Below are 144,179 nucleotides of genomic sequence, written 5' to 3' on the forward strand. Positions count from 1 at the left end.
TGCAGGACCCCGGGTGAGGAGCCCAGTGTGGGACTGAGACCCCTCATTCCTTGGAGAGAATATCTGCAACTGTGATTATCCTCCAGCGTGTGGATTGCCTAGTTAGTTGCCCTGTAAACAGTTGTAATTTTGATGTGCCGGTGGGAGGAGGTGAGCTCAGGGTCCTCCTACTCTGCCATCTTGGCCACTCCCCCTGGATTCTTATACATCCCCAGGGAGCATCAGAAACTGAAATAATTAATAAGTGTCAACTCTGCCAGCTCGGATGAAGAGCAGATTTCAGTGGAAGAGTTGCTTTAGAGAAAAAAGTCTTAAATGCCACAGTTTTCAGACATCTCACTTCACAGCCTGTGATATGTACTGGCTATGTAGGTATTGGAGACCTAGAGGTGAGCATGCTGGGCTTAAAATCAATTTTCACATTGTACAGAGATAGGTTGTAGCAATTTTTTTTCTCAAATATTTACTAGCCTTGTTCATGGACAATATTCTGGTATGAATGTGTACTTACGTGATTAACCTAATGTAGACACCCAGGGAGTGATAGCAAATGATGTGTGATCCATCCAGTATGGACAACTCCCCTGAATAATACCCAAAGGGTTTCCTTTGGAGCTTTATAAGAAGAAATAAGGTTTTGCTGTAAATAACTGTGCCCACACAGCCAGAGGCACCATATGCCTCTGGTGATGCCTTCGAAAGTCCTCTGTTCTATACTAGTGTGTCTATCAATCACCCTCCTCCTTGGGCAAGCATTAAGGCATCTTCTGTGCTCAGCTGTCTGAATGCCTCTTCCACATTATTCCAATGTCATTCCCTCTGGAAGTTTTTTCCTGTCTTCTCAATCCTTCTACTCCAGCCTCTGGCCTAGATGGAGCCCTTTGGATGAAAAGACACTTCCTGCTTTCCTAGGTATATTAGGATTCTTCTGGCCACAAGTAACATGAATTTAATTTGATTAAGCAAAAAAGGGGTTTGGGGGCTTCAAGGAATCCAATGAGAGAGTAAACTAGAAGAAGGAAGGACAGAGATACCATCTAAAGGATGTCTAAAGACTCAGACATCCTCGTGACATCTCTCCATTCTGCTTCTCTCTGTATGTGTCAACCTTTGCTCTTTCCCTCCAACCAGTTTTCTGCATGTGATGCAATTTATGGCAGCCAACAGCACCCAGACTTTTCACCATGTAGTTTCACCTACCAGAGATGCAGTTTTATTAATTTTCTGGCCTTAACACGAAAGAACTTGCTGGCCCAACTTGGGTCATGTGTCTGCCACTGGTTCAATAAACTGTGCACAAAAGGATCCAGCCAGCTAATAAGATGACTCCTCCTGTGGGGGGCTGGGGGCTGAGAGGAGCAGTAATCAGAAGAAGTAGGTGCCAGGAGTACTGGGCACATAAAACAATAATTGTCCCCTACATAAGGGCTATGTAATAACAACATTTTGGATACATGTTAAGTAAATAGTAATTCATGCAGTACCCACAGCTGAAATACCCACAAACACACACAGAAAAATGAAGGCAGCAAATTTCATCAAGTAACTAAGTCTTTTGGTCACTTCCTTAAGACACCAACATCACTCAGGAATCTTCTCAGAAGACACAGGCCTCAGTGTCCATTTCTGCCGTGTTAAGGAAGCTGTAACTGTTACAGCAGGCAGGTAGCTAGATATGAGCAAAGAAAGGGGGGCACAGGCCAGGGGGCAGGAAATCATGCATCTTGTAAACAGCGGAGGTCCACGGTCAGACAAAGAAAAGTAGGAACCTCCAGACTGACAGGAAACCTCACATTTTGGGTGATGTGTGTCCTGTAGGCACACAAAGAAATGTGGGGAAAGGTGGGAATTACAATGAAATTAGCCTGGCAGAGAGGAAGTATCTATCGTGCACCAATGCCATGACGCTTCCAATAAAAGCTAAATAAGGACAAAAATCCCTTCTCCCCTTGGGAAGGTAGAGCTGGGGTGAACATCAGGGAATACAACCCCCAAAACCCTCCTCCCCAATGAATATTCTGCCCCTTCATTTGTATGCCCCTCATAACCAGCTTGCCAAAGAAACCCAAGCAGCTACTCACCTGTCTGCCCGCTCTCCCTCTGAGAGTGTATTCTTGCTTAAATACATCCTCACTTTACTCTCTTGACCTCCTTGTCTCGTCTCTGAATTCTTTCTGCAATGAGGCAAGAACCTCCAATTCACTGGGAGCATAACGGCTAACGCCAGGGGTCCCTTCAGCTCTAGTCTTCTATGTCCTTCAGGAAGTCTCCCCTGTGGAGAATTAGGCCAGACCCAGGTTACAATTTTAATTCCAAAATGGACACCCTCCTGCATCCTGCATGTGGGAACTTTAATAGAGGTGTGGGGCATTTCCAAGGTCTTCCTCCATCAGGGATTCACCTAACGGGGGGAACAAACCTCTTCTAATTAAATGTCTCTTCAGGAAACTCATTTACATGTGATCTGACTTTGTTAATAAAAACAGATTAAATTCTGTCTCTTCTGGGGCTGCAGTGCTTCACTGCGATCAGAGCACCAGAGGAAGCGAAAGGAAATGAAATGTGATTCCAGCTCTCTACTGATGTGATGTCAATTCCAAGAACAGAGAAGGGAGGGCTCTCAAGACAAAGAGGGCAAAGGGGGTGGGCAGAAGTTCAAAGGTCGGGGATGGCACGTTCAAGTCCAGCTTTCTCAATGTCACAAAGTGGACAGCAGCTGACCATCACTCACCAGCTAATTCCTTGGTAATCATCCTATTCTCATTTATACCAGTTTCCTTGATGTGGGGATTACAGTAGGTAACTCTGGTTTTGTTCCAGAATTTCCTTTTCAAAATGATTTAAAAAATCACCAGAATAACCAGAGCCATTTGAGCTGAACCCCAAATTCAAAAGTTCAAGTTCAAATTTGGGCAGTGGGTGGTCCTCTAGGGGTTTGAATGGTCTAGCCTTCACAACACCAAAGAACATTTGGCCAGATCCAGTGTGGCGTGTGCTCTATAGACACAAGTCTCCTTTTCTCCTCTCAACAACCCAAGGTGTTAACAAGGTACGTTATTATTACAATGATCATCAGAGCAGTACATTGCCCCCAGAGTCAGACCTCCTGGTTTCACATCCTAGCTCCCCTGCTTTCCAGCTCTGTGACATTAGGCAAGTTAATGAGCATCTTTGTGCTTTGGTTTTCCCATTGATAAAATGAGGATGGACAGAACAGCACTTACCTCAAGTGTTGTTGGGAGAATTATTAAGTGAATAAATGTAAAGAGCTTGTAGCATGGTCTGACACTCAGTAAAGTGCCCCATAAATGTGAACCATTGTTAGTAGCTCCACATTATATATCAGGCACAAGAAAGGCTAAGAAATTTGCCCAAGGTCACTCAGTTAGTAAATAGCCAACGAGATTCAAATTAACCCACATCACACAGCCCCTGTGTACACTTGCCGCCTTTAACAAAAACTGACACTGCACAAAAGCTACATTTGTTGTTACTGTTGCTGTCGATCATTAAGTACAAACTTAGAAATGGATTTGGTTTCACGGGTGTTCCAATATTTTATTTGCATGCCAATTTTTTTGTTCATTAATGATTATCATGGCTGGAGATGTTTTCCAAGTGACCTGGGACTGATGTTCAAGTCTGAACTACGGAGAAATGTTTCTGTAGGAAAGTAGATATTGGGCACAGATATCTGCTATCTTTATAGATTACTAAAGAGCAACTTTTCCAATGTTCAGTTTATGTATGAGAGGATAAATTCAGAAGGGCTTTGAGAATCCATTAAAAGGAAAAAACAAAAACAAAACAGATGCTCAACTCAGAGATAAACAGGTAAAATAAATGTTCTGTCGAGCAAGTGATTGATGTCAGCACAAAGTGTGAGGCAGCAAAACAAAGCGAGGTTACTGCTTCCTCCAGCTCAGCTCCAAAGGAAAATAAAGGGAAATTGATACAGCCAAAGGAGGAAAGCTGTAAGACAGGGTAGAGCTGGGTCAGTCCTGGTTTTGCTGAATCTTAAATGAAGCAAATAAACAACTATCACCAAATTATATTTCCCTCCCAGGGAATTTTTCCCTTATGTCTCTATTTCCTGGGAAGTAAAACAAGAAATAAGAATCTGAAATGCCCTCTAGGGGATATCTCTGTTTCATTTTAAAAAAAAAATCCACAGAAGGCATCTGCTTAAAATTGCTCTAACACAATACTTCTGGACTAAAATCTGGGTTGCAAGTTTGTATGGCTTTAGCTCACCTTCCAAAGCTGTCTGCATCTATGTGACTAACTGGTCATTGATCTCTCCTTTGCATCACACTTGTCTCATGTCTCATTAAGCAGCTCCTGCCACCGCGACTCAGAGTGCAAATCAGCACAGCAGGGCAGGGCTCCATGATAAATGCCACCCGCGTCTAGATTACACTTTTTCTGAACTTAGTGGGCCTTAAATCAGAATTCAGGGCTCACCTTTCCCCAAAAGCATTTCCTTATTAGCCCCATCTCATCCCCAATCCATATCATACATTAAGATGCGTACTTTCTTCCTCATCCTTCCATCCCATACACATCGAGGCTGACAGTAAAACTGGGGTGAACTGTTCCACAAGCGGGCAGATATGGTCACGTCTCTTGTTTTTACAATTAATAATTTAATCCTTCACCTGTATTATTAGTAGGAAATGTGGTGTGTGCGTCTTCCTCCTTTAAGATGTTCTCCCTTGGAATTTACATAGTCCAAAAGTAATCTTTCCAGTCTGTATCTAAAGGGAGATAGTTGGACCTGAGTCACCACTGGTATAGCTTCTTCTTGCCACAGGGTGTCACTGTTGGAAACCAGACCCAGGCAGTGCCGTGCTTGCCCATTGGTGCTAAGATTCTTTGCTGTGGTAGACGTTCCCTCACAGGCTGCTATGGTTCTTTGAGGGAAGAGAAATCCCTCCTTCGCTGCTAAACCTGCTCAAGGTTCCCATGCTTCGACTCCAAGGGTGCAGCTCTTACTGTTCAGTTCTGTCAATACCCACACAGAGAATCAACCAGCCCAAAGTGAGGTCAGGATTACCTTACCTGGGGAAAGTCATGAATACGGGAGGGATAAAGCATTAGGGTCAAATGATACAGTCTACCACAGCATGAGAAAAAACTATCACACTTTGTCATGTGTGACCATGTAGAAAAGGGAGCTCTAGATAGCCACATGGGAATCCTTGTGTTTAATCAATCCAGCCCTGTGTATTAATATGAATTTGCATGAGACTTTAAATATTACAAATAAAACATTCGTAACATTTTCCATTTTTCAATTTTTATATTCTACTTATTTCTAAAAATGATTTGAAACCATCCACGGGGGGCGAGGGGAATCCCAAACACAATAAAAATTAAAACAAGAACCAAGTAACAGTGCCAAGTAAGGGAATAATTGCTTGAAAAATCCTAGGCTAAGGAAGGTCCTACAACTGAGCTCCCAATTAGCTTCGAGCTGCCTGGCAGCCAAGGCAAAGAGAGAAATCCAATGGCTTATGTATTTACCATTGTCTCATAAAAGGACAAATGCCATTTCATCATGATAGACAAATATCTTCCTACCTCTAAGAGTTGAGAATATGAATGTGGTAATGATAATTTGGTCCATAAAAATAAAAAACTGAAACATTTTAAAGGTAGATAGACCATGAGGATTTAGACAGTGTGACCATATAATTTGTTACCTAAATCAGCACACTTTTAAAAATGAAATGAGTGCTATTAATAATGTTGTTGGGGCAATTATGTTCATTAGGTCTGTTCTATGCAAACTGGGATATATGTTTTTCTTAGCTCTAGGACTTGCGATAGTGCATTAATTTGGAGTTAATGCAGTTGGGTTCAGCACAATATGCTATGTCTTTAAAGAGACATTCTCAAAAATTAGGCCTAAACCCCAAAGCATATTCTATACTCCCCATAAAAATCTGCTAGGCAGTTAACTCAGAAGATAGGGAAGTTTTATTTGCTCTTAAATATTCATCTTAAGAATATGGATAACACAACATTGTAAATCAACTATACTCTAATGAAAATTAATTTTTAAAAAAGAATATGGACATTTATCCAACACCATGACTAATTCAGATGACTTTGATAATTATCCAAAACCCTATAAATATCCCTCTCTATTTTGATTTAAAGTAGAAAATGACCAGGCCTTCTCAATGGCCATTTCTTCTTAACAAAATGTGGACGAACTTTTCAAAGTCCAACATTAGGACAATTGTCTTCAGTTTCTCAATATAAATGACCTGCTAATAAAAACATTTCTGAAAGTTACATTACTGCTCACTCTGGAAAAGTAGAGACTGCCTTAATATTTAAGAATTACATTAAACATCCAGGCTGATTCTTCTGCCCCATGACAGCATACAAACCTCCTTAGATAAATTAAATTGTATCTAATTACATTATATAAATTAAATACTGCAATAATAATGGATAACATTTATTGGGCACTTAGTATGTTCCAGGCACAGTGCCAAATACTTTACTTACATTTTCTCATTTAATTTCACTACAATCCTAGGAGGTATTATTATCTCCATTTTACAGATGAGGACACTGGGGATCAAAGAAGTTAAGTGAGTTGCCTACTGTTATGTGGATGATAAATGGCAAGGTTAGCAGTCAAACTCAAGTCTGTCTGCATCCAGAGCTTAAACCCTGCAACACAACATTAGTTCCCAATCATCTTTCATCCCTTCTAATCCAGTGGGAAGTGGCTTAGGAAACGTGTTTAAGGACAAAGGCTCATAAAGGGAGAAATAAAACATCCCACTAGACCATTTTCCTCTGTCTTCCACAGAAAAAGTCTTCCAAAGGCCAACCCAAGAGGAGATCCCAGTATCACCTCCACTACACGGGAGCTCTTGGTGACCCTGTTCCAAGAAACAGGGACACTTTCCAAGGTCAAGCCGAAGACATTGTGCTTAGAAATATTTACTGTTTATGAGTTGGACCAAAGAAACACTTTGAAAAGGTAATGTGGTTAGAGAATTAAATTATAGAATACTGAAAAGGTCAAATTCTTGGGGAGAGGTTTGCTAAGATAATTGGATAATGACATTTTACCTAAAACAAAAGAAGTCTGAAGATGAAAAGGTATATGTGGTAAGTTGAATGGCTAACTGCCGAAAATGATCATCCTCTCCTCTGTTGGTTATTAAAGATTGCAGTTTGCTTTTCATTTCTGGAGCACAGGATTTCAAGGTTTTAAAATCTACAGTCTCAAAAGACAACCAACCCATGTATCCTGAAAAGATGACCCCAGAGGAGGGAGGGGCTGGAATTGATTTGTTGAGAGCTCTTTGAGATCAAGTCTGGCTTGTTCATTGCTATAAGTAGTTAATCCAAACTGGCAACAAGGTTATAGATTCTGTCATACTGTTGACACAGATGCTACCAGAGCTTCTCCAGGTCCAAACTTTAAGATCGTTGTTGAGAAGAGATGAAGGAACCTGCGTGTGTATGCTCTCTCGTTCTTCGGATGGTGCCATTCAAAAGCTTATCTCTCACCAGAATGCTGCTTGCTGGGAGCTCACGGTCACTTTAATCCTCAGAATAAGAGTGAATATTACTCTTATCCAATTTAAAGGGTTCATAATATATAGGTAGGAGGAAAATGGAATCCCCAAGACACTAAGACACATGATGTTATTTTCCCACTTGAAAAAAAATGTTGATTCATTGTTGATTGTTGTTCCATAATAAGCAGACCAGTTACGTGCTTAAAAAAAAAAAAAAACAGTGAATAATGGTGGCAAGGAAGTTGCCAGCCTATTCAGTTTTGATCTGGTGGAGGATGGAGTGTGCAAAGGGAGGGCTGCTGTGCCCATGTACATAATTAATTTAAAACTCATAGATCTCTACTCTCCATCTTTTCATCCTTTCTCCAGGGGAAGCAAGCAAAGGGAAAGGAATAAGTATTATTTAGCTGGTCTTCCGGAGAACACATGACAAAAACCCAACTTAAACTAGATTAGGAGAGAGGGGAAGAGGATTAATTTGCTCATGTGATCCAAACGGCAAGAACAGGCATAAAGCAGTCTTAAAGGCTCTGATCCTTTCAGAGCCCTTCAGCTCTTGTTTCTGCTTCTCTCCAGAAGTCAGTTTCATTCTCAACTACTTCACGCTAATTCCTTCCCAAGGCTGGAACAATGGCTGCCAGTGAGTCTTGGCCCCAAGTTTTTCCAGCTTTAATAATGTGGTAGATGATTTACAAATATTACTGCAGTGATTCCTTCCATTCCTATACACAAAACCCCTTGCAATATGATTTTGTCGTTCCCTCCATTAAGAGGTGAAGTATATTTCCTTTTGTCTTAAATCTAAGCTAGCCCTGTGATTTACTCTGTCCAAAATACAGTAGAAGTAATGTTGTTTGATGTCCAACTTTTGGCATCAAGTGACCATGAGCTTCCATTTTTGTCCTCATAGAGTGCTCCCACTGCCATGAAAGGAAACCCAGGATTGGCCCAGAAACTGGCCAACACCAAGCCCTTAAATATATGGTGAAGACATCATGGAGCCTTTAGCCCCACTCAAGCCATCAGCTGACTTTAGCAACATGACAGAATGTATTTGAGACCAGCACAAGAACCACCCGGGTAACCCACTGAATCGTGAAAATAATGCCATTGTTATATCAAATCACTAAGTTTGGGGGTGGTTTGCTATGCAGCCATAGGTAATTGATAGAGGAGAAATGCCTATCTTTAGACCAATCCCTGTGCCCAGAGAAAAGGATTTATCTTCCAAGATGTCAGGTCCTTTTGGACCACATGTCAGAGTGAGAGATAAGGAAAAGCAATTCCCCCAAAAGAAGGATCATGCTTTTCCCAAGGCAGAGAGGTTGGTCTGGGAAGACAGATAAATGCCTACTACCATGCTATAGCACTTTACAGTTAGTAAATATCTTGGTTGAATTTCACAATTATCCAATGATGTGACAAGATCAAGTATTCTAATTTTACTAATGAGGAAACCAAGGCTCAGAGAGGTTCCAAGTCTTTCTCAAGGTCAGAGAGCTATTATATAGCAAAGCCAGAACTCAAATCTAACACTTCTGATCTATGTCTAGTACTCTTCCCTTAAAAGCAGTCCTGGGATAAGGAGGCAGTTATCCAGTCCAATAACAGCTATTCTATCCAAAGTGGAAGACAGGTGGCCAGTCGAGCCTCTTAGCCAATGTCCAAGGCACATGACCAGCATCACACTCTCCTCCATCCCAGGGCCTCCATGTTAATGCATGGAATCCATTGGCCCAATGAATTAATAGATCCATCTCCAGTGGCCAACCTGAGGAATAAGCAAACAGGAGGAAGGTAGAATAATAAATCACAGAAATAGGGAGCCCCATTAGATTAAGGTACAAGACTGCTGCTGCATTTCAAAGGAAAATTATTTCAATTCAGACTGAAAATGGAAGCCCCTTCAGTGGGAGCCGCAGAGGAAGAATCCATTCCGTGGTATCACCTAGTGCTGCGCCCGCCCTCCAAGATGACCAGAAGCAGAGCGAACATCCACATGTCCAACATCTTCACTGCAACAAGCCCCTTCTATTTTTTTTCTCCATGAACACTAGGCTTTGAGGGTTTAGACTTCCAAATATACTATTATTAATTAACAATTTATTTCCTGGGTTTTTCTACATCAAAGACATGTCTGACTGCAAATTAAACAACCTAATCAGCATGAGCTGTTACCACACTGAGCTGCTGTAATTTCAGCCAAAAGCAAAGAAAAATTTTAGTTTGCATACTTATCCACAGTTAGATTTCATGGGCTATTTCAGTTAAACTTCTTTTAAATATTGAGGAGAGTTGAAGAACTCTCATCAATACCTTCTGTGATTTATGAGGGTCCATGCTACTAAAAAGAAATAAGAAAAAGAAAAGCATAGCAAAAAGAAAAATAGTCAACATTTTTTGATTGTCAATGAGTCATAAGTATTCAAAGAATTATATACATACATATATATGTCTATGTGTAGAGAGATTGAAAGTTTTACTTAACATTTCCCTCACTGCTCCAAAACTGTGGAAGAGAAGATTGTAGACTTATTCTTTATTAAAATGGCCACTCTGCCCACTTCTCAAGAGAATTTGAGATAGTTTTAAATAAAATAGTTCTATATAATAAATGGAAAACTAAAATTAAGATCATTAAATATATATTTTAAAACTGGAAGAGAGGAGGGGAGAAAAAAATTAATCAAAAACCATGGCTAATTTAATTACATTGATCAAACAATAAATTAATCTCTGAGCTTCTTTGCAGCCAAGGCAAAAGTTAAGAATAGGAAGTATATTTCAGTATATTTCTAGGGAACAGAACATATCACCATATTAGGGAAAAAAAACTATCAAAAAGAGAGCCTTTGGGGGAATCCTCCTACACTGTTGGTGGGAACGTAAATTGGTGTAGCCACTATGGAAAACAATATGGAGGTTCCTTAAAAAACTAAAAATAGAGTTACCATATGATCCAGCAATTCCCACTCCTGGGCATATATCCAGAGAAAACTCTAATTCAAAAAGATACATGAACCCCAGTATTCATAGCAGCACTATTTAAAGTAGCCAAGACGTGGAAGCAATCTAAATGTCCATCGACAGATAACATGGATAAAGATGTGGTACATATATACAGTGGAATATCACTCAGTCATAAAAAAAGAATGAAATAATGTCATTTGCAGCAACATGGATGGACCTAGAGATTATCATACTAAGTGAAGTAAATCAGATAGAGAAAGACAAATATCATATGATATCACTTATATGTGGAATCTAAAAAAAAATACAATACAAATGAACCCATCTACAAAACAGAAACAAACTCACAGAATAGAAAACAAACCTATGGTTACCAAAGGGGAAAAGGGTTGGGGGAGAGGGATAAATTAGGAGCTTGAGATTAACAGATACATACCACTTTATATAAAATAGATAAACAACAAGGTCCTACTGCATAGCACAGGGAACTAACCGCAGTCATTTTCCACAGACCCAGAGGTCAGCACAGAGACCTTCGCTCTAGACGCCTGCAAGGGAGGAACAGAGACTGGAGAGCTGGGGGCTGCTCTCACATTTCTCTCAGATCACCCAGAACATTACAAACGGAGTGAAAATAACTGAACAATATGGAGTCCATTTTCCTTAGCATCTCTATGTGAAACTGACTTTCGACAAACTACCGAAATTTGAGATCTAGTTTCTCAGTGCACCATTGGATATGGAAGCTTCAAAACATCAACAAAAGCATGCCACATGATATCCAAGAATTGAGGAAAGATAGCATTAATTTTTTTAGAAGAAAACAAAACTTATTTTACTTCAGTGTTTCCAAAATCAGATGCACCCTTTTTATTGCATTTAACTTGATGGTATGCTTTGTAACTGAGAGCACCTTGGAAGTGAAAAAAGACTGGATATCATTTCTCTTTAAATGCCAACATGAAGTCACCAAGTCTCTTTTCTTAAGAGAAAATATCCTTTGTTCTGAATCTTTCATCTTTCTAAACTTTTTGAAATTAAAGTGCCCTTCATTTTAAGAAATGCTAGTGATGGTACACAGTTGCTTTGTAGAAATATGTATATGTGTATATATTCTTTCTAACAAAATTTAAACTTGTCAACTCAATCAGCCCCAAACATTCTTTTGACTGGCCTGTGAAATCAAAACATCTGGGAACCACTGAACTAGATGATCTCCCCTATCTATTCCAGACCTACTAGTATATTACATTCTTTCTGTGATCAGATGATTTATTTGATGTGTCCTCTCAATTTTTCACTTCATCTGCTTCACTAAAGCATTTCCCTTTATTAACCAAAGTGGTTAATCTCAGAGGGTTCACCGTGATTTATAGTTTACTTACTAGATACAGTGACTCAATAAAGCTTCTCCAGAACCTCAGCACCCCCAGGACCACAGACGGTGTGACACGCCTCTTTCTGTTCCACTCACTCCCCATCTTGGCTACGTGGGAACATCCTAAGAGTCTTCACAACTTAATATCTCTTTCCAGCTCAGCCTGAGGCTTTGAGACGCCATAAATATATTGGTTCCAGTCTCAGTGAAGCTATTTACAAAACCTGTCATCTAAGACAAAGCTCTCAGCCTTTGCCTCTCTGTAGAACTGAGAGTAACATTAGACTCTACCTCATAAGAAAAGAAGAAGGATTAACTAAGCAATTGTGACCAAAATGCTTAGAAGAGTGCTTGGCACATAGTAAATTCTCAAATGTTCTACAGAAACTTCTGAGACTATTCCTGGTAAACTTCAAATGCTCATGACTAATGAAGCCATTGACTATGTACTTCAAAGGAACCATAAATGCTCGTCGTTTGCCATTATCTCCTAGGAAGGCTGACTGACACCATTGGTCACAGCTCTGCATCTGCTCAACAAGCACAAAAACTTGATCTGGTGGCATCTGGTGAATGTTCAACTTAAATGACCCCTTTGGAGGAAGGAGGAGAGAGATGATAGTTCTTAGCAGCCCATTCTTTCTTCAGCCCTAAATGGCATGCATTCATTTCTTCTTCCCATTCTATCACTCAATCAATCCACAAACAGGGAGTGACTGCTTACCAAACTCCAGGCACTGTACTAGATCTTGCGGACATAAAGAATTAGACACAGCCACTATTCTAAAGAAAGAAGCATCGTCAAAGCCAACTCCTGTGGGAGGACTTGGATGCCATAGGTTCATTCAAGTCCTGGTGGACAGATACCCAGAAGGAAAGGAAAATTTCAGTAGAAACTTTCACAGTCTCTCCTTTAAGGAAACATGGACATGGTGTCCTTTGCCAATTTTCCCTCCGTGCATCTCAGAAAGTGATACACTGCTGGAAGGAAGCCCTTCTCTCCTGGGGGAGCATTAATAACAGGGTAGCACAGGACTGCCTCTTCTTGACAGTATCCATTACAGCTACGACTCTGTCAATGTGCAAACTTTTAAGGTTTTATTTATTCTTCTTCCAGTCACATTGAGCGGACCAGATCACTTGCTATCCTGCTTCTTCCATCAGGCTCTTGTTTTTTTGCAGATACAAGGCAAAGTGTATAAATCGTTATGTAATGGCAGGTTCGTGCAGCTTGCAAAACTTGCAGAGGGAACAAAGGAACAAGGCTGCAGAGTGGCCATTTAAAGCAGAAATTATGGCAACAAGAGAACCATTGACTAAGACAGCAAGAACACAGCAGCCTGGTGGAATGGCCATGAAAGGATAATCGTTTCTCAGTTCTCAAGCCAGATCTGGGCAACACGAGCTGATCCCTTCTCTGCCGACTCTCCCAGAGCAGCATGTATTTCCAGCAGCCTGTAACAGAACTGCCATGGTTGATAGCCAAAAATAATATGGGAGCACCCACTAGCCTGCCATTTCAGCTTTGTGACAGCTCTGTGATCCTTACAAACCTCATTTTGGAGTTACGAGGTTTGCCTTTGCTGTTTCTTCTGCTATATACACAACCAGTGAGCAGAACATAAAGCGGATACCAGCCCCACGGACTTCTCAGACTCCTTCTAAGTTTCTGAACACATAGAAATTGCCACTTGTCGTGGTCTTTCAGAGGAAAGAGAAGGCTAAGCCATATGTATTTGGTTTTTGGTTTGCAGCTCTCAGAGTGCTGAAAATGAAGAAATATTGTACCATAGTTACAAAATTATAACATATTTTAAATGCTTATGTTTCACAAGTTGTCAACAGATCAAGGGATGTAATTTTAATATTATGTGATGAATGTTTTCTTATAGTCTTACCAGAGTAGCTCAAGGATTACGTGTAGAAACATGTGGCAATGACATCAGAGTCTAACCCTGAGGCCCTGGATGAATGTAAGACCCTCCTGGCTTCCTCTGCAGAGCTGTTAGCCGTGACTGGAAGGTGCCCTCCAGAGTCTGCGCTATTAACTCACTTGAGATGTGTGTCTACCTCCTCACTCAGACGTCTTCACTTCTTTTTGTGCCTGGAGCCGAGCCCAGAGGAGGTACTCAATGAGACCATGGGGTGGGTGTCTCTGTGTCTTTGGAGGCAAACCACACTCCAGGGCTAAAGGGGAAAGACAGGAATGGTTGTTACAGCTGCACTCAAATGACACCAAATCTCTCTTGATTGGACTCATTGTTCCTCACAGTTTTATTTCTCAGATTTCCAAGAGGAGCCAGAGGAAGGCAGACTGCAGAGCTGTTTTCTACAAGAAATCCATTTAGATTGGGGCCTGACTCCCCCATGCAGAAGGTGGTGGGCAGAGAGAGGTTATGGGGCCAGAGTGAGAAGGAAGGAGCTGCAGCCAAGAGGTCGCAGGCGTGGGTACCCAGCACCGTGTGCTGCTCCTCAGAGCAACTGAGCCTGCGAAGACGACACCTTCACTGGAGAGGTGTAATTTGTTTGTGGCTGAATTTTTTATTGGCAACAGTGCACCAGGTGGAGTCTGCGTCCTGGGGCACAGACACTCCACAGCAGAGAGAAGCCTGCACAAGCAGGGTGTGGGGCTCTCCAATATCCAGGGGAAAGTTTTCAGCCACCTTGGGATTCAAAGAAAGTTTATCCAGATCTCTGAGAGGCAGAAGGCAGTAGCCAACATCTAGATTACCTGAATCGCACATTTCCTGGAGAAAACCTTCCTCTTTCCCTTTTCTTTTTCCAACATTTGTCCCCTTTCTTTTCATCTCCTCCACTTTCTCTCCTTGGCTCCCTCCCCCTACCAACTACCCTCCAATCCAGTGAACCTGGGACTGGCAAGGAGTGAGTGGGTTGGTCATCTCAGTAAGGGAAACCTGACAATCTCCATTTTCCTGGAGGTTGGCACAGTCCTGACTCAGTGGTGTGACAACCAAAGAACCAACAAGGCCAGCATAGCACGGAGGGAAGGTGGAAGAACCATGGGCTATCATCACCCCTAGGGGCCCTTTCCTATATCTACCCACTGGCTTAAGGAAGCAAAATCTCCCAAAATGAATATCCCAACCCCACACCTCTACTCACCTTGCCTTGCTATGGGGGTCATCTCATCCCACAGAGACAACCATGGTCCCCAGGCATCCCACTTGCCTCAGCTCTGCAACAGCAGCAAGGGAATCTCACACCAGCCTCTGCTCTAGCTGGACTGAAGGCTATGCAGCCAAATCTTACAGGTAAATACTAATAGCTATTACTCTTGCATATATTCATCCATTTAGCAAATGTAGATTGAGCTTCTGCTCTATGCTAAGTACTAAGAGGGCATGCAGTAAAAGTTTGTTGAATTAATAAACGACTGAATAAGATACCATCCTCTCCTGATGAGTTAAGGAATGTACAAGTGTTTTATAAATCTTATTCCATTTATTCTTCTTTGATTTCAATTGATCTTTACAAGAAACTTGTAAAAGGGGTATTATTACAAGCAAGAGAGCAAACCAAGCTTAGAGGACTTAAATTTTTTCATCATGCAACTAACAGTTTAACCAGGGTTCAGACCACTTCTTTTTTTCTTAAGGCAGAGACTGGAGCACTGCTTGGCACAGAATAAAATCTTCTCAGTTAATATTGACCAAGTCATTTAAGTAGAACCAACATCACCACGTGCCTTTGTCAAATCAAGTGTCTGCTCAAAGACAAACTATCTCATCAGATAAGTCAAGGACCAATCCCTGCTCTGAAAACCAAAAAGAGTGTATTTTTTTCCCACAGGATTTCTAGACCTTACAGCAATAGGAAAAAGCCCAGCCTACCCAGATCTCCTGCAGGGATGACTGCTTGTTATCAAGCCTAATATGCTGAGATGCTCCCATTTCATGCACCAAAGAATTCAAAAGAGGACAGTTTTATATCTGAGAACCTTAGACTTTCAACGGTGGTACTAAAAGTCATTACTCTTAAGAAAGATATTGAAGTCAAAGTAAAAAATAAAATAAAATAAAAATTAAAGATATACAACATGAAGGGTCATAAGAGCAAATGTCCCAGATTCCTGATAAGGAAGGTCTTGGTTACTGCCCCCATGAACTTCCTTTCTGTTAAGGATCAAAGCTTTTTTCTGCACCGCTTAACGCCCCAGCAAAATCTTAACGCCATGCTTCCTACCGTAAGCTACCTTTTTCACCCTTGCAGCGAGGGATTTTCTTCTAAGGCCACCATTCACCCAAAGACACATACTGCCCCCCAGCACCTCACTGAATCTGGAGTGGAAGGCAGCCTTGGGCATTTCCTTGTCTTTGCCCATAATTGGGAGACTCTATTCTCCTTTGATACTTGGCGAGTCCCTCTAGATGCCCAAGTCTCTTCATCCATCCATGAGCCAAGCAAAAGGTTCGCCCTAGTTTCCTCCAAGGAATCCCTTTGGTCCAGACCTCTTCTCTCCAAGTACAACCCTTAGGCTCTTATACCACCTGACATGTTTGGAAATTAAGAGCAAGAAATTAAATGATACAGCATTGTGCCAGTTATCTGCTGCTGCATAGTAAATGGCATCAAGGTTTAATGACATACAATAATAATCGTATGATGCTCACAGATTCTATGAGTTAGGAATTTGAAAAGAGCACAGAAGGAAAAGTTATTTTCGCTCCATGGTGTTTGAGCCTTCAGCTTTGCTGGCTCCAATGGCCAGAGGAGTCTAGAACAGCTGGGGCTAGAACAGTTGAGACAGAAATCCTCCTCTATGATTGCTTTTTCATTCACATGTCTGTAACCTGAGTTGAGATGGTGAAAGGACCAGATAAGCTGGAACTGTTGACTAGAGTGCCTATATGTGGCCTTGCCAGCCTACATGTGGCCTTGCCAGATATCTCAGGGTAGTTGGAAGTTTTACATGGAAGCTGAGGGTTCCAAGAGCAAATGTTCCCAGCAGTACAAGGAGGAAACTGCATGGATGATTATGACCTGGACTCAGAAGCTATCTCTTCTGCTGTATTCTATTTGTCAAAGCTGTCATAAGCCTACTCAGATTCAGAGACATAGACATAGACACTACCTCTCAATGAGAGGAGTGAGAAAGAATTTTCAGCCGTGTTTTCAAATCACTGCAGTTCTAACTCTAACCACAAATTATTTACATTCTTCCCGCATGCAAAATACACTCAGCCCCCTCGTAAGACCTCCTCAGAGTTTCATCCCATTATTGCATCATGCTCAAGCTCAAGGTACTGAATATTATCTTCTAAATCAGGGTCACATGCAAATGAGGCTCTTCAAGTTCAGTGCCTTGGCTATAGCGTCTCTTGACCTGAAAACCTGTTAACAAAAGAGACTAGTTATATGCTCCACGCTGCCCCACCAACACACACATAATGGTGAAACAGGCATGAGGTAATGAATATAGACACTCTTGTTCAAATAGGGGGAAAACTAGAGACACACAGCCATCACTGATCAGTCCATGGCAATTCTGCAATCCAGCCAGGCACACGTCGCCAGCTCCTTTTCCAGGGCTCAGTCCTGCTCTTTGGGTGTGATTTCCCCGAGCTTTTGACTCTGCCCTCTGAGTCATCCGTCTTGTCCATCAAAGCTGCCTTTGTCTATAGCTGAGTAGTTTCTCCATCTGCCTCCTGCCTATAGAGTTGAGGAGGGAAGGGGCAAAGGTCTCTTTTCATTTTGTACCTTTTCATTACCTTTCAATCCAATCTGGTATGATTCCGTTAAAAACTTTATGGGTCTCCTATGATCAATTTAAAATCTACTCCATTAGACAGAAGCTACATTCACACGTATCTTCAAGATAAACATTTCTCTTTCCTGGGCTCCCTATCAGGTCACTGTGGGACAAAGCCATTAATATTCTTAGGGTCTGTGAGACACATCCTTAAAGTCCTTAGCAGATTTTTGTCTATTTGAAAGTGTCTATGAGGCATCATGTTAAACCACTCTGAAGTCTTACCCCAAAAGGGAGGGTTTTACAGTCACATTCTTGACTTCATCTTTACCCTGAGACCACATTTTCCTGACAGTGGCCTGGATTTAAATTTTCCCCTGGGGGGTCTTTGTTTGAGAACATTTCTCTGGGTGGAAAAACTGTCCAGAGTCTTTTATGTTTGCTACAAATTCCATTCAAAAACTGAACAGTTTATTCTTTAAGTCATCTTTCTCCACCCACATTTGATTTGATCAGAAGCATTACAAAGAAGCCAAGTGGCCCTTCCAACATTTTGCCTAGAATTCTCCTTAGTCATATCGAGTCCATTAAGTACATTATCGATTCCCGCATTATCACAGGTCACAGTGTTGACCAACTTTCTGCCACTACAAAGCAAGGCCCTTTGTGCTTCAGATTTCAGTAACATTGTGCATATTTTCCTTCCAGTCCTCACATCAGCCTCCACAAGTCTGTCAGGCTTCCGCTAACAAGTTCCTCAAGGCCCTTCCAGAGTCCACCCACTCTGGACTGGTCATCCAGTACCAATGCTCCTCTTTTAGGTTTTGTTTTAGGTTTTGGTTACAGTGGCACCCCACTTCTAGGTACCACAGTATGTTCTAACTATCTATTGTCATATAACAAACCACCCAAAACTTAGTGCTATAAAACAACCCTGATCTTTTATGTTCAAGGATGCTATGGGTCAGGAATTAGGAAATGGCACAGCAGTGTTGGCCCTTCTCTGGTCCCCAGTGTCTGAGTCCTTAGCTGAGATGATTCATAGGACTATGGGGGCCTCAACAGCTGGAGGTTAGGAGGATTCAATTCCAAGAGAGTTTCTTCACTCTGATGACTGGAGCTTGGGCTCTAATGGTGGAAGGCAGGTTTGGCTGAGGCTGACTACAAGAAAAGCTATTTCTAGCCTCTCTAGCATGACAGTCTGAGGGTTGGATTTTTTCCAGGGCAGCCCAGGACTCCAGGAACAAGCATTCCCAGAAGCCTAAAGCCTTTCATGACCTAGTCTGGGAAGTCACATAGCTGTACTTACAGTGGACTGAATTGTCAAAGCAGGTGCAGGAGTGCCCAGATTTAAGAATAAGGGACACAGATCCCATCTCTCAATGAGAGAAGTTCTAAGAATTTGCGACCATGTTTTGAAAATTCCAACAGCATTTATTGCCAAATATGTAGTCAGCAATAAAAATGAAGAAGTTGGAATGAAGAGGCTAGTTGACTAGTTTATGATAATTGAAAGGTCCATCATCATCCATCTGAAGAGATATGGGACCAAATCCAAGGAATCTGAAGGGCTGAAATAAATCTTCATCCCACAGAGGCAGAAATCAAATAGAACCCTTAAGAGGAAAAAAAATCATAAAGGGAAGATGGATTTTCAAAAAAAAATCAAGACTACCTCTTGCCAAAAGATGTGTAAAAGAGAGAGGGCAGGGAGGGTTATGGAGAAATGTAGGGCAGGAGGGAGGAAAGTCATGCGAGTATTCATATGCCATGAGTCTTCATCTTTAAAGAGAAAAAAATCACACAAAAATCTGTTTGTTTTTTTTGTTTTGTGTTTTATTTTGTTTCTGTATGCTTTTTGTTTTGTTTTGTGATTCTGTGTAAGGAAGATGTCCTCCTATAATACCAGAAGAACGAGTAAAAAAATATTTGTTAAGACTTAAGTGATTGAGACCTTAGAAGAACCTTCTTATCAGGAAGGGTGATGGAGAGCAGTTGGGTCAGGCAGTGTGGTGCTGTACTAAAGGTAGTGGGCTGGGAGTTGGGGAACCTGGGTGCTAATAGGGGCTGCATCCTGATATAGATGAAAACAACAGATGTGATTAGCCTAAGGTGATCCCAGGAATCAGAGTTTCTCAATCTAAGGGCCCATGTAACACCAATATTCCATGAGTATATAGAGATAATCCACTACTAAAATCAGGCAATCTTCCAGGTCACATATGATTAAGTTAAAGTATGATATTTTCTCAATTTAAAAGCTTTATCCCATCATTTTTTTAAGACATGGGTATATTTTTTACTACTTTTTTTTACTCAAAGATATCTGATTTATTAAACTCAATATATCACAAAGTAGTATATTTCATGATGTTCTAAAATGTACCATGAATTTCAGATACTTCACTGCTGAATCAAGCTTAAGAATGATCTTAGCACTGATATGGTATATTTGAAAGTAAGATGTATTCTCATTCTTTTATTATTCCAGAACTGTGACCTGGCACAAACTGGTACTAGCAAGAGAATAGATGGAAATAATAGATGGAAACGATATTCTTGGTGAAGGCAGAAGACTGGCTTGACCTCTCAGGGAGAATTTTAGATATCTGTTTTGGATAAAGTTATCTATTTAGTACTTCTGTCAGCCTCCATCATCCCATATCTCATAATGAAGATAGATAGATAGATAGATAGATAGATAGATAGATAGATAGATAGATAGATATAGATATAAATATCTCCATTTGGACGACTGTAATAAATATACCATAGACAACATTTGCAAACATTTGTCTCTCACAGTTCTGGAGACTGAGAAGTCTAAAACAGCAGTCCCCAACCTTTTTGGCACCAGGGACCAGTTTCCTGGAAGACACTTTTTCCATGGATGGGGGTTGGCGGGGGATGGCTCAGGCAGTAACGCGAGCGATGGGGAGCGATGGGGAGCGATGGGGAGCGATGGGGAGAGGCAGATGCAGTCTCGCTCGCCCGCCCGCCACTCACCTCCTGCTGTGCAGCCCGGTTCCTAACAGGCAACAGACAGGTACCAGCCCACGGCCCGGGCGCTGGGGACCCCTGGTCTAAAATCAAAGCTCTGGCAGATTAGATCTGATGAGGGCCCTCTTCCTGGCTCATAAATGGCTGTGTTCTTGGTATGTCCTTATATGGCAGAAGGGGGCAAGAAAGCTTTCTGGAGTCTCTATCATAAGGACACTAATCCCATTCATGAGGGCTTAACTCTCATGGCCTAATCACCTCCTAAAGACCCCCATCTCCTAATACCGTCTCCTAATATCATCGCATTAGAAGTTAGGATTTCAACATATGAATTTTGGGGGGACACAAACTTTCAGTCCAAAACATATGTGTAATTGCTAATATTACACTTTGTACCAAAAATCCTTGTAAGTTTCCTACCTGCAGATAGACAGAATATTGGGAAACAATTCTCCATGAGTCTGTGGGTTTATCACATTTCTGAACGTCTTGGGAAGACAGGCATTGACTACCCTTGTCCTAGACTATCTTTTCAAGGATATTTGTATAGTGAACAGCCTTGGAAAATAGAGATAGTTTCTGTCCCTCCATAGCAGAGGGTAGGTTTGCTTACTGTCCAGAATAATAAACATTCGGGTTGCCTAACTTTGGGGTTCTGTAGCTATAACACGCTCCACTGTGTGTGCAGCTGTCATCAGGCTCCCTTCATGTGACACTGTGGGAATCGGGGCTCAGGAAACTGGTGAAAACGCTGATATTTGGGTTACTGTTATTACTATGAGTAATAAACCATCCTTTGTTTCTGACCCAGGAGTCTCATCTCTTCAGCCAGCCTCCATGAATCTATGGCAGGCTAACTTCTTATCTTGCCAATAGAGTGAAATTTCAGACCTTTCACATTTCTTGACACAGACTGCCAACCTATCAGAGTTTTCTGCCAAGGAAAAGTGCTTTGCTGAACATTTCAGAGCTAAAATGCCCACTTTCTTTTAGTTCTCTATGTTTCTCTATAGGGCCTTAACTATGCAAACGTACTGAGCAATTCTTCCTCCTTAAGAACAATAAGAGGTGTATGCAAAATGATGTTCACTGCAGCATTGTTTATCACTGTAAAATTTAGAAACAGCTGAACTCCCTAATAATAGGATATTGATAAATTTGTGGTACAGCCCTATAATAAAGGTTGTGAATCAAACAAGAACTGTATCCACAGATGTGTGTCTGTTTATATGGTACAACATTCACAACGTGTCATGTGGAGGAAAAGCATTATGAAATAGAAGTGCTCCCATTGTAGTACCAAGAGACATGTCTTTACCCAGAAAAAAACTCCAGAATGATATACACTAAGATATTAATGGCAGATATGCTAGACAGGGAAATTTCAGAGATTTTATCCTCCCTTTGGCTTACCCATGCTTTGTCATTTTTCTGCAATGAACATGTATTTCTCATTGCTCACAGATGGAGAAAAATAACATGATCAATACCTCTCTTCCTTCAAGCCCTTTTTAAAAAGTTTTTCAAGCTCCAGAGAAAATGGTAGTACGACAAACATGAGCAGTGGTAGTAGGGAGACCACCGTGGGTGAATGTTAAGAGCCCAGACTCTCTGCTGAAGTTTTGGGGGAGAGTGATATCTGCAGTCTGGTCAGAAGCACAGACTCCACAGTCAGCTGGTTCTTTTCTATTTTGACTGCTTATCCTCTAAGCAACCCTGCTGCTTTTGTGATAAGACCCATGTTCTATCTTGCCCTGGCTTTATTGGAATAACCCTTCAAGATTGCCAGAATTTTAATGTGCTCAAAAAGCAGATCCAGAGATATACCAAGTAATAGCCCTGCTCCCCACCCTCCTTATCTTCAGCAGAAATAGCTGTACTATCATGACTCCAAAGCCAGCTCTCTGCCCGCTGGCTTCATTTACACATAAAGATTATTGTCAATATGTTCCTTTCTGACCCAAAATATGAAATTCAATTCTACTCTGGTCAAGAGTCTCCAAATTGCCTTGTACTGTTATGATTAGTTCCCCATGGATGCAAAGATCTAGCCCTCCCAGGACAGCAGTATGTAGGGTGTTTGGAGGTATGGTTCCTGACACTGAAGTATAAGATACACTAAATTTTTAGTACTAATACTTAGGTTTGAATTCTGTTATTTATTGCCTCTTTGTCCTTGGGTAAATCAGTAAACCACTTGACTTCCTCCTCTGTAAAATGGGCATTACAGCTCTGTCTACTTCACAAGTAAATGGGTTACTATAAACTCAGTGACCCAAAGACCAGAAAAATCCTAAATGTATCCTTAAGGACATTGCAGACCTTTTATTATACGACCTAAGTATCTTCACTTCTGAAGGACCCATCCCGGCTTCACATCAAATCTATTAATTAAATCATAGCAACTTCCTGTAATAAACATAAGTATACACGTGACTATAAATAAGTACTTGCCACAAAAATATCTTGAAGGTGATTTTTACAATTTTGCCTTTGACATTTGGTTACAAGTCATTTACCATTGACTAAGGCGGCTTAATGATTATCATGCCTATTCAGGAATTCTTGTGAAGTGAAAAAAAAAAATCTCGCCTACAAATTGTTCTCAAATGTCATGAAATTTTTATGAATACTAAATTTAATAATGAATAGAGTTGGCATGTTATATTTGGTAAACAATTTTGATTTTGTAGTCGTCTCTTCCTATTTTGGAGCCAACACTGTTTTGGCTCCAAACTATGGTTTCAAACATTTCTGTCAGGCCCAGAAATGCTTTTAGGCCCCAGACAGTGTGTCTAGAATGCCCAATTGATAAACAACTAGGTGCCCCAAGGATGCCCCCCTCCCAGAGTTATGGCAGAGTAATGTTCCATCAGGGATGCTGGTTAAAATGTAGATTCTTTGGATGGACCTAGGGATTATCATACTAAGCGAAGTAAGTCAGAGAGAGAAAGACAAATACCATAAAATACCACTTATATGTGGAATCTAAAATATGACACAAATGAACATATCTACAAAACAGAAATAGGCTCACAGACATAGAGAACAGACTTGTGGTTGCCAAGGGGAGGAGGGGGTGGGGAAGGGAAGGATTGGGAAGTTGGGATCAGCACATGCAAACTATTATATACAGGATGGATAAACAACAAGATCCTACTGTATAGCACAGGGAACTATATTCAATATCCTATGATAAACCATAATGGAAAAAAATATAAAAAAGCATATATATATGTAAAACTGAGTCACTTTGCTGCACAGCAGAAATTGACACAACATTGTGAATCAACAATTCTTCAATAAATTCTTTTTTAAAAATGTGGATTCTTGGGCCTCACTTGACTCTAGTGAACTAGAACTTTTGGACCATACATTTTTAATAATCTCTTCAGGGGATCATTTGCATACCAACATTTGGGAACCAATGACCTGGGCCCATGTACAGGGAAGGCCAGAATGGCCAACTTTGCCCCACAGCGACCTCTCTGCAGGTACTCAGCCAGCAGCGCAGAGCGACCTGCAAGTTAAGGGAAAACAGGCAGCAGCATACGTGCCTCGATGGAAACTGAATTCCATTTTTATAGAACTAGCATAAGCGCTCTGTATGCGGCATTCAGCCCCCAAATGTTGAGTCAAGTTCCTTTTTTCAACTGGGAATGAATAATTTATAATCCCATTGTGTTAAATCCAAAATAATAAGCCTGTCTCTTGAAGCAGTGCCGAAGTCCACGCTTTGAGGACATACTCATAAATCCTTAAGCACTTCCCTAACGACTAGTTGAAAAAAAAATTATGAAATGGCTTTTGAGAAACACTGAGCTGGGATTCTGCAAAAGTGTGATCTGGCGTGCACCTGCAACAGAATTGCCCAGTACTTGTTAAAATACAGATTCCAGGGTCCCACTTAGGACTTTTCAAATCAAAATGTTAGCAACTGGGGCCCAGAAACCTGCATGTTTAAGAAGGGCCGCGGGTGACTCTTCTGCTTCCAGATTGACTGACAGCTTCGCCTATGGGGCCCAGCTTTGTGCGGAACCCCAGGAACTGATTTCTACCCTGAGTTAGCTCTGTCCTTTGGGTGGAGCTGTGGCCTCTGCCAAGAGGTCAAGCCTATTCCCAGGGTCACAAGCGTAACTCCTCCCTTCCCAGAAAATTCTAAAGGTGTAAAAACTGTCTACTGATCTCCCAGATACCAGAAAAATGCCCAAGTATCCTCTAGAGAATCCTCCCCTGATCCCAGGAGCCACTTCCCTGGTGTTTCCAAAGACAGAGGCCACCTCCTGGACTGCCTGCTGCCTGGAAGAGGGGAGGCCCAGAACGGGCGAGGGGAAGCATTATGTCTCAGCTCTCTCACTTCTGACCCATTCGCTTCAATTGGACAGCCTAGATTTTGGTCTCCAATTGAGTCAACTTCACCTCATTTGTCTGGGCGACCTCACAACAAGTGAAGCAATTTTTACCTCCATCAGTCAAGACAGTGACTCCTGAGGTGTGACTGGCCACAAAACCACCCCGAGGACTTATGCCCTCTCAGGAGGGAGCTTAATGGACCCAGAGAAGTGATTTAGTTTTAAAGAGTAGTTGCCACACTTACAGGTCTGGTACCATGGGAGCAAAAAGCAATTGGTTCTTGCAGGAAGAGTGTTTTTACCACACGTTCTAGAAGACACTCCTTGGACCACTTAGAATTACCTTCACTCTTAAGGGAAACACCATTTGGCACAGAGATGTAGGTGGGGATAGACAAGGTCTAGAGGGAGGAGATAGAAAAGCCAGCCTGACACACTGTGTTATCAGCAACGAGAATGAAGTCTCTTCTGTGAGACTGGGGCTGAGTCCTGATTCAAAGAGAGAGAAGGCAATTCTTTTAAAAAGTTCCTCCTAAAGAGGAAAGAAATCAAAGGGCTCTTTAAAATGGAGCTGCTTCTCCACAGCCCATTTGCAAATACAGAAAACTGACCACTCCACCCTGAGACGAGGAAAGCGACCAGTGGGACTGGGCCAAGCAGTTTTTTGCTAGAGACATGGATACAGAGGAATATTCCTCTATTATCAAAAAAAAAGTGCCAGCACAGTGGTAAAGAGCAAGGAGCCCCTGGCTCAGCGTTGAGGAGGGATGGGGGCCTGGCGCAAGCAGGAGAGCTCAGGTCCTGCCTGACAAGGGGGACGGCTCCTCCAGGGTGCTGGTGGCCCACTGGCATATGGGAACGTGGACCGGGCTTTGCCAGATCTTCCATTCTCAGATGATGCTGTAAATAAAATATTGGGTTGGCCAATACGTTCATTTGGGTTTTTCCGCAACATCTTATGAATAATTCTGAACGAACTTATTGGCCAACCCTCTAAATGTAGAGGCTGCAACTTCTGCCCTAAAGACTAGGGTGAAATAGGAGACTCCAAGTTCTCTGCAGACCTCAGGGACTGAAGGAACAAAAGAGCTGACACCACTGGACTGAGGACTGACCCGTCTGAGGTACCAAGGCCAGTGTTGTGTTTGAACCACCTGATGACATGGAGGATTAGTGCTCAAGCAGTTAATATAAGCAAAGTGCCCAGCCTCCTGCAGTGAATGCCCTAAGCGGGACTTCCTGAGCCCTTTCACCTCCATCCAGGTGAGCTGGAATTACCCAGAAAAATGCCCGAAGTGTCTGTCTTCCCTTTTCCTTGTCTTAGTGAAATCTTAATCACCCAAAGACCCAGCTCAAATGTCACCTCCCCTGGGACGCCCTGCCTGATGCTTTCAGTGGAATCTAATCCCTTCTACCCTCACTCCTCTGTGTCCCACAACAGTCCAGATAGATTCAGCAGCTACAGAGCAAGGTGACACATGCTACAACATATTGGGAACCCCATGAGGGCTGGGGTCAGAGGTCTGATGGAGATCGCCATCATGCAGCAATTATCATGGGCCTGGTATTTCACAGCCATCGCCTTATTTTTTATCTCATGTGCTCTGAGGTAGGTAGGCATTACTCTCTACATTTTACAGAGAAGAAAGTGAGGCTCAGGGAGCTTAGGTAACCTGTCCAAGGTCATGTAGCTGGAATGGGAGAGCTGAACTTGACGCCAGTCCTGGATCACCCAGAGCCTGTGTTTTTCACACCCCAGGGCCCAACCTAGCACATAAGCATTTGTAATTCAAGAAACAACAACAAAAAGAGTCTGTAAGATTCTTTAAGAGTCTAAAAAAAGTAGAATTGTCTAGAAAATGAAATGTGAAGTTCTGTAGAGGTTGGAGTATGTATGTGTGCCCTATGATGGAACCCTAAATAAACAAACATACTGGCATGATGCAAGTACCATGATATTTTGTTAATGAGCAAAAGGAAAGTATAGAACAGTGGGTACAGAGTGCTACCTTTTGTGTAAGAATCTGTAGGTTTAAGCTCAGGTTCCCCCAAAAGCAGACCCCAAGACAAGAATTTGGAAGCCAGTAGTTTATCGGAAGGAAATTCCAGGAAGCCCCATACAAGGAGTGGGGAAGTGAGTCAGGGAAGGGAATAAAACTAATAAAGGGTATTATTCATGAACAGGTTTCCACTGGGCAACTGAGGCAGGATCCCTCTAGGGACCTCTGGGAGGCTGTGTGAACATGTGGCAGAGCCCAGGAGAAAGCTTTGAGCTTCTTTTCAAAGAGTGGGAAAGGGGAAGGAAGAGAAGGGGAAAGGAGAAGGCAAGAAGGAGGAAAAGGAGGCAAAGCAGGAAAAGGGAGGTGATGGCCAGAGGAGGAGGAGGAAGTAGGGACCATCCTGGCTACCTAGCCACACAGATCCTAGTAACCATTCCAAATCAAACGCTAATTTTAGAAAATCTATGACTTGGACTGGCTGAGGCTATACTTACTTCTGAAGGAGAAGCTCCCTGCAGCTGACACAAATGCTTGTCTATCTCATTGAAGGAAAGTTCGTGTCTGTTCTTAATGCATGGTAGCTGCTCTGTCTTTCTTGCCATTGTCAGCTCTGAAATTTCTGACCCCAAGACTCCAGTGGCCATCATGGAGGAAGGTTCAAGTTCCCACAGCCAGTGAGTGCCAAAATCAAGGTCAAAAGGCACGAGACACCACTGACAGCAGCTAAGCTTCATCCTAGCAGCTTACATACTAATATCCTTCCGGGCCTCTTTTCTTAGCTATTCAGAAGAGCCCGCTTAAAAAGCAACACCACCAAGTCAGGATAATGCCAAAGATAACTTTGCCTAAATGGTGCTTGTGCTTGTTTATTTCAGGGTCTGTACCAGTGCAGTATCATAAGCCATTGCTCATCTTTCCCTCTGCTTGGGCTTATCCTTTCTCTCTTACGTGGCCAGATAGTCAAACAAACTGGTTATTTCCTTCCTTCTTTTGCAACCTCTCAGTTCATGAAAATGTGAACTCCCCATGTCTGCTTGGTTACTTTGCTCCATCCTCTGGGGGATCCCAGGCAATACGGTTATGATGTCACGAGCAAGAATAATACTAGGGAGTAAAAACTAGCTCGAGGCTAAAGGGATGGTGGGGGGGCTTTAGCACTCCCATAGAATGTCTCCATGAGGATGCACTCAGCATCCTTCCTGCTTTCAACCAGCCTGCTCCCTCTCCTACTGAATCTCGCACACCTACCCCAGGCACCATCCCGTCTCCATTCACATACTGAACAAATGGAGATTTTTGAAATGTGTGGACTGCTGGATTCCTAGAGCTAGAAGTTCCCTCCTGGGCCTGTCCATCATCTCTTCCATCTTACAGATCAAAAGATGCACACTCAGGGGGCTACCCAACCTGGCATGGATATAACCCAGAGCCTGATACACAGCATTAGGCGAGATAAGGTATGATGCCAAGAGAGTGTGCCACCTCTGGAAATTCACAGAATTCCCAAACCTCAACCTTTAGGAAAAATTCTAGACCTAAAACTCTTTTCCAAAAAAATCCATTTAGATTAAAAATTAACTATTTTGGACGACTGTAGTTGTAATCGTTTGTCTTTCATGCCTTGCAAAGCTCTGAGACTTCTACCCCCAAGACTCTAGAGGCTGGATACGAGGAAGGGATTATTCTAGCTCCCACAGCAAGATGGGGACAAAATCAAGACCAAAAGGCGCCTGGGTAAAGAGGACGCTAAATTGGCTTTTAAGCTTTACCTTGCTTCCCCAGCAATCCGGCTCCCTACAGGGCCAGCCTGGTCAGGAGAGGGAGAAGTTTCATGACAGTTTTACTATTTTATTTTATTTTATTTTAGGCCGCACTATGCGGTTTTCGGGATCTTAGTTCCCTGACCAGGGATTGAACCCGTGCCCCCTGCAGTGGAAGTGCGGAGTCCTCATCACTGGACCACCAGGGAATTCCCATGACAGTTTTACTTTAAACAGTTAACTGCATACACTACTGTGCTCCATCAGTGATGCAAGACTCCAGAGAGTGGAGCTACATCTTATTTGTCGCTGTGTCCCCAGGGCCCCACTCTGTGTCTGGCGTACAGTAGACGCTCAGTAAGTAGGGTGGATTGAGTGGAATCCACCTGAATCAAGGAGGGAAACTAGTTGAGGTCCTGCTAGGTACCAGATACCAAGCAATGTGATTTATGAGTTATTTCATCCAGCCCTTGTATCACCTCTAAGATAAGCATCCTTCCCCTTTTGCAGATGAGAAAACAGACATTCAATAGAATTGATAAGTGGCAGAGGCAAGACTCAAACCCAGATCTGAGTGACAGCAAAGAGAATTCTTCTTCCAAATATTCACTGCCATTTTAAAACGTTCTGGTAATTTGGAGCATTACATCCTACGAGGTGCTCTGAGTTGCAGCAGCATTCGGGGCACTATGTAATTTGGAATATTGAATAATTAGAAGTTGTGGTGGTTCATCAAAATGTGAGGGTATGTGGACCACAGAAATGATGGTGAGAGTGTGTTGCTGGCTCTCGTTTAGGTGATGGATAGGCAGTTCGTGCAGGACCCAGAATGGGAGAGAGCCTGCATGTACACTTACACTTTGAATAAGGGTCCAAGCACTATGCCCCTCCACATGAATGATGGCTCAGGAGAGAAACACAACAACGCAATTTGCCTCTGTAACTAATTCCTCTTGTCTGTAGCACTGAAGGAGCAATACTTTAGCAGCCAGTGAGTTGGAAAATTGGAAATAAGGGCAACTCTCTGAGCAGGCTAAGGAAGGCTGGTTTTTAACAACCTTAGTGCTATTTTTTATAATCAGTGTCTATGTGCAAAGAATAAAATAAATAAATACAGAAAGGGAAATAAGCAAGACTTCTTCAGCCACCAACACAGGCAAATCTTTCTTTTTAATGCTATCTTGAAACTCTATTAAATAATAGTGAAACTCAAATTCTTGGCTTTGCCAGGAATCTTGGAGGTAGGTTATTGAACTAACACTTCTGCAGACTGAGCAAAATTTTGCCAGAATCAATATTCTTTCCAATATAGACAGAGAGGCGACCAGGCCAGGACTGTTCTGTAAGGATTTTTGTCTTCTGCTAAGCAAGATCCAAGCTCCTCTTTGTTTTTGTAGTCACTTGCTGACTGGAAATGCTGGCAGACCTGTGAGCCCAGAGACCCAAAAGACTATGTATAAACACACACACACACACACACACACACACACACAACCCTGCCAGACTCAGCCCCCTTCTCCACGTTATCCCATACTTTTGCAATATCAACCAGCTCACACCCCAAATCAAGCCGACATCCAACCCACAGTTTAGAAAGCATATCCCCAAGCCCCACAATAAGCATCTGCATTTATACCCAAGGCAATCTCTCATTCTTTGTCTCATCAACTCATTTCTGATTTCTGTGGCCACAGATTTTAAGTGAAAGAGCTATGGGACAAATTACAGACTGGAGTCCTTGATGAAGGAAAACCAGTCCTGGGGCAGGGGTCTTTTACCCATCAGAGATTTTACCAATAATACAACAATTCAGGCATAAAATTTGGTACTGCATATAATATAGAGAGACAGATGGAGAATATTCTATTCACCAAAATCTTTCAGGGGCAAACACTGCATTTATGCTGAAGAAACACCTTGTGAACCTGCTTGAGGGTCAAGGGTAAGGCTCCCAGAGCAAGTTCAAGACACAAAGGTGACCAAGAAATTACTCTGCATAAAAAAAGCAAGAAACCTGAACTTCCTGAGGAGGAAATCCTGAAGAGGGAGAGAGGAGGAGAGAAGTTGATGCACCTTGACACAAAAGAAGGAGGGAAAAAAGGAAAACCCCCAGGTGACAGGGTGACCATAGAGTGGCTTTGAGGCAGAAAATGTCTAATGGGGAATTTTCAACACTGACTTGCCAATTATTCTTAATGAAACATCAGTATTATAACATAGCTTCCTGCTCAGAGACTTTCAGTGGCTTCCTATTGCATCCAGGATACAAGTCAAAGCCTCATCCTGCTATCCAAGGCTCTCCCCCTCCAGGCTGGCTCCAACTGTACCCCAGCTCCCGAGGCAGTACCCATCCATGAGGACACTATGGGCTGATGGATCAAGACACAGGGATGCAGACCTGGTCCAGATGCCCCTACCTGGAGCAACCACTGGATATCTTATTCTGCTCCAGGGTCAAGTGCAAGGGTCATGGCAACTGACCTTGGAAGGCCCTTTCTTCTCCACACTACAGGAGGGTACCCAACTCTCCCAGACCCTCCACTCCCACCAGCCTCTACTCTTCTCTCTCTCCTTCCTTATCACTAAATCACACTATTGCTCACTCAGATGACCTTTTCCTGCTTGCCCTGCCCCTCTTTGAGAGCTACCCATCCTTCGCGTCCCACCAGGAGTCGCACCAACTCAAAAACCCCCAAATGCCACAGCACACAGGCATCACGCCTTTCTGAGAGCTGCTGTGGCCGCCACCACCTGGAATGTTGTTTTTTGTTCTGCCACTGCTTTGCGTCATCACTCAACCCTTCCCCGTGGCAATGTCCTGCTCATCTGGATCCTAAACTCTCTGGAGGCAAAAACAATTTAATTTTATTGTTACCAACAAACGTCAGTATCACCAACAAACTTTTGTACAGTTCTAAGTGCCAGATAAGTAGTATGTAAACCAATGAACATTTGTTCATTGAATGATGTCAGTTAACTGGCCTCTCTCTGCCAGGCTCAGGGTTTTTGGCTGAGATCCAAGGTCTCCCTTTAACTTAGAACTTTCCCTTTAACCTAAACTCTGTTGCTTTTTCACGGAGCCTGTTGATCCCAGATCTGGGACAGTGAGGGAACCTGTATCAGCCCCAGGCAGGTATTCATATGTGTGCAAGCAAAGCAAAGGAGTGGATGTTCATTTGCAAACTACTGAATAAATAGCTCATTAAGGGTAAATGGATTCCTACAATAGCTAGCATCTGATGCCTCACCTACATTGAGGGTCAGAAGAAACAGTGAGAGGGTGTCTTCCTCCCCCCTCTTCATTTGGGGAAGCCATGTTCTGCCCCTAGAATGTGAGCTCTTTGGGAACAGAACCCCAGTCGGTCTGCCTCATTCACCACCGTGTCCCCCCAGCACAGATTAGCCCTTGATGTGTGGGGGGAAGGCCTGAAATAATGAACAAATACGAGCACATTGAGAACCCTGGAGTATGTCCACAGCCTTCTTGCTGACAGCTGCTGCCGCATGGTAGCTCTCACGGGGCTTCTCCTGAGTAGTAGTTGGGGGACGGGAGACGGGCTGCTCTTAGGCAGAGCCACACCACACTGTTCTTATCTCTTTAGATCAGGAGCTCCTTGAGGGCTGGGACTGCTTCTTCCTCATCGTTGAGACCTCAGTGTCAGCACTGGCCCAGAGAAGGTGTCCAGTGGAAGATGTTAATTGGATGAATGAGGGCTCTAGGACCTGACACACGGGGCCATTCTTTCAATGGTGTTAAACCATGTGGGAAAACATCCCATCCATCTGTCAGGTCTCACTGCTCTGGTGGAGGAGGCATTCTATAACCAGGCCCAGGGACATAATTATCTTTGTCTCTAGAAGATATTCAGTTCATCACTCTTGGCCATCACAGGAACTGGACTGAGTTGGGCTGAGATGCAACAAGACAGATTAAATTCCACAAAGCTGCCTTATTTTTTTAAGGTTCTCCCTTGCTCTTTCTCTCTCTCCCCCCTCTGTGTCATAGTACTATAATACTTAAGCTCGCCACATTGGGGTAAACAGTGACTGCTTTCATGTATACCTCTTTGGCATTTCTGCTGGGAAGCACTCTCAAAAGAGATGTCTCTCCCTCCTCTTCTTCCTTAATCCACTACCTGTTGGCGTGCAAAACCTAAACAAGCCTGCTTTATTTATTCATTTACTTATTCACTTACTATTTAGGATTGGAGGCTCAGATATCATTAATAAACAGAAACGGCAAGTTTGATTTGTATGTCTGTCTGTCCTAAGAGTAGCAACAAGTGTTTGCAAAAAGGCCAATGCTTTGTTCAGTACAGATGTGGATTTGTCCCTATTGTATGCTTTTACAGAATAAGTGGAGAGTTTTAAAGTCAAAAGAAAAAGTTCATTGGGTTACCTCCTCAATGAATCTCAGCCACCCAGGATGGGAGCAGTGTGCGGATGGATTCCATAGGACATAGTCCAGATGGTTCCTGAACTCCTAGAACATGTCAGGTGAGCCCCTCGATGTACTAGGTGGTGTGTTGGAACACATGCGCACACACACACACACACACATGCACGCACACTATTTCATTTCAGCCCACAACAGATCAGGGTGTGATCTGTAACTCCTTGTGTACAGGTGTGAAAGCTGAGGCCAGGGGCTCACAAATCCTAAGAGGCTAATATTTAAACGCTAATGAACTGGCTCACATCCCAGTCTCTTTCCTCCTCACCTTGGAGACGTGAGACGAAGAGGAGGTCATTTCTGAGTATGTGGAAGCCAAGACAGGACAAGGCCAAAGTAAAGAACACAACAAGTCCATCACTTTAGGAAATGTCATTTCTGGTACAGCTAGTTCACATGGCGGAAGATGGAATTTTTTCAACGTGAGAAATCTTTAGGAACACTCGGACTGTGACCTGTGAACCACTTGGGGAGCTAGTTAAAATGACATTGAGAATCTGCCTGCCAACGCAGGGGACACGGGTTCGAGCCCTGGTCTGGGAAGATCCCACATGCCGCGGAGCAACTAGGCCCGTGAGCCACAACTACTGAGCCTGCGCGTCTGGAGCCTGTGCTCCGCAACAAGAGAGGCCGCGATAGTGAGAGGCCCGCGCACCGCGATGAAGAGTGGCCCCCGCTTGCCGCAACTAGAGAAAGCCCTCGCACAGAAACGAAGACCCAACACAGCCATAAATAAATAAATAAATAAATAATTTTTAAAAATAAATAAATAAAATAAAATGACATTTAACCAGCTGTAATCTGATTCCCCTCTGCCATGGAGCCTGATGGAGTCACAGGTTCCGGGGATTTGGACAACTTTGGGCCGTGATCTGCCCTGGCGGCAGGAGGGTGAAGGGCAGGAGGAGACCACACCTGGGGGAGGTGAGTGAAGGCTGGCTGTCAGGAAGCCCTGCCCAGACGGGAAGGAGGCAGTGTGGAGGTGGCCCAGGCCCCATTTAACAAGCTCTACCTGGGGCTCTGGGCTGTGGAGGAGGGCAGGGAGGAGCACATGGGGCCAGGGAGGGGCTGTAGGCAGGGAGGAGGGAGGGAGACCAGAGGGAGGAGGGGGCAGGAAATGCGAGGGGTGGGAGGTGGAGGGAAGGAGGGAGGGAGCCGATGGGGCCTGAGTTTGGATGGAGGGAGGGAAAGAGGAGCCAGCTGGATGCTGTTTGGAGGCTGAGTGGACGTCCCCATAACAGAACAGCTGGCCCCAAGTCCACCTGCAGCCATAGGCCCCGTGGTCACATTTAGGATGTCCTTATGTCCCCGTCCCCGAGTTCCCCAACCCCCAGGGACGAGGGTTCCGAACGGAGGGGGAGAGAGGCCACCTGAAGAATTCACCCCAATCAGCCCTCTGAACCACCCTGCTCTGCTCTGTTGACCTCCAGCCAGTATGGGGGGACGTGGGTGGACAAGGCACTTCACTGAGGGGACCTCTGACCAAGAGGAGCAGATAGGGATGGGGGAGGGTAAGGGACTGACCCTCCTGGGCTGTAGTCACCTCAGGGCCAGCGTCGGGGTAGGTGGGTCTGCAGGTGTGGACGTACCTTGGGGATCCACTTCCACCCACTGAGGCCACACACGCTGGTTGAGGCTGGGACCAGGCCATTCAGGGTGGGAGGGCCGGACACTTCAGTGGGGGACTTGATCGTCTGCTGACCAACGTGCCCAGAGATCACAGGCGTGGGCGCTGCGGGCACGATGCAATGGAGCCCGGGGGTGAGAGTCTTGCCTGCTCCAGCCCTGGGGTCCAGTGGCTCCGATGAGGGACAGCGGCCAGAGCCCAGCCAGGCAGTCAGGTCATCCTCACATCCAGTCCTCTGACCACGGGGCTCCATGGTCACATTCAGGATGTCCTCATGCCTCCGTCCCCTGACCACTGGACCCTGGGGTCACACCCAGGATGTCCTCACATCCCCATCCTCTGACCACTGGCCCCCGAGGTCACACTCAGGACATCCTCACATCCAGTCCACTGACTACTGGACCCCAAGGTCACACTCAGAATGTCTTCATATCCCATCATCTGACCACTGGAGGCCATGGTCACAGTCGAGATGACCTCACATCCCCTGTAAGGGTCTGGTCCCCGCAGGCTATGGACCCCCAGTCCGGCAGTGCTGTCCCCACAGAGAGGGTCCCTCTGGAGCTCGGGGCTTGCTGCCCTGCTGGGGTTTGGGCCGGGCAGCTCCGGGAGGTGGCTCCTCCCACACCCTCACAGGAGTGGGTGTTTCACGTCCAATCAGGGCTCAGAGTGTTTGAGGGTGAGCCCGAGGCTCCCGCGGGAAGAGACGCGAGAGGAGCTCGGAGCTCACGCCGGAAACTGCTGGACTCAGAGGTCGCGGTGAGGACCCCTTGCCTGTCTGAATTCAGAGTCTCCGGGTGGGGCGGGGGTCGAGGGTTGTTCACGCTCCCCCAGGCCCCAGCTCCTCCTTCCTTGCCAGGCCCCAGCGGCTGGAGGGGCAGCAGGAGGGGCTGGAGGGCCGGGGCCGCGGGGGAAGCGTCCACTCGCAGACTCCTGTGTCCGCCCCACAGAGGGTGGGAGCCCCGCTGGGTCGGAGCCCTGAGCCCGCAGGAGCCCCTGGACTGCAGCTTCCGGAGCTGTAACAAGCCCACCGTCTCCCGTGCCGCTGGCCGAGTAGGCAGCTCAGGTTGGGGTTGGGGAAGAACTTGTTGACTGAGGTCTCCTGTCCTGTCCTTATGCTGTGGCGACAGAGCCATCAGGGCGAGTCGGTATGCGTGAGCGTTTGGGGGGCCCAGTGAGCATTTGGGGGGCCGGTGAGAATTCAGGAGACCCAGTGAGCATTCGGGGAGACTGTTGAGCATTTGGGAGCCTGCAGAGCACTTGGGGGGCATGGAGAATGTTTGGGGAGCCCGCTGAGTGTATGAGGAGCCCACCAAGCATTTGGGGAGCTCAGCTAGCATTTGGGGGGCCTGGAGAGTGTTTGGGGAGCCCAGCGAGCCCTCGGGGGGGCCTAGTGAGTGTTCAGGGGCCTGGTGAGCATTTAGAGAGCCCAGCAAGCATTTGGAGAGCCCTCTGAGCGTTCAGGGCCGGGGAAGGAGGAGAACAGGAATGTCAGGGGGGTTTGCCGGCTGTGTGCACGTCCATCCGTTCATTCACCTGAGAACTGTTTCCTGAGTGTCTACTGTGTGTGTCGCCACCTGCAGTTGTGCATGGGGACGGAAGAAGCCTGCCTGCGTAGTCACAGGTAGGTGGCTCAGGTGTCTCACCTGGCCAGGGTGGGTCAGTGGGACTGGAGCCTTAACTCATCCTAAACTTGTGTGTTTTGTGAAAGTCTCTCCTAGTGCTCACCTGAGCCCCATGTTGGCTGAGAAGGCAAAGGGTGGAGTGGATCCAGCTGGGGAAGTGCTCAGTGGGGAAGGCTTCAGGGTGCACAGGTGCACGCGGCTTACTCCCAAGGGTGCTGTCCCAGGGCTCGAGGTTGGAGCTGCACCTGGGGAGTGGGGATCGCCCTGGGCGGTTCTGGGTTTGCCCTAGTGCTGAGCACACCTGAATCTGGACTTGGAAACCAGAGAGCGGGGTCTTCTGTCAAGGGAGAGTACGAGTGACCCACACCTGTGCACCTGGGCGGAGGCGAGTGCCTGGCAAGTACAGGATTGGTGTCCACGGTGGTGGGACGATTTTCCTCTCACCATGGATGAACCCACCACCTTCTCAGATAAGGGCAAATGGGAGGATGAGGGACTTGTTTCAAAGTGATCCAGATTCTGATGAAACAGGCCTGGGGACATGGGGACAGGAGTGGACAGGACACTCTTAGCATCATGTGACTGGTGTTTGGGGCACAGGTCTCCTCTGTGATGGGGATGCAGACGCACACCCACAGGTGTCCCCACAGTGATGTCACAGACACACCAACAGGTGCCCTGCGTGATGGGGGACACACATCCACAGGTGCGTCTGTACCACTCACACCTGGGCCCTGCATTAAGTGTTTTGCTCTATGTCACCTTTGCAGTGACCTTTATTTCAAAAGAATTATTGCAAGGAGGAAGGGAGACTATTACAAGGGGATGAGAGTATACTACTAGGGGGAGGGACTACTACAATAGAGGGGGGACTATTACAGGAGAGGAAGACTTACTCTAGAGGATGGACTGTTTCTATAGAGAGGGGACTATGGCAACAGAGGAGTATTATTACTCTGTGGGGGGACTGTTACTGTAGCGGTGAGATATAACAATTGAGGAGGACTATTACTATAAAGGGGGTACTGTTACTTTGGAGGGAGGGTATAAAAACAGAGGAGGACTTTTGCTATAGAGAGGGGACTATGGCAATAGGAATAACTCCTGACAAAGTCTGCAAGCATCTGGAGAGTTGGGGCAAAGGAGGTTTCTCCATGGAGACAAGTAAACACAAGTATAAAGAGGCCCAGGCATGGGGTTGGCGTGAAAGGTGGCCCGATGGCACATGGATCAGAGGCCCCGACTCAGGAGGTGCCCTGAGTGGGGCTTCCACCCAGGGGGCGGGCAGTGGCCACGGTTCGGGCTGGGGAGGAGGGGAACGCGTGGGTAACCAGCCCTTCTTCTGACTGATCCCCGGGAAGGAGCAGGTCAGCTCCTGGCTGATAAGCCCAGGGAGGGACTGGGTCTCTGTGGCCTGGTCAGGAAACAGGGGCTCCTGAGTCTCAGCTGAGTCTTTGTGGGGAAGGGTCTTCGCAGGAAGTCGTTGCCCAGACACAGAGGGTGAGGGGGTTTGGACCCTCAGTCACCTTTAACGTTGTCGAGAGGGCCTTTGTCGCTCTCACCGGTGGGGAAGCCAAGGCACAGAGGCTCAAGAGCAAGTTCAGGGTCCAGGCAGGGAGACAGGTGAAGACCCGGGGTGTGCAGAGGAGGGAGGCTTCTGAACCACCAAGGCCTCAGCATGTTTGGGAGACACAGCTCTGCTCACCAATCACAGTTTCTGTCTCCTTGGAAATGGGTGATTGTGGTTAAAGCAGGGCTCCCTTCAGTGTTGGGGTAAGGGGTGCTCAGTACCCAGTAAGCAAGGTTCCAGTGCCTTAACCCCATCCCACCCCCAAGGACCCTCGGCCTGTGAGGAGAAGGAGGGAACACCCAGACCCTGGGCTGTGAGAGGAGGGAGGGGCACTCGGACCCTGAGCTGTGACGGGAGGGAGGGGACACTCCACAAACACAGGAGAGAAAACACCATTTATTCTGGAACCAGCGTGAAAGCACAGTGGGGCGCGCATCACAGGCGGCATTACGGGTGGCCCACTGAGAGGCTACAGCGATGGAAGAGTCTCACCCTTTGTGGGCTGAGCGGAGACCACCCACTCCGCCCATGTTCCTGGATAAAAAGTCACTGATTTTTTCATGAAGGAGATGGTTCTGTGCTTGGAGCCAGGCCTCTACTCCCAGGAGCCAGGAGATGGGCATTTCCTTCTCCATCACATTTCAGAGATATGCCCAGACCTGCAGGAAACATTCTGAGCTGTGATAGTGTCAGAGGCGTGTTCAGCCTTTAAGAGATGTTCATACACTTCAAAGAGACAGAGAAGGACTCCCCACATTTTCTAAAGCAAATGTCTTAAGAAAGGGGAAGGGGGGGGGGGGAGTCTTCCCTTATTCTCAAGGGGGAATTAAGACACGAGGTTTGAATTTAGATTTGCTCTTACACTGCTCAGTGCTGAGTCCCAGGTGGGCTGTGTAGGAACCGAGTTCCCCAGCCTGCTTTGTGAATTTGTCTGCACTGTGGATGGGTGTTTTCTGTTCTGTCTCAATGTAGATGAGGCCTCAGGAATTATTTTACTTTGTCAAGGATTAAAATTGCAAAGCAATATGCTAGTAATGGAGCAATGACCACCACCACTCCCACTTCTGGAACAGCTACGGCTGATATTAGTCACAGGCAGATTGACTAGGTGTGCGCCCCTGAGGATTCCGAACAGATCGGTGGGCCTAGGGGAGGTACGAGGTGGGTACAGGGAAGGGGGATCTCTCCATTTTCAGGTTCATGTTTTAGCTCCGTTTTCTTGGAGGAATGCTGAATCTTGTAGGTAGAAGTGTCTGTGTGCCTATAAGGTACGGGGGTGACCTTAAAGGTGGGGCTCCTGTGACTGTATCTGGGGGTGACGTTTGTTCATTCACTCAACAAATTCGTGGTTGGGGTCAAGGAGTATGTGTCAAGGGCCTGCAATGTAAGTGTCAGGCGAGCTCCCTATTGGGAGTGACTCTGGAATTTCTCTGGCAAAGGGGCTGGGGTCCCTGTGGACCCCCTGCTGGGTCACTGCCCTTTCCTGCCTTCATTTGTTCATTCCTTCATTCACTCAGGCCTGAGTGAGGCTGAGGTCTCTTAAGGTGATCCTCCCTCCCGCAGTGATGGTGCCCAGATGCGGACGTGCTAGAGCACAGCATCCTTGTCTGGTTCTCTTGTGAGAACCACGCCTGGCTTCACCACAGCCGTAACTGTGGACCTGCCAGTTGGACACGCCGTGTTCCTCCTCCTCCGTCTCGTAGGAGCTCTGCCCGCTGCCCTCAGTGGCATCCGAGTGTGCAAAATGGCTGTTTATCCAATTCGGCAAGTCGTGGAATTGAGGTGAAAGTCTAGAATATCCATACCCCTGGACACTTATGTCTTGGGTGCAAGTCCAGCTGATGTTTCAGGGTCCACGTTCCATCAGGGGTGGTGACAGGGTCAAGGGCAGGGGCATGCTGGCCAATGGTCAGGACCTGGCTCTCCAGGGAAAAGAACCAGCATGTGTGCACAGTTTAAAAGCTGATGTGAAGGACAGTGGTACACAGATAATAATATGCTGATATCATGTAATAACAGATAGCACATAATCCTCTATTGTCGGCAGGCTCCCCCAAAAGGTGCATATATGGGCATATATGTTTATTAGCTAAACTGATATACAGGCTGTGTAGTACACAATTCACAAAATATACTAGTAGACAGGACTCTGGTGTAGATTCCAGAGAACCTGGGGCCTCACGGATGCTTTTGTGGATGTTTGCTCAGCTCCCGTTTCCCAGCCACGCGTGGTGAGAGAATTGAGAACTTAAATACCATCTTGGGCTGGACAAAGGAAAGGGGTTTGGGGATAATAAGTTATGGAAAGGCAGCCAGGAAGCCCGGTGAACAAGGGTGTTTAGTGGCGTTTGTGATGCAGATTCAAGTCGGTGCTATGTCCATTGATGAGAATTGTTAAGATGCCTCCTCTTCCAGCTATGGGAGAAGGAGAGGTCCCTACAAGTGGGCATTTCCTTTATAAAGGTGAATTTCCTCTACAGAGAAAAGCTTGTGCCCTGTTCTTTTTTTTTTTTTTTTTTTTTAACATCTTTATTGGATGTACCCTGTTAAAGTTTTTCCTGCATCTGCTGGTTTTCAGTGGCCTTCCGCTCAGAATAATCCTTATGCCAAATGGGCACATTTTGGGTTGATGAGTTCTGGTTTCCTTCATTTGAAACTCACTGGTTTTCCCTTAAAAAGCAAAATGGGAATCCCTGTGAGATCCCAGGAGTCACCTGAGCCCCTCGGTTTGGAATCGTTGAGACCTGGCCCAACTGGAATAGGATCTAGGAGGGTCAGTACTCCATTTGTCTGCGAAGGGGGTGTGACAGGGTGGGTGGTTGGGAGGGGTGCAGACCCACCCCTGTTCTCCTAATAAGGACAGCAGAGATGTGTGTCCCTATGTCAGAGCTGACCACACTCCCACATGGGGGCCCTGTGGTGCAGTCGTCCCACACTGCAGAGTCCTGAGGGTGGGGTTTGGGGGTCTGAGCCCTGGCCTGAGACCTGTGTGGGGGAATGTGTGGGCCATCGTAGCTGGATGGCACCAGGATGCAATCACTCCCATGTGTGCTGCGTGGCGGAGTCTAGCTCCAGCCACCTGGACACCTGCTGTCTGAGTGTCACATGCCCCCAGTGGTCTGTGGTTCCATGCTCACTCCTAGGGGGTGGGCATTTATGAGACAGGGCGTGAGCTGAGAGAGCCACAGGACAGGCTGTGAGGGAAGATGGAGGTGGGGTGCTAGTTGAATATCTCTCATAGATGGGGAGAGGTATGGTCTCTGCTGCTGCTGAGGCAGAGCAAGAACCAAGGAGGGTTGGCTGTTGGTGTGCTCAATGCCGTGTAGGGGTGGAAAAACTTTTCCTCTACCCGCTTATGTTCTGTACCAGGGATCAGCAAATTAAACTGACAAACGACAGATTAACAGGAACAAAAGGTTTATTATGTCTGTGTACAGAGCCCTTCACAAAAAAGAAGTGGAGACCCAAAGAGACAGACTTAAAGACTTATGTGCCATTTTGACCAAGTGTGATAAGTTAGTAGAGAAGTGACAAGACAAAGGAAAACAGGTTTCAGCTTCTGATGGCAGTAAGTTGTGGGACGGTAAAGAAATGGGAAATAATGGAAGACAAAGATGATTTAGTGAGGTTTGTTCCGCAGACTGAAGTCGGAACCTTCTCAGATGATAAGACTTCTTCTCCCCTTCCTGGTACGGGAGAGGGAGGGGGACATCCTCACAAAGCGATAAGGCAGATGGGGAAGGGCAGAGTTTTTCTTTTCGCTGCTTCTCAATTGCCTTTGACTCAAAATGACCCTTATGCCAAAGTGGTACGTTTGGGGTGGCAAATTCTGATCCTCTTCAGCTATATACAGAGAGTTTCTAACAGCTGGAGATGGTCCTGGTGCATGGGCCTCCTCCAGACTAGAGGGAACTCTTCCCCCTCGGAGGAGAGGGTCCAAAATGTCGGGGTGATGACCAACACACTGCATGGTTATCGTGAACCTGAGTTCTGAGCTCCTCACATGCTTTAGCTCACGGAATCCACCCTACCGCCCTGTGAGATGGGCACTATTACCAATCCCATTTTACAGGTGAGAAATCGAGGCATGGATGCTGGGGTGACTGGTGGAGCTCAGCTGCAAACCCAGCTCTTCACCACTTCTCCATAGAGAATGGTGTCTGAGTTTCCTGGGGCTGCCGTAACAAACACCACAGACCAGGTGGTTAAACAACGGACATTTATTATCTCACGGGTTCTGGAGGCTAGAGCTCTGAGTTCAAGGTGCGGGCAGAGTTGTTTCTCCTGAGGTCTCCCTCCTTGGCGTGTAGACAGACATCTTCTCTTCCTGCTGTGTCCTCTTTCCATTAGAACCTGAGCCAGACGGTGATGAAAGCAGCAAAAAACAGATTTTATTCAGGAGCTATTGCAATGGGGGAAAAGAAGCCCCTGTATAGAACCAGACTCCATCCTGAATTCCCCGAGGGCAGGGGGTTTACAATTGATGAGCAGAATGAGGGGGTCACGACGGACACTTGCTAAGAGTAGACATCAGGGGTCAGCGGGGGTTCTTACCAAACTGACCTACCGGAATCCTTGCGACCAGGCATTACCTAGGGGAGGTGGGGGATGAGGAGCCGATCAGATATCTGGGGTGACCTGGTATCTGGGGTGACCAGATATCGAGGGAGGGTCCTCTGCAGAGGAGGAAAGAACATCTTCTCCTCTGCCCCTTCTCCGGCTGGGGCCCCATGCACAAGACTGGCCAAGGACAGATCAACAAGAGAAGGGCACACACGAGTTCATTAGGATGATGTTGGTTCACAGAAGCATTCATGGTGTCACACATACGCACGGGGGCAACCGGTGATGATCACCCCAAGGGTGAATAGAACTTGGGCTTGTCACCCATCTTGGACTGTTCAAAGAAAGAGGCTTGGGCTTCTTTTCAGGGGAGTAAGTTACAGAAAGGCAGCCAGGAAACCATGGTGGACAAGGGTGTTTAGTGAGGTTTGTTCAATGGGCATCTCCTCTGTAAATGTGAATTTCCTTTGCAGGAGGAAAGCTTGTGCCCTGATCTAGAGCTTTTCTTACATCTGCTGGTTCTCAGTAGCCTTTAGATCAAAGTTACCCACATGCCAAAGAAGCACATTCTGGGGTGGTGTGTTCTGGTGCCGTCATTTCTCCATGGACTCAGCAGGATTCTTGCTGAGACTGAGCTGTGCAGGCCCAGCAAGGATGGGGCCAAGGTTGAAGCCAGGGATGGGACCTGGGTGAGATATGCTTGAGGAGAGGCTTGGTCACCTCGTGTGGTCCTGGGTGTGCACCTTGTGTCTCTGTGTCCTGATATCGTCTTCTGATAAGGACACCAGTCCTATGGGATCTGTTATTTCAGAGTGAAGGGGGATTGTGTACCCCCCCAGGGAATGAGACATCCACAGCTTGACCCCAGGGCCTCAGGACGTGACCTCATTTGGAAGTAGGACCTGGTTTTGTAAGTAGGTAATACAAGGGCATTAGGGTGGCCCTAATCCTGTGTGACTGTGTCTTTATAAGATGAGGGGAGACACACAGAGGAGAAGCCACATGAAGACAGAGACAGAGGTGGGAGGGATGCAACCACAAGTCCAGAGACTCTTGGAGCCCCCAGAAGCTGGAAGAGGCAGGAAGGACCCTCCCCTGGAGCCTCAGTCCTTCCCAAGTAGACAGTTGCCATGAGTGGGCCTGAAATAAAGGTGGTGCCATGACCCCTGACCCTTCTGTGTTCCCCGCATGGTGCCCTGGGGACAGCTCTCACAGGATGCTGACCAGCGAGGTATTTTCACATGAGACCGTAGGGTGCTGGCCCCCTAAACATGCAGGCCCATCTTGCCCTTCCTCCTGGGATCTGGTCACATGGAGTGTCTGTGCACCAGGTAGGGCTGGGCTTTTGGCCTCTGCACAGGACCTCTGGGTGTTGGTTAAAAGTGCAGGTTATGCCCCAAGAATAATGGAAGGTAAACTTCTCATCGGCCCTATGCAGTGTGGGCAGGGAGTCATAATTATAGAGTTAAAAGCAGAGGGAGTGAATATTACTCAGCCATGAAAAGGAGTGAAGCACTGACATAGGCTATAACATGGATGAACCTCAAAAACATGATGCTCAGCGAGAGAAGCCGGACACAGAAGGACAATTCGTGTGTTGCTCCATTTATACGAGACATCCAGAACAGGCAAATCCATAGGGACAGAAAGTGGATTAGTTATGTCGGGGCTGTGGGAGATGAGGGGTGACCTCTAAGGGGTGGGCGTTTGGAGGAGAGAGTGGAAATGTTCTAAAATGGATTGTGTCGATGGTTGCACAACCCTGTGAATATATAAAACACCGCTGAGCTTTAAACTTAAAATGGATGAATTGCGTGGTATGGGAATTAAATCTCAACGAAGTTATCAAAGGTGAAAACCTGGAGGCCTCCAGTTTTGTGGCGTCAGACAGAACCTGCATGTCTGAAAGCCCCATTCCGTCCAACCAGGCAGTCTGGGGGCACCTCATGAAATTCTCCCCATGGTATCAGACACGTGGGCCCTAGCATGGTTAGACCTCAGCCAGTGAGGCTGGATTTTGTGGCCCCGCCATCCTCTCTTAGAAACGGTGGCGTCATCTCCGTAGCAGGAGGTGGGTCAGCTTGAACCCCGCTTCTTTCATCTGCACATTTCTTCTTTCTCTCCCAGCAATGGTGACAGCCGAACTGTGCCAGAGCAACCAAAGCAAGGGCGTCATGCACAGGATGACCGAGAGGTTTGACCAGGAGGGGTGGGCTCCTCAGAGGCAGTGACCCAGGACTGAGGTCCCAGAGCCTCCTTCTGAGTGTCATGGCCCCAATGCCCCATTCACGGGAGTTGCCATCTGGCTTGATGGTTGAAGAAGCCACAGCATCGAGATTTCACTGGTAGAAACCATCCTCCTTTGCTTCCCTGGGAGAAGCGGGCCTCCTTCTACTTTGTTGGGGAGGCCCCCGTTCTTTTTTTTTTTTTTTTTTTTTTTCCTTTTTAAAAATTAACTTCATTGAGGGATAATTTATTTAAAGTAAAATTCACCAAATTTAAGGATGCACATTAATTTTTCACAACGTATACAGTCATGTAATCAACACCACAATCATGATAAAGAATCTTCAGAAAGTTGAGATGTTCCTTTTTAATTGGATCCAGGTAGAGTACAGTGTTAAAATCTTTCTGTCCATGATGATATTTTCATAGTCCTGGTAATCAGATCTTTTTTTTTCCTTTTAAACAAAGTTCCAAGGGTTTTACTGGCTATTGGAATTTTTTATTGGTATTTCTTTAATTGATTATCTTTTTATTTTTTATTTTATTTATTTATTTTTTTAACATCTTTATTGAAGTATAATTGCTTCACAATGGTGTGTTAGTTTCTGCCTTATAACAAAGTGAATCAGCTACACATATACACACGTTCCCATATCTCCACCCTCCCGCATCTCCCTCCCTCCCACCCCCCCAGGTGGTCACAAAGCACCGAGCTGATCTCCCTGTGCTATGCGGCTGCTTCCCACTAGCTAGCTATTTTACATTTGGTAGTGTATATATGTCCATGACACTCTCTCACCCTGTCACATCTCACCCCTCCCCCTCCCCATATCCTCAAGTCCATTTTTTAGTAGGTCTGTGTCTTTATTCCCATCTTACCACTAGGTTCTACATGATTTTTTTTTTTTCCTTAGATTCCATATATATGTGTTAGCATACTGTATTTGTTTTTCTCTTTCTGACTTACTTCACTCTGTATGACAGACTCTAACTCCATCCACCTCATTACAAGTACCTCCATTTCATTTCTTTTTATGGCTGAGTAATATTCCATTGTATATATGTGCCACATCTTCTTTATCCATTCATCTGATGATGGACACTTAGGTTGCTTCCATGTCCTGGCTATTGTAAATAGAGCTGCAATGAACATTTTGGTACATGACTCTTTTTGAATTATGGTTTTCTCAGGGTATATGCCCAGTAGTGGGATTGCTGGGTCGTATGGTAGTTCTATTTTTAGTTTTTTAAGGAACCGCCATACTGTTCTCCATAGTGACTGTATCAATTTACATTGCCACCAACAGTGCAAGAGTGTTCCCTTTTCTCCACACTCTCTCCAGCATTTATTGTTTGTAGATTTTTTGATGATGGCCATTCTGACTGGTGTGAGATGATACCTCATTGTAGTTTTGATTTGCATTTCTCTAATGATTAATGATGTTGAGCATTCTTTCATGTGTCTGTTGGCCATCTGTATGTCTTCTTTGGAGAAATGTCTATTTAGGTCTTCTGCCCATTTTTGGATTGGGTTGTTTGTTTTTTTGTTATTGAGCTGCATGAGCTGCTTGTAAATCTTGGAGATTAATCCTTTGTCAGTTGCTTCGTTTGCAAATATTTTCTCCCATTCGGAGGGTTGTCTTTTCATCTTGTTTATGGTTTCCTTTGCTGTGCAAAAGCTTTTAAGTTTCATTAGGTCCCATTTGTTTATTTGTGTTTTTATTTCCATTTCTCTAGGAGTTGGGTCAAAAAGGATCTTGCTGTGATGTATGTCATAGAGTGTTCTGCCTACGTTTTCTTCTAAGAGTTTGATAGTGTCTGGCTTTACACTTAGGTCCTTAATCCATTTTGAGTTTATTTTTGTGTATGGTGTCAGGGAGCGTTCTAATTTCATACTTTTACATGTACCTGTCCAATTTTCCCAGCACCACTTATTGAAGAGGCTGTCTTTTCTCCACTGTATATGCTTGCCTCCTTTATCAAAGATAAGGTGACCATATGTGCGTGGGTTTATCTCTGGGCTTTCTATCCTGTTCCATTGATCTATATTTCTGTTTTTGTGCCAGTACCAAACTGTCTTGATTACTGTAGCTTTGTAATATAGTCTGAAGTCAGGGAGCCTGATTCCCCCAGCTCCATTTTTCGTTCTCAAGATTGCTTTGGCTATTCGGGGTCTTTTGTGTCTCCATACAAATTGTGAAATTTTTTGTTCTAGTTCTGTGAAAAATGCCAGTGGTAGTTTGATAGGGATTGCATTAAATCTGTAGATTGCTTTGGGTAGTAGAGTCATTTTCACAATGTTGATTCTTCCAATCCAGGAACATGGTATATCTCTCCATCTATTTGTATCATCTTTAATTTCTTTCATCAGTGTCTTATAATTTTCTGCATACAGGTCTTTTGTCTCCTTAGGTAGGTTTATTCCTAGATATTTTATTCTTTTTGTTGCAGTGGTAAATGGGAGTGTTTTCTTAATTTCACTTTCAGATTTTTCGTCATTAGTGTATAGAAATGCAAGAGATTTCTGTGCATTAATTTTGTATCCTGCTACTTTACCAAATTCATTGATTAGCTCTAGGAGTTTTCTGGTAGCATCTTTAGGATTCTCTATGTATAGTATCATGTCATCTGCAAACAGTGACAGCTTTACTTCTTCTTTTCCGATTTGGATTCCTTTTATTTCTTTGTCTTCTCTGATTGCTGTGGCTAACACTTCCAGAACTATGTTGAATAATAGTGGTGAGAGTGGGCAACCTTGTCTTGTTCCTGATCTTAGTGGAAATGGTTTCAGTTTTTCACCATTGAGGTCAATGTTGGCTGTGGGTTTGTCATATATGGCCTTTATTATGTTGAGGAAAGTTCCCTCTATGCCTACTTTCTGCAGGACTTTTATCATAAATGGGTGTTGAATTTTGTTGAAAGCTTTCTCTGCATCTATTGAGATGATCATATGGTTTTTCTCCTTCAATTTGTTAATATGGTGTATCACGTTGATTGATTTGCGTATATTGAAGAATCCTTGCATTCCTGGGATAAACCCCCCTTGATCATGGTGTATGATCCTTTTAATGTGCTGTTGGATTCTGTTTGCTAGTATTTTGTTGAGGATTTTTTCATCATTGTTCATCAGTGATATTGGCCTGTAGTTTTCTTTCTTTGTGACATCTTTGTCTGGTTTTGGTATCAGGGTGATGGTGGCCTCGTAGAATGAGTTGGGGAGTGTTCCTCCCTCTGCAATATTTTGGAAGAGTTTGAGAAGGATAGGTGTTAGCTCTTCTCTAAATGTTTGATAGAATTCGCCTGTGAAGCCATCTGGTCCTGGGCTTTTGTTTGTTGGAAGATTTTTAATCACTGTTTCCATTTCAGTGCTTGTGATTGGTCTGTTCATATTTTCTATTTCTTCTTGGTTCAGTCTCGGCAGTTTGTGCATTTCTAAGAATCTGTGCGTTTCTTCCAGGTTGTCCATTTTATTGGCATAGAGTTGCTTGTACTAATCTCTCATGATCGTTTGTATTTCTGCAGTGTCAGTGGTTACTTCTCCTTTTTCATTTCTAATTCTATTGATTTGAGTCTTCTCCCTTTTTCTCTTGATGAGTCTGGCTAATGGTTTATCAATTTTGTTTATCTTCTCGAAGAACCAGCTTTTAGTTTCATTGATTTTTGCTATTGTTTCCTTCATTTCTTTTTTATTTATTTCTGATCTGATCTTTATGATTTCTTTCCTTCTGCTAGCTTTGGGGTTTTTTTGCTCTTCTTTCTCTAATTGCTTTAGGTGCAAGGTTAGGTTGTTTATTCGAGATGTTTCCTATTTCTTGATGTAGGCTTGTATTGCTATAAACTTCCCTCTTAGAACTGCTTTTGCTGCATCCCATAGGTTTTGGGTCGTCGTGTCTCCATTGTCATTTGTTTCTAGGTATTTTTTGATTTCCCCTTTGATTTCTTCAGTGATCACTTCGTTATTAAGTAGTGTATTGTGTAGCCTCCATGTGTTTGTATTTTTTACAGATCTTTTCCGGTAATTGATATCTAGTCTCATAGAGTTGTGGTCGGAAAAGATACTTGATACAATTTCAATTTTCTTAAATTTACCAAGGCTTGATTTGTGACCCAAGATATGATCTATCCTGGAGAATGTTCCATGAGCACTTGAGAAGAATGTGTATTCTGTTGTTTTTGGGTGGAATGTCCTATAAATATCAATTAAGTCCATCTTGTTTAATGTATCATTTAAAGCTTGTGTTTCCTTATTTATTTTCATTTTGGATGATCTGTCCATTGGTGAAAGTGGGGTGTTAAAGTCCCCTACTATGATTGTGTTACTGTCGATTTCCCCTTTTATGGCTGTTAGTATTTGCCTTATGTATTGAGGTGCTCCTATGTTGGGTGCATAAATATTTACAATTGTTATATCTTCTTCTTGGATCGATCCCTGAATCATTATATAGTGTCCTTCTTTGTCTCTCGTAATAGTCTTTATTTTAAAGTCTATTTTGTCTGATATGAGAATTGCTACTCCAGCTTTCTTTTGATTTCCATTTGCATGGAATATCTTTTTCCATCCCCTCACTTTCAGTCTATGTGTCTCTAGGTCTGAAGTGGGTCTCTTGTAGACAGCATATATATGGGTCTTGCTTTTGTATCCATTCAGCCAGTCTGTGTCTTTTGGTGGGAGCATTTAATCCATTTACATTTAAGGTAATTATCGATATGTATGTTCCTATGCCCATTTTCTTAAATATTTTGTGTTTGTTATTGTAGGTGTTTTCCTTCTCTTGTGTTTCTTGCCTAGAGAAGTTCCTTCAGCATTTGTTGTAAAGCTGGTTTGGTGGTGCTGAACTCTCTCAGCTTTTGCTTGTCTGTAAAGGTTTTAATTTCTCCATCAAATCTGAATGAGATCCTTGCTGGGTAGAGTAACCTTGGTTGTAGGTTTTTCTCCTTCATGACTTTAACTATATCCTGCCACTCCCTTCTGGCTTGCAGAGTTTCTGCTGAAAGATCAGCTGTTAACCTTATGGGGATTCCCTTGTGTGTTATTTGTTGTTTTTCCCTTGCTGCTTTTAATATGTTTTCTTTATATTTAATTTTTGATAGTTTGATTAATATGTGTCTTGGGTTTATCCTGTATGGGACCCTCTGTGCTTCCAGGACTTGATTAACTATTCCCTTTCCCATATTAGGGAAGTTTTCAACTATAATCTCTTCAAATATTTTCTCAGTCCCTTTCTTTTTCTCTTCTTCTTCTGGGACCCCTATAATTCGAATGTTGGTGCGTTTAATGTTGTCCCAGAGGTCTCTGAGACTGTCCTCAGTTCTTTTCATTCTTTTTTCTTTATTCTGCTCTGCAGTAGTTATTTCCACTATTTTATCTTCCAGGTCACTTATCTGTTCTTCTGCCTCAGTTATTCTGCTATTGATCCCGTCTAGAGTATTTTTTATTTCATTTATTGTGTTTTTCATCGTTGCTTGGTTCCTCTTTAGTTCTTCTACATCCTTGTTAAATGTTTCTTGAATTTTGTCTATTCTATTTCCAAGATTTTGGATCATCTTTACTATCATTATTCTGAATTCTTTTTCAGGTAGACTGCCTATTTCCTCTTCATTTGTTAGGTCTGGTGGGTTTTGACCCTGCTCCTTCACCTGCTGTGTGGTTTTTTGTCTTCTCATTTTGCTTATCTTACTGTGTTTGGGGTCTCCTTTTCACAGGCTGCAGGTTCGTAGTTCCCGTTGTTTTTGGTATCTGTCCCCAGTGGCTAAGGTTGGTTCAGTGGGTTGTGTAGGCTTCCTGGTGGAGGGGACTAGTGCCTGTGTTCTGGTGGATGAGGTTGGATCTTGTCTTTCTGGTGGGCACGTCCACGTCTGGTGGTGTGTTTTGGGGTGTCTCTGGCCTTATTATGATTTTAGGCAGTCTCTCTGCTAATGGATGGGGTTGTGTTCCTGTCTTGCTAGTTGTTTGGCATAGGGTGTCCAGCACTGTAACTTGCTGGTCGTTGAGTGAAGCTGGGTCTTGATGTTGAGATGGAGATCTCTGAAAGATTTTCGCCATTTGGTATTATGTGGAGCTGGCAGGTCTCTTGTGGACCAGTGTCCTGAAGTTGGCTCTCCCACCTCAGAGGCACAGCCCTGATGCCTGGCTGGAGCACCAAGAGCCTTTCATCCACACGGCTCAGAATAAAAGGGAGAAAAAAATAGAAAGAAAGAAAGAAAGAAAGAGGATAAAATAAAATAAAGCTATTATAATAAAAAATAGAAAAAAATTATTAAGAATAAATGTATTCAGAAAAAAACTTTTTAATTTTTAAAAATAGATTTATTAATTTTTTATAGTAAAAATAAAAAAAATTAAGAAAAAATTTATTAAGAAAAAGATTTTTTTTAAATAAAAAATAAGAAAAAACTTATTAAAATTTTTTTTAATTTCTAAAAATAGAAAATAAGGAAAAAATTATTAAGAAAACATTTATTAGGAAAAAAAAATTTTTAAGTTAAAAAAAAAAAAAAACGGACGGACCTAACCCTAGGACTAATGGTGAAAGCAAAGCTATACAGACAAAATCTCACCCAGTAGCATACACATATACACTCACAAAAAAAGGAAAAGGGGAAAAATTAATATATCCTGCTCCCAAAGTCCACCTCTTGAATTTGGGATGATTCGTTGTCTATTCAGGTATTCAACAGATGCAGGCACATCAAGTTGTTTGTGGAGCTTTAATCCGCTGCTTCTGAGGCTGCTGGGAGAGATTTCCCTTTCTCTTCTTTGTTCTTACAGCTCCCGGGGTTCAGCTTTGGATTTGGACCCGCCTCTGCATGTAGGTCGCCTGAGGGCGTCTGTTCCCCGCCCAGACAGGACGGGGTTAAAGGAGCAGCTGATTCGGGGGCTCTGGCTCACTCAGGCTGGGGGGAGGGAGGGGTACGGATGTGGGGAGAGCCTGTGGCGGCAGAGGCTGGCGCGACATTGTAGCAGCCTGAGGGGCGCCCTGCGTTCTCCCGGAGAAGTTGTCCCTGGATCACAGGACCCTGGCAGTGGCGAGCTGCACCGGCTCCCGGGAGGGGCGGTGTGGAGAGTGACCTGTGCTCGCACACAGGCTTCTTGGTGGCGGCAGCAGCAGCCTTAGCGTCTCCTGCCCGCCTCTGGGGTCCGTGCTGATAACCGCGGCTCGCGCCCGTCTCTGGGGTCCGCGCTGTTAGCCGCGTCTCATGCCCGCCTCTGGAGTTTGTTTAGGCGGCGCTCTGAATCCCCTCTCCTTGCGCGCCGCGAAACAAAGAGGCAAAAAAAAGTCTCTTGCTTCTTCGGCAGCTGCAGACTTTTTCCCGGACTCCCTCCCGGCTAGCTGTGGCGCACTAGCCCCTTCAGGCTGTGTTCACGCCGCCAACCCCAGTCCTCTCCCTGGGATCTGACCGAAGCCCAAGCCTCAGCTCCCAGCCCCGCCCGCCCCGGCGGGGGAGCAGACAAGCCTCTTGGGCTGGTGAGCGCTGCTCGGCACCGAGGCTCTGTGCAGGAGTCTCTCCGCTTTTCCCTCTGCGCCCCTGTTGCTGTGGGATCCGCGCTGATAGCCGCGGCTCACGCCCGCCTCTGGGGTCCGTACTGATAGCCGCAGCTCGCGCCCGTCTCTGGAGTTCGTTAAGGCGGCGCTCTGAATCCCCTCTTCTTGCGCGCCGCGAAACAAAGAGGCAAGAAAAAGTCTCTTGCCTCTTCGGCAGCTGCAGACTTTTTCCCTGGACTCCCTCCCGGCTAGCACCGAAGCCCGAACCTCAGCTCCCTGCCCCCGCCCACCCCGGCGGCTGAGCAGACAAGCCTCTCCAGCTGGTGAGTGCTACTCAGCACTGATCCTCCGTGTGGGAATCTCTCCGCTTTGCCTTCTGCACCCCTGTGGCTGCGCTCTCCTCCGTGGCTCCGAAGCTTCCCCCCTCCGCCACCCGCAGTCTCCGCCCGCGAAGGGGCTTCCTAGTGTGTGGAAACCTTTCCTCCTTCACAGCTCCCTCCCACTGGTGCAGGTCCCGTCCCTATTCTTTTGTCTCTGTTATTTCTTTTTTCTTTTGCCCTACCCAAGTACGTGGGGATTTTCTTGCCTTTTGGGAGGTCTGACGTCTTCTGCCAGCATTCAGTGGGTGTTCTGTAGGAGCAGTTCCACGTGTAGATGTATTTCTACTGTATCTGTGGGAAGGAAGGTGATCTCCGCGTCTTACTCTTCTGCCATCTTGCCCCTCTCACTGCCCCTGTTCTTTATAAACAAAAATGATAAACTTTAATATTAAGAATTATGTTACATACATGTAAGGAATTCCTTGGTGGTCCAGTGGTTAGGACTCGCGCTTTCACTGCTGAGGGCACAGGTTCAATCCCTGGTCGGGGAACTAAGATTCCATAAGCCATGCGGTGTAGCCAAAGGAAAAAAAAAAAAAAAAAGAAAAGAATTTTGTTACATATACATGTAAAGAATAATCATAAAGATCAAGGGATAGAACATGACAAGTGGGCACCCAGGAGTACCCTTCCCTTGTCAAGCTTCCTCCGCACGCTGCAGCAGCTGTTCTCCCAATCCTGTGACAGTAATCTTGTCCTCAGAGTTTACCCCCAGGCACACGTCCATAAATAACGCAGCCCAGCTCTGCCTAGTTCCCAGCTCTGTACACAGGTTTACTGCGCATGTGGCTTTGTTGCTCGTGGTGGCTCAACATTGTGTCCATGAGACTCTTTCATCTTGTGGATATAGTTTTTTTAAATCATTTTTATAGCTTTTAATAATTTTAAATTAAAACAATTGCTGTGGAATATTGCTTCGTATGAGCGTGCATAGTTCATTTCTGTATCCAATTGTGATGGCCTTCAGGTTGGTTTTGGCTTTGGCTGCTGTGGCTATGTAGTCCATGTCTGTGTGTCCTGGTGCGGCGCTCGTGGGTGTGTATTTAACTGGGAGCAGCACTGTGGGTCCCTGTGTGTGCGGATTTCACTACCTGAGGCCAGATTGTTTCAGAAGTGGGTGCATCCTCGCCGTGTATTAGGCTTTCCATTGCTCCACATCCTGCTGATATTTGATACAGTGTCTTTAATGTTTGCCAGTCTGGTACGTGTATGCATAGTTTTTCTGGGTTATTAGTAAAGTTGTGCATCTTGTTGCATTCATGGACTATTTCCTGTTGTTTGTTTTTAAAGTTTTAAAAATTGTGGTCAAATACACGTAACATAAAATTTACCGTCTTAACCATTTTAGTGCACATTTCAAGGTCATGAAGTAATTCATACTGTTGTGTAACCATGACCACCATCCATCTCCAAACTTTTTCATCTTGCAAAACTGAAACTGTTCCCATTAAACACACTAACTCCCCATTCCCCTCCCTCAACCTCTGGAACCCACCATCCTACTTTCTGTCTCTATGGATCTGACTGCTCTAGGGGCCTTGTATGAGTGGAATCAAACATTATTTGTTCTTTTGTGTCTGGCTTACGTCACTGAACATAATGCCCTCAAGGTTCATCCCTACTGCAGCCTGTGTCAGAACTGCCTTCCTTTTTAGGCTGAAGAACATTCCATTGTATGGGTGGACCATGGTTTGCTTCTCTATTCATCCATCAGTGGACACAAGTAATATGTACATTAATTTCTCACATCATAAATGTTTGTGGAATAACTTCAGAAAGTCCTATGAATCAAAAGTTATTTACCATTAACTTTTTCTTAAACTTTTTATTTTGAAAAACATCAAAGCTAAGAAAAAGGGAAAAATACATATGCGCTTCACTGGTTTTCGGGAATTAATACTTTATAGTATTTACTTTATTCCCTGTGTGTGCACTATGCCTGTGCATGTGCCTGTGTGTATACATGTGCTGCGCATGTGTGTGTGTAAGGGCATCTGTGCATTTGCACACACACGTTAGTGTGTGCATGGGCATATGTGTGCTATGTATGCATGTGTACGTGTGTTCATATGCTAGTGTATGCATATATTTGTGCTGTGCACGTGCATATGTTAGTGTGTGTGCCTGTGCATGCATGTGTGTACACCTGTGTGTGTTTGCCGGAACCACTTGCAAGTTGATTACAGGCTGAATTGGGCCCCAAATATGTCAGCACACATCTGCTCAGATGATCCTGTGTAACCATGTAAAGGTCATGGATCTCGGGCGTTTAAATGAGTGGAGCAGAATGTCCTAACACAGAGTCTGTCTTCTGATTGCTGTAACTGTCTCAGTAACGTCCTTCACGCCTTCATTAAGTCCCATTCAGGGTCCACCTTAGGCCCCCATTACATTCAGTCATCTGCCCCAGGTCCCCTTTAAGCTACAAGTCACAGTTGGAGAGCCCGGCCAGGGCCAGGGTGCACCCCTCCTGTTGCCCTGGCCTCCTGTGTTCCTATCGCTCAGTGTGGCCCCAACTTGGATGGGACTAGCGCCTCTTTCCTGGGAGGGTCCCGATGCCCAGACAGGCGGGTTTATCCATTCGTTCTCCACTTGGATGGCCTCTGTGCCCCAACCTCTTCCCCCTGTTCTTCCTTCAGAGACAGCGAGGTACACGCTCTGGGCATCATCCCTGGTGCACGAAGCCACCTGCCCAGGAGCCATGAGCCCTCTCTGCTGCTGGGAAGCAGGACCTGAGCGTGGTGCCCTCGGCTGCCCTGAATGCGCTCCACCTGAAATCAGAGGGCGGGATGGACTGTCCTGCCTGGGCTTCCAGTGCGGCCGCCTCCCGAGAGGAGCCCGGGGCGCTGGAATCAGGCCACTGCTGGTCTGTCCTTGCAGGAGACCGGGCCACACTACAAGAAGTTCCTAGCTTACTCCAGGATCCTGGCCATCACGTGGCCAGAGAAATTGGTATCGTTTTTGTTTCACACGTTGAAATGTTTGATGACAGAAAGATTTTGTTCAGTTTCCTGATGTGGGTGAAGTGTGGAGTCTGACATTTTCCTAGATATGTACATCCTGGTTCCTACAAGAGGGTGAGCCCCTGTCCAGAGATGAGAGACCCCACGTGTGTGACCTGTGCCTCCTGGGAGAGCAGCCCTAAGCTAGTTTAAAGCTGGCCAAGTTCTGTCTACGCGGTAGATTTAGACCGTCCCGTGTTCTGTCTATACTGAGTATGCTTAGATCTGACCATATGCTGTCTGCAGTGAGAACATTTAGACCTGACTGTGTTCTGTGTGCACTAGGACGTGGAGACCTGGGTAGAGACCAGGCCTGGCCTCAGTCCTGGGAGCTTCAGGGCAGACGTGGAGACCTGGCTAGAGACCAGGCCTGGCCTCAGTCCTGGGAGCCTCAGGGCGGACGTGGAGACCTGGCTAGAGACCAGGCCTGGCCTCAGTCCTGGGAGCCTCAGGGCGGACGTGGAGACCTGGGTAGAGACAAGGCCTGGCCTCAGTCCTGGGAGCTTCAGGGCGGACGTGGAGACCTGGGTAGACACCAGGCCTGGCCTCAGTCCTGGGAGCTTCAGGGGGGACGTGGAGACCTGGGTAGAGACACCAGGCCTGGCCTCAGTCCTGGGAGCTTCAGGGTGGACGTGGAGACCTGGGTAGAGACGAGGCCTGGCCTCAGCCCTGGGAGCTTCAGGGTGGACGTGGAGACCTGGGTAGAGACACCAGGCCTGGCCTCAGCCCTGGGAGCTTCAGGATGGACGTGGAGACCTGGGTAGACACCAGGCCTGGCCTCATTCCTGGGAGCTTCAGGGCGGACGTGGAGACCTGGCTAGAGACAAGGCCTGGCCTCAGTCCTGGGAGCCTCAGGGCGGACGTGGAGACCTGGGTAGACACCAGGCCTGGCCTCAGTCCTGGGAGCTTCAGGGCGGATGTGGAGACCTGGGTAGAGACACCAGGCCTGGCCTCAGTCCTGGGAGCTTCAGGGCGGACGTGGAGACCTGGGTAGAGATACCAGGCCTGGCCTCAGTCCTGGGAGCCTCAGGGCGGATGTGGAGACCTGGGTAGAGACACCAGGCCTGGCCTCAGTCCTGGGAGCTTCAGGGCGGACGTGGAGACCTGGGTAGAGACAAGGCCTGGCCTCAGTCCTGGGAGCTTCAGGGCGGACCTGGAGACCTGGGTGGAGACCAGGCCTGGCCTCAGTCCTGGGAGCCTCAGGGCGGACGTGGAGACCTGGCTAGAGACCAGGCCTGGCCTCAGTCCTGGGAGCTTCAGGGCGGACGTGGAGACCTGGGTAGACACCAGGCCTGGCCTTAGCCCTGGGAGCTTCAGGGCGGACGTGGAGACCTGGGTAGAGACCAGGCCTGGCCTCAGTCCTGGGAGCTTCAGGGCGGACGTGGAGACCTGGGTAGACACCAGGCCTGGCCTTAGCCCTGGGAGCTTCAGGGCGGACGTGGAGACCTGGGTAGACACCAGGCCTGGCCTCAGTTCTGGGAAGCTCCGTGCCTGTGTCTGAATGTCAGTGCTCAGATGTCTGGGGTCTGGAGTTGAGGCAGGCTTGTCTGGGTAACAGCCACTGCTCTGAGTGTGGTTCATGGCCCTCCCCGGGGTCAGTGCTGTGCTAGGGGCCTTGGTCCTTACCCCTGTGAGGTTCACCTTACCTGGGGCTCATGGAGACTCCTCAGGTGGGCTCTGTGGTAATTATTCCAGTTCACCAGCACGCACAGGGTGAGGAGAAAGGCAGGGTTACCTGGTGAGTTGATTGCTGGGCACGTGGATCGCGGCTTAAGGCCGATGGGCAGCAGATGAGACGTGCCCCTGTGATCGCCTTCCAGCCGACCATCTCTGCTCAGCAGTCTGGACCTGCCCCTCCTCTTTCAGTGCTGCTGTCTCGTGAGTTTTCTCAACACCTCAGAGAGAGAGGCAAGGGCCGAGCCTGTCCGAACCAAGGTAGTGTGTTCAACTTTAGCATGAAAGTTTTAAAAACATGAAAATCACATGGAACCCAAATGAAAAGAGGGGGGGACTGACTTCTCTGGGACTGGCTTGGGGGGAGGAGATGGATCCTACACTTCTTTCTGCAGTCCCAGGAGGGCCCGGGGACCCAGCTCCTTCCCACGTTGGGGGCCCAGCCAGCACAGCCATGGTGTCCTGACCAAGGGGACCTGTGACCCCAAGGTGTGGGGTCCGAGGAGGTGGGGTCACCCTGGTGAGTGCAGACATGTGACCCAGGTGCAGGATCTGGGGAGGTGAGGTCACCCTGGAGACTGTGTTGTGGTGTCCCCAGGTGCGGGGTCTGGGGATCGTGTGGGTCTCACCCCATCTGTATGGGTCAGTCTCATGTGCAGCGGGAGACCCCATATCTGCTCTTTGCCCGCAGTGTGTCTCGTCCCTTCTGAGATTTCTAACAACTTAATTGAGGGTGTTGCCCTGATTAACCTATGGACCCTTTTCTTCTCTTAATCTTGTCACATTCATAGGGAGACAGGTACCTTTGAGCGGATTGCTGCTCCGTGTTCTGCTGAGTGACAGCCCTTGGTGGCATCATATTAATATCACAGCATATCATATATCATGTCTAAACCATGGGGATCACCGCTGTCTGGCTTCCCCTGGACACAGCTCAGGTAGCACAGACTAGGCCCCTAAGAATGGTCCCCCCACGTGCCATGTGAGGGTACAATGGTGGCCCCAGAGGTGGAGGATGGTGCTTGGGCCTCACACATTTGTGTAAAGGGGAGTCAAATTGGAATCTCAATTAACAAGACATCACTTTAAAAATTTATTTTAAGTGAAATAAAACACACATCACACACCCTTTACCATTGTCACCATTTTAAGTGCACATTTCCAAGGCATCAGGTACATTCACCTTGTTGTGGAGCCATCACCACCTTCCCTAGAACTTTTCATCTTGTAAAACCGAAATTCCACAACTATGAAAGTCTCACTGCCCACCCCCTCCTGCAGCCCCAGCACCGCTGTCCACTTCGGTCCATGAGTTGTCGACTCTAGGGCCCCCATTTGAGTGGAATCCTGCAGTGTTTGCTGACGGGTCATTTTGGAAGAGCTGACTTTCAGTCTGAAGGTCTGCCTGTTTGCATCTGAAGAATCTGCGTTTAGGGACAGGGTGTCCGGGGCACAGATGAACTGGGACCTGACCAGTCGCCTGTGGGGCCCTCTGGTCCCGTCCCTTGAGCTGTGCCTCATCTGTGTCATGGCTGTCCCTGCTGGCACCCCTGGGATGCTGGTGTCTGAGTGAGATTCCTCTGGTGCCCTGCTCCCCTGCCCTCTTCCTGCCTGTTGGGGAGGGGGCTGCTTGCTGGGTGGTCTCTGCTTCTGCGGCAGGAATGACCCTACAGGGCAGACCCACGGTGTGGGGCATGATCCCAAGAGCATGGGGCCCTCATAGGACACAGCATCAGGGCCATGACTAGTGCTCAGACCACCTCATCACCGACATGGAATGTTCCCAAGATCCCGCTCAGGAGGGTGTGGCGGGTGGCCTGGGGCCCCAGAGGCCCCATTGCTATCCTGGAGCTTGGCGAGCGCATCCACCATGGGCTCTGAATTCACCCCACGTCTCAGCCGTCTCCCTCTGTCCTGTCTTTGAACACAGGAAAACAACTTCTCCTGATTATTGTCCACAGCATAGGCCTGGTCCTGTCGAGATTAGAGTTCTTTAATTTAGGCGCCCTGGGATAGCAGCTGTTTTTAGGCCTAAAGAAGGTATAGCTCATGAGTGTAAAACATTTTCAGTTGAAACTAATATTCGATGACTAGGTCTATACTACTTGGTTGTTGACTTCTGTCAGTCATAATTCTCCTGGTTTTAGATCTGATGTGGGAATTGTAGAGGAGTCAAAATTAAAATCTTCATAATCTGTGTATTCGTAGCTTCAGAATCATTGATGGCCCATAGTTTTTATGGTTAGGGGAGGGTTATTGATTTCATGTATCATGAAGAGGATTCGTAATGATGACAGGGCAATTATAATGATGACTGGTAAATGGTTCAAATTGTCTTGTGCATCTAGTGTACGTGTATGCGTCAGCTTAGTTGTCAATATTAGTTAAGTTCTGTTTTAAAAATGGCTATTAATGTGTGATCATGAAAATGTAAAAGTTCTTCCATGACAGGTAACGTTGCACCTTGAGAGCCTAGTTGAAATGGATGTGCCATAGTGATATACAAGATTTTTGCCTATGATTTAACTTTGATGAAGTTACATAACTTATTTTTATCTCATTTATTGAGAAAGACATAACTGTCATGGTGTTGGCTTGAAACTGGTTGAAAAGAATTCGATTCCTTCCTTCCTTATTTTAAATTTACATAAGTAGGATCTTCAAACATAGGATACGGTGGACGGCATCCATGTAACCATTCTAGGTTAGTAGTTGTTACTCTACTGAGACGTCTCATTTGAATGCAAGAGCTTCTCAAATTATAAAGATTATTATAGCATTACTGCTGTTAATGAGATGAATGAGCCTATAGATGAAGGATTTCATGTTGTGTGTGCATCAGCGTAGTTGGAGTAATGTAGTGACAACCCTGAAAGGCCAAGAAAGTGCTGCAGGAAGAAGATCATATTTACTACTACAAATATAACGATGAAGGGAATTTTTGCTCATGTTAAGTGTATAACCTGAGAAGAGTGGAAATCAGTGCATGAAGCCTCCTATAATAGTGAACACTGCTGCTTTTTTTATCTGTGCTCACGCTCATTGTGGTGCCACCAGATGCTCCCTCAACATGCAGAACGATGCCGGCGAGCTCGGGGGCCTGTACATGCTGCGGAAATGCTCCGCCAGCAACCGCGTCATCGGCGCCAAGGACCATGCGTCCATCCAGATGAACGTGGCTGAGGTTGACAAGGTGACAGGCAGGTTCAATGGCCAGTTTAAAACCTACGCTATCTGCGGGGCTATTCGCAGTATGGGTGAGTCAGATGACTCCACTCTCCAACTGGCCAAGGCAGATGGCATCATCTCAGAGAACTTCTGCCTAGAGAGGAACCTGGGTGTGGAATGTTTGTCATAAATAAATAGTGAACCCCCCCCCAAAAAAATAGTGAACACTGCTCCCATTGACATTACATAATGGAAGTGTGCTACTTCGTAGTATGTACCATGGAGGACAATGTCCAGGGATGAATTAGCTAAGACCATTCCTGTCACACAACCTACTGTAAAAAGAAAAAGCCCAAAGCTCATACATAATAGAGTGGGAGATCATGTAATATTACCTCCATGAAGAGTTGCTAATCAGATAAATACTTTCACTCCTGTCGGGATAGAAATAATTACTTCAGCTGATGTGAAGTATGTTCATGGGTTGACATCTATCCCTACTGTAAACATATGATGGGTCCACAAGATAAGTCCTAAAAAGCCAATGGACATGACTCACACTATTCCCATATATGCAAAAGGCTCTTTTTGTCCTAAATAGTATGTAATATGTGAGATTATTCCAAATCCTGGTAGGCTACAAGTAACAGACTTCAGGGTGACCAAAGAATCAAAATAGGTGTTGGTATAGGATTGGGTCTCCTCCTGCAGGGCCAAAGAAAATAGTGTTTATATTTCTTTCTGTTAACAATATGGTAATTTCGGCTGCTAGAACTGAGAGTGATAATGATAGTAACGTGGCTAGAATTAGGGCAGATCAAACAAATAATGGTGTTTGGTATTGAGATATGTCTGCTGTTTTATAGTAAAGATTATAGTTGTTGACTGAAAAAAACGCACAACATGAGAGTTTTGTGTGAAGTTTTATCTTGGGGCAAAATGAGGACTGTAGCCGGGGAGACAGCATTTTAGATAGCTCTGAGAAACCGCTCCAAAGAGGTAGGGGGAAGGTCAGTATATATGTGATTTTGGTGCAGGGGGAGTACATGCAATCAGGCACATATTTTTTTGCAGAAGGATTGTGCTAGTCACGAGGAGCGAAGTCACCCATGAAGGATTTTAGTGCTTTTCTAAATACGAGGAGATGCAAGAATTGGGCTCATAAAATCTTCTCCTGAAAATATCTAACTATCTGAAGACCTGTTCTGCCAGTTTTTCCCAGGGCATAGAGTGCCTCATTCCTGATCTTCACCCTGAACTCCTTTCAGGTATTAAAGGTCACCAGCTGCTGCAGCTCATAATTTAATCCTTGTAGAGGTAGATGGCAAGTGCCAATTTGTAGTTGTCATAGTGATAAAATTAATAGCACCAAGAATTGAAGAGACATCTGCTAAACGTAAGGAGAAAATGGTTAGGTCAACAGAGGCTCCTGTGTGGGCCAAACTGCTGGCTAGAAGTGGATATACACTTCAACCAGTACCAGAACCAGCTTCTACTGTTGATGATAGGAGTAGGAGTAAGAATGATGGGGGAAATAGTCAAAAGCTTCTCTTACTTTTCAGGGAAATGCTATATCAGGTGCCCCAGTTATTAGTGGGACAAGTCAATTTCTGAACCCTCCAATCATAATGGGTACAACTATACAGAAAATTATTACAAATGCAGGGGCTGTTATGGCTACATTACAGATTTGGTCATCTCCAAGTAGCGCTCCAGGTTAGCATAGCTCAACATGGATTAATAGACTTAAGGTGTTGCCTACTATTCCAGCTCAAGCACCAAATAGTAAATATAAAGTGCCGATATCTTTGTGCTTTGTTGAAAATGATCAGCAGTTTATGAACATAAGTAAAATGACTGAGTTAGCATTAGACTATAAATCTAAAGAAAGAGATTGAGACCCCTTTTTGCCAAGCCCTGTGTTCAATCAACAAATTGAATTGCAAATTCAAAGAAGCAGCTTCAATTCTGCCTGTGCTTCTCCCATCTTTTTTTTTTTTTTTTTTTTTGCAAGGTGGGAGAAGTATTCAATAGATTGAAGCCAGGTGACTACAGTGTTTCCCTGTTAACCAAGATTTCATTGGGTGGAAGCCCATCAATCTAGTGAGGATTTAGCTTAATTAAAATGTTTTATTTGCATTCAATTGATGTAGGATAGAGTCTTGCAATACTTATTTTCAGGAATTAAGTAAATTATACTTGCTTATGGTTTTGAAAGCTCTTGGTCTAAACTAACCTAAATTCCTAGCCCAGCACTGATAGAAATGTGTTACAGGTAGTAATAGTGTGGATATTACAATTAGTAATGATAGGAAGGTTATTTGTTTTGTATGTTTGAATTGTCATTTTATTTTTGTGTTGTTTATTGAAGGGAATATAGTTGGTGATGTGGAGTACGTCAGCTGCATGTAGAAATACATGTTAAGTAGTGCTCTGATGGCTGTTAGTGTTGGTAGAATGTTATAGTTTTTTTATCTCTTAGTAATTATTCACTTCGGTAAAAACCTTGATAGTGGTGGGAGACCTCCTAATGATCCTTTAATGGTGAGGATAAGGATTGTGATGAAAACTGTTTTCTTTCATGTGTGTGATAATGATAGTTTCTGGTACATGAGCTGGCCATAAATGGTAAGAAGATAGTGTTATTATGATATAAATTAGTATGTTTAGAATTTCTGTGGTTGAATTATACATTATAATAGCAGTTATTCATCCTATTGGGCCATTGATGAATGAACAGGCTATAATTTTTGTAGTTGAGTTTGGTTGAGTCCCTCTCAGCCTCCAATTATGATTCATAATATAGCTATGATTAATAGTATGTTTAGGGTTATGGATGGTGAGAGTTGGTATAAAACTGATAGGGGTGCAAGTTTGTCATGTTACTAGCATCAGGCCTGCTGTTCATGGAACGCCTTGTGTTACTTCAGGCACTCAGAAGTGAAATGGGGAAAGCCCTAATTTTGTGACAAGGGCTATTATTAGGATGGTGGATGCTTTGGATTAAAGATTTTTGTAATGTTCATTGACCATAGTATATTGGATTAATAATTATAGCCATTATAGTAGTATTGGTGCAGTGGGTTGTTTTAGAAAATATTTGTTGGATGTTTCTGTAGCTTATGGGTTAATTTTTTTATTAGCATGGGGATAACATTAACCAGTGTGAGCTTGTTACTACAACCATGGTTCCTGAGATGACGGTCAGTAGAATGAAAGTAAAAACAATAGGCCTTATTAGTACTGGAAGGATATAAACCAACATTCTTGGGGTGTGGCCCTGATAGCTTACTTAGCAGACCTTACTATAAAATGTACTATAATGTGGTAGTATGAAGAAAGTAAAATTCTGAAGGGTAGGTTCAATTCGTATGATTCTAGGAATAAGAGGGTTTAAACCTCTATTATTTACTCTATCAAAGTAACTCTTTTGTAAGACATGTTTCTTATGTTTGTGGTGGGATGCCTGCTGTGATGACAGGTAGAGAAAGCTCTCATATAGATAGATAGGGCTAGTATTAGCGGTAAAAAAAAATTTTTATAAGAGATAAGTAAGTTGATCATATCAAAATTGTGGATAGGATGTTTGAACTCATAGAAAGGAGACTGTTAGGAGTGTTTTTTTGGTTTGTTTTAATTATTTTTATTTAAAAAATTTTTATTTTGTATTGGAGTATAGTTGATTTACAGTGTTGTGTTTCAGGTGTACAGCAAAGTGATTCAGTTATACGTATACCTATTCTTTTTTTTTTTAATTATTTATTTATTTTTGGCTGTGTTGGGTCTTCGTTTCTGTGCGAGGGCTTTCTCTAGTTGTGGCAAGCAGGGGCCACTCTTCATCGCGGTGCGCGGGCCTCTCACTGTTGCAGCCTCTCTTGTTGCGGAGCACAGGCTCCAGACGCGCAGGCTCAGTAGTTGTGGCTCACGGGCCTAGTTGCTCCGCGGCATGTGGGATCTTCCCAGACCAGGGCTCGAACCCGTGTCCCCTGCATTGGCAGGCAGTTTCTCAACCACTGTGCCACCAGGGTATACCTATTCTTTTTCAGATTCTTTTCCCATATAGGTTATTACAGAGTATTGAGTAGAGTTCCCTGTGCTATACAGTAGGTCCTTGTTGGCTATCTATGTTATATAAAGTAGTGGCTATATGTTAATCTCAGACTCCTAATTTATCCTCCCCCCCTTCCCCTTTGGTAACTGTAAGTTTGTTTTCTATGTCTGTGAGTCTGTTTGTTTTGTAAATAAGTTCATTTGTATCTTAAGATTCCACATATATGTGATATCATATGATATTTATCTTTCTCTGACTTACTTCACTTAGTGTGATCATCTCTGGGTTCATCCATGTTGCTGCAAATGGCATTATTTCATTCTTTTTAATGGCTGAGTAATATTCCATTGTATATATATACCACATCTTCTCTATCCGTTCATCTGTCAGTGGACATTTAGGTTGATTCCATGTCTTCGCTATTGTAAATGGTGCTGCATTGAAGGTTGGGGTGCATGTATCTTTTTGAATTATGGCTTTCTCCAGATATATGCCAAGGAATGGGATTGCAGGATCATATGGTAGCTCTATTTTTAGTTTTTCAAGGAACTTCCATACTGTTTTCCATAAAAAATGTAAATTGCCTGTACCAATTTACATTCCCACCAACAGTGTAGGATGGTTTCCTTTTCTCCACACCTTCTCTAGCATTTACTGTTTGTAGACATTTTGATGATGGCCATTGACTGGGTGTTAGGTGATACCTCATTGTAGTTTTGACTTGCATTTCTCTAATAATTAGCGATGTTGAGCATTTTCTCACATGCTCTTGGTCATCTGTATGTCTTCTTTGGAGAAATGTCTATTTAGGTCTTCTGCCCATTTTTTTATTGGGTTGTTTGTTTTTTTTTATATTGAGCTGCTTGTATATTTTGGAGATTAATCCCTCATTGGCAAATATTTTCTCCCATTCTGTGGGTTGTCTTTTCGTTTTGTTTATGGTTTCCTTTGCTGTGCAAAAGCTTTTAAGTTTATTGTCAAAATGACTGTACTACCCAAGGCAATCTACAGATTCAATGCAATCCCTATCAAATTACCAATGGCATTTTTTGCAGAGCTAGAGCAAAAAATTCTTAAAATTTGTCTGGAAATACAAAGAACCCCAAATAGCAAAAGCAATCTTGAGAAAGAAAAACAAAGCTGCAGGAATCAGGCTCCCTGACTTCAGACTGTACTATAAAGCCACAGTAATCAAAACAGGAGTGTTTTAATGATGACATTGGCTGTATATAATTCTGGCATGTAGGGATTGTGAAATGCTCCTAAAAATAGATGGTTGTGAAAATACTTACTATAATGATATTGACATATTCTGCTAGAAAGAATAGGGTGAATGGGCCTGTTACATTTTCTACACAGAAGCTGAATACAAGTTTTAATTCTCCTTCTGTTAAATCCAGTGGGGCTCCGCTGGTTTCTGCTAGAGTAGAGATAAAACAATTTCTGGCTAGGGGTCAGGATGTGAAAAATAGTCAGGTGTTCTTGTGTAATAATTACTGTTGAAAGTATAATGATCCATTTATCTGTAGGAATAGTAACAGAATAATTGCTAATGTTACTTCATATGAGATTGTGCTACTGCCCACAGAGCTCCGATTAATGCATATTTTGAATCTGAAGCTCATTCAGAGCAGAGGATGGAATAAACGGCTTGGCTTGATATAGCTAGTATAAATAGTACGCCTAGGTTCATATTAATTAGTGGATAAGGTGTGTTAAGAGGAATTCATAATGTGACAGCGAGGGTTAAGGCTAGCATTGGTGCAATAGTAAACATATAAATTGATGAGATTGATGGTTGTAGTGGTTCTTTAATAAATAATTTGACTGCATCAGCAATGGGTTGTAATAATCCATAGAGGCTGATGATGTTTGGCCCTTTTGGGATTTGCAGATAGCCTAGGATTTTCCATTCAGTTAAAGTGAGGAATGCTCTGGTGAGCGAAATTGGGTAATTAGTGAAAGAACGTTGATTATAAACATATTCTTAGGAAGAGGACTTGAACCACTGTAGATAAAGGTTTAAGTTTTATGCAGTTACCATGCTCTGTCACCCTAACAGACACTGTTCTACAGTAGGGTATGTATAAATTAATTGAATGTAGATTATATAATCATTTAGTTTGAAGACATTTTGTAAAGTAGGCCTTATTTCTCTTGTCCTCTCGTACTGGGAGAAATCTATAATAGAAAGAAATCAACTGGGATTACTCCAGTCTGAGCTCAGATCACGTAGGAGTTTAATTGTTGAACAAACAAACCATTAATAGCAGTTATACCATTGGGATGTCCTGATCCAGCATCGAGTTCGTAAACCCTATTATCAGTATGAACTCTAGAATAGGATTATGCTGTTATCCCTGGGATAACTTGTTCTGTTGATCAATGTTTTAGGTCAATAGGTGTAAAGCATTTTGACTAGTTGGTCTAAGTTTTAATCACTCAAAGGTGGTTTTACTCTCCAAGGTCACCCCCACCAAAACTGTTAATCCATTAAAAGCTATGTTATCCCTTAAAGTTCAGTTATTATTTTTTTGGATTAATTTTATTAACTAAAGCTCCATAGGGTCTTCTCATCTTACGTTATTCCCACCTCTTCAGGGCAGGGTCAATTCCACGGATTAAAAGAGACAGGAAAACCCTCGTGTGACCAATCACACAAGTCCTTATTTAGAGAAAAAATGATTATGCTAGCTTTGCACACTCAGAATACCCTGACTATTAAACAGATGTCACTGGGCAGGCAGTGCCTCTAATACTAGAAGTGCTACAAGTAATGTTTTTAATAAACAGGCAGGGTTTGTGATTGCCTAGTTCCTTTTACTTTTGTTAATCTCTCCTTAAGTGTGTGCCTGTGTTGGGTTGACAAAGGTTTTAATAAATAATTAGGTATTTGTTTAGGTTTATTTATTTATTATTTATTTATTTAGCATGCAGGCTCAATAGTTGCAGCACGCAGGCTCTCTAGTTGTGGTACGCAGGCTCCGTAGTTGCTTCCCCGACCAGGGATTGAACCTGCATCCCTTGCATTGGAAGGTAGATTATTAACCACTGGACCACCAGGGAAGTCCCGTGTTTAGGTTTATCTTAATGTTAGCTATCAGTAGGTTATCCGTTCTGATGTAAGCTTATGCAAGGAGAGACATTTCTTGTTACTCATATTGACAGTATTATTGTACTTCTATTAATTGATTAGTCCAGTATTAAATTCGGAGTTGGTTTGTTTACTGTTAGTATTAAGATGAATGTGTGGTTGACCTTGAATGCTTTCTTAATTGGTGGCTGCCTTTAAGCCAACTATGGTATTGTTAATGCTTACTCTCTAGGGAAATTTGTATCCCGTAACTAAAAGCTGTACCTTTTTTGCATAACTTTTACAATTATGTTAAAAGTTATGTTTTTAAAGTAATATTTCAAGTTGAACTAAAATTCTTTTCTGGACAACCAGCTATCACCAGGCTTGTTAGGCTCGTCACCTCTACTCATAAATCTTCTTACTCTTTTGCATAAATAACTCATCTGATTTCAGATTATTTAACTTAAGTTCTCTATGTTAAAGTTTTCTAGTTAAACCATTATGCAAAAGCTAAAAGAGGTAAACTTTGCTTTTTGATACTTTTAATGATTTTTTCATCATTCCCTTATGGTACCTTATCTATAGCCCCTGATTTAAATTTCTATCTCCTATACTTTATTGTTTTTAATTTTGATTGAAATATAGTTGATTTACAATGTTGTGTTAGTTTCAGGTGTACAGTAAAATGATTCAGTTATACATATATATATATATATATATATAAATATATATATTCTTTTTTTTACTTTCCTTTCCATTATAGGTTATTGAGTACAGTTCCCTGTGCTATATAAGTAGGTCCTTGTTGGTTATCTATTTTATATATAGTGGTGTGTATATTTTAATCCCAAACTCCTAATTTATCCCTCCCCCCCTCCTTTGGTAACCATAAATTTGTTTTCTATGTCTCTGAGTCTGTTTTGTAAATAAGTTCATTTGTATCATTTTTTTTTTAAGATTCCACATAAGTGATATCATATATTTGTCTTGTCTGGCTTACGTAACTTAATATGATAATCTCTAGGTCCATCCATGTTGCTGCAAATGGCATTATTTCATTCTTTTTTATGGCTGAGTAATATTCCATTGTGTATATATATATATACCACATCTTCTTTACCCATTCATCTGTCAATGGACATTTAGGTTGTTTCCATGTCTTGGCTATTGTAAATAGTGCTGCTGTGAACATTGGGGTGTATGTATCTTTTTGAATCATGGTTTTCTCCAGAGTGGGATTGCAGGATCATATATGGTAGCTCTAATTTTCGTTTTTAAGGAACCCCCATACTGTTCTCTATAGTGGTTGTACCAACTTACATTCTCACCAGCATTGTAGGAGGGTTCCCTTTTCTCCACACCCTCTGCAGCGTTTGTTATTTCTAGACTTTTTTATTAGCTACTTTATTTATTTATTTATTTATTTTTCGCTGTGTTGGGTCTTCGGTTCGTGCGAGGGCTTCCTCCAGTTACGGCAAGTGGGGGCCACTCTTCATCGCGGTGCGGGGACCGCTCCTCATCGCGGTGCGCGGGCCTTTCACCATCGCGGCCCCTCCCGTTGGGGGGCACAGGCTCCAGACGCGCAGGCTCAGTAGTTGTGGCTCACGGGCCCAGCTGCTCCGTGGCATGTGGGATCTTCCCAGACCAGGGCTCGAACCCGTGTCCCCTGCATTAGCAGGCAGATTCTCAACCACTGCGCCACCAGGGAAGCCCTATTTCTAGACTTTTTGATGATGGCCATTCTGACTGGTGTGAGGTGATACCTCATTGTAGTTTTGATTTGCATTTCTCTAATAATTGGCAATGCTGAGCATCTTTTCATGTGCCTGTTGGCCATCTGTATGTCTTTCTCCATTTGGAGAAATGGCTTTTTAGATCTTCTGCCCATTTTTTGATTGGGTTGTTTGTTTTTTTGATATTGAGCTGTATGAGCTGTTTGTATATTTTGCAGATTAATCCCTTGTCAGTCTCATCATTTGCAAATATTTTCTCCCATTCTGTAGATTGTCTTTTTGTTTTGTTTATGGTTTCCTTTTCTGTGCAAAAGCTTTTAAGTTTAATTAGGTCCCATTTGTTTATTTTCATTTTTATTTCCATTACTGTAGGAGACAGGTCCAAAAAGATATTCTGTGATTTACATCAAAGAGTGTTCTGCCTATGATTTCCTCTAGGAGTTTTATAGTATCCAGTCTTACATTTAGGTCTTTAATCCATTTTGAGTTTACTTTTGTGTATGGTGTTAGAAAATGTTCTAATTTCATTCTTTTACATGTAGCTGTTCAGTTTTCCCAGCACCACTTATTGAAAAGACTGTTTTTTCTCCATTGTATATTCTTGCCTCCTTTGTCATAGATTAATTGACCATAGGTGCGTGGGTTTATTTCTGGGCTTTCTATCCTGTTTCATTGATCTATATTTCTGTTTTTCTGCCAGTACCATACTGTTTTGATGACTGTACAGTCTAAAGTCAGGGAGCCTGATTCCTGCAGCTCCGTTTTTCTTTCTCAAGATTGCTTTGGTCTTCAACTTATGAATGTGGTGTACCACACTGACTGAATTTGCAAATATTGAAAAATCGTTGCATCCCTGGGATAAATTCCACTTCATCATGGTGTACGATCCTTTTAATATACTGTTGGCTTCAGTTTGCTGGTATGTTGTTGAGGATTTTTGCGTCTATGTTCATCAGTGATATTGGCCTGTAGTTTTCTTTGTGACATCTTTGTCTGGTTTTGGTATCAGGGTGATGGTGGCCTCATAGAATGAGGTTGGAAGTGTTCCTTTCTCTGCAGATATTTTTGGAATAGTTTCAAAAGGATAGGTGTTATCTCTTCTCTGAATGTTTGATAGAATTCACCTGTGAAACCATCTGGTCCTGGAGTTTTGTTTGTTGGGAATTTTTAAATCACAGATTCAATTTCAGTATTTGGTCTGTTCATATTTTCTATTTCTTCCTGGTTCAGTCTTGGGAGATTGTACCTTTCTAAGAATTTGTCCATTTCTTCTAGGTTGTCCGTTTTATTGGCATATAGTTGCTTGTAGTAGTCTCTTACAGTCCTTTGTATTTCTGTGGTGTTGGGTGTAACTTCTCCTTTTTCATTTGATTTTATTGATTTGGACCCTCTCCCTTTTATTCTTGATGAGTCTGACTAAAGGTTTATCAATTTTGTTTATCTTTTCAAAGAACCAGCTTTTAGTTTCATTGATCTTTTCTATTGTTTTTGCTAATATCCCAAGCAAGATGTCAGCCTTCAGATGCGTTCTCTTGTATATGTTTGCCACCAGCCTTTATGTCCCAAGAGAAAGCCACAGCTGCCTCCTGCCTCCCCAGGAGACCCTCCAATACCAGCAGGCTGGTATTGGAAGTCACTATGAAGTCACTGCTTTTGCCCTGTGTCCTGGTGTGCACATGACCTTGTGTGCATCCCCCAAGAGTGGAGTCTCTGTTTCCCCCAGTCCTGTGGAGCTCCTGCAATCAAGCCTCATTGGCCTTCAAAGCCAAATGCTCTGGGGGCTCCTCCTTCTGATGCCAGACCCCCAGGCTGGGGAGCCTGACATGGGGCTCAGAACTCTCACTCCCATGGGAGAACTGCTGCAATATAATTATTCCCAAGATTGTGGGTCCCCCACCTGGGAATGTATGGGATTTGATCATATAGTGAGTGTGCCCCTCCTCCCATCTTGTTGTGATTTCTTGTCTTTGTACGTAGAATTCCCTTTTGGTAGGTTCCGGTCTCTGGTACAGATGGCTGTTCAGCATTTAGCTGTGATTCTGGTGTTCGTGCAGGAGAAGGTGAGCTCCAGGTCTTCTGCTCCACCATCCTGTCTTCTCTCCTATACTTTAGGTGTTGGATGAATGTTTTATTTACTTATGATAGTTGAGTTTGGTGGGGTAGTTTTAGCACCGAGTGTTCATGCAGTATGAAATCTCCTGGGCGTAAACTAGGTGCTTTTCTTTAAGCTACACTTTGATTCATCACACTTTCCAGGATGCTCACCTTGTTATGACTTATCTCCTCTTATATGTTTGAATATTCGTAGGGACTGGAATCTAATGTGAATTGGACTATATAATGTGTTATGTAAGATCAGTAGGCTGATGTACATGCTTATACACATAGGATAGATAATACCTGATATGTATAATTGTGAATTAATTATGTATGATAAAGCATATGTACGTACTTATGTATGTGGAAGGGCACATAATACACAAAGTACATAGTAATGTTAGTTTTTAATGATGTCATTTTTTAATACTTACAATGAGCTGTGTCCACCTCAGATCAACTGAATTAAAACCTCTGGGAACCTGGAAAACTGCATTGTTGACAAGTTTTTCCCACCCCCGGGGATTCTGATGTCTTCTCAAATTTGAGAACCTCTGTCCTAGAAGCAAAGGATGTGGTCCACTGTCCTGGAGAGACAACAAGCTCTGAGGGAGGGCAGAGGGGGAGGGACCACCACATACCTGGCTCCACATACCTGTTCTCCTGGGTGCTGCAGAAGGTCCCTGAGAGATTGGCCCAGAGAACCTTTCTCCCAACTATATGTTGCCTCCCTCTTCAGGGAAGTACAGAACTGACCTTTACTTAATGCTGGAACTATTGAATGAGCATGGGCACCCCCCAAATTCAGGCACATGAAGCTCAAGGTCTGAATCTACAGAAAATTAACTTGTCTTAAATTAGAAAGATATTATAAACAGAATTTTCTAGGACTAACTCTTCTCTACCCCTACAGCTTGTTATTGGGGGGGTTGCTAATTGGGAAAAGGAAAAGTGTCAACGCATGAACTATGACTTAAAGTTTCAGGGGTCTACAGTCTTGTACCCTCCATCAAAGAAGTTTCTCAGAGCATCTCAGTATCTGTGCTGATGCACACATACCAAACTTTATAGATCTTCTGTGGATGCACAACTGAAATTCCAGCAAACCACGGGATAATAGCCTAAGAAGTCATTTTTTAACTCAAAAATTCAGTTCTGTACTTATTCACCAATCTTCTCACTGGTTAAATTTCTCCAGTCCCTGCTGTCCCAGCTGGCCATCAGCCCACACGATGTCAAACCTGGGCAGAAAGCACTTTGGTCAAAAGCATTTCTCTTTCTTCTTCCTTTGTTAGAGGGATATAAAGGCTCAGCTTTTAAACTGTTCCCCAAGTTGAAAAATGTGATATATAAACTCAGTACCCAAGGAATGAAACTTGCCTTAGTATGGATTTAGCCATTTTTTACAATTTGTGGGAAAGGCAAAAGAAAAACCCGTATTGAATTTCATACAATTTTTATCATATCGTAAAGTGAAAAGCCACTTTCCATTTATACGAGGAACTCTGATGGGCTTCTTGGTCCCCTAGAAGGTAAAAACCAAAGAGCCAAGAACAGAGCTGGGCATTCCCTGAGATACATAGATGTTTCCTGGGAAAAGGAAACTGTGAGAAACTGTTTCAGGGCAAACCACTGCATGGTATTAAAAAAAATGCAGGCCCTTTGCTTTCCTTGGAAAATTATGTCTTACAGGTTGTCAACCGATCTGAGATGGTGATGTTTGGATTTTCTTTTCTCAGGTGAGTGTTGATCATTTAGGGATGGGAAGGCGACCATGGCAGGATTTTTTGGTCCTGTGGTTCCTCTGGGACAGAGTTCCTAGGGCTTCACAAATTGAGCTGATTCAACTATTTGCCAGGTGCCAGGACCTTCACTCAGGGATAAAGAGCAGCTCTCTCACCTCTGCAGCCATGCTCTGTTGGCATGGGCTGGAAGCTTTGAGAAATGAACTCCCGCTGGGCACATGTGCTGGTTTCTATGGCAACAGTCATCGAGGTTTGGGCCAAGGTTATTGGACTTGGTGAGTCCCCACAGAGACTAAAGACAGCCTGTCTGGTGCCTCCCCAGGAACGATTTTTTTATCTTCCCCAGCCTGGCTTCTGATAGTCACTGACAGCTCAGTACAATATTCATGCTTCTGCATCCCAAATACATCCCACAAATTCCAGCTTCTGTCAGGCTGTTGCAAGTTGCAACACAGCATGTTCTGTCTAGCAAGTTGCAAAGACAGCATGTTTTAGTTAACTTGGCTTTCTCGCAACAGAACGTTACTTACATCAGTTATTTTTGTTAACTATAATTTAGTGTGTACCTATGATCTGCCAGGCACTGTCCTATGCACTCAACATAATTTCATTCTTCAGAACAGTACCACAAAATCAGTGTTACAATCCCATTTCATATTGTTTAGCCTCCAAGTGTTTGTGTCTTTTTGCATTTTTTTTCCTTGTAGTTGACTGCTAACCTCAGGATATTGTGGTTGGAAAAGATGGTTGATATGATTTCAGTTTTCTTCAGTTTACCAAGGCTTGCTTTGTGGTCCACATGTGATCCATCCTTGAGAATGTTCCATGTGCTCTTGAAAAGAACGTGTATTCTGCTGCTGCCAGATGGAATGCTCTATAAATATCAATTAAGTCCATTTGGTCTAATGCATCATTTAAGGCCTGTGTTTCCTTATTGATTTTCTGTCTGGATTAGCTGTCCATTGATGCGAGTGGGCTGTTAAAGTCACCCATTATTATTGTGTTACTGTCAGTTTCTCCTTTTATGTCTGTTAACGTTTGCCTTATATACTGAGGTGCTCCTGTGTTGGGTGCATGTATATTTACAATTGTTATATCTTCTTGGATTGATCCCTTGATCGTTATGTAGTGTCCTTCTTTGTCTCCAGCTTTCTTTTGATTTCTATTTGCACAGAATACCTTTTTCCATCCCCACACTACAGTCTGTATGTGTCTCTAGATCTGAAGTGGGTCTCTTGTAGACAACATACATATGGGTCTTGTTTTTGTATCCATTCAGCCAGTCTGTGGCTTTTGGTTGGAGCATTTAATCTGTTTACATTTAAGGTAATTATCGATATGTATGTTCTCATTGCCATTTTGTTAATTGTTTTCTATTTGTTTTTGTAGGCCTTTTTTCTTCCTTTCCTCTTTTGTTCTCTTGTGATTTGATGACTATCTTTAACGTTCTGTTTGGATTGCTTTTTCTTATTTGTGTGTGTATCTATTACAGATTTTTGGTTTGTGGTTACCATGAAGTTTTGATATAGCAGTCTATAAATATACAGGATTGTTTTAAGTTGCTGATCTCTTAATTTCAAATGCATTTAAAATATCCTGCATTTGTACTCTCCTCCTCTCATGATTATTGGTTTAGATATCATATTTGTGTGTGGATGATTTCCTACCTTTACTGTATGTTTACCTTTAAAGGGGAGTTTTCCCATTTTGTAATTTTCTTGTTTCTACTTGTGGTCTTTTCTTTTCTGCCTAGAGAAGTTCCTTTAGCATTTGTTGTAAAGCTGGTTTGGTGGTGCTGGATTCTTTTAGATTTTGCTTGTCTGTAAAGCTTTTGATTTCTCCGTCAAATCTGAACAAGAGCCTTGCTGGGTAGAATATTCTTGGTTATAGGTTTTTTCCTTTCATCACTTTAAATATACCATGCCATGCCCTTCTGGCCTGCAGAGTTTCTGCTGAAAAATCAGCTGATAACTTTATGGGGGTTCCTTTGTATGTTATTTGTTGCTTTTCCTTTGTCTTTAATTTTTGTCAGTTTGATTACCATGTGTTTCATCATGTTGATCCTGCCTGGGACTTCCTGGACTTCGGTGACTGTTTCCTTTCCCATATTAGAGAAGTTTTCAGCTATTATCTCTTCAAATATTTTCTCAGGCCCTTTCTCTCTCTCTCCTCCTTCTGGGACCCCTGTAATGCGAATGTTGGCACATTTAATGTTGTCCCAGAGGTCTCTTAAACTGTCCTCAATTCTTTTCATTCTTTTTCTTTATTCTGTTCCACAGCAGTGATTTCCACCACTCTGTCTTCCAGCTCCATTTTCTGCTCTTCTGCCTCATTTATTCTGCTATTGATTCCTTCTAGTGTATTTTTCATTTCAAATATTGTATTCTTCAACTCTGTTTGGTTGTTCTTTATATTTCTAATTCTTAGTTAAAAATTTCCTGTAACTTCTCGCGCTGTGCATTCATTCTTTTGGATCATCTTTATGATGAGTACTCTGAGGTCTTTCTCAGATAGATGATTGCCTGTCTCCACTTCACTTAGTTGTTCTTCTGGAGTTTTATCTTGTTCCTTTGTCTGGAAAATATTCCTCTGCCATCTCATTTTGTCTAAATCTCTATGTTTGCAGACTGAGTTCCACAGGCTGCCAGCTTCTAGTATTCTTGATTCTTGTGTCTGCCCCCTGTGGGTGAGGCTGGTCTAGAGGCTTGTCCAAGCTTCCTGGTGGGAGGAACTGGTGCCTGCCCACTGGTGGGTGGAGCTGGGTCTTGGCCATCTGGTGGGCAGGGCCATGGCAAGGGGTGTGTCTAGAGGCAGCTGTGGGCTCAGGAAGTTTTTAGGCAGCCTGTCTGCTGATGGGTGGGGCCAGCTATGGTGCTGATGACCCAGGCAAGATGTCTGCCTCTTCAAGAGTTCACGTAGCTGAACACTCCCTGAAATATCCGCCACCAGTGTCCACATCCCCAGGGAGAGCCACAGCCACACCTCACCTCCCCAGGAGACCCTTCAAGACCAGCAGGTAGGTCCAGTCGAGGCTCCTGTGAAGTCACTGCATTTGTTCTGGGCCTGGTATGCATGAGACCTTGTGTGTGCCCTCCAGGAGTGGAGTCTCCACTTCCCACAGTCCTGTGGTGCTCCTGCAGTCAAGCCCTCCTGGCCTTCAAAGCTGGGGAGCCTGGCATGGGGCTCAGAACTCTCACTCCTATGGGAGAACTTCTGCAATATAATTCTCTAGTTTGTGGATTGCCCACCCAGGGGGTATGGGATTTCATTATATTGCAAGTGTGCCCCACCTACCATCTTGTTGTGGTCTCTTCTTTATACCCTTGGATGCAGAGTATCTTTTTCGGCAGATTCCAGTCTTTTTTATCAATGGCTGTTCAGCAGTAAGTTGTGTTTTTTGGTGTGCTCGTGAGAGGAGGTGAGGTCCTTCCACTCCACCATCTCCACCAAAGAGGCTTACTTCTGCTGCTAGGATTGGGGAAGATGTCTTTTGAGTTTCCTGAGGTCACCCTCAGATGTACTCACACTGCTTGCTTTTCTGTTTGGTCCATCTCCAGGGACAAGGAACTCAGGTAGCGTCTGCTTCTTCCTTGTTTTGCCCCAAAGGCAGTGTTCCACAGAGTAAACCAGTAACCTTGAAAATAGTCACAGTTCTAAGACAGATTTTTTTTTTTCCTTTGTGCTTTGTCGAATTTCACTTGCTCACAGGGGGCTTCATGCAGAGGCCTTGCACCTGGCTTTTCAGACCAGAGTTTCTAGTGTGAAATCACAATCCCTATTTCATAGATAACGAAACTGAGGGCCAGATAAGCCAAGTAGCACATCTGATGTTCCACAATTATATGTGATGGATTCTAGATGGGAACCCAGCTCTTCTTGATTTCACCAAACCCACTCTGTATTTCCATTACTCTGCTACCTACCTTAGACAACAGGTTACCTTTATCATTTTTCTTAGAAGACTTAATAACTTAAGTCATATGTTGTTTCCAAGCTTCTCCTCTGTGCTTTAAACCATCATAACTCCTTTAAACAGTTCTTTCTCTACCATCCTTTACTGAACCATCTTAACTTTTCCACCTCTCTTGGTAAAGGCCTAAATGGGAAAAATTGTCTTAATAAGACTAACAGCAGTTTTCAAATATGTACCTTTTAATGCCACAACCTGCCAAGATCATGGCCTTTGGGATGTCTCATGCAGATTTCTTTGGGCTATGTTTGTTCTGACAATTATCTTCTGGGTTTCAACCTTCTGAAGGAAGCAGTTGTGGGGAGGGGCTGAGGAAAGATGGGTATGGGTGAAAGAACAGAGATAAATTGTCTGGAATAATTAAACAATCTGATGTATCAACATGTAGTAGAAATAATAGGACACCATCTTATAAACTATTCTAAAGCAATGGATGAAGAATGCTCACTGAAAATCTTAATTCAATGCTGATCTATCATTCGGGATAAAGGCTGGCATCTTTATCCACTTGCAAAATTTTGCCAAGTGCCAGCATCCCAAGCCAATGATCACAGCAAATAGGCTGCCTCCTAAGTAAATTTCACATCTGCAAACTTGATTATTGCATTTTTTCAGGCATTAACATGCAAAAAGGCTGAGAATATTGCAGCCATCTCTCAGTGCAGTGGTTTTAGTGACAGGGCTGGAGCTGGTTTCAGGGTTTCCTCAGTTTATAGGGTTTACCTTTCTCTAGGCAGGAGGTTTATTTATTAGCCCATCTACTTTTTATTGGGCTTTTTAGGTTTTGCTTTTGCTAACAGGTTGGCCTCCATTTACTGGGCCTCAGTAAAGGTTGTCATGCAAGCCCCCAGAGAAACACCACACTCCTGGACATAAAGTCAGGAACATAGAAATTATCCAGTAGCTTGGGACACTCTCAAGCTCTTTCTGCAAAAGGCCAACTTTTCAATTCACAATAAGTGAGGAATGACACCAAATCAGCAACAAAGTAGAAAATAAAATTCAGATTCGTTACTCTGCTTTCTAGACACAGGGTATTCTGATCCCATCCTATCTTCCCCACTCTTCTCTTCACTCCAAATGGAAGAAGTGCTTTGCTCTGGTCTAATGACAGCAAATATTTATCCAACTACTATTGTGTGCCAGGCACTGTGTGAAAAGTCATTTGCATGGATTATCTGGAACTACTCCCAGCTGCCCATGAGAAAACTAAGGCACAAAGAGGTTGGCCCAGCATCACACAACCTCCTAGATGCAGAGTCAGAATCTGATCCCTGGAAAGTTTGACCCCAGGGGCTGAGCTATTTACTGTGACATCACTCTGCCTCTCAAGCCACCCAGGACAGACTGAACTTTCCCTCCAGCCACCCAAATTTTGATCTTCAGAGCCCTGCTAAAACCCTACTGTTTCATGACACCTTCTTTGACCACTTCAAGGCCACAGCAAATTCTATCTCTTTGGATCTCCTCAACCATTTGCTGTTACCACACTGATTCTGGCAGTGACACTCTGCTGCCTTCTGCTCTGTGACAGTGGAGGACAGTGGAAAGAATTGTTCCTGAATCCCACAGACTTGGATTCCAAACCCACCTTGGGCACTTTTAGCTGGATGACTGTCCATTCATTCACCATCAAGTATACATTCAGCACCTAATATATGATAGACTCTGGGGTCGCAGTGGTGAGCACAACACAAACCACTCCCTTGTCCCTTAAGAACTTTCCTGGATCTTGGGCAAGTGACGTCATCTCTTTGAGCTTCAGTTTCCTCATCTCTAGAATGGGAATAATAATACCAATCTTACATGCTCTGCTCATAACAGCCAAAAAGTATCAAAGTACCCTGTAGAGTGACTGGCACACCATAGGTGCTCAACAAATGGTAGCTGTTTTAATAACCACCATTACAACTGTTCAGTTCTTTTAGCTTCAGTCTTACTCCCCAACAAGGCTCCACTTGCCCACTTGCTATGTGGTCTGACTGCGTAAGTCATTCTCTCTCTCTCTGTCTCTCTGTCTCTCTCTCTGTGTTATTTCCAAATGGCAAGTCAGGATTTGGTGAGCTGAAAGAGACAGTCGCAAGGGTGGGGTTCCCCTGGTTTCCAGTAATTGATTGCAGCCCATGTGGCTGCTCTTCCTTATGGGTAAGGCCAGCCCCAAACCTAAAATCTTGGGGCTGATCCAACCTGATTAGCATTTTCTATCAGCTTCTGTTGGGCAGTAAGAACTCCCCAAGTCATCTCTTGTTGGCATTGTTCAGACTTTCTGCTTTAAAGGGAGATGGCTCTCCAAGCCGCAAACATTAACCATTTAATTCACCCATAAACTCTGGGCCCCTCGCAGCCACCCTTCCATGATACAGAAGTTCCTTGCAGCCACAGCTAAACAGCTTAGAAGTAAGAGCATAGCTGCCTTCCCTTCCAGGCTTGTTTCTTGCCAGCTCCCAACCCTGAACTCTGCACTCCAGTCATTCCAAACCTCTGGCTACCTCCCTGATACACTTCTGCTGCTTCTCTCCCCTGTGCCTTCGTCACTCATCTCATTTCCTCATTCCTTCCCTTGCCCACCTGGTAAATTCCCTCTCAGTTCAGGCCAACCTCATAAATGAAATCTTCCCACATTCACCCAGGTGGAGTTGACCACACCCCTCCTTGGTCCTGTTCCTCTGTAATGGTTCCTTCCATCCTTCTTCAGGACACGTAAAGAAGGGAGAGCGTGCCCACAAATATATCTGATGTCAGCCACGTACCTGACACACTATGGGCACTGTGTAAGCTCACTCTGTTGTTTGCATAATCTTTCCTCCATTAGATTATAAGTAAGTTGAAGACATGCATTACTTTTTTAATCACAGCATCCCTGATGCCTGACACTTTGTAGGTGCCCCCCAAGGATGTTTATAAATTTAAATTCAACTCACACAATAGTTGACAAGTGAATAATCAATGTCTACTATGTAAGTGTCCAAGTGGTTATGGTTTCATGTAGTAAGACCAGCAACAGAGCAGTTTCTATGCCTTCATCATTCGACTGAGCCCAGGAGGCCCACATTTAAGGTCAGCTTTAAGGGCTGGAAATAACAAAAAGAAGGGAGAAAAAAATAAAAAGCTCTCACTGAAGTAAACAAACATCAACAGCAAAAAGAGGGCAAGAGATAAGAAAGGGGTATAAAGATTATAGTGATATCCTGGAGAATTCCATCCAAGCAGTCTCACTGCTGTGCTCTCCTGGCTGGATGGGTGGAGGTATAATTTATATGCCCAGACTTCATCATCCTGATTTTTTTTTTTAAAGGTGATAAGTTGTTTTAATCAACCTGGCTTATTCTTTTTTCCCCATGTCTGACACAGTTGTAAGCTAGAAGGCCATTTCCTGCAATTCCTCCTATTTGGCTGATATATTATGTTCTCTTCCAAGTTTTTCTCTTGAGAGCATCCCCCTTTTATTATTTTTCTTCTCAGTTCTTATAATGAAAGTTTTGCAAAGTATGACAAATGTTTTTATTTCTGATCTAAAAGGGAGATGGTACAAAATAGAATATGAGTACAGCTGGAATGATTTTTGAGCAAAATGTGTTCTTAGCAGACAAACATCATGCAAATTATAGAAGCCGGAGGTCACTGCAATTAGTGCACAGCCTCTCAGTTGTGAGAAGGCCCTAAGAAGAAACAAAATGAAACCTGCCCTGCCTCACTTAGGTGATCTGTCTTCTCCTCCTGCTGCTTTATAAATTACTGTCTTTTTTTTTTTTAAATGAAGACTGCATCCATGTTTATGTTGGGCACTGTGCTAGCTACACTGTCAGCACACAGTAAGGTTTTACCTTGATTAATAATAATAATAATCATGCAACATGAGAAAGTTTCAATCAATTTCCCACAGCTTTATCTGTCAGCTCCTTTGCACCTTCCCTGAAGTTGCCAAAAAGAAAGAATTCATTTGCACATACATCCACCCTGTGCCTCAACCATCCCACTTTTTTTATATGCCCGATGAATTTCCCAGGGATGCAAGGTACCAGGAGGAAAGCACTGCAATCCTGAAGCTCTATTCAGAGCACTTCTCTAACTCTGCTGCATGTCCTTGAGCAAGTCACCCAATGTTCTAAGATGGTTCTGCCTCCTTGCCTGCAAACATTGGTGCCTCCACCTCTGGTTGTCTGCCCTGTCAGATGGCACTGCCTTGGGACCAATCACACTGACCACTGAAATAACGCTGCTCTTCATCATCTCCCACAGGGTTTCTTATACTTGACTTGTCTCTTGCAGGGAAGGGATTTACAACAATGCTGATCATATTTGCTCATCAAATGATCAACCTGAGCTGAACTGATCCTCTATGGTTAATCTATTATTCATTCCTAAAGGCTCAGCCCAACAGTCATCTCTTCTCAACTTCTCTCTTGGGACCACCTTGTATTACACACACACAGACACATGCCTTCTGTGCCCTCAACAGCCCAATGTTTAGACTTCAACTTAATACTTGCTTCCTGTCTGGATTTACCCCAGGCTCACAAGGATGGTTCCACATAGACAAATCAATATGATATACCACATCAACAAAAGAAAAGACAAAAGCTACATGATCATCTCAATAGATGCAGAAAAAGCATTTGATAAAATTCAACATCCATTCATGATAAAAAAAACTCGTTACCAAAGTGGGTATAGAGGGAACATACCTCAACATAATAAAAGCTATTTATGACAAACCTACAGCCAATATAATACTTAATGGTAAGAAGTTGAAAGCCTTCCTGCTAAAATCTGGAACAAGACAAGGATGCCCACTCTACCACTTCTATTCAACACAGTACTGGAAGTCCTAGCCACAGCAATCAGACAAGAAAAAGAAGTAAAAGATACCCAAATTGGAAGAGAAGAGGTAAAATTGTCATTATCTGTAGATGGCATGATACTATATATAGAAAACCCTAAAGATTCCACACAAAAACTACTAGAACTGATAAATTCAGCAAGGTAGGGGGATGCAAGATTTACATACAGAAATCTGTTTAATATCAGAAAGGGAAAGTTAAAAATACCTTTTAAAATCACATCAAAAATATATATATACTTAGGAATAAACCTGACCAAGGAGGTGAAGTGAAAGACTTACATGCTGAGAACTATAAAACATTGATAGAGGAAACTGAAGATGATTCAAAGAAATGGAACGAAATCCCATGCTCTTGGATTGGAAGAATATTGTTTAAATGGCCATACTACCCAAAACAATCTACAGATTTAATGCTATCCCTATCAAATTACCCATGACATTTTTCACAGAACTAGAACAATAACCCTCCTAGACTTCAGACAATACTACAAAGCTACAGTAATCAAAATGGCATGGTATTGGCTCCAAAACAGACATATGGATCAATGGAACAGAAGAGAGAGCCCAGAAATAAACCTGCACACCTACGATCAATTCATCTTCAACAAAGGAGGCAAGAATATACAATGGAGAAAAGACAGTCTCTTCAGCAAGTGGTATTGGGAAAGTTGGACAGTGCATGTAAATCAATGAAGTTAGAGCATATCCTCACACCATACACAAAAATAAACTCAAAATGGCTTAAAGACTTAAAAATATGATATGATAGCATAAAACTAGAAGAGAACATAGGCAAAACATTCTCTGACATAAATCATACCCATGTTTTCTTAGGTCAGTCTCCCTTAGAAATAAAAGCAAAAATAAACAAATGGACCTAATCCAACTTATAAGCTTTTGTACAGCAAAGGAAACCATAAACAAAACAAAAAGACAGCCTGCAGAATGGGAGAAAATATTTGCACAATGCAACTGACAAGGGCTTAATTTCCAAAATATATACAAACAGCTCATAAAACAAAAAAACAACCCAGTCAAAAAAGGGGCAGAAGACCTAAGTAGACATTTCTCCAAAGAAGATATACAGGTGTCCAATAGGCATGTGGAAAGATCCTCAGCATTGCTAATTATTAGAGAAATGCAAATCAAAACTACAGTGAGGTACCACCTCACACTAGAGTGGCCATCATTAAAAAGTCTACAAATACATAACATGCTGGAGAGGGTGTGGGGGAAAGGGAACCCTCCTACATTGTTGGTGGGAATGTAAATTGGTACAGTCACTATGGAGAACAGTATGGCAGTTCCATAAAAAACTAAAAATAGAGTTGCCATATGCTCCAGCAATCCCATTCCTGGGCGTATATCTGGATAAAACTCTAATTTGAAAAGATACATGCACCCCAATGTTCATAACAGCACTGTTTACAATAGCCAAGACATGGAAGCAACATAAATGTCCATTAACAGATGAATGGATAAAGATGTGGTACATATACACAATGGATTACTCAGCCATAAAAAAGAATGAAATAAGCCATTTGCAGCAACATGGATGCAACTAGAGATTATCATACTAAGTCAGACAGGGAAAGACAAATACTGTATGATATCACATACGTGGAATATAAAATATGACACATGAACTTATTTACAAAACAGACTCACAGACATATAAAACAAACTTATGGTTACCAAAGGGGAAAAGGCTTGGGAGAGGGATATATTAGGAGTTTGGGATTAGCAGATACAAACTACCATATATAAAACAAACAACAAGGTCCTACTGTGGAGCACAGGGAACTTACTCAATATGCTGTAATAAACCAAAATGAAAAAAAAAAAAAAAAAAGATCACCAGGTTTAGAAGCAAATAACTGAGGAGACCCAAGGAAAAGAGAGAGAGAGATTCTTCCCATTAGCTTCAGCAAAAATTCTGAGATTGAGCCTCATTGGCTAGCTTAGATCACATGATAATCCCTGAACCAATCACTATAGTGACATGGATAGAGTGTCCTCATCGATGATATGTCAGAAGAAGGGAGAGTGGGTGTAACCAGGTCAGAAAAAGGAAGAGTGGATGAACAAGCAAACCTACACAGTTATCTCATCAGTATTTAGCATTCATTAGGCACCTCTGGTGTGCTGGGCACAGCCAAGAAACAGCAGTCAGTGCTGTGTTGGGTTTTTATAAGCACTCAGCAAAGAGAGCCACAAAGAAAAGCTTTCTCCTCTGATACAACCCCCTCCCTCAAAGTCATTCCAAGAAAGGAGAGTAATTTATTCCAAGAGCAGTGTGACTTAAATTTCCTAGTCATTGTGATTGAGACATTTTAGGAACCAAGATCAAAATTCAGCAGTAAAAGTTGGAAGTAGGTAAAAATACCTCTACTTGCAAATGATAAAACTCAATCATGGGTAAAACTACTAATAAATATTAAAAGAATTTAGTAAAATAACCAAATAGAAAACATACTTTGCCAGCTATTAAAGTATTGTCCTTCAGCTCCAAACCCACCCATGTATACTCAGCTTTGCGAAGCAGAAATGGGATTCTACTAACCCAATTTCAGTTTTGTCAGTTAAATGAATAATGAATTTATTATTACTAGATCTTACAGGTCATGTAAACCTGTGAGATCTCCTTATTAAGTGTCAGTACTACAGATTTGGACAGATTTTTCTGTGTGGCTTTAACAGTAGGGGGCCCTAGAGGGAGACCACAAGGCTGGAGGAGGGAGAAGGGACTCGCTTTTTCCTGTTGGCTTCCTGCCTTCTTCCTATTCCTGTGAATGTCTCCAAGCAATGAGCCCTCACTCTAGTAGCAGCAGTGGGATCCAATTTTCAGCTTCTCTTAAGAATTACAGAACCAGCCTCATCATGTACCCTTCAGAGACACCAGCTCCAGCCAGTTCATGTCCTCTCCTCAGAAGTCCACTTCCCATAGGCCCTTTCTCTGAGCTTGGAGAGGCCAGCACTGGCCCAACAGACCCCTCCTCAAAGTCCAAGTGTCAGCTCTGCAGGACCCCACCCCAAACCTCTAGATTTAATAACTTCATCCTCTTCCCTTTTTACCAGCCCTATGGTCAGTAGCCACTTCCTGAAGTGCCTTCCTCTGTGACACCTTGGTGTACTCTTTTCATCTTTTCAGTTACCCACTTAACACCTTTATATCAGTTAGCAATTAGTTGTATGAAATAATCTGTGTTAAAATAATTGTTACTATTTCTGTCTTCTGACTGGACCTTGATTGATACCTATTGCAGAAAGCGACAGAATAACCAATTAGAAGATATAAGGGAAGAGAAGATAAAACCCCATTCACAATAGCAAAGGGGGTTAAAAAGTAAGATTAAAAAAAAACCTAGGCATTAACCTCACAAGAAATGTGCATAACCTGTATGAGGAAACCCATAAAATACTCCTGAAAACACAAAATTTGTTTGAACCAATAGACATGTTCTTAGACAGGAACACTCAGCATCATAAGGACATTTATTGTGATCCCAATAAAGATTCAATTAAGTTTTTTTTTTTCTGAAGCTAAACAAGTTGATAATAATGTTCATATGGAAGAATAAAAAAGCAAGAATATCCAAGAAAGCTCCCCAAAACAAAGAATAATGGTGAGGTAAGGGCTAGACCTACTGGATATTAAAACATACTATAAAGCCTTTATGAATAAAACAGTGTGCTATTACATCATTGATAGGCAGACCAATGATCCAACAGAAAACCCCAAAATATATCTAAGCATATATGGCAATGTAATACATGATGACAGCAGTATCTCAAATAAATGGTAAAAGATAAAGTTTTAATAAATGATGTTGAGACTACTAGGTGACCATATGGAAAAAACCACAATATTCATTTCTCAAATTCCAAACGGAGTAGAGATTTAAAAGTTTTAGGATAGGGGCTTCCCTGGTGGCACAGTGGTTGAGAATCTGCCTGCCAATGCAGGGGACACAGGTTCGAGCCCTGGTCTGGGAAGATCCCACATGCCGCGGAGCAACTAGACCCGTGAGCCACAACTACTGAGCCTGTGCGTCTGGAGCCTGTGCTCCACAACAAGAGAGGCCACGACAGTGAGAGGCCTGAGCACCGTGCTGAAGAGTGGCCCCCACTCGCCGCAACTAGAGAAAGCCCTTGCACAGAAACGAAGACCCAACACAGCCAAAAATAATAAATACATACATAAATACATAAATAATTTTTAAAAAAGTTTTAGGATAAATTCCAAACAGAGTAGAGACTTAAAAGTTTTTAAAAATACATGGGGAAGGGACTTCCCTGGTGGTCCAGTGGCTAAGACTCTGTGCTCCCACTGCAGGGGGCCCAGGTTTGATCCCTGGTCAGGGAACTAGATCCCACATGCTGCAACTAAGCATTCACATGCCGCAACTAAAAGATCCTGCATGGGGCAATGAAGATCCTGCATGCTGCAACTAAGACCCGGCAGAGCAAAATTAAATTAAAATAAGGAAAATCTGTCCTAGCTATGACTCAAAACCTAAAAGCAATAAAAGGAAAGATATATACATTTTTTTTAAAGGTTTTGCACAACAACAAAAAAATCCTATAAAGTTAAGAAAATGGCAAGCAGGGAAACTATTACAATGAAAATCATAGACAAAAGACTAATATTCCAAATATATGAAAATCTAAAATTAAGAAGAAAAAGACTAACAAATTTAAAATAAGCAAAGTATATGAACCAACAACCCAAAACCTTTAATTAAATAAAGATATTTGACCTTGTTCAAAATAAGAGCAAATAAAACTACATACATATGACAAAAGAGTCATATCTAGAATATAAAAAGAATTCCTAAAATAACTAAGAGGCAAAACAATCTAATATAAAATGGAAAAAAAAAACTTTAACAGGCATTTCACAAAAGAAGATATTCAAATGACTATGAGACAGTATTATACTTAACACCACTAGTCATTAAGGAAATACAAATATAAATCATAATGAACCATCATTACATACCCACCAGAATGGCTAATATTTTAAAAGACTACTAAGTTTTGGCAAGGATGTGGGTCAATGAGAGCGCTCATAGGCTGCTGATCAGGCATAAATTGGTACAACTATGTTGGAAAACTATTTGTTAGTGTCAGCTAAAGATAACATGAGTCTACCCCATGACCCAGAAATTCCACTTTTAAATAAATAAGCAAGAGAAATAAGTGTAGATGTCCAAAAATGACATGGACAAAAATTCTCATACTAGTGTTACTCAAAAAAGCACCCCCCCCCCCGAAAAAAAACTGGAAAACCTAAGTGCCCATCCACAGAATAACTATATTTAATCATACAGTGAAATACTACACAGTAGAAAATAACCAACATGCTACATATAACCACATGGATGAATCTCACAGATGCTCAATGAAAGAAGCCAGAAATAAAATCATGCTGTGTGATTTATTTATATGAGGAAAAGGTATCCATGGTGCTAGAAATCAGAATACTAGTTAGTTCTAGCAGCACTGTTGACTGAGAAAGAGCAGAAAGAAGGCTTCCAGGTTCTGGAAATATATCTTGATCATGATGATAGTTACAGGTGTGTATGTAAATAAAAGTATATCAAACTTTACACTAAAATTAGTTCACTGTACATACTTTGTATGTCAGACCTAATGAACTTCAGGGATACCAGAAAAAGAAAAAAACAAATACTATTTCTCACCTATTAAACTGGCAAAAATTTAATAAGTTTGACAACACTCTCTGTTGGTGACGTTATGGTGAAATGGGCACTTCATACATTGCTAGATTGCCGGTACAACTTTTATGGAGGAGGATTTGGCAATGTCTAGCAAAATCACATGTGCATCTATCCTTTCACCTCACAATTACACTTCTAGGAATCATTACTGTCAAAAATACAAAATGATGGTGTATAAAAATATTTATTGGGGCATTTTTTGTCATGACAAGATTAGAAACAAGATCTATGCTCATCAACTGGGGGTTTGTTGAAAAAACAATGAAATTTCCATATAATGGAGGATCATGCAGTATAAAAGAGGATATAGAATACTTTCCTGGTTATATTCTTCAGTGACAAAAGGTGCAGAATGCTCTTTGGAGTATGTGATTTGAAAGGGCAGGGAGTGTAGTGGTTTAAAGATAGCTATGAATTCTTTCACACTCTTTTCGTCCAGAGTTGTGACCTCTTTTCCTTCCTTTTGAATCTGGGCTGGCTTACGACTACTTTGAACAATAGAATATCATGGAAATGACACTCGATCAGTCAGGCTCCAGCCTTTGAATGGACTGTCAGCTTCCCCTTTACTCTCTTAGAACCCTAAACCATCATGTAGGAAGTCCTACTACCCTGCTAGAGAGACCACCGCATAGCCCTGAAACCACTTGGAGAAAGAGGAGGGCCCAGCTGAGCCTACATTTCCAGCCATCCTTGCCAAGGCACCTGGCACGTAAGTGAGTTGTCTTAGATCCTCCTGGCCAGCCCAGCCCAGTCAAGCCCAGCCACCACAAAAATAGCATTGACACCACATGGAGCAGAAGAATTGCATGCAGTAGTAATATGCATATTTTTATTTTTAAAGTGTTACATGTATTTTGTAGCAAATAATCAATTGGACATCACTAGGAATCAAGATGTCGAAAATAAAAAAGTATAAATCAAAGAAATTAAAGACCCCATAAAGTTAAATTTGAATGGAAAATATCAGTATGTACTCATATTTTTTCTGTTTCTAAAAATAAGTATTTCCTAGTTCTGTCCACTGAAAAGGCATAGAAGCAATGACAACCCAGTGGCAATGAGCAACACTAGGGCCCAGACTGCACTCTCTAAATATCATTACCCACAAAAAGGCACCAGGACTTCTCATAGAAATGACTGAATCCAAGTCTGAGGTTGGAAATACACAAGATTAGCCTAAGGTATCTTGTACCAGGAAGGCAAAGAAGCTATCAAAGACAAATAGAGTCATGCCAAAAGGTCATAGGAGCCAAATCAAAGAAACATAGTGGCCTAAGATGACATCATGTGAGAAAAAGAAATAATGACTGCACTGGATTGAAACATATCAAATATATAAAAATTCATGAGTTCGTCGTGATACTAAAAAAAAAAATAGGGCTTCCCTGGTGACGCAGTGGTTGAGAGTCTGCCTGCCAATGCAGGGGACATGGGTTCGAGCCCTGGTCTGGGAGGATCCCACATGCCGCGGAGCAACTGGGCCCGTGAGCCACAACTACTGAGCCTGCACGTCTGGAGCCTGTGCTCCGCAACAAGAGGCCGCGACAGTGAGAGGCCCGCGCACCGCGATGAAGAGTGGCCCCCACTTGCCGCAACTGGAGAAAGCCCTCGCACAGAAACGAAGACCTAAAACACAGCCAAAAATAAATTAATTAAAAAAAAAAAATCTCATTCATCACCACTGGAGGTTGCTAAGGCACCAACTTATTACTCTAAAATTTGATAAAGTGAAAAGATCACTTACTTTGCCTTTTCTGTATGAATTCTGTTTCAGAGTAATGAAAAGATTACTGGGGCAAAGTTCTTCCATACAGAAAAATCCCAGGTAATAAAGTCAGAAGGAGTGGTGAAATTTGAATATCACCATTTGGCAACCCCATTGAAATAACAGATTTAGGCAATAACTATGAATGGATGCTAAAATTCATTAGCTGTAAGGTTGATGGAGAACATCACAATGGAGAGATCAGGCTGACATCACTTAAACACACAAGTCTATCTTTGCAACACTAAAAATGGGAGAAGCACACATTATATGCTTCCTGATGTATTACAATACAAAACATATAGCTCCACCTGTGAACCTATGAAATGCTCCTTTCAAAAAAAAAAAAAAAAAAAGAACCTGAATCTGCTCAATCTCTAAATACAGCTGCAAGATAACAGGAAATACCAGGAATAGAGTAACAAGCTAAATGACATAATGAGAAAGTAAAGTAATCAACCAAATCCAGAATGTGGAATATTTTGCAAGCCAAATGTTCTAGTACCTCCAACAAATAAAATGGGATAAGGGGTGGGAGAGATGGGTAAGAGAGTCTGACAGAAATATGAAAACCAAATGCAATATGTAGACCTTTTTGAGACCCTATGTAACTAACTGCAGAGTGACTCAGGAAAAAACTCTCTTTTGAGTTTATCAGTTTCTTAGTTAACAAGGTGAAAGTTAAACATTTACCTAACTTATGACCTAGAAATTCCATCCCTAGTTATTTACCCAAGATAAATGAAAACATATATCCACAAAAAAGACGTGTACAAGGAAGTTCATAGACATTATTCATAATAGCCAAAAAGTTGGCACCGGGGGGTTGGGGAGATGCCCATCAACAGAAGAATGGATTTAAACAGAGGGTGGTATATTCATACAATGTAATACTAGTTCTTAACAAAAATGAATGAATTACTATATACATAACATGGATAGATCTCACAGATATTATGTAAATGGAGAATCTAAACATAAACCAACATAATATGATTCCCTTTTTATGAAGTTCTAGAATAGGCAAAACTAATTTATGGCGAAAAAAGTAAGGAAAGTGATTGCCTCTGAAGGAAAGTTGACTGGGATAAAAGTTGACTGAACTTTCTAAGGTGATGGGAATGTTATATATCTTGATAGGAATGTGGATTACAAGAGAGTATGCATTTGTCAAAACATGCGGAAATGTACACTTAAGATTTGCAAATGTCACTCTAAGTAATTTTTTAAAAAGAACTATAAACAAATGCTAACTGTAGTCAAGAGGTTTTCTTTTCATAGTGGTATTAACAATTCTAAAACCACTTTCTGTATATTCTAGGCTTGAACAAATAAGTAAATACTTTGAGGATAACATACATTGAGGGCCAGGTTTCTTAGGATTGGAGGATAGAGATACAAATGTGGAAAGGGGAACAACTAAAATGTACTGATTGGGACTAGAGGCATCAATGCTAATTTATAGGTTTTAATATAATTTTAATACTTTCTGGTTTTATAAATAAAAGACATGTGTATACATGTATTTCCTATCTCTGTCCACTGAGGCATCACCAAAGGAATAACAGTAGCAGTGAGCACACCTTGCATCCAGAGCTTAGCTTCTGAATACTATTCTCCATTAAAAAAAGTAAGAACTTTTTGAAAAAGCTGAATCCAGATCTAGAACAGGGAAAACACAGGGGATCCTAGAACACCTGTTGCACCAAAAGTTAAGGAAGTGCTCAAAGAACAAGGAGCTCCCCACTAGTTACTTATTAATTAACTGTACAATGGAGAAACCTGGGGACACTATCTTAACCATATGAATCTTAACCAAATGATCAAAGTCAACATCACCAAGATCCTCCAGATATGATGCACTGAGACCAACACATCACTGCTTTGGCATTACTGTCAAAAAGGCATAACTTAAAACTAATCGTAAGGAAACTTCAGACAAACCCAAATTGGGATATTCTACAAAATAACTGGCCTGTACCCTTAAAAAACATGACAAGGTCAAGAAAGACAAAGATAGATTGAGGAGCTTTTCCATATGAAAAAGACTACAGGGACACAACAACTAAATCGGTGATCCTGGATTGGGCCTGGGCTGGAAGAAAAGACTTAACTATAAAAAGAATTATTGGGAAAATTGCCAAATTTTGCATGTGGACTGAGGGTAGATAATAGTATTATGTCAGTGGTAACTTTCTGGCTCTTGATAATTATACTGTAGTTATATAAGAAAATGTCTTTGCTTTCAGAAAATGCACACTGAAGTGTTTACTAGTAAAGGGATATGATCTGCAATATACTCTCACATAATTCAGAAATATGTATATAAGTAGTAAATCAAATAGAGCAGAATGTAAGCATTTGGCAAATTCAGGCAAAGGGTATAATGAGAGTTACTTGCACTATTCTTGCAACTTCATTGTCAGTTTTAAATTATGTATTTTTTAAATAACCAACCCCCAAAATAATCCTTTTGTAAATCAGAGAAATGAATACCGACAGGGTTAGATGATCTTTAGCAATTCCTGGTAATTCTGAGTGCTGTGATAATGACATTGTGATTATGTTTAAGTCTTTGCTAGTTAGAAATACATACTGAATTATTTGTGGGTGATACAACATGATGTCAAAATCTGCTTTAAAATATTCCAGTAAAAACAAAAAGTGAGGGGATAGGTAAAAAGAATGGTTGAGGGGCTTCCCTGGTGGCGCAGTGGTTGAGAATCTGCCTGCCAATGCAGGGGACACGGGTTCGAGCCCTGGTCTGGGAAGATCCCACATGCCGCGGAGCAACTAAGCCCGTGAGCCACAACTACTGAGCCTGCGTGTCTGGAGCCTGTGCTCCGCAACAAGAGAGGCCACAACAGTAAGAGGCCCGCGCACCGCGATGAAGAGTGGCCCCCACTTGCCGCAACTAGAGAAAGCCCTCACACAGAAACGAAGACCCAACACAGCCAAAATAAATAAATTTAAAAAAAAAAAAAAGAATGGTTGAATACTGATAAATCTGGGTGATGGGCACAGGGAACTTCAATACACTATTCTCTTTCTTGTTGCACATAACTGAAATCTCCCATTAAAAAAAAAGTTTGCCAGATACATCAGGAAAGCATTCTCCAAGTAACGGAGAGGGAACCTTATCACCTGGGTCCCAGTTTCCACTGTGCGGTGGCCTCAGCAGGAGCCTGGGCAAGGTGAGGTCCATCTGGTTAGCTCTGCCTGGTCATCTGCAAAATGAGGCTCAAAGCTGCCTGTCTGTCTCACTGCCAGGGCTCTTCCGAGGGGCAGAGTGAAAAGGATTTGCCAAGTCTCCCTGGCAGTGGCCACGTGTGCGAGGGCGGAGCTCTTGTCGCGTGGCTGCCCCCTGCCCGCCATTCAGCCCAGCCAGGTGGGTTGTCCCCAGTCAGGTGGGTTGTCCCCAGCCAGCTGGCCGCCTGAGCTGCTGGCCTTCAGGGTCCCCTGTAGGCGGGCTGCATCCCACATACACATCTTCTGCTTTTCCAAATACTTTGGCAGCAGCAAACATGGGGGTGGCAAGTGAGGGGAGGAGCTGCAGTAAGCCTGCCTTCATTACAGAGGAAATAAACACGTCAAGAGTGATTTTCCTCCCAGGAAGAAATTAATTTCTAAATGAAATAATGAGTTTCCTGATAGTCATTTGCAAGGCTTGGGACCTCGGAGCCGGGCCCTCTCCCTCTCTCTGTTCACTCCCCCTCCACCAGCTGATCAGCTTGCCCTGCCTTGTCTGCGGATTAATGCCCCTTTCCCTGGCTGAGCTCGCCCTGGTGACACATGAGCCCTTCTCGGTCTGAGAAATGGGATAATGAGACATCCAATTAAGGTGAGGTTCCGTGAGCGCTGGCTCCAGAAACACAGCCTGGCTGTGGGAGAGGGCTTTCAACTGGCTCGAGACAAGGAACAGATGACTTTGGGGACCACAGTCCTGAACGCACCATTCTCAGGGCAGCTCTGGACAGGCACAGCTGTGAGGCAAGCCAAAAGTGGCTCCCTGGCCCCTGGCAAGTGAGGGAGGGGACCTGGCGAGGCGTCCTCAGAGAATTAGGGTCACCTGGGTAACTAGATATCTTACTGCTGTGTACCCTGCCACTGCTTACCTTTCAGACTGCTGCTGGCCCTGCCACTGAGGCCACATGGAGTGAAGAGTGAGCTGGGTGGCTCTCAAGGCAGAAGGAGTACCCCTCCCCCAAAAAAGTAGAGACACGAGCTGCATCCATAATAAAAGTAATGATGGTCATCTATCATTCATTTAGGGTTAAGTGTTTGAAATGTATTATTCATTTAATTTTCCTTAAAAATATATGTTTATTATCTCCACTTTTGTTATATATTTTTTAAATACTTAGATACATTTATTACCTCCGCATGAGAAACCTGAAACTGAAGATGAAGTGACTTTCAGAGACCACAAAATAACAGGTGAGGAAGTAAGATTTGAACCTAAAACAAGTTTAAGTCTTAAGTCCCAACTCTTAACCTCTGTGCTATACTGCTACCGACTCTTAGGAACCAAAGCCCAAATCAGAATGGCAATTACCCAGGGGCCATCAGCTCCAGAAATGGAAGGCTCAATCAAGGGGAGTCTGGAATTCTGGGGCAAGAAATGTACCCCTGGGCCTGGGGCAGAAGGCTGACCTCCAGTCTCTCTGAAGGTCACCAGGCTAAAAGCCAGGAAAACAGATCCCACATGACACCCTTCCTGGTCCTTCAACCCCAAGAGAGGGTTTCTTGGATTCACAAAGGAGGAACTGTCAACCTGAGAGGTGATCTGAACTACCCAAGATTACCCAACTAGAACAGAACCCAGGACTCCAAACCTGTGCCCAGTAGCCCAGCGCTCCCTTTCCTCCACAGCAGACCTCTTCCTGGGGGAGCCAAGGGGTAACATCACCACTGAATGCCTCTCAGGGCTTCATGCAGCCTTTCCTAAAACAAGACCCACAGTCTAGTGACGTATTTCACACTCTTTATTCAAAATCAATCTTAAACAGAGCCTATTCACCAGTAGTCCTTGTGGATTATCCCCATGGGTGGATAATTTAATAAGCCCATGTATGAGTTTCCTATTGCTGCTGTAACAGATTTATCACAAACTAAGTGGCTTAAAACAATGTAAATATATCCTCTTAATTTCTAGTCTAGAATCCATTTCACTGGGCTAAGTCAAGATGCCAGCAGGGCTGGCTCCTTCTGGAGACTCTAGGGGAGAATCAGTTGCCTTTTTCCCACTTGCAAAGGCAGCCTAATATGTCCAGACAAAACTCTAATCCAAAAAGGTACATGTACCTGCTATGTTCACAGCAGCACTACTGGCAATAGCCAAGACATGGAAACAACCTAAATGTCCATCAACAGATGAATGGCTAAAGATGTGGATATCATATGATATCACTTATATGTGGAATCTAAAAAAAAATGATACAAATGAACCTATCTACGAAGCAGAAACAGACTCACAGACATAGAGAATGGACTGGTGGTTGCCAAGGGGGTGGTGGTGGGGGAGAGGGATGGAGTGGGAGGTTGGAATCAGCAGATGCAAACTATCATATACAGGATGGATGAACAACAAGGTCCTACTGTAGAGCACAGGGAACTATATTCAGTATCCTATGATAAACCGTAATGGAAAAGAATATTTAAAAAAAAAAAATATATATATATATATGTATATATGTATACCTGAATCACTTTGCTGTACAGCAGAGATTCACACAACACTGTAAATCGACTATACTTCAATAGAAAATGAAATAAAAATAAAGGCGGCCTGCATCCCTTGGCTCGTGGCTCCTTCCTCCATCTTCAAAGCCAGCAGCAGAGCATCTCACTCCCATGGTCACATTGCCTCTTTCTTCTACAGTCAGATCTTCCCCTGCCTCCCTCTTGTAAGGACACTTGTGATTACCTTTTGGGTACAGGTGGGTCCCCATCTCAAGATTCCTAACTTAACCACATCTGCAAAGTCCCTTTTGCCATATAAAGTAACGTGCACAGGTGCTAGGGATTAGGACCTGGATACCTCTGTGGGCCATTATTCAGCCTACCACAGCTTATCCACAGTGAGGGGAAGACAGGGCTCAAAACCTTCCAGAAAACCTTCCAGACAACCTTCATAGGGCAACTGGGTTAATATTAAAATTACTGAGTTTGCCTCAAGTAAAGACAGGCAGGAGAGGAAATAGGAAACAGAAGATGACTGAGAATGAGCCAAAGAAGACTAGCCTCGTGTTGAACCAAGGATGGATGCCCACCCTTTCAGAGGCCTCAGACACCCCTCCCTCTGGGAATAGAAGGAAGAGTTTGACCTTCTCCTCAAAAAATGCACAGACCCCCAAACATACCATTCAGTATATAATTTTTGATGTTTCGCAGACCCACTGCAGCCCATCAAGGCTAAATATTTGCTGTGTACAGACCTAACAGACTCAACTGAGTGTTCAGGTCAGAGTCTTATATCCCTAAGTCACTCCTCCTTAGCTCACTCTGTTTATGTGCTGACCCTGTCCTGGGTAGCTGGGGTTGGCACACTAACCAAAACCAGCCATCAAGCAAGTGATGGCTTAGGGCCTCCGCTGGTAAAGGCTCAAACTAGAATACACCACCAAAAACAAAAACAAAACAAAACTAACAGAGATTCTGGAAAATCTAGCTTCACTCATATAAGTTCAATTTTCATAAATGGTACAATGAAAATTTATACATTTGAGTGGTTGGGGGAATTTTATTTTCAGAATCCAACATGCTAGATAATAATCAGACACCTAGGATAAATAAAAAATTTATGTATATTATGAGAAAAAGAACCCAATAGGAAAAAAAAATGGGCAAGGACGTGGATAGTTCAAAAAAGAGACTAAATAGGGCTCAATGTCATTAAATTAAATCCAGGATATAACACTACACATCACCCAAATGGTCAGAGTAACAAAGAGAGATAGTTCTCTCTTTGAGAGAGTGTTGGCTAGGATGTGATGCAAGAGGAACTCTCGCATGATTCTGCAAGGGGAGAGGTGTACATTACTACTCAACTAAAGCTGAACATATGCATGCTGTATGACCCAGTAATTCACACAAAAATATATTGTTAATCAAAAGGTATATATTAGAATGTTAATAACAGCACCATTACTTTTTACTTTTCTTAAATTGTGGTAGAATGTACATAACATAAAATTGACTTGTTATCCATTTTTAAGTGCACAGTTTGGTGGCATTAAGCATATACACATTATTGTGCAACCATTACCATCATTCATCTCTAGAACTTTTTTCATCTTCGCAAACTGAAACTCTGTACCCAAATAACTCCCCATTTCTTCCTCTCCCAGCCTCTAGCAACCACCATTCTACTTTCTGTCTCTATGAATTTGACTACTCTTGGTGCCTCACATAAGCAGAATCATACAGTATTTGTTCTTTTGTGACTGGCTTATTGCGCTTAGCATAATGTTTTCAAGGTTTATGTGTCAGACTTTTCATACTTTTTAAGGCTGAATAATATTCCATTGTCTGCATATACCATATTTTCTTTATCCATTCATCCATCAGTGGACATTTGGGCTGCTTCTACCTTTTGGCTATTGTGAATAACAGTGCTATGAACATGAGTGTACAAAAATATCTGTTTTGTTCTCTGCTTTCAGTTCTTTGGGGTATATACCCAAAAACAGAATTACTGGATCATACAGTAATTCCATTTTTAATTTTTTGAGGAATCTTAGTATTGCTTTTCATAGTGGAAGCACCATTTTATCTTCCTACCACCAAAAGGGTTCCAGTTTTTCCACATTCCAACACTTGTTATATTCTGGTTTTTTCTTAGTATAGCCATCCTAATGAGTATGAAGTATATGTCATTGCAGTTTTGATTTGCATTTCCCTAATGGTTAATGATGTTGAGCATCTTTCATGTGTTTATCGGCCATTTGTATATCTTCTTTGAAGAAATGTCTATTCAAGTCCTTTGCCCATTTGTTAATTGAGTTGTTTGGGTTTTTGTTGTTGAATTGTAGGAGTTCTTTACATATTCTGGATATTTGGATATTAACCCCTGAGCAGATATATAATTTGAAAATACTTTCTCCCATTCCATGTGTTGCCTTTTCACTCTGTTGATAGTGTCCTTAGATACACAAAAGTTTTAAATTTTAATTTAGTCCAGTTTATCTGTTTTTTTCTTTTGTTGCCTGTGCTTTTAGTGTCATATCCAAGAAATCATTGCTAAATCCAATGTTATGAAGTTTTCCCCTACATTTTCTTTGAAGAGTTTTATGATTTTAGCTCTTACATTTAGGTCTTTAGTCCATTTGAGTTAATTTGTTTATATGGTGTAAGGTAAGCATCCAACTTCATTCTTTTCAATGTGTATATCTAGTTTTCCCAGTACCACTTGTTGAAAGACTATCCTTTCCCTATTGAATGGTCTTCTCAAAAATCATTGGACCGTATATGTAAGGGTTTATTTCTGGGTTTTTTGTTCTATTCCGTTGTTCTATATGTCTGTCAACAGCACCTTTTTTAATAGCCTAAAAGTAGAAACTACCCAAACTTCCATCAATAGCAGAATAAATACATAAATAGTGGAATAATTGTACTGTGGGAATACTATACAGAAATGAGAGTAAAAGATTTATAACTAGTAACACTACAAATGAATCTCACAAACGTATGTTGAGCAAAAAAAAAAAAAAAAAAAGCCAGACACAAAAGAATACTTATTTATGATTTCATTTACGTAAATTACAAAAGCAGGCAAGTCTAATGCTTCCAGAAGTCAGGATAGTCATTACTCCTAGAGAAAGAAAGCAGGAGTGACAGGAAGGGCGTGTGGCAAGGAAAGGAAGGGCTTCTGAGCTGCGGGTGATGTTACATTTCTTGATCTGAATGCTAGTTTCCTGAGTTTACTGAATTAGTAAAATTCATGAAACTATACGTCTATAATTTGTGGATTTTTCTGAATTATATTGCAATAAAAAAAGTTTCTTTTTAAACACGTATTCTATAGGCATAAAGCCGAGGAAATATTATTTCACTGCAAGAACCATTATCACAGCCTTTGGTCTATCAGCAGCTCAGCCAATCAGAACTCAGCAATGCCCAGCCTGTTCCAATCACATACACGGAGTAGTGGTCAGCTGAAAACAGCTTATCAAGTTCCCAGCATCAGCTACTACGGTTCATGTTCTGAGTTCATAAAACCGATATAAACCAAGTGCATTATCCATGATCAGTGTCTAATAATAAAACAATAAGATTATACCTGTTGCTAATATGTCTACGACTGGGAGACAGCATGACAAGCACAGACAATTAAATCAGAATATGCAGTAAATTAATCCTGCGAGACTTGGGAAGAATGAGACGTGCCTCATCTCTTACTGTCACCAGGAGCCTTGTGAGTGACTCCAAAGCACCACTGGCCACAGGAGCCTCAGAAAAGATGTTTTCAACCTGTTCTGCCCCTTTGTACTGCTTCATGCGAGGCTGTGTCGTCTTTGCTCCCCTCATGCCTTTCAAATGATTCCCTCTGTCGCTTGTGAGCACTCATCACATGCCAAACCCTGTGCTGAACACTCCCTGTATCATCTCCTCTACATGTGCACAACCACCCTGGAGGTGAGGACTACACTACCCTCATTCAAAGGGAAGAAGATCGAGGCTTGAAAAGTGTAAACCCCCGAGGGAGGCTGTGCATATGTGGCGGTACATGGGAAATCTCTGTTCCTTGCTCTCAACTGTGCTGTAAACCTAAAACTGCTCTAAAAAATAAAGTCTTTAAAAAAACACGTAAGCGTCTTTCCCAAGCATAAGCAGTAAGTGGCAAATGCGGATTCAGAATGAGGCTCTCAGCCTCCATACCCTGCCTCTTGCCCACAATCCCATAGCACCTCTGTATCCTGATCTGTCGCCAGCCACAAACAGCTTGGAGCCTTGCTGAGAAAATAAGACCTATCAGGACAAAAGGAGAACCCCCAGTGCCCTCAGTGATCAGGGGGCACCTGCTGTCTTACCCACCAAGCAGGGACTGTGTCCTGTTTACCTCAGAGTCCTCATGCAGAGGACCAGAGCCCAGAGTAAGCCTAGCAGAGTAGGTGCTTCATAAGTGTCTGTTGACTGAGGGGGAGAGAGGGAGGAACTGTTCCTTTGACAGGAGACCACGGAACAGTCTAGAAGCCATCACCACTCTCAGAACCCCACAGGGCTGCAGAGTCACAGTCTCCACCCACCCAAATATAGGAAGTCAAAAGCGGAGTTTAGGGCGTAGCTTGGTGCGATTCAGATCCTGCCTTTATTTAAAATTTCGATATTTTGCTCAACACGATTTTTTTCTCCAATTTTGATTTTTTTAAATATTGCTTTAAAATACTACTCTTCTTGATTTTTGAGTCTTTTGGCACCCCCTTACATTTCACTCCGGAGGCAAGTGCCACTCTCTCCGCATCCTCATCCCAGCGCTGCACCGTCTTCACACTTGAAGAGAAAGCCACACTCAGGACACAGCAGTCTTGTGAGTGCAAGCAGCGGACTATCAGTCCACAACCACAGAGTTTGTGCCCGGACTATTCCAGCTCCGCCATCCCCAAGCAGTGCAAATGCCTATGTTGGCAGCTCCTAACCACTGGAGGACAATTTGAACAATGTTTCGGTCTTCAATTAAATTTCAAGAACACCTGTTTCATCAGGTTATAAATTCCAAGTGAACTTTAAGAGGCGTCTGTTTGGCACAGAGAGCTTTTATTTTCTAGGCTGTAACCACAGCAACATTTTTGCTTGATTATCCGTCCTTCATTCCTGCCACATACACCCCACCCTCTTCGTCCGCCTTTGGTGGCCACAGGGAGCTTATGGTGGCTTTTCACACTCCCCATTCAGCTCTCCGGCTGGCACAATAGCAGCACAACAGCATTTCGTGCTGTTGATTTGCCTTTTCCTGATGGCTCACCTAAAGTTGGGATACTTGTACAAGAAAGCACAGTGCTGTAAACGGAACTTCCTTCACTACCTAAAACCGAAGAACTCAAACAACTGCCCCTTTTTTCAGCATCTCTAGCACGTAATTTAAGCCCTAGGCTGGCTGCCTCACATGTATGTGCCCCCTCTCTGAGCTTCAGTTCCCTGCTCTGTGAAAGGAGGTGATGACAGTCACCCCCCAGCGCTGTAAGGATTAGGGGACTTTCTCTGAGGTCACACATCTAGTAAAGCAGGGGTCCCCAACCCCCGGGCCACAGACCTGTTAGGAACCAGGTCGCACAACAGGAGGTGAGCGGCGGGGAGCAAAGCTTCATCTGTATTCACAACTGCTCCCCATCGCTCACATTCCCACCTGAGCTCCACCTCCTGTCAGATCAGTGGCGGCATTAGATTCTCATAGGAGCTCGAACCCTACTGTGAACTGTGCATGTGAGGGATCTAGGTTGCACGCTCCTTATGAGAATCTAATGCCTGATGATCCGAGGTGGAGCTGAGGCAGTGATGCTAGTGCTGGGGAGCGGCTGCAAATCCAGATTATCATTAGCAGAGAGGTTTGACTGCACAGACACCATAATAAATCAATTGCTTGCAGACTCATATCAAAACCCTATCAGTGAGTGGCAAGTGAAAACAAGCTCAGGGCTCCCACTGATTCTGCATTATGGTGAGTTGTAGAATTATTTCATTATATATTACAATGTAATAATAATAGAAATAAAGGGCACAATAAATGTAATGCACTTGAATCATCCTGAAACCACCCCCACCCCCCCTGCCCAGTCCATGGAAAAATTGTCTTCCACGAAACCGGTCCCTGGTGCCAAAATGGTTGGGGACCATTGTAGTAAAGGGTAGAGTAGGGAAGGCCCAGAAGCCAGCCCTTCAGATTCCAAAATCTGCCCACCTCACCAACTTCTGGTTCTAGGACCCCAAAGTGACTCTATTAAGGGTTACCTAGGGGTAAAGCAAGGAACACATGTCAAAAATGGCAGTAGTGAGGATGAAAAACTTAAAGAATACCATCACCTGCATGAAGGCTTGATTGGGAGGGTGGGAGAGTTGTTGTTAAACCGTCCCCACCTGAACTAGGGTTAAGCCCAGACAAGAGTCGGGAGATAGGCTGGGTGAGGGTAATGACACTGGGGTTGCTGTCAAGCACACTCTACGCTGACTTGCCTAACTTCTCTATGCCTCAGTTTCCTCTTTTAGAAAATGAGGAAGTAGTTTCCAACTCACGGGCTTGAAGTATGATTTAGAAGAATTAATGTAAAATGTTTAGACTAGGGCCGGAGATATAGTAAGAGCTCAATAAGCGTTAAATTATTATTACTATTATTATTGTTGTTAATTACCATATAAAGTGCTTTCTCCATGCCATCCCCCCTTGCTACCATCTCTAAGATAACGTTTCAAACTCCTGGTGGTTTGGGCCATCCTCACTCACATCCACTGTGTGCTCTTCTGTACAGCGTGGGCTTGCCTTCCCTCATGCTATCAGGTCCCCCAGGTGCCCTCTGCTAACCAGGACTTCAAGAGCACACTTGAGGCTGTCACCTCTGTCAAGGCTTCCCTGACCACCCCCGTCCTCGGTGACGTCCCTGTCCTCTGCACCCTGGCCAACACATGCTGCCTTGTTTCCCCACATTCACATGACACATCCGAAGGCACCCTGGCCTTGCCTATCCTTCCGCTGATGGAGACAGACCGTGGACCATCCCAGGGCCTGTGCTCAGAGCCCAGCTCAGCCCTGCCCAGTCCCGATGCTCCTTCATTTATGCCTTCCTCAGATAGCTATGTGTGCTCTGTGCTAGAACATGAGGCTACAGCAATGAGCAAAGCAGAGGCAGAACCTGTCCTCGTGGAAGATGATAACACACAGGTTATTCGAGAAACAACTATACGATTCCAAACTGTGATCAATGCAGTGAAGAAAAATAAGAGTAAATGAACTATCTGGAGATGGATAAGTATCCTGCCGCTCAACATCAGCTTAAAACTGAGAACCTTTCACAACCTCGTCCTATTCTAACAATCACTTTACTTGACACATCATACACTATCATCTCTAAGCACAAAATCCCCAAATCATTGAGGTAGGAAGAAACCAAATGGGCCTTCCCGATTTTTCCTTGTCTTGGCAAAGGGCTGGCTTGCTCTGTGGCACAGAAGTTCCGGGCCCAGGCTCTGGGGCCTCTCGGTTTGGCACTGGCCTCTGGTTTGCAACTGAGCCTCAGGGCCGGAGCAGCTCATTTGGAATTCTGGCAAGGCCTCCAGGAGGGAGCAGCATTCAGATTCCCTTCAACTAATTTTTTTTCCAAGCATAAACAGCGGTTGGGTTTTTAAAAGCCACCAAAGCGAGAGAATGGTGAAAAATAAGATGCTGCAAGCAGGAAATGATAGCTAAAACCCATGCCTGGGGTCCGACCTGTGCAAACATCCAGCCAATTGTTAGTTCTAAATCTGAATGGAGTTTTCCAGGTGCTTTCAGGGGATCACGGGATTTTATTTTTCTATCAGAGCACTCTCTAAAGGGATTTTGGGCTAAGCCTGGCAATTCTCCCCTTTCTTTTCTGGAATAGAAGGCAGCCAACTTTCTCTCACCTTCAGTCTTAAGTCTAACTTGAACAGTCCACTCATTCATTCTGGTTGCCTTTCTAGGGCCTGCAATTACTGTGCATGTGGAGGCCACAGCCGACCCTCCTATGCCAAGCCAGCCATGCTCATGCTGGGAAGGGCTCATTTCCCACTCAGCCTGTCCGCCTGCAGTGATTCCTGCTGGGGTCAGGCTTTCCCTTCCAGCCTCTCATTTCTTTGCAGGCTTCCCCTCCCGGGAAGAGCAGGACACGAAGCAAATACTCAGCTTCAGCATCACCTGCTTCCTAGCACCACCACTGTTGACTCTTCTGACCCGTGGACTCCAGAATTGTTTTCCTACCGCTGTGAGACCTGCTGCTTTCCCTGCCTTAGCTGACTGTCTTGAACCTGACTTCATCCATTCCTGTTTGCCAAATGCTGTGCCATCTGCCAGGCAGGTCAGATTCTTGGTCATGGCCATGGGGTGCACCTGAGCTAACCTGGCCTTTGAAATCAGGCAAGCTTGGGTTCCACTCCCAGCAACCCCATTCCCAGCTGAACTCCACTTTCTGCATCAGCAAAATACGGAGTTCCATAAAGTTAGAAAACAGAGAAAAAAATAGTTTATCACTTTGCAGATTGAATGTCCTTAATGACATTATGTATATTCACCTGGTCTTCCAGGCTTAGTGGACATCCTATCGTGATAATAATACCAGTCCCATGGGACTATCCTGAGTATTAAAAGGGTTAATATGTGCGAAGTGCCTGAATTCCTGCCAGACCCTTGGAAAAGACTAAATAAATATTTCACCCTCTCCCCCTTTAGTTCAAACTGGTCCTTTTCCCACCTATACCATTCTAACATGTATTATATCACAACTGCCTGTTACATGCCCTCTAGCCCCATACTGGATGGTCTTAATTACAGTACTCTCCATCTTTCTATGCAACTGTCAATCAGAAACATCCACTTGCTTGGAGGGGGACAAAACTGGGGTTGGCTGTTGTCATCTTCACCTTGTCTTCTGGAGTCCCGTGGAGCTTAGGATTTTTACAGAAGTATATCATGGCAGCTGCAGCTGTCTCATGCTAAAATTAAGAAGTCAAGATGTTTATTTCATAGAAGCCCACATTTCTGGCAACAACCTGCACCTTGTCTATTAGGAGAAATGAGTGGGTCTATACATGACTTACTGCCTCTGTGGAGATTTGGTTTAGATTGTCTCCAAGTACGTAAAAAGGTACATTTTCCAATGATCAGCATTACCTACATCTGCAAACCTGTCCTTTATGTATGCTGTACATTACTTAGGGAAAAAAAACCCACCTCTGCTTTGTAACTAGAATTTTCCTTTTGCTTGATCGTGGCTGTGGGCTGAATTAATGTGACAAAGGGGGTTGCTGGAGAGAGAGCCTGTTACAAAGGTGTGGTAACAATTGCTTTCCAGGGGAAGTAACCAAATACACTCCAGTCTTGTTGAAAAGCACACATCTGATAAGTATACATGTGATTTCAATGGAAGAACAGTTCAAACTTACTTAGGTTTTTAAACAGCAAATACAATCTAATTCAGCCTCTCCCCACCCCACAATAAGAAGCTTATAGACTATTCCAGCGCCTTGTATCCCAAAGACAAGATGCATATACATCTGTGAATAAGTTTGTCTACATGTGCATGCACTGCCCACGCTGTTCCCTTTTAAACCTCTACTTTCCTCTGCTTGGGAACAAAATAAGCCACCAGGTGATAGCTCCTAAGCACAAGGATGGGAACATGGCACTTATTTCATAAGCATCAATAAAGCCCAAAGGAAGCTGCCTGGCAGGGAAGACTCAGAAACCCTTCTCCTACTACCCTATAAGTCTATCTATCTTAGGCACAAAGAAAACACAGCCAGATAGCAAAGGCTGCTCAATACTGCCCCCAGAAAGCCCACCAAAGTTACACAACTCACTTCTGCAAGGGAGACTAGCATACAACAGCGTTCCCCAAATGTGTTCATCTCAGGATGTCTTTTGATGAATCATCTCATAGGATTAATATTTTGTGAACTAGTTTGGGAATCATTGCTTTGCCAAGAATGCCTTGGCAAAGAGGATGATTTGGAAGAGAAAGAGAGGTCATCTCAATAAATTCTTACCACTCATCATTTGGCAACCTTGACTGACTCCTGGCGTTTCACTGAGGGCAGAGGCATAGAGACTTTGATGGGCTTAAGCAAACTCTCCTAGGGAATTCAAATTCTCTAGAAAATAACTACAAGACCAAATGGCCTCCCAGAGGAACACTCCCAGAGGCTGGAACGCTCCCTCATTTGTGGTCTCCATAGCTAGGACACACTACTACACAGCAGTGGACATCCAAGTACGTGTTGGATTCCTTGATAGGAGATAATTCATTTATATGAGAGGAAACCCATCAGCCATCTTACCCCTCCAACGGGGCTCCAACAGGCATGCATCTCTGGCCTGAAGCATGAGCACTAACTTCCATTTTGTGGCCCAAATGTGACCCAGGGCAGGCCAAGGGGAACCACAAACCTGTGCCCCTGGCCATTCCTGGAAAAAACAGCCTTGACACTGAGAGAAAGCTTATCAGGATACCTGTGACAAAACTGAACACCTTTTTTACCTTTGGGGAATTAAATGGTAAAGTACCAAACAGGAGCTTGCCTTCTTTCCACTGGGTTCTCCTAGACCAGCTACAATGTGCTCCAACTGCTCTGACTTTAACACCAATTTTTGGGTTAATTTAAATTCTGATTCCACACCTCCCTGGGCCCCAACTCCCAAGAATAATAAAGGTTAAGACTTTTCAAGGCCAATACCAGTTGAATGCATTCATCCCTTCCTCACCCCTTCAGGGACAGGCTCAGGGCTAAATGTAGAGATTAGGGAATTACCATTCAATTAGAAGCTATACTAACTGATAAAACTAGCTGATCCACCCAGATAAAACTAGCTGGGTTAACAAAGGTACCTAACAAAAGAAGAGTTTGCCAAATTTAAAGTCTTAAAAAATGTGGTGAGATTTAAAATAAAAGGAAAAACATCACCCTGGGGGTGGGGGGGGGAAAGCTCCTGGAAGCAAGTACGTTCAGTTAACTGATACAGCTACGTTGTATCTTCCCTCTTTCTGGGAGGCTAAGCTAACCCATGACAGGACAAACCCACTGAAGCAATAATTACAAAATAACAATATGAAAAAGTTAAATTTTAGAACACTTTCTTCGGGCAAAGCACTCTGCAAAGCATTCTTTATGGACTATTTAATTCCCACAATGATTCAGTGATGTTCAAGGTACTTTATCCTCTTCAACACATGAAAAACTGAGGCTTAGGGATGTTACCCAGCTACTAAGTAATGAAGCTGGGATTTGAATGCAAATATGTTTGAACCCAGAGTCAAAGCTCCCAACCAATATACTCAGTAAGACATAGGCTATAACGTCTTCCTGGAGCTGTGGCACTTAGAAGGGATCAAACCAAAATTCCAGCCTCCTTTTTACACAGCTAGTGAGTATCATGTGCCTGCTATGTTCCAAGCGCTACCTTGGGGGCTCTACATCCATCGTCACTGAATCCTTACAGCAGTGCTTTGATGTGGGCCACACCTCCATTTTACATACAGAGAACTGGGGCTCAGAGAGGTGAAATGTCCCACGTCACCCTGTTAGGAAGAAGCAAAGCCAGTACTCCACCCCAAACGATGTTTCATTCCGAAGTCTGTAACCTTCACCTCCAGACCCATACCTCCATATCAGGAGTTTCCATTTACAAATTTGGAAAAACTTGAGATGTGTGGAACTATCAGAGTACACAGAGAATCATGACAAACTTCCCTTATAAATTCCAGAGTAATCTCTTGGTCTCCCCAGATTCTGAAAACCAAGCAACCGGCCCCAAACAACCAGCATCAACTCAATACGCAGTCCATCATGCTGAAATTTCGTAAGGGAAGATGGGTGATAAATGTTTCTCAAGTTATAAAAATTCCCCTAGTAGCGTCATGGATCATGGAGGCTTTTATGTGAGTCTGGGCCTCCCTCCAGTTCTGCCCAGGGCTCCTGCTTGGATTCCTACACTTACGAATTGTTAGCTTTTGCAGCAGGGTTAGCGGAGCTCTGCAGAGAGCTGTGATATCAGGTGCCAGCTGTCTTAGCAACTAACAGATGTGTGCCCTCCCCACTTCCCTCTCCCTACCACCCAATGCACAATGAGTTTTAAACCCTTCTCTCCAGTTCCCACTCTTAATAGCACAGGGTATCTCAGGATCCAACTTGGGGCCCAAGTGGATACCTTGTAGAGACTTTGGCTAGTTTTCTAAGAATTTCTTCTCCTCCTCACCCAGGCTGGCCTCATCTGCCTGCTGGAGAAGTTTCAGCAACTCTCACCACAGCATCGGGCTTTCATCTCAGAGGACGGCTTCCCAGTGAAGTTGATCCAGCCCACTTTCCATCCTGGGCGCCTGTCATTATCAAATATTCGAGTGGAACTAATGAATGCCTTTAACTTCCCTTGAACATAAAGAGTCTTGAAGAAATCGAACCACAAGAGCCTGCCGACTTCAGGGAATTAGTCTGGTCTTTAAGAAAATGTATTTGCCATCCTCTCCCCCACAAAATACTTCTCAGTTTCTCGTCACCACTGAAAAGGATAATATCTTCACCATTACTATGCCAGCAAGAAAAATGTTTCTTTCCCCAGGAGGCAGAAACATATTCTGACTAAGCCTAAGAGACACAATGTTAAAATTTGAATTCACTTTCTTTATAATATCTTTAAAATACCTGGGACCTGTCCCTGAGTTCTGTGCAGTCAGCAGTTTCCCCAGTAAGCTCATTTATTTTTCATGCTGACTAGAAACAGAGTTTGATTTTCCCCAGTCCCATTTCTATCTCCCCTGGAAACTTCCAGAGGAAGGACCTTGATACCTAGGAAAAGAGCAACTTGGAAGAGAAGTATGGAAGGGCTGGCCGTTGAACAGAGACCACAGTGGCTTCCTGAGGAAGGCAACACTGGAGAGCACATCTCAGGGATTTTTCTCCATTTCCTTTCCTGAAGGTCCCCAGGTAGAGCACGTCCCTGAGAGGACTCCGGGGAGAGAGCTCTGAGCATCTGCTTGGAATGCTCCATCACACCGTTTCACAACTGTATGAGGAAGAAAACCCAATTGGTGCAGGATGAAGCTGACACACTTTCTGGAGTCAGGAGCAGGGGAATCTGCTACTGAGGGAAACAAAAATGGAGCCATACCAAGGCTCTAGTCAAATCTCTGAAAGTATCAGTGTCCCAATTCTCACAGATACGCCCTAAGGACAAGAAGGAATCATTCCCCATATTCCCTTACCTGACCGTGCACCCAGAACTATGGGGGTGACTTCTCTCAAATTTTGGAGAGTTCTGAAAGGACGAGGATGCAGCCTATCTGAGAATCAGAACTCAATCTACTAGTCAGTCTGTCCTCCTAGCATCAAAGAGCCCAAACAGTTAATAAAGTATGAACTCTCAGATTTTTTTTTTTTTAGTATCTACTCAATACATATTTATTGAATATTTGAATAACAGTATGATTGTCAACTCACTTGGAAAACGCCTTCTTCTTTTTTTTAACATCTTTATTGGGGTATAATTGCTTTACAATGGTGTATTAGTTTCTGCTGTATAACAAAGTGAATCAGCTATACATATACATATATCCCCATATCTCCTCCCTCTTGCATATCCCTCCCACCCTCCCTATCCCACCTCTCTAGATGGTCACAGAGCACCAAGCTGATCTCCCTGTGCTATGCAGCTGCTTCCCACTAGCTATCTATTTTACACTTGGTAGTGTATATATGTCCATGCCACTCTCTCACTTCATCCCAGCTTACACTTCCCCCCGCCCCATGTCCTCAAGTCCATTCTCTACATCTGTGTCTTTATTCCTGTCCTGCCCCTAGGTTCTTTAGAACCTTTTTTTTTTTTTTTTTTAGATTCCATATGTATGTGTTAGCATATGGTATTTGTTTTTCTCTTTCTTACTTCACAGACTCTAGGTCATGAGTCTGACAGACTCTAGGTCCATCCACCTCACTACAAATAACTCAATTTGGTTTATTTTTATAGCTGAGTAATATTCCATTGTATATATGTACCACATCTTCTTTATCCATTCATCTGTCAATGGACACTTAGGTTGCTTCCATGTCCGGGCTATTGTTAATAGAGCTGCAATGAACATTGTGGTACATGACTCTTTTTGAATTATGGTTTTCTCAGGGTATATGCCCAGTAGTGGGATTGCTGGGTCGTATGCTAGTTCTATTTTTAGTTTTTTAAGGAACCTCCATACTGTTCTCCAAAGTGGCTGTACCAATTTACATTCCCACCAACAGTGCAAGAGGGTTCCCTTTTCTCCACACCCTCGCCAACATTTATTGTTTGTAGATTTTTTGATGATGGCCATTCTGACAGGTGTGAGGTGATACCTCATTGTAGTTTTGATTTGCATTTCTCTAATGATTGGTGATGTTGAGCATCTTTTCATTTGTTTGTTGGCAATCTGTATATCTTCTTTGGAGAAATATCTATTTAGGTCTTTTGCCCATTTTTGGATTGGGTTGTTTGTTTTTTTAATATTGAGCTGCATGAGCTGCTTGTAAATTTTGGAGATTAATCCTTTGTCAGTTGCTTCATTTGCAAATATTTTCTCCCATTCTGAGGGTTGTCTTTTCGTCTTGTTTATGGTTTCCGTTGCTGAGCAAAAGCTTTTAAGTTTCATTAGGTCCCATTTATTTATTTTTGTTTTTATTTCCATTTCTCTAGGAGGTGGGTCAAAAAGGATCTTGCTGTGGTTTATGTCATAGAGTGTTCTGCCTATGTTTTCCTCTGAGTTTTATAGTGTCTGGCCTTACATCTAGGTCTCTAATCCATTTTGAGTTTATTTTTGTGTATGGTGTTAGGGAGTGTTCTAATTTCATTCTTTTACATGTAGCTGTCCAGTTTTCCCAGCACCACTTACTGAAGAGGCTGTCTTTTCTCCATTGTATATTCTTGCCTCCTTTATCAAAAATAAGGTGACCATATGTGCATGGGTTTATCTCTGGGCTTAAGGCCATATATGACAAACCCATAGCCAACATCGTTCTCAATGGTGAAAAACTGAAACCATTTCCTGTAAGATCAGGAACAAGACAAGGTTGTCCACTCTCACCACTAATATTCAACATAGTTTTTTTGGAAGTTTTACCCACAACAATCAGAGAAGAAAAAGAAATAAAAGGAATCCAAATCAGAAAAGAAGAAGTAAAGCTGTTACTGTTTGCAGATGACATGACATTATACATAGAGAATCCTAAAGATGCTACCAGAAAACTACTAGAGCTAATCAATGAATTTGGTAAAGTAGCAGGATACAAAATTAATCCACAGAAATCTCTTACATTCCTATACACTAATGATGAAAAATCTGAAAGAGAAATTAAGGAAACACTCCCATTTACCACTGCAACAAAAAGAATAGAATACCTAGGAATAAACCTACCTAAGGAGACAAAAGACCTGTATGCAGAAAACTATAAGACACTGATGAAAGAAATTAAAGATGGACTCTCAGATTTTGAAAAGGGTGGCAGCTGCTACAACGGGATCAAGGCATTGGAGCTGTCCCTGGTGCTGCTTCAATGGCTACTATAGCCCAGGCACCCAAAGGGTCTTGCCTTTTGATCTGCCCATGGCTTCTGCCCTTGTCCCACTCCTTATCACTGTTCTTCTGGTTATATAGTCCCAATTTATGACTTCACAACCACACCCATTCTTAATCTCTGCATGTTCTGCAACACTCCCCAACCTCACTGGACTGAACTCCACCTATTGATTGAGATCCTCTGCCAACAACACAACCCACCACCACCTCAGATCACTGAACACAAACATAGTAGAACTTCATCCTGAGAGGAATGTGGGGTGATTGAAGGATTTTAGGCAGAGGAATAATGTCAACACATTTGATGCTTAGCAAGGTCATGCTGACCTCAGTGCAAGGAATGGAGGGGGAAATAGGAAATTAGGCTGGTGCATTAACCTAGGCAAAATATAATAGACTAGATAAGAGTAGTGACAGAGGAGCTAGGGAGAAGATTGTGGTTTCAAGAAATATTTAGGCATTAAGATAAGCAAGATGTGGCTGAGGAACATGTGGCTTATATGGAGAAAAAAGAAGTGAATGTCAAAGATAACCCCAAAGTTTCTGGTTGGACAATAGGTAAGATGGTGTTAACAAATATTGAGTTGAGAACACAAGAGAAGATACAAATTTGAAGGAAAAAAATGTCAAATTCAATTTTGTATGGATAGAGTTGAGGGAATTTGTGGAATATCCATCTGGAAATGCTAAGTGGACAGTTGACTATAGATCTGGAACTCAAGAGACACATCTGAACTCAATATAGAGATGTTAGAATTATCAGATACAGGTGGTAATCAAAGGCATGTGACTGAATATGAATAATCCTAGTCAAAAGAGATCCAAGGAAAGAACTCCAGTGAACCCAATATTTGCTTCTCTGGAATATGAATTTTCAAAGTCATTAATAAGTAGTGGGGAGACAGATAGGAGGTGCATACATAGGAATGTGTGTCAGGAAAACAAAATGAAGAGAATGTTTCCCTGAAGAGTGGTCCATGGTGTCAAAGAATACAGAGATCACATAAAATTAGACTTGAGAAGTGTCTACAAAATTTAATGACAAAGATCTTAGGTGACCTCCATCTGGCTAGCCTTTCACCCCAGAGAGGGTGACAGTGAAGCCAATTTAAAGTAGGTTGAAGAGAAACTGGAAGGTGAGGGATTGGAAGAGTAAACAGATATAACTCTTTTAAGTTTAGCTGTGCAAGGAAGGAAACACCAGAGGAGTGGGCTGAGGACACTCTGAGGACTTTTATTTTTGTTGTTAAGATGGAAAAACTTAAATATATTTAAATGCTGGCTGCATTGAGCCAATTGAAAAGGAGAGGTTAAAGATGAGAAAGATAACTGGTAGGTAAAGATTCCTGAGGAAGTAGGGGGAGGGAATCTGGGATCCAAGGCACTAGCATCTCTCCCCTGGAGAGAGAGGTACAGAGGTCAGAACCCACAGATCTATAAGTAAGTGAGTCGAATGATTGGCTGAAAGTTAGGGAGTTCCTGCCAACCCTCCATCAGATGCCAACAGTAACACACTTTCTCCCTACCACTTCATCATCCAAAAGAAGAAATAAATTTGTTCTATCAGAAAAACTGGAACATATTGGTGGGCGTTAGGAGGAGGCAGATTTTGATTCAAGAGAAGAAATTTGCTAACAACTGGAGCTGTCCAGTGACAGAATGGCATCTGTAGTGAGCTGTCTATCAGAGGCAGTGTTCAACTAGAGAACAGAATGCTACAGCCTTCCTGGCCAATCTCAGTGAATCTTGTACTGGAAAGAAGTTTGAGCTAGATAGTGTCTAAAGACCCTTTCAACTATAAACTACTTCTGCTTTCAAGGTAGGCTCCGACTCTTTCCCAGGAATCCTTGAATTGGCTACTGTTTTGCCCATGAGTGATCACGGGGGTCCTTAGACCACCAGGGCTAGAGCTGCCATTTGCAGAGGTGCCCCTAGGAGGTGTTCAGGAAACAAATTTGTCCACTAATAAACAACATTATATGCTATCATTTCACTGTTGGAAATTTATTTTGTGGAGTCGTGCTTACCCTCAAGAATTCCCTGTGAAAATATAAGCATGCTTAGGAGGGTTTCCATTTTACAGTGGCATCAGCCAACATCTGGAAGCAGACCTCCATGGGAATGGGCAGTCCATTTCATGGCTGAGAGCTGGATTCTAGCATCATACTGCCAGGGTTTGCATCCGGCTCCATCACTGTCAGCTCTGTTGACTGTTGGTGAGTAACTTAACCTCTCTATGCCTATTGTGGAGGATCAAAAATCTAATACTTAGTGCCCAGCACATAGTAATCACTCAATAAACATTTATTAAATGTACAAATGAGGCAATAATGCCAGGAACCTGGGACAGAACACAGTCATGGTTGGTGAGAGGATGCTAAAGAAATGGTATTTACTCCATTATCCTCCATAAAATTTTATAATTTGAGATTTGCCCATATCCCAGCCTTTTAGAAGATATTCTTTCAATGGTATAATTATTAGCTGACCAGGAAACACAAATGTGTTTGTATTTCCAATGAAAAATGCTCTGAGCTATAAAGCTTGACCAAGAAAGTAGGTTCAGGTTCCTCTTCATTATTCTCTACAGGGATCATTTCAGCCCAGCTAAGGATGCTGTACTGATTTCCACCCAAATCATACTGGTGGCTGATAGTTATTTAGTACTTACTATGAGCCAGGCAGCTTAATTGCATATGTTATCTGTAATCCTCACAAAACCATGAAGGACACGTGTTAGTCAATTTTACAGATAAAAAATCTTGGCTTAGGGAAGTTTTTGCAGCTTGTCCAAGGTCACACAGGTAGTAATTAGCAGGATCAGGATTCAAAGTCAGGTCTGTCTGACCACCAAGCCCACGTTTGCTACTGTGCCCCATTTCTTCTCCATTAAAGACCCTAGTAGATGGTAAGGCAGGGTACCTTTGTTTCCCCTACACTGTTTAGCCCAACACATAGGAAGGGCTTAGTAAATGATTATTCAATTAAACTGCCAAGTACTTGGTAATTTCCAGATTGTTAGCCACTGTTGCTGTGTCTTGTGCCTTACCTAACTTCCAGCAAACAGTAGTCTACTAATAAACTTGAGTTCCAAAGCCTCTTCATTTCTGTTTTGCCCATGAGAGACCCTTGTGGGGGATCCCCTTAGGGGATTTCCCCTAGAAATAGACCCTGGACAGCCCAGAGCCCATAGGAAGTCATTCAACTCTCTGGTCTTTAACCACATGGAGGAGCTACACTTCCCATAAGTAGTAACCAGCACTGGAAATTTACCTAATATCTGATACAAATGGAATCAAGGAAAGCCAAGATTGAAGGCATGCAGAACAAAGACCAAGCCTCTAGCGTGGCTGAGCCAGGAAGGTAATCTTAGACTTTTGGCTGAAGCCAGCACATTCTAGGCTCTTTATTACCCAGTCTTCTCTGCACTATGCCTCTGCGCCTCCCACCAGGATGCTTCCCAACCTGGCCCCTACACACATCCATTTCTTCCTCTGTGGTGTGACTTACAGCACTTCCTTCTTCTGGCATGCCTCTTCCTGCTACTTTGTCAATTCCAATCCATGCTGCAAAGATCACATCCAGGAATCCTTCCCTGACTGTTCTATCCCTCTCTAATCTTTGTCTCTTCATTTCTAACTCAAAGCATAGCTTAGACATAACCATGCGTAGCCTCTCATCAGCCACTGATGCTTCATGCTGATATTCCAAGTCCCCACAAGTAGACTAAGCATCCTTTACAAGTAAGAACAATGCTTTCTATTCTTCCCTCCACCATGCCAGTGGCCAGGTCATTGTTCAGTGAGCCCAAAGACACAGGATACCTCCAAACCAAGTTTCTCAAGCTGCGATAACTCAACGTGCTTCACCCTGGCAGGCATGGAAAGTGCCCTTTCCATCAAAACCAAGAGCCATCCTCATCCCATTGGCTTTCCTAAATTATCTCTAACCAGATTATCCTTCTCCTACAGAACACAGAATCCTCCAAGGAGGCCCAGATGGATGCCAGCCTCAGCTCTTCAACAAATTGATCTCATCGTCTTCCGATAGGAGTATGGAATTATCCCTTCCAAAGCTGTATAGTCCTGGAAAAACACTAGTGGTGACTCATGCAGGGGTGGGGGTGGGGCAGAGAGGAATGGGAGAAAGAAAAGAGAGCATACAGGCTGGTTATGGAGCCACAGAACGAGGCACATTAACCAATTCTGCCAATTATACAGCTGAAGCAATTAAATAACGTCACAATGGTAAGAGAAAGTGTAAACAGAGCCCACAACACTACCCTGTGGGCCAAAAGAAAAACAAACTTGGCTGCTGTGGTGGAAAGTCATTGCCTTCATGGCTCCTGCATCCCTTTCTCCCTTTACATCTGGTGATAGAACTCCTCTCCCCTTAGCAAACCTATTCCACACATTTGGGGTTGGGCTCACTTCTTGCTGAGGTGGGCATTGTACCAGGATTCGTGGAGTGTACCTTCCCCCAACCTCAATGGTTAACTCCAGGATGGGCATAGCACTCTAGCAGAGCTGATTAGAATAATGCCTGAGAATGCAAATACAGATACTGACAGAACTATTGGACTGTGAACTTGGAAGATGCCAGCTTGTGAATGCCAGTAGCCATCTCTCCTTCCAAACAGAGAAACCTTGCCTGAGAATAAAGGCAATACACTAAGGAGAGCAGAATCCAGAGGTGGAGAGAATGGGGGGCTTTGATGCTTCATTTGAGCCCTAGATCCAGCCAAGACTTAGCACCTGGACAGAAATCTCCCCTTTTCCTCAAACTAGTTAGATAGATATGGGTTTCTAGATATGTTTTGTTCTGTTGTTTTTGTTTTTGTGAAAGAGACCCAACCAGTAGAGCCACTGAGACTGAGAGCCAATATTCCATGGGGAAAACATGCCAAACATCAGAGGGATCTGTAAGACAGTATCACCTCCAAATTTTATTGAAGCAATTTGACAATTTGGCAGGACTTTCAGCCTCCTGCACTGTGGAAGCAACCTACCACACTGTACTTAAACCAACAAAAGAGAACCCTTAAGTATAAGGCTCAGAGAAGAATGAGGAAAAGGGAGATATCTCAGTCTTCCCCTAAAATGTAATCTAATCTGAGATTCATGGGGGCTGGAAGCATAGTCCTAATTCAACCGGAGACCTACCACGAGCATCTGTGCACTCTAGCCCTGAACCTGAACATCTTCTGAAAGGCCCTCACCTAAGCCCTGAGTCAGCTTTTCTGCCTGGACGCTGACCACCATGTTAGAACCGCCTTCCAAAAGGAGGAGTGGGGTACAGAGCCAGAGACGTCGCCAAGTCACTCTCCTGATGGCCTCCCAATGCATCACTCTTCTCTCATTTCCCAGGCAGAATGCCAGTGAGGCATCCACAGCTCCCTGGAGGGCGAGAAGCAACTTCTTAATTAAAGGAAAGATCTGTACCTTCAAAGTGATTTACGCAGGGACCTAATCCTCCAGTGGTGGGCACTCACACAGACACTCGTTCTAGCAGAGGATGTCTGGGCAGACCTGGCATCAATGCAAAACTGCTCCAGCCCCCAAAATTGCCTTACATACCCTGCATTAGAAGGCCCTGAAGGACTGGAGGTAGAGAACGATTCATCCACTGATGCCGACAGTGGTAGTAGAATGCTGATTCCACGTGGGATTTCGTGTGAAGTCGGAAGATAAGGGAGCATGAGAGAAACAAAAAGACAAGCCATTTTCTCTGGAAGCTGATCCTTGGAGCTCAGCTTGGGATCTCGCACTCTCTTTCACAACCACAAACTAGAGCCAAGATAGAGTTTCTCAATCCTGGATACACATTAGAATCACCAGGGTAGCATTAAAGATTGTTGATGCCTGAACCACACCTACAACAAAGGAAATCAGCATTTTCAGAGGAATCACCCCCGGCGGGACTGAGAACCATTGAGCCCAGAGAGCACGTTCTTCCAACCACCTCCCATCCCTTCCGAGGCACCCTCGGCACACATGGTCCAGAGAAACCAAGGACGACATCAGGGTCCCCCTTCCTCCATCCTCTCTCTGCTTCCCGGAGGCACTGAGGCTTCCAGCTGGCATCAAGCAGGGCTGCACCAGAGTAGAGGGCCCCAGAAACTGGAAGTGAAAGCGGCAGCGAAAAGAAAACAGAGTAGAACCCAGCTGGTTGACAACACTTCCACATCCTTCTTCAGGACAGTGACCGCTGAATGGCCATCTTCGAGGGGTATGTGGAAGGGCAGAAACACTGACGGAGTGGAGAGTGGGCTTAGTGCTCCGGCACCCCACCCCCAGGCGCGGTAGACTGCATGAGGGTGCAACAATCAGACTCCCTCCCCTGGGATTGGAACACAGCTCCCATGGCCCATCTCAGTTGGTGCTTAAATGGCAAAAACATTTTGACGCGTGTCTAGAGGGACTTAAGCTGCTGAGAGAGGGAAAAGGGAAGAAGACACGGTGAGAAGCAGGAATAAGCCAGACTGAGGCAACTCGCTTCATCTCTTGGTGCCTTTCAGCCTCTTGCTCCAGGCTGTCTTGAAGCCCAGCAGCCACCCCTGGCTTGGGCTCCCAGAAACCCCCCAGGGGTGAGCAAGGTAACTGACGTCAGCCAACTTTCCTGCCCTCCTCACCACGGGAGCCACATAGCACACTGGCAAGAAAAAATCTGGCTCCGGAGTGCAGATAAGGGCGTTCCCGTGAGAGACCTAGGGCACGTTTTTTAACTTGTCTATGCCCCAGTTTTCACATCTGCAAAATGGGGGCTTGGTAAACATTAAAGGAGTTAATACAGGTCACAGTCTCCAAATGGTGCCTGGCATGTTGGCCCTTAAACACATTTCAGTAAAAGTCACATTTTACTGCTCTCTAGAATCAAGTGCTCTTTCCTTCCAGTCCCAGGAAGGAAAACATATTGCCCAGTAACCCAGTGAGCTGGTTTACGGTATGTAACTCTGTGGGGCTCACACTGCCAATAGCTCAAAGGTCTCACAGTCTAGAGTAGAGTGGTGTAAGTCATGACTCTGGCCCCCAAGAGCCTTGCCTCCTAGTTGGGGAAACCAGGTATGCACAAGAAAAGAAAAACATAAATTCCCAGTGACACTGTAGGTGGTAAGAACCACGGTGGGTTGGAAGAGAACAGTCACGGACCAGGCTGGTCACAGAGGCTTCACAGAGGAGCTGGGATGTGCGTCCCCACGCTGTGTGATGCCAGGCCTGGCAAGGTGGCCATGACGTCCCGCCACCATACTCCACACCACTCCTCCTGGGAGAAACTGGAAATGCCCCTGAAAGCCGTTTTCCACATTCTGAAGCTTTCTAATGATCACATTCCCACTGAGGCCCATCAGATCTTATTTTTAAATGAAGAGGTTTGGGTTTGCAGTTAACCAGAAACCACTGTGCTTTCTGTAGCTAGAGGAGGAGCAGACCCGGCCACGCCCATGCTCCAGCCCCTGGGCCACCTGCAGACGGTTCCCACAGCGGCTGGCTTCCTGTGTCTCTACCTGGGGACATGCTCTGCCTTGGGACCTTGCTCAACCAGGCTCAGGGAAGCTGCGCAGGCCAGGGACCCAACATCCCAGGTGCAACTCTCAACCAATAAAGGACAGGAGTTCGTGACAAATATCCCCATTCTCTCTCCCCGCGGTGTGAGGGGCAAGACCAAGTCCAAGGTGTGTTCCACACAATTTCCCAGAGTTTCTCCAACAGGACTGAGCCCCAGCAAGCCACAGCGGTTCCCACTCAATAGCTGACCCCTCGTTGGGTTTCCTCCGTCCCCTAGCTCACTTCCCCAACTCCTTCATGGTGGTTCCTGAGATCACCTCCCAGATGAACGGCTTGCACCAAATTCTCATCTCAGGGTCTATTTTTAGAGGAACCCAACGTGAGCCGAGAGGAGGGCAGACCCCACGGCCAGCTGGGGCATGGGTCACTCTGAGAATTCACAGGATGCCTGCTCATCCGGTCGCAGTCTGGAGCGCTTGCTTCTGCCTCTCTCCTGGGTGGTTTCTAATCATGTTTGTTCCTGTCTCTGCTTATCAACACCATTTGGTGCTGCTCAATAGGTCTCTGCTGGTGCAAGTGAATTAACAATATTTCCTGGATGTTTCTGTAATAACCATCTTTATGGGGGCTTTGCAGTGCTCAGTAGCTACACCTGAACCAAAAGAGCTATTAGACATAGAAAAGAAAAAGCAGCCAAATCCCTGCATGGGCCCCTACTAGCCCCATTCAGTGATTCACTGGGGTGAAAGCCAAGCCCAAGTTAGACACTGATGTGGATTGAATCTCCTTGCAGGTAAATAAACTGGCCAACTTTCCTGCTTAGCATGTCAGCTGGGTGTTGGCAAACAGGAGCAAGCTGTTAGCGTGGCTGCTGCAAGAGCTCAGCTCCCTAGTGAATGTTGCCCCCCCAGCCCAGGCTACCAGGACCGGAAGGGTCAGGTTGTCAGCTCAAGTGAGGTGACACAGGTAAGACAGGTGACAACATCATGGGGCTGCACGTGACTCCCTCAGCAAGTCTCTCTGTAGATTTCAGCCCTGTTTCAATAAATGCCATCCTCCTTTGAAGATTAGAATGAGATGGACTCAGAAGAAGCCACGTGGAGATCAAAAATAAGCCACGCCTCCTGCCTCCTGGATATACTGAGGGCTTGATCACTCAGCAGTGTTCAGTGGCAGGATCATTTACCAGAAGTATTTTGGCTCCCAGGACAAGAGAAGAAGAGGACATCTGGGGGCACATTCACGGGTGACCCAGGGACTTAGCCTGTGAGACTGGATCTGTTTCCTTCCCCCTGTTGCATCCAAGTATGCGCAGAAGAAGGTTGAAACTAGGAGGGCTTGAGGTGGGAAGTAAGGACACTCCCGAATCATGCCAGGCTCTCCAACTCTGCCGTGATTAGAAGGAAGTTGGGAAGGAGGAGAGAAGGGGGAAGAGAGAGAAAGGCAGCTGAGGAGACGGTAGAACTAAAGCCACCCAAAGGACAGAATCCATTTTGACCAGATGCTCATCAGAACTGCCAGCACTAATCCCTTTACTCAACAAATACGGACTGAGCCCTGCTATGTGCCCGTGTCACAGCCGGGTACTGGGAACACGGGGTAGATGCAGCCCCTCAAGAGTTTCCCACCAAGAGGAAAACAAGATTTTGAGAAAAAAATGTCAATGGAGTGTCACCTCAGTGAAATCAGAGGGGTCGCTGAACAAATGCAGCAGGGAGTAGCTCATCTGGCTATGAGGCAAGCTCCCCAGAGTCTCAGAGTGAGGTTGCTGAAAATGAAGAACGAGCAGGAATCAGCCGGAAGGAGGCTGGGGGAGCGGGGCTTTCCAGGCAGAGGAAACAGCAGGCACAAAGGTCTCAATGCGGAAAGCATAGCTTCTCTGAAGGAGCTGAGGAGAGAACGCAAGTAAGAGGCTGGTGGGAGAGCGCACTGGAAAGGCAGAGAGAGGCTGAAACGGGAGTAACCAGTTACACCGCTGGCAGATCAACCAAAGAGGGAATTAGTGAATGGCCATTTCCTCTGGAAAACTTACTCAGGATGCCAGAGAGAGACGCGAGATGGGGACTCTGAAGGAGAAGCTAGAGGGCATGGAAGAGCGAGAAGTAAGGACGAAAGATCATGGGAGAAAGGCTATATCCAATGATATGACAGGAGGGAATTTCCCGGGATTAAAGAGGTTCCTCAGACTGAAAAAGCATTAGTCACAAGCAGGATTAATTTAAGTAGTTTCAGAATTGCTAAGCCATACCCTTGTGAGAAACAAATTTACCAATTAGAGTATCATGTTTGTGTGCAATTCTTTTTGCCTTTTTTACTAAAGCATACAAGGTTTTTCCCGTGTATGACAGGTAACTTCTGTCATCTCCTGTCATCCCCAGACCCCCCAGTGTGCTTATGTGATTCATTTTAAATACAGTTAGATTCATTTGCTCTCGTCTGCATTCCTACTCTCCCCGCCAACACACACATCCTGGTTAATTTTTTTTAATTTACATACAGCAAAATATATTCTTTGTAGAGTGTAGCTCTATGATTTTGATCAGTGCACTGTCATGTACCCACCACCACAGTTCCACACAGAACATGTCCACCTATGATTTAGGGACTAAATCTATTTAGGAGGAAACAGAGACACAAAGGGGTAAGTAACTTTGCCTGAGGTCATCCAACTAGTTCACAAAGGGCTGTGCTTTTGCTTGGGTGGTCTTGGCTCCAGAACACCAGCTAAAAAACCCTAAGCCACACTGTCTTAGATTTCCACACCCAGCCCAAGTCTGCATGAACATTCGATTACCATCAACCCTGTCACCAAGGGATCCCAAGTGTGCATCTGCTTGAATCCTCAGTCATAGCCCTGACTGGGGCATGTGATAAGCCTGGCCTAACTTTCTGGAAAATAGAGTCAGGAGGACAAAAATAGCACCCCTTTTCAAACTGTCAAATAGGTTGGGATTGGGTAACATGTAGGGGGCAGATTCTAACCTCAAGCTCAAGATTTACTGAGCATTAGTTTAATCCTCCAGCCTGTGACTCTTTGAAGGCACAGGTCACTTCTTATCCATCTCTATACCCCTGGTACTTAGTACATGGCAGGTGTTTAATCAACATTTGTCAGATGAATGCACACATGAGTGAACAAAAGATCATAAATTTAAACATCAAGAGGTACCAGAGAAGAGCCATGAGCCACAGGACATGTCCTCTCTTTCAGCTGACATTCTACATCCTTCCCATCACGAGAGAAGCCTTACACTCCCAATTTTACTAACAATATCTCCATTCTTGTAGTGCAGCAGAGGCCATAGCCATGCCCGACCTGTTAGCTAAATTATGAATAAGGACACAGGGCTTAGCATCTCTCTGTAGCCCTTGTAGCCACATGGAACTATGTGGTGATGCAAGGCAACATGAAGCAAATATATGGATGGATAATGGGTGAAAGATGGATGGATGGACCAAAAGACTGCACTAAATTTAAGTTCAAAGCTACACTTACATACCCCTTGAGGACGAAATTTTTTGTCCTTCTTTAGAGCCATACCCCCAGTGCCTAATGCATTGCCTCACACACAATAGTCTCTCAAGAAATATTTGTTGGAGAGGTGGAGTCAAGATGGCATACTAGGAGGACGCAGAATTCACGTCTCCTCACAACTAGGGCACCTACCACGCACCGGTGGGGGACCACGGACACCTAAGGGGACGGGAGGAACCCCCAGCGACCAGGTAGGATGTGGGGCTTGGGGGGAGTGAAGGGGGAGGAGAAGTGGAGGTGGCAGGGGACTGGTACCCCTGAGGGGTGGCTGGGGGAGGGGAAGGGATCCCACACCCGAAGGGGGAAATTGGGGAACCACGTGGAGGGCAGAGGATCAAAAGGGAGCATGCCCAGGTTTTCCCTGCCCACTTGGACCCCCAGGAACCTGTTGGGATCCCGGGCCTGATCCTCTGACCACCTAGGCCCCCTCCAGCCATGCAGGTCCTAAGGGAGTGGGAGGGAGGGAAGGGGGAGCAAAAGTAAAGGCTGGACCTCCAGAACCGGCACACCTGAGGGGCGGCTGGGGGAGGGGAGAAGTTCTACACCCAGCAGGACCCACCCATGGTTAGGGGTACAGCATCCACAGGGGAGACCCTGGGGGAGACAGTGGAGGAGGGGCACGAAGGAATGTAAGGGAAGGGGGCCAGCGCTTTCCCTGTCCCCTTAAGCCCCAGGAAGCCTGTTGGGCTCACAGGCCTAATCCTCTGCCCTCGGAGCCTCCCTCCTGCCGCACAGAGCCCAAGCCCTGCCCCTGCACTCCCACCAAGGGCCCCACCTCTACACTCGGAGACCCCCCTCTGAGACCCCCTCTGAAGGGCTGGGCCTAAACCCCACCCACACAGGTTTAGGTAAGGCCTAAACCTCACCCAGGGCCTTACCTCCAAACTCCACACTCCAGAGGCCCCCCTTTCCACTTGCTGCCTCTCCCCTTTCGCCAGGTGCTAAGCAGAGGCCTCGCCCCACGCTTGAACGTCACCCTGCCTAGACCCCACTCTATGCTCAAACGTCACCCCCCAACCTGCCTAGGTCTTGCCCCACCCAAAACCCTGCCCCTGCCAGAGGTCCACCCCCACCTAAACTCTGCCCCCATAGCTAAGGCTTATTTTTTCTTTTTCTTTTCTTTTTTCCTCTTTTAGATTGGGGTTCTGTTTTACCTTGTTGATTCATTGTTGTTGACTCTTTTATATTTTTATTTTTCCTAATAAATCTTTTACTTTTCTAATTTTATTTTATCCTTTATATTTTGTTAGTGATCTCTCCTTTTGGCTTGTTCCCCACCCCCCCCCCCGCCTTTTTTTTTTTTTTTCTGTTTTCTGTTTTGGTTTTACCTTGTTGCAGTTGTTTCAATTATAGTTTTATTTTTCCTAATATATTTTTTATCTAATTTTATTTTTATTTTTATTTATTTTATTTTATTTTAAATTTATTTTTATTTTATTTTTATTCTTTGATATTCTACTGCTCTTTTTTTTTTTTTTTTTTTTTTTCTATGCCACGAAGATGGTGGGATCTTGGTTCCCAGGCCGGAGGTTGGGCCTAAGCTCCTGTGGTAGGAGCTCCGAGTCCAAACCGCTGGACTAACAGAGAACCTCAGACCCCAGGGAATATCAGTCAGAGTGAGGCCTCCCGGAGGTCCTCATCTCAGCACCAAGACCCAGCTCTATCCAACTGCCTGCAAACTCCAGTGCTGGACGTCTCAGGCCAAACAACCCGTAAGACAGGAATACAGCACCACCCATCAAAAAAAAGAGAAACAACAAAAAAATATGTTACAGACAAAGGAGCAAGGTAAAACCTACAAGACCAAATAAATGAAGACAAAACAGACAACCTACCTGAAAAAGAATTCAGAGTAATGATAGGAAAGATGATCCAAAATCTCAGAAAAAGAATGGAGAAAATACAAGAAACATTTAACAAGGATCTAGAAGAACTAAAGAGCAAACAAACAGTGATGAAAAATACAGTTACTGAAATTAAAAATACTCCAGAGGGAATCAATAGCAGAATAACTGAGGAAGAAGAACGGATATGTGAGCTGGAAGATAAAATGGTGGAAATAACTGCCAGGGAGCAGAATAAAGAAAAAAGAATGAAAAGAATTAAGGACAGTCTCAGAGACCTCTGGGACAACATTAAATGCACCAACATTCAAATTATAGGGGTCCCAGAAGAAGAAGAGAAAAAGAAAGGGTCTGAGAAAATATTTGAAGACATTATAGTCAAAAACTTCCCTAACATGGTAAAGGAAATAGTCAATCAAGTCCAGGAAGCACAGAGAGTACCATAAAGGATAAACCCAAAGAGAAACACGCCGAGACAGATATTACTCAAACTATCAAAAATTAAACACAAAGAAAAAATATTAAAAGCAGCAAGGGAAAAGCAACAGATAATATACAAGGGAATCCCCATAAGGTTAACAGCTGATTTTTTAGCAGAAACTGCAAGCCAGAAGGAAGTGGCAGGACATATTTAAAGTGATGAAAGGGAAAAACCTATAACCAAGATTACTCTACCCAGGAAGGATCTCATTCAGATTCGATGGAGAAATTAAAACATTTACAGATAAGCAAAAGTTAAGAGAATTCAGCACCCCCAAACCAACTTTACAATAAATGCTAAAGGAACTTCTCTAGGCAGGAAACACAAGAGAAGGAAAAGATCTACAAAAACAAACCCAAAACAATTAAGAAAATGGTAATAGGAACATACATATCAATAATTACCTTAAATGTAAATGGATTAAATGCTCCAGCCAAAAGACATAGATTGGCTGAATGGATACAAAAGTAAGACCCATACATATACTGTCTACAAGAGACCCACTTCAGACCTAGGGACACATACAGACTGAAAGTGAGGGGATGGAAAAAGATACTCCATGCAACTGGAAATCAAAAGAAAGCTGGAGTAGCAATTCTCATATCAGACAAAATTGACTTTAAAATAAAGACTATTACAAGAGACAAAGAAGGACACTACATACTGATCAAGGGATCAATCCAAGAAGAAGATAAAACAATTGTAAATATTTATGCACCCAACATAGGAGCACCTCAACACATAAGGCAAATGCTAACAGCCATAAAAGGGGAAATCGACAGTAACACAATCATAGTAGGGGACTTTAACACCCCACTTTCATCAATGGACAGATCATCCAAAATGAAAATAAATAAGGAAACACAAGCTTTAAATGACACATTAAACAAAATGGACTTAATTGATATTTACAGGACATCCAAAAACATCCAAAAACATCCAAAACAACCATCCAAAAACAACAGAATACACTTTTTTCTCAAGTGCTCATGGAACGTTCTCCAGGATACACCATATCTTGGGTCACAAATCAAGCCTTGGTACACTTAAGAAAACTGAAATCGTATCAAGTATCTTATCCGACCACAACGCTATGAGACTAGATATCAACTACAGGAAAAAAACTGTACAAAATACAAACACGTGGAGGCTAAACAATACGCTACTAAATAACCAAGAGATCACTGAAGAAATCAAAGAGGAAATCAAAAAATACCTAGAAACAAATGACACTGAAAGCACAACGACCCAAAACCTATGGGATGCAGCAAAAGCAGGTCTAAGAGGGAAGTTTATAGCAATACAATCCTACCTCAAGAAACAAGAAACAACTCAAATAAACAACCTTACTCCTAAAGCAATTAGAGAAAGAAGAACAAAAAAAAAACCCCCAAAGTTAGCAGAAGGAAAGAAATCATAAAGATCAGAGCAGAAATAAATGAAAAAGAAATGAAGGAAATGATAACAAAGATCCATAAAACTAAAAGCTGGTTCTTTGAGAAGATAAACAAAATTGATAAACCATTAGCCAGACACATCAAGAAAAAAAGGGAGAAGACTTAAATCAATAGGATTAGAAATTAAAAAGGGGAAGTAACAACTGACACTGCAGAAATACAAAGGATCATGAGAGACTACTACAAGCAACTATATGCCAATAAAATGGACAACCTGGAAGAAATGGACAAATTCTTAGAAGAGCACAACCTTCCGAGACTGAACCAGGAAGAAATAGAAAATATAAACGGACCAATCACAAGCACTGAAATTGAAACTGTGATTAAAAATCTTCCAACAAAAAAATGCCCAGGACCAGATGGCTTCACAGGTGAATTCTATCAAACATTTAGAGAAGAGCTAACACCTATCCTTCTCAAACTCTTCCAAAATATAGCAGAGGGAGGAACACTCCCAAACTCATTCTACATGGCCACCATCACCCTGATACCAAAACCAGATAAAGATGTCACAAAAAAAGAAAACTACAGGCCAATATCACTGATGAACATAGATGCAAAAATCCTCAACAAAATACTAGCAAACAGAATCCAACAGCACATTAAAAGGATCATACACCATGATCAAGGGGGGTTTATCCCAGGAATGCAAGGATTCTTCAATATACGCAAATCAATCAATGTGATACACCATATTAACAAATTGAAGGATAAAAACCATATGATCATCTCAATAGATGCAGAAAAAGCTTTGGACAAAATTCAACACCCATTTATGATAAAAGTCCTGCAGAAAGTAGGCATAGAGGGAACCTACCTCAACATAGTAAAGGCCATATATGACAAACCCAGAGCCAACATCATTCTCAATGGTGAAAAACTGAAACCATTTCCCCTAAGATCAGGAACAAGACAAGGCTGTCCACTCTCACCACTATTATTCAACATAGTTTTGGAAGTTTTAGCCACAGCTATCAGAGAAGAAAAAGAAATAGAAGAAATCCAAATCAGAAAAGAAGAAGTAAAACTGTCACTGTTTGCAGATGACATGATACTATACATAGAGAATCCTAAAGATGCTACCAGAAAACTACTAGAGCTAATCAATGAATTTGGTAAAGTAGCAGGATACAAAATTAACACACAGAAATCTCTTACATTCCTATACACTAATGATGAAAAAATCTGACAGTGAAATTAAGGAAATACTACCATTTACCATTGCAACAAAAAGAATAAAATACCTAGGAATAAACTTACCTAAGGAGACAAAAGACCTTTATGCAGAAAACTATAAGACACTGATGAAAGAAATTAAAGATGATACAAACAGATGGAGAGATAGACTGTGTTCTTGGATTGGAAGAATCAACATTGTGAAAATGACTCTACTACCCAAAGCAATCTACAGATTCAATGCAATCCCTATCAAACTACCACTGGCATTTTTCACAAAACTAGAACAAAAAATTGCACAATTTGTATGGAAACACAAAAGACCCCGAATAGCCAAAACAATCTTGAGAAAGAAAAACAGAGCTGGAGGAATCAGGCTCCTGGACTTCAGACTATACTACAAAGCTACAGTAATCAAGGCAGTATGGTACTGACACAAAAACAGAAATATAGATCAATGGAACAAGATAGAAAGCCCGGAGATAAACCCATGCACATATGGTCACCTTATCTTTGACAAAGGAGTTAAGAACATACAATGGAGAAAAGACAGCCTCTTCAATAAATGGTGCTGGGAAAACTGGACAGCCACAGTAAAAGAATGAAATTAGAACACTCCCTAACACCATACACAAAAATAAACTCAAAATGGATTAGAGATCTAGATGTAAGACTGGACACTATAAAACTCAGAGGAAAACATAGGCAGAACACTCTATGACATAAATCACAGCAAGATCCTTTTTGACCCACCTCCTAGAGAAATGGAAATAAAAACAAAAATAAACAAATGGGACCTAATGAAACTTAAAAGCTTTTGCACAGCAAAGGAAAACATAAAGAAGATGAAAAGAGAACCCTCAGAATGGGAGAAAATATTTGCCAGTGAAGCAACTGACAAAGGATTAATCTCCAAAATTTACAAGCAGCTCATGCAGCTCAATATCAAAAAAACAAAGAACCCAATCCAAAAATGGGCCAAAGACCTAAATAGACATTTCTCCAAAGAAGATATACAGATTGCCAACAAACACATGAAAGGATGCTCAACGTCACTAATCATTAGAGAAATGCAAATCAAAACTACAATGAGGTATCACCTCACACCTGTCAGAATGGCCATCATCAAAAAATCTACAAACAATAAATGCTGGAGAGGGTGTGGAGAAAAGGGAACCCTCTTGCACTGTTGGTGGGAATGTAAATTGGTACAGCCACTATGGAGAACAGTATGAAGGTTCCTTAAAAAACTAAAATAGAACTACCATATGACCCAGCAATCCCACTACTGGGCATATACCCTGAGAAAGCCATAATTCAAAAAGAGTCATGTACCACAATGTTCATTGCAGCTCTATTTACAACAGTCAAGACATGGAAGCAACCTAAGTGTCCATCGACAGATGAATGGATAAAGAAGATGTGGCACATATATACAGTGGAATATTACTCCGCCATAAAAAGAAACGAAATTGAGTTATTTGTAGTGAGGTGGATGGACCTAGAGTCTGTCATATGAGTGAAGTAAGTCAGAAAGAGAAAAACAAATACCGTATGCTAACACATATATATGGAATCTAAAAAAAAAAAAATGGTTCTAATGAACCTAGGGGCAGGACAGGAATAAAGACACAGACATAGAGAATGGACTTGAGGACACGGGGAGGGGGAAGGGTAAGCTGGGATGAAGTAAGAGAGTAGCATTGACATATATACACTACCAAATGTAAAATAGATAGCTAGTGGGAAGCAGCTGCATAGCACAGGGAGATCAGCTCAGTGCTTTGTGACCACCTAGAGGGGTGAGATAAGGAGAGTGGGAGGGAGATGTAAGAGAGAGGGGATATGGGGATATACTTATGCATATAGCTGATTCACTTTGTTATACAGCAGAAACTAACACAACACTGTAAAGCATCTCTGATAAAGATGTTAAAAAAAAAAGAAATATTTGCTGAAGAGAAGAGGAATGAAAAGGAAGTAGCTGACAAGCAGTCTCCCTGTGCCAAATGCTAAAAGGTAGAGGCACTCAGAGCTTGTCCAGATACTCAGGTAAGTTTGACTCCCATGTCTCAGCTTCTCTACCAGGTTTTACTAACACTGATGAGGAAAATTAGAAGACCAGCTCCTTTTAGGCGGATTTTTGTTCGCACAGCCCACTGAAGTTGGGAATACCTAGAAGTTAAACAGGCTTTCTAAAGACCTAATAGAAGAGCTCGGAGCAGAGAGGACAGGACTTTCCCAAGGATCCCTGAGAAGAACTGCTTGGAGACCATCAACTGTCTTGGCTGCACCCACAAGAATCTGCAGGCAATGAGGTTCAGAGGCACAGCACTCCTTACCCCACAATCAGAAAATAAAACATTACTAACAACACCCAGGGAGAACCTCAACATAGGAAGCTGGCCTGAAAGAGCGTGGAAAGGCAAACAGCCAACAATCTGTGGTGGCAGATGTTCTGGGCATGACCATACGAAGCAGAGAATCACATATTTAATGTGCATCACTTTCCTTTTGTCATGTTGGGTTCTGGGGTGGGTGGACAGCATGTTGCACGTTCCCCATTCCACCTTGCAGCCCAGCCTTCTAGTCAATCATTGCTTATGCGGGATCATGCTTATTCAGTCAACAAGAGCACACTGTCCTTGAAATCAGTGTGAATATGCTTGACTTAAAAATAACTGGTGTGTTGCCTGGTCCCCTGGGCATTCCCTAGAGAGCTCCTGCCAAGGAGAGGCTCTGCTCCTCGGGGGTTAGAATTTGTAAGAAAAGACTGTTTTATGCATCATAAAAATTATTCCTGCAGAAGTGAGCCTTTCTCTCTAGGACACACAAGACCACAATGAATAGCCCAGCTTTGAATAAAGTTCTTCATTGAGACAGTGTGCAGATGCTGAGCCTCCGAATCTGCAAAATCTGCCTGTCATGGTGGGGTGGGGCTTTGTTAGCAAAACCCAGTTTCAAGGTTTGTCCGAACCCTTCAGGTGCACGCCCATGAATCACTGATGCCAACTCTGCAGAGGCTGGCCACTCTAGAACCTGGTGCGGTTCTCACGGAGTTGTCCAGAGGATTCTGTCCCATCACTCATTCTCTCATCCTCCACCAAGGAAACTTTGCTTCCCTGGTCCCTCAGAAAGACAAGCCCCTCTTAGAACAGTAGACAGCTCTGGGGCTCAGGGAACACGGAGCATGTTCACAAGTACTAAACTCACCACCAAGTACACAAAGGGCCAGGAAGCCTGCCTTGAAATATGCTGAGGTCTTGTCCTGTCACTGTTCAGCCGCTACCCCGGGCAGATGGCATGACTGTGTAGTTAGGGTGTGCTGGTCGTTCTCTGTCTCCTCAGTTCCATTCTCCGCCCTTCTCTGCCCAGGAACTGCATCACCAGGGCCTGCGGCTGCCTTCCGATAGGCTCACCCAATGGATGGGCTGCCAGATCATCCTTCCCCTCCCCCCTCCCTGCTTTGGGCCACATCGTGGGCAGGGGCTGCTCCCTTCACACTTCAGCCCCTGCCAGGCGGCCACTTCTCCACTCACAGCTCTCATTGGGTTCCAAGAAGACCATTCTCTCCCCTTGATACTTCAAACCCAGGGATGGTGGAAGCTTCCTGCTCCTGCTTGACTCTGGATACCTCAACATCCCTTGTGGATTTTCGAAACCCTGCCCTTTGCTCTATAAACTGCCCTCATCAAACCATCCAAGAGGAATTGTGTTTCCCGGCAGGGCTCTGGCAGGTAAAGACATGCGGTGGAAAGGGCGTTAATCTTGGATTAAGGGAACCTGGGTTCTAGACACTGCTCTGCTTCTGACTGGCCATGTGACCTCAACCAAACACTTCACCTCTCTGAGCCACAGCTCCCGAACGCATCGTCAGCGTGAGGAGCTGGATCTGTGCAGGGAAGCCTACGCACCCTCTGGGCCTCCCTCTTCTTCCCACAAGCACCTGCATCCCCTGGGGCATCCCTCCAGGACCCTGGGGCTCTGAAGAGCAAGACAGACATACTGGTCGTTCTAGTTCTTGTAGTGACTTTGATATTTGATACACAGAGATTAGATGGTCTTCTCTGGAGAACTAACATAATGATTAGGATAGCAACTCATTTAAAAGGGGCTGTCTGGGGTTCCCAAGGGACTCAGGAAGGGAAGTCAAGGCACCGATTGCACCAGACGCCTCTCCTGAAGCGAGGCGGCCAGCCTTTCTTTTGTAGCTTTGTGTCGTCCACCAGGCCTGTGGGCTGCAGGAGCCCAGGAGAGTGGTCAGCTCTCTGCGAGGAGGCACCCATTCCTCTGAGGGCACAGGAAGGGCACAACTGTGCCCCCTCACGGCCAACACTCACCGTCACTGGTTCCGGGGGTACCTGCGCGGGGCACCAGCAGCATCCCCTGCACCGACCCTCCTGTTTCTGCCTTACGACATCCCAGGTGCTCTCCCTGGGAAAAATCATTCTCTCACTTGGTCCTCACAGCCTCCCTGTGAGGCCAGCAGGGCAAGAGCTCTTGATAATTACATTTTACAAGTAATAGGCAAGTGTGTTCGGGGAAAGTGAGTCCCAGACGCATTTCCCAAAGTCGCACAGCTGAACAAGGGGAGGGCCGCGACCAAAATCTCAGGCCTTAAGTGTCTTTTACAGAACCCTATATTCGATTTAAGTGGATGATTAAACTAAATTACTGGCTTTAAGGACTTTGTATTTGGAACGAGGCCAACTCTTGCATGTTTTTATTCATGATTAAAAGCATGTCTCCTGGCTGTTCTCCATAATGTCACAGGCTTACCAGGAAATAAAGACAACTCTCCGGGAACTTTGGCCTCTTATCTGTACTTTCCCACGTGCTTTTGTGAATGTTGTCTCACACAGGTGAGGCCATTTGGGGCAAGGTCTCACAGCTATTTGGCCCCCTCAAGTCAGCTCTAGAGGCCCCCCACATCCCTTGATTCTAAGTCTGGTGCTGTTTCACCTCACAATCCTTCAGTCATTCAACAAACATGTGCTGAGTCAGCACGGGCCAGGCCTGTCCCGGAAGCCAGGTGAAAGAACAGTGGCGAACAAGGCCCAGCCCCTGCCCTTAGGATTGTTTAGAGTCTGGTGGGAAAATTGATGCACAAACCACAGTGGAGGCCCACAGGGATTGCCGTGAGGAAGGTGTGCACCCCGGTGTGCTAGGAGCACAGAAGAAGGAGCCCCTCCGCCTTCCCTGGGGATGCTGCACAGAGGAGCCGGGGGAGAGCCGCGACTTGCAGGGCCTGAAGATGAGCTGGCATTCAGCAGGTGGGGCACTGCAGGAGGAAGCAGCATTACCAGCCCGGAAGGAGCTATGTGGGCGAAGGCGTGAGCGGGCACGGCCCGGCCAGAAGCAAGGGTGTGACAGACTGGGGCAGGTCAACAGGAGGAAGGGAGGGCTCTCCCCAAGTCTATATGGAGATAGCCATTTCCACAAGAGGGAACCACAGTGACATTTAGGAGTCAAAGGATTTCAAAGGGAGCCACAGCAGCTTATTCCTGGCCAAACCTGTGTGATGGTTACCCCACCTGGGAGCGTGGTGTCTGATGACTTTCAAGAGCCTCTCACCAAAAAGGATAAAAAAGCAGAAACAACAATAACAGTACTCACTACGGCAGCTGCCTAGCTCACCTGGCACCAGAAGGAGCCCTGCTGGTGTTAAGAGAATAGAGTCAGCATTTTATTGCAACATCTGTTGGACTCACCTCACTCTGAGATGAAGATGTGAACGTGCTTTAAAAAACAGAAGCAGGGGCTTCCCTGGTGGCACAGTGGTTGGGAGTCCGCCTGCCAATGCAGGGGACACGGGTTCGAGCCCTGGTCCGGGAAGATCCCACATGCCGCGGAGCAACTACGCCCGTGAGCCACAACTACTGAGACTGTGCTCTAGAGCCCGTGAGCCACAACTACTGAGCCTGCAAGCCACAACTACTGAAGCCCGCGCACCTAGAGCCCGTGCTCCGCAACAAGAGAAGCCACCGCAATGAGAAGCCTGCGCACAGCAACGAAGACCCAACGCAGCCAAAAATAAAATAAAATAAATAAATTTATAAAAAAAAAAAAAAAAGAAAGAAACAGAAGCAGCCCACCGTCACGGCCAGTCAGGTGCAGCTGCTGAAGGAAGCTGCTCTGAGCCTAGGGGCAGAACTCCTCCCTCTGGGTGTCCTGCGCCCTGGCGGACACTTATGTCTGGCGCCGCTAAGTGTTTCCTGAGTCCTGTGCCTGGCCTCCTCAGTGAGCCTGGGGCTTCTGGGGCTGGAGACCACAGCGGCACCTTCACAACACCTAGGACCACACAGCACATGCTGAGAGTGTGAAAGAGACAAAGGGTTATAAAGGCAGCTCCCGCCTCTCCTGACCACAGCTGCATGGTACAAGCAGTGCAGGCCCTTCCTGACAGCTTGTCTGTCTGGGTGTCTCCCCAGGAGGGACAGCAAGTGATTCCCTGGCATCTTACCTTCCCTGTGATCAATTTCTCCTGGCATCTGTCGGACTCTAACACCTCCTCTGTGGCCCTCCAAGGGTGGGTTCTGTTCATGGAATCGGAACACAGCCCATCTGAAGGGAGGTACCTTTTTTCTTTTTTTCCTCCACTTTCCAGTGCAGAAAAATCAAGACAGGGGAAACCAGAGAGAAGAGGAGCTAAACTACAGCAGAGACCCAAGAACACAGATGCAGGGTTCCGAGTGACAGGTGTTTTCAGAAGGTCACAGAAGCTAGCCCAGGAAGCGGCCACACTTCGCAGCTTCCTATGTGTATGTGGTGCCTCTCTTTTGATAAAAAGCTGTGGCTTTCTCCCCTACCCCTGGCAGAGCACAGAAGTCCATGTCAGGGAGCCAGACCCATGGATGCTGAATGTTTTTTCATCTCCAAGAGTCTCCTGTCCTCTGCCAATAGCCAAGGAAGGGGTTATTAAACCATAAACTCTTAGTAGCTAAGATCTCAGAAACAAATTAACTTAGGAGATACTCCTGATAATTTGGCCCTGGGAAAGTAGAACCAACGTAATAAACCTGTGGGAAGGGTGAGACTCCAGCTGGGTAGAAAGATCAAAAGAAGGGCGAGATATTTAACTCACCCTGTCGAAGCACCTATCCCATGCCAAATGCATAACACACACAGTCTCTTTTCATTGCAGTCCTTGCAAGAGCAGGTGCTGTTATCTCCACTGACAGAGGAGGTGTCAGAGGCACAACGAGGCTGATGTACTTGGTCAAGGTCATATGGCTAGGATAGGGCAGGTCTGGACTTGATCCCTGCTAGTGAGCAAAGAGTCCTACAAGGAGACCATTTAAAAACAGATCTCCTAGCCGATTTCCACCTTAGAGATCCTGATGCATCAGTGTGGGGAGAAGTCCAGGAATCTGCATTTTTAACCAGCACCTCAAAGTGACTCCAGTGCTTGTGGATGTCAGGTGGTGGTTTATAAGCTGAGCTTTGGAAAGACCCTTGAGTAAGAAGCCCAGGTCCATGACCTTGAACAAGTCACTTAAGCTATGTGAGCCCCAGCTTCTCCATCTGCAGACGGTGGAGTGCACACCACACAGGCTGGTTTACAGGGAATAATGCAGGAAAGTGCCTGGCACAAGCTCACCCTTAACATTTTGTGCAAAGCACCAGCAGAGGCCCCCTGGCCCGCAGCTCACTGCCCTTCACTTCCCAGCCAGGTTCTATGCTACAGCCCTAGGATCTTGCACTAGGATCAAGTGCAGACAACTCAGGACATATTTGAAGCTTCATCCACACGCACTCAAAACACTGCCCCACACCCCCAGACCCTCTGGGCCTAGGGTTGTGCAAACTAGCAGCATGGTCTGACCTCGGGAATATGGATTCAGGGAAGACGCCTGCCCAAGTGGGCAGGAAATTCTAGGGTTCCCAGTACTCGAGGGGATGAAGGCTTTCAATGGGCATGTTCCGTCGGGTCTGTTTCACACACACCTCCCCTCCTGGGGAAGGCATGGCGGAAAGCCAGCCAGAGCAGGGCCCTCCCAAGTCAGGGCCCAGGGGACGGGCCCTGGTGGCCAAGGTCCAAAGACAGGGGATCGAGTGCACAGAGTTAACAGTACTATGTTATACCCTTGAAAGTTGCTGAGAGAGTAGATCTGGAATGTTCTCACCACAAAAAAGAAATGGTACTTATGTGACGTGATGGAGGTGTTAGCTAAGCTACAGTGTTAATCATATTATAGTATATATCTGTATCAAATCAACACATTGTGCACTTTAAACTTATACAATATTGTATGTCAATTATATCTCAGTAAAGCTGGGGCAGGGGGGACAATCCTACTTGGGAAAGGGTGAGCACATTCCAAGTGCCCCAAAGACACATTGCTATTGCCAGCCCTGACAGTGGCTTTGGCCTTGGTGCCACCATTGTCAAGTTCATGCTTCTTTATGCCCCAAGCTGGACACCACAGGCAGAGGCCCATGACATCACTCACAGTCACAGTGTTGGTCATGCGGGTCCAGAGATGTTAAAGCCTTTTCTCCAAAGCAGCTGCAGAACAAAAAACGTATAGAAACCACCTGGCTCCAACGTGGCTCTTAGAATACTTCAAGGCATTTTCTCATGCGCACTTTTAACATCTCAACAGCCCTGCGGGGAGGACGGCAGGGAGACGATCCCCAGTTTATGGATGAGAAACTGAGAAATGAGAGCATTCTCACTATTATGGCACTTATCATTTTTTACCTTTTAAGGTTTGGAGTTGGATGGATCTGAGTTCAAATTCTGACTCTACCACTAGGACCTGGGGCAGCTGTTCACTTCCTCGAGCCTCAGCTTCCTCATCTGTGAGATGGGGAAATGTATGCTCCAAGTGTTAGAGAAATTGAAGGCAATAATATATGAAAGTCAATTAACACAGAGTCTAGCAAATACTGAGAACTCAGTAAGTGTCACCTGTTATTATCTACCCTGTATTATTTACCTTAATGGGGAACATGGCTTATCTGTTTGCATGACTGCAAAGCCCTGGACAGGGGCCAAGAACCATATTCCATTTCAGATCCCCCTTTCCTCTAGGGCTGAGCACAGTGTTTGGGACACAGCAAGCAACTGATAAATGCTGGAAGAATAAGTAAAATAGTTTAAAATGAATAAGAAGGGGAGAAGAGAGAATGATCTACAAAAACCACAATATCCTGGCCCAAGCAACATCCAATCAGCCAGGAAGCCAGGTGAAAGGGCGGCACCAGCAAACCCTTAACCCAGAGCCCTAACTGCTTCCAAGACAGACCTATTGTACGCCAGGCCCGACTTGGGCTCCAGCAAGGCTGGAGAGGTGGTGGGAGAAGGTTTGAGGAGGATCTGGGAACATAGCTAACATTAAATGACTCATTTTCAAAAGTCACCAAGCTAAACTGGAACCATATAGTGGATCACATAGATAATACAAAATTTTAATCTGCATATGTCTATATTTATTTAGTTTCCTTGGACAGTTTGACAATCCCCTTGGGACTCGCTTTATGACAGGAAAACTATTTTCAGATGGACATGTTAAGAAACTGAGTCTCTGCTCAGGAACTTGGCGTGCACCCCTGGGGTTTCAATGGATAGGGTAGGTCTTCCCCTTGGCTCCTCCAAAGTGATCTGGGTACGGCCTCCCTTTGCCTCATGCAGGGCAAGGCTAGGATTCTAAGCCAGGAAAAAGTTCCCAGAAAAGAGATGGGTCATGAAGGACGAGGACCAGAAAACTAGAGGAAAGATCAAGTGTTTGAAGGAATGTGGAGAATGAAGTGTTTTTGTTTTCACAATAAATTAATTTAGGCAGCACACATTCATTCTCTTTTAAGCATACTTTAGAAAAATATCCATATTAGCCCTGGAAAAGAATAATCAGGATAACACTCAAGTGACTCAAATGCTATCCGCATTTCCAGTGCATTTTCTGGATTTGAAGCAAGGTTGAGCAAAGGTGAGAAGTAAGTCAGAACCTAAGGCTTAGAAAACTAAAAGGAAAAGCCCCACCCCATCAGAAAGGGCCTCGTCCCATCCTAACTCCCTCAAGTGCCCCAGGCGATCACCTTAAATGTGAGCCTGCTGGGTCTTACTATGGACTCCACGCCTCCCCAACCCACTCCTAGAGCCCTCCCTACTCTGAGCACCCACTGCAATCACCAACAGTAAAAGTCATCTGAAGTACCTGACCGTGACTCGTGTCAGGTATGTAATATCTTCCAGGAGGCTCCTGTTTCTCTGTTAACAAGAAGTGGGGTACACGGCCAGGCCTTCTGCCTTTGGTAGGCTGCAGGCCTCCAGGTCCGGCACTCACTCTTCCTGTCCTGGACACCCCTGTCTGCCAGCCTTTCCCATGCACAGAGCACCCCCGCCCCCAGCCAGCCCCAACCATGAGCTCAGTCTGTGCTCCTCCTCCAATCGAGTTTTTGGATCCTTCCCAAAAAACATACCAAGGTGCAGTATGGGAAAGCAGCAGAACCTGAGGAAGGATGGAAGAAGAGAAAGGAGGAAGGAATTCACAGAGCAAGGAGGGAAGAAGGAAGGAACAAAACATTTCTTGAGCATCCTCCAAACTGCTCCATGAAGTGGTCCATTTTATGCCCCATTTTACAGACAAGGAAGCTAAAGCCCAGAGAGCTTAAGTAACTTTCAAGATCACGCAGCTGATCAGTGCAAGAGCTAAGAGTCTAATTCATAATTTCCTGGCTCCAAAGTTCACATCCTGTATATTTTCCTGAAGAGTGAAAATGAATTCATTTCTGGAACTGTTAAAAATTAGTAAATTTCCTGGGAATACAAAAATCATCAAACCATGCAGAGTGATCCCAAACTCCCCATGCTTACCGTCACATTTGCACCCAGCTGGACCCAAACTGAGGACCAGTGTTGCAGCAACTATGCCTCCACGCTGTGAGTGACAAAGAAGCCCCGAGCTGCTTGTCACACCACCCTGAACCTTCCAGTACATCTTGAAAAGACCAAACCTTCCCAGAAAGATTCATTTCCCCCTCCTTATTCAGTAATTCCAGGGAAAAGGAGGCCACAAGTAGTCTTGGTACATACCCCAGGGTCTGGGTTTCATAAAAGTAGGCAAGGTCCCAACCTCCTCAGGGTCTAATTAAAACTCTGAGGCCCTACATATATCTAGACAAAACTCTAATTCTAAAATATACATGTACCCCTATGTTCATAGCAGCCCTATTCACAATAACCAAGACATGAAAACAACCTAAATGTCCATCGACAGATGAATGGATAGAGAAGATGTGGTGCATATATATATACAATGGAATACTACGCAGTCATAAAAAAGGAATGAAATAATGCCGTTTGACACAACACGGATGGACTTAGAGGTGACCATACTAAGTGAAGTAAGTCAGAAAGAGAAAGACAAATACCATATGATATCACTTACATGTGGAATCTAAAACATGACACAAATGAACCTATCTACAAGACAGAAACAAACTCACAGACGTAGAGAACAGACTTGTGGTTGCCAAGGAGAAGGAAGGTGAGGGAGGAGTGGATTGGGAGTTTGGGGTTATTAGATGCACACTATTATATATAGAATGGATAAATAACAAGGTTCTACTGTATAGCACAGGGAGCTATATTCAATATGGAATGAATGAATGGAAAAAGAATATAAAAATATAAAAGAATATAAAAAAAGAATGTATACACATGTATAACTGAATCACTTTGTTGTACAGAAGAAACTAACACAACATGGTAAATCAACTACATGTCAATAAAAAACACCTCTGAAGCCCTAATTACCACCCCCGCATGTCACTCTATCATGTAAATGTGTGTGGATATAAATATTCATGTACATTGTTTTATTTTAAATCTATATCATACATGCACATTTTGTTTTGTTTTAAAATCTATCTGTATCATATATATGTTTGTGGATATGGCTATGAAACAAAATACACATGAAGTCCTCACTGGGTGCCTCTGTCTGGCTGACTCCTTAAGCGTGTATTTATCTGCCTATGGACTAAGTCAACACCACACTACCTAAAACCTTCTTCCCAGGAAAATAATATAACATGAGGGTCTGGAAGATGGATGAAAGAAAGCTACTTCATTGCACAGAAGAATGTGCATTCTGGAAAAGCCTCTTTATCCCTCCTTTTCCTTCTGGGTGCTCAGGAAGTTCTATCAATATTTAAATCAAGGCAAGGTACTCCTGGGTTCTCTCTCAGAAACCCTTTTATCCTGGCTTGCTTTCTGAGCACAAATTGCCCATAGCCTGGGAGGGAAAAGGCTAAGAGGTACCATCATGGACAAGACACACTGGGTCTCGGCTGGTGTCACTGCCCCTCCCACAGGGGAGTCGGAACTCATAAACTTAGGCATAGCGCCTCTGACTGTGACTCCAACTTGTTTTCATAATTGAAAAAAAATGCATTTGTGATGTTCCAGGCCCCTTAGAGGCACACACATACAAATGTGGTTTCCCTACAATAAGACTCCTACGTTATGACTTTGGCATGAACTGAAGAGCAATCATTAAGACAGGTAGAGCAAGGTAACTTTATAAACCACTAATGAGCTTGGGATTTCTCTCCACAGGATGTTCATTTTTAATTCAGAGTGTATTACTTGAGTATATCACTTTCTCTGTAATAACAACCTCCCTCCCCATCACTCACTTTTCTAGTGTGGGTTCAAAGCCAATAAATTCACCTCCTTGGAGGCTCCCCTCCCCTCATCTCTACAGCCCCTTTCACATCCACAACCACCCGGTACCTTAGAGAAACATACATGTGGAAGTAGGATTTTAAGGAGCCAATATGAAAAAGCAGGTGTGTGACAGGTGCATCTAATACCGAAGGGATGGAACACTTTACATTATCCTGATAAAGAGGAATCTGAGAAGTGACAGAGGTAGGAAGCTGACCCTCACCCCAGACTGCTGATGGGCGGGGATAAAATACTGGAAAAATCAACAGGAGTTGAGGTGAAAAGAGGAGAATTGGAAAAAACCACAGTTACAGAAAGATAGAGAAGATGAAAAGGCAGAGGGCTATGTACCAGATGAAGGAACAAGAAAAAACCCCAGAAAAACAACTAAATGAAGTGGAGATAGGCAACCTTCCAGAAAAAGAATTCAGAATAATGATAGTGAAGATGATCCAGGACCTTGGAATAAGAATGGAGGCAAAGATTGAGAAGATGCAAGAAATGATTAACAAAGACCTAGAAGAATTAAAGAACAAACAAACAGAGATGACCAATACAATAACTGAAATGAAAACTACACTAGAAGGAATCAATAGCAGAATAACTGAGGCAGAAGAACGGATAAGTGACCTGGAAGACAGAATGATGGAATTCACTGCTGCGGAACAGACTAAAGAAAAAAGAATGAAAAGAAATGAAGACAGCCTAAGAGACCTCTGGGACAACATTAAACGCAACAACATTCGCATTATAGGGGTCCCAGAAGGAGAAGAGAGAGAGAAAGGACCAGAGAAAATATTTGAAGAGATTATAGTCGAAAACTTCCCTAACATGGGAAAGGAAATAGCCACCCAAGTCCAGGAAGTGCAGAGAGTCCCATACAGAATAAACCCAAGGAGAAACACGCCGAGACACATAATAATCAAAGTGGCAAAAATTAAAGACAAAGAAAAATTATTGAAAGCAGCAAGGGAAAAACGACAAATAACATACAAGGGAACTCCCATAAGGTTAACAGCTGATTTCTCAGCAGAAACTCTGCAAGCCAGAAGGGAGTGGCATGATATACTTAAAGTGATGAAAGGGAAGAACCTACAACCAAGATTACTCTACCCGGCAAGGATCTCATTTAGATTTGATGGAGAAATCAAAAGCTTTACAGACAAGCAAAAGCTAAGAGAATTCAGCACCACCAAACCAGCTCTACAACAAATGCTAAAGGAACTTCTCTAAGTGGGAAACACAAGAGAAGAAAAGGACCTACAAAAACAAACCCAAAACAATTAAGAAAATGGTCATAGGAACATACATATCAATAATTACCTTAAACGTGAATGGATTAAATGCCCCAACCAAAAGACATAGACTGGCTGAATGGATACAAAAACAAGACCCATATATATGCTGTCTACAAGAGACCCACTTTAGACCTAGGGACACATACAGACTGAAAGTGAGGGGATGGAAAAAGATATTCCATGCAAATGGAAATCAAAAGAAAGCTGGAGTAGCTATACTCATATCAGATAAAATAGACTTTAAAATAAAGAATGTTACAAGAGACAAGGAAGGACACTACATAATGATCCAGGGATCAATCCAAGAAGAAGATATAACAATTATAAATATATATGCACCCAACATAGGAGCACCTCAATACATAAGGCAACTGCTAACAGCTATAAAAGAGGAAATCGACAGTAACACAATAATAGTGGGGGACTTTAACACCTCACTTACACCAATGGACAGATCACCCAAAATGAAAATAAATAAGGAAACAGAAGCTTTAAATGACACAATAGACCAGATAGATTTAATTGATATATATAGGACATTCCATCCAAAAACAGCAGATTACACGTTCTTCTCAAGTGCGCACGGAACATTCTCCAAGATAGATCACATCTTGGGTCACAAATCAAGCCTCAGTAAATTTAAGAAAATTGAAATCATATCAAGCATCTTTTCTGACCACAACGCTATGAGATTAGAAATGAATTACAGGGAAAAAAACGTAAAAAGGACAAACACATGGAGGCTAAACAATACGTTACTAAATAACCAAGAGATCACTGAAGAAATCAAAGAGGAAATAAAAAAATACCTAGAGACAAATGACAATGAAAACACGACGACCCAAAACCTATGGGATGCAGCAAAAGCGGTTCTAAGAGGGAAGTTTATAGCTATACAAGCCTACCTAAAGAAACAAGAAAAATCTCAAGTAAACAATCTAACCTTACACCTAAAGAAACTAGAGAAAGAAGAACAAACAAAACCCAAAGTTAGCAGAAGGAAAGAAATCATAAACATCAGAACAGAAATAAATGAAATAGAAACAAAGAAAACAATAGCAAAGATCAATAAAACTAAAAGTTGGTTCTTTGAGGAGATAAACAAAATTGATAAGTCATTAGTCAGACTCATCAAGAAAAAGAGGGAGAGGACTCAAATCAATAAAATCAGAAATGAAAAAGGAGAAGTTACAACAGACACCACAGAAATACAAAGCATCCTAAGAGACTACTACAAGCAACTTTATGCCAATAAAATGGACAACCTGGAAGAAATGGACAAATTCTTAGAAAGGTATAACCTTCCAAGACTGAACCAGGAAGAAACAGAAAATATGAACAGACCAATCACAAGTAATGAAATTGAAACTGTGATTAAAAATCTTCCAACAAACAAAAGTCCAGGACCAGATGGCTTCACAGGTGAATTCTATCAAACATTTAGAGAAGAGCTAACACCCATCCTTCTCAAACTCTTCCAAAAAATTGCAGAGGAAGGAACACTCCCAAACTCATTCTATGAGGCCACCATCACCCTGATACCAAAACCAGACAAAGACACTACAAAAAAAGAAAATTACAGACCAATATCACTGATGAATATAGATGCAAAAATCCTCAACAAAATACTAGCAAACAGAATCCAACAACACATTAAAAGGATCATACACCACGATCAAGTGGGATTTATCCCAGGGATGCAAGGATTCTTCAATATACGCAAATCAATCAATGTGATACACCATATTAACAAATTGGAGAATAAAAACCATATGATCATCTCAATAGATGCAGAAAAAGCTTTTGACAAAATTCAACACCCATTTATGATAAAAACTCTCCAGAAAGTGGGCATAGAGGGAACCTACCTCAACATAATAAAGGCCATATATGACAAACCCACAGCAAACATCATTCTCAATGGTGAAAAACTGAAAGCATTTCCTCTAAGATCAGGAACGAGACAAGGATGTCCACTCTCACCACTATTATTCAACATAGTTCTGGAAGTCCTAGCCACGGCAATCAGAGAAGAAAAAGAAATAAAAGGAATACAAATTGGAAAAGAAGAAGTAAAACTGTCACTGTTTGCGGATGACATGATACTATACATAGAGAATCCTAAAACTGCCACCAGAAAACTGCTAGAGCTAATTAATGAATATGGTAAAGTTGCAGGATACAAAATTAATGCACAGAAATCTCTTGCATTCCTATACACTAATGATGAAAAATCTGAAAGAGAAATTATGGAAACACTCCCATTTCCCATTGCAACAAAAAGAATAAAATACCTAGGAATAAACCTACCTAGGGAGACAAAAGACCTGTATGCAGAAAACTATAAGACACTGATGAAAGAAATTAAAGATGATACCAACACATGGAGAGATATACCATGTTCTTGGATTGGAAGAATCAACATTGTGAAAATGAGTATACTACCCAAAGCAATCTACAGATTCAATGCAATCCCTATCAAATTACCAATGGCATTTTTTTTACGGAGCTAGAACAAATCATCTTAAAATTTGTATGGAGACACAAAAGACCCCGAATAGGCAAAGCAGTCTTGAGGCAAAAAAATGGAGCTGGAGGAATCAGACTCCCTGACTTCAGACTATACTACAAAGCTACAGTAATCAAGACAATATGGTACTGGCACAAAAACAGAAACATAGATCAATGGAACAAGATAGAAAGCCCAGAGATTAACCCACGCACCTATGGTCAACTAATCTATGACAAAGGAGGCAAAGATATACAATGGAGAAAAGACAGTCTCTTCAATAAGTGGTGCTGGGAAAACTGGACAGCTACATGTAAAAGAATTAAATTAGAACACTCTCTAACACCATACACAAAAATAAACACAAAATGGATTTTGATTACCTACATGTAAGACTGGACACTATAAAACTCTTAGAGGAAAACATAGGAAGAACACTCTTTGACATAAATCACAGCAAGATCTTTTTTGATCCACCTCCTAGAGTAATGGAAATAAAAACAAAAATAAACAAGTGGGACCTAATGAAACTTCAAAGCTTTTGCACAGCAAAGGAAACCATAAACAAGACGAAAAGACAACCCTCAGAATGGGAGAAAATATTTGCAAATGAATCAACGGACAAAGGATTAATCTCCAAAATATATAAACAGCTCATTCAGCTCAATATCAAAGAAACAAACACCCCAATCCAAAAATGGGCAGAAGACCTAAATAGACATTTCTCCAAAGAAGACATACAGACGGCCACGAAGCACATGAAAAGATGCTCAACATCACTAATTATTAGAGAAATGCAAATCAAAACTACAATGAGGTATCACCTCACTCCTGTTAGAATGGGCATCATCAGAAAATCTACAAACAACAAATGCTGGAGAGGGTGTGGTGAAAAGGGAAACCTCTTGCACTGTTG

General features: G+C 43.6%; 1 protein-coding gene across 1 annotated transcript; it reads left to right on the forward strand.

Annotated features, from left to right (window-relative positions):
* The first annotated feature begins 60,397 nt into the window (after nt 1-60,397).
* LOC132351060 (small ribosomal subunit protein eS21-like) lies at nt 60,398-61,801 on the forward strand. Its single transcript, XM_059900768.1, has 2 exons — nt 60,398-60,674; nt 61,764-61,801. The coding sequence occupies exons 1-2, from the start codon at nt 60,398-60,400 to the stop codon at nt 61,799-61,801; spliced, it is 315 nt and encodes a 104-aa protein (XP_059756751.1).
* The last annotated feature ends 82,378 nt before the right edge of the window (nt 61,802-144,179 follow it).

This window comes from Balaenoptera ricei, chromosome 16 (assembly GCF_028023285.1).
Source record: "Balaenoptera ricei isolate mBalRic1 chromosome 16, mBalRic1.hap2, whole genome shotgun sequence".
Lineage (NCBI taxonomy): Eukaryota > Metazoa > Chordata > Mammalia > Artiodactyla > Balaenopteridae > Balaenoptera > Balaenoptera ricei.

Coding starts and splice junctions, on each gene's coding strand:
- LOC132351060 (XM_059900768.1), top strand. CDS start 60,398: ATGCAGAACGATGCCGGCGAGCTCGGGGGCCTGTACATGCTGCGGAAA. Junction 60,675..61,763: donor GAGGAACCTGGGTGTGGAAT/GTTTGTCATAAA, acceptor AACTCCTTTCAG/GTATTAAAGGTCACCAGCTG.